This window comes from Xenopus tropicalis, chromosome 1 (assembly GCF_000004195.4).
Source record: "Xenopus tropicalis strain Nigerian chromosome 1, UCB_Xtro_10.0, whole genome shotgun sequence".
Classification (NCBI taxonomy): Eukaryota; Metazoa; Chordata; class Amphibia; order Anura; family Pipidae; genus Xenopus; species Xenopus tropicalis.
The window spans coordinates 206,022,203-206,166,381 of NC_030677.2; the positions used below are offsets into that span (position 1 = coordinate 206,022,203).

Here is a 144,179-nt window from a genome sequence, read left to right on the forward strand (position 1 = left end):
ACAGAGAAAAGGGAATCATTTAACCATTAAATAAACCCAATAGGGCTGTTCTGCCCCAATAAGGGGTAATTATATCTTAGTTGGGGTCAAGTACAGGTACTGTTTTATTATTACAGAGAAAAGGGAATCATTTAACCATTAAATAAACCCAATAGGGCTGTTCTGCCCCAATAAGGGGTAATTATATCTTAGTTGGGATCAAGTACAGGTACTGTTTTATTATTACAGAGAAAAGGGAATCATTTAACCATGAAATAAACCCAATAGGGCTGTTCTGCCCCAATAAGGAGTAATTATATCTTAGTTGGGATCAAGTACAGGTACTGTTTTATTATTACAGAGAAAAGGGAATCATTTAACCATTAAATAAACCCAATAGGGCTGTTCTGCCCCCAATAAGGGGTAATTATATCTTAGTTGGGATCAAGTACAGGTACTGTTTTATTATTACAGAGAAAAGGGAATCATTTTTTAAAATTATTAGATTAAAATGGAGTCTATGGGAGATGGCTTTCCTGTAATTTGGAGCTTTCTGGATCACAGATCCTATACCTGCTATATATGCCTGTTATTTTTAGACAACCCTATCCCTTGAAAGCTGTTTGCAGTGGCAAGTTAGAATTGGCTAGTTAGAGGCTACTGGCACAATACATTCTCCCACTGATATCCCAGACGATGCTGCCGCTGCCCTTTTTATTCCCCAGCTCTGTGAGTAACAGACACAGTGGGAGCCATAAAATCAAAAATCTCTCTTTTTTTTTTCAAACCTCAAGTAAAAACAGCAGGGGGCGTTCCTGCGAATGCGCCGGATTCCTTCCCTTCTCAAATAGAAAAAGGAGAAGAGCGTTTGACATCCGGGCGGTACGAAAGCAAATGATTTCTTGATCAATAGGAAAATCAATGGCCACGCCGGCTGGGCCAACTGACGATGATGCGGGCACTTCCCAGTCACATTATGGGGGGGGCAGGTTCTGCCCAGCTGCATCGTTGGCGCCACCACGAGGGCATTCTAAGGAATCCCATTTACTTTACAGACAACTTTTGGTATGATGTAGAGAGTAATATTCTGAGACAATTTGCAATTGGTCTTTATTTTTTATTATTTGTAGTGGTTTAGTTATTTCATTTTCAGTACAGGAGCTCTTCAGTTTGGAGTTTCAGCAGCTATTTGGTTGCTAGGGTCCAAGTTACCTTAGCAACCAGGGAGCGGTTTGGATGAGAGACTGTTATATGAATAGGAGAGGGACTGAATAGAAAAGAAAGGTACAAAAAGTATCAATAACAATAAAACTGGAGCCTCACAGAGCAATAGGTTTTGGCTGCCGGGGTCAGTGACCCCCATTTGAAAGCTGGAAAGAGTCGGAAGATGAAGGCAAATAATTTAAAAACTATAACAAATAACTAATGAAGACCAATTGAAAAGTTGCTTAGAACTTGGAATTCTATACAGGTGTCATTCCATATATATATTAGGGTGGCATTCCATCCCTATAATTCTGGGGGGGGGGGGTGAGAGGGGTTACAGTTGTGCTGGGCCCTGTGAAATCTTCTATAGTATTAAATAAACTAAATGACTTATTAGCACATTCATCAATGGAACTCTTTGTATGAACTGCTTATTATAGAGTAACATCAGCTGTTTGTATTGCACACACAAGGGGCGTGGCCAGAATTTTGGTACTGAGCGATTGTGTTCATGGGGGGCCCCATATAAATAACTTGTGTGAGCCCCAAAGTTTCTGATGGCGGCCCTGATTCTGCCACCCTAGGCCTGCACCTTTGCACAAATCTGGGCCTGCCTTAGGCAAACTGGGCAGCACTCTTTTAGACTGCCGATCGCCATGTCATAACCCGCCCCCAACGTCACCGTCCATGCCCCGACTTTGCCCACTTCCGTGTAAAGTAAGTAGTAGGGAGATTCCCATTCAGACAATGTGCCCATTGGTTTTACTCAACCCTGGAAGTTTTAAGCTCCCATATTTTTTGAAAAAATAAAACCACTGTGGCTGAATGTGAGAAAATCTGAAAGTGGAAACTATTTTTTGGTAGAGAACAAAATACATCCTTTATCTTGACCTTAGATAACACCACCCTCATGTATACTATAGAGAATATTTGTTTGGGGTTAAAAATCTATTAAAAAGTAAAAATGGGTAACATAGTAAAAAAAATCCTTATCATTTACAGTAGGGGGTACATTATCCCTTATAATACATGAGTGATACTCAGAGTTCCCTGTATAACTCAGCCTGCAGCCTTGTGCCTTTATATGGGCACAGAACCCCTCAGTGACTGCTAATATCCTTATCATTTACAGTAGGGGGTACATTACCCCTTATAATACATGAGTGATACTCAGAGTTCCCTGTATAACTCAGCCTGCAGCCTTGTGCCTTTATATGGTCACAGAACCCCTCAGTGACTGCTAATATCCTTATCATTTACAGTAGGGGGTACATTATCCCTTATAATACATGAGTGATACTCAGAGTTCCCTGTATAACTCAGCCTGCAGCCTTGTGCCTTTATATGGGCACAGAACCCCTCAGTGACTGCTAATATCCTTATCATTTACAGTAGGGGGTACAGTATCCCTTATAATACATGAGTGATACTCAGAGTTCCCTGTATAACTCAGCCTGCAGCCTTGTGCCTTTATATGGGCACAGAAGCCCTCAGTGACTGCTAATATCCTTATCATTTACAGTAGGGGGTACATTATCCCTTATAATACATGAGTGATACTCAGAGTTCCCCGTATAACGTACATAAAGAAAACACTATACCAGCTGCAGAGTTTATCTGGAAGGAGAAGGCGCCACTATGGGGGCTAATGGCACAGACTTGGGGAAGGAGATTCGTCTTTCTGTCCCTTTAGGCTTTTCAATTTATTCTCTCTCTGTGACAAATTGTAACACACTCTGACTGTGTGACTTGTATGTGTTGTAATTAGCCAGGCACCTACGCTGCTTCCTCACTGGAGGAGGGACACCTCCCTGGCTTTGTGTTACTAGGGGACGCCTCCCTGGCTTTGTGTTACTGGGGGACGCCTCCCTGGCTTTGTGTTACTAGGGGACGCCTCCCTGGCTTTGTGTTACTAGGGGACGCCTCCCTGGCTTTGTGTTACTAGGGGACGTCTCCATGGCTTTGTGTTACTAGGGGATGTCTCCATGGCTTTGTGTTACTAGGGGACGTCTCCCTGGCTTTGTGTTACTAGGGGACGTCTCCCTGGCTTTGTGTTACTAGGGGACGCCTCCCTGGCTTTGTGTTACTAGGGGACGCCTTCCTGGCTTTGTGTTACTAGGGGACGTCTCCCTGACTTTGTGTTACTAGGGGAGGTCTCCCTGGCTTTGTGTTACTAGGGGACGTCTCCCTGGCTTTGTGTTACTAGGGGACGTCTCCATGGCTTTGTGTTACTAGGGGACGTCTCCATGGCTTTGTGTTACTAGGGGACGTCTCCATGGCTTTGTGTTACTAGGGGACGTCTCCATGGCTTTGTGTTACTAGGGGACGTCTCCATGGCTTTGTGTTACTAGGGGACGTCTCCATGGCTTTGTGTTACTAGGGGACGTCTCCCTGGCTTTGTGTTACTAGGGGACATCTCCATGGCTTTGTGTTACTAGGGGACGTCTCCCTGGCTTTGTGTTACTAGGGGACGTCTCCCTGGCTTTGTGTTACTAGGGGACGTCTCCCTGGCTTTGTGTTACTAGGGGACGCCAGTTGCAGTGAACGTATCTGATTGCGTCCCCTCCGGCTCACTGCCTCCCGCGCTGGATTAGATGCAGCCAGGTACAGACTCGTGTCCTACTTTAGCAGCTCCACACAGCACTTCTGGGGGACTGAGTGTAATGTTTGTGTGACCTTGGCAAATGCCATTATTTATGTCACTAGCGTTGGCGCAGTCGCGGCAGCAGGAATAATACAGAGTGGGATAAAATGAACACACCGAACAGGCGGCTGAATTGCATAGAGGACAACTGTGCATAGGGATTCCCCTGTACTAAGCATAGTTACATGGTTACATAGGGTTGAAAAAAGACCAGTGTCCATCAAGTTCAACCCATCCAAGTAAACCCAGCACACACAACCCACACCTACCAATCTATACACTCACATACATAAACTATAAATACAACCACTAGTACTAACTGTAGATATTAGTATCACAATAGCCTTGGATATTCTGCTTGTTCAATAACTCATCCAGGCCCCTCTTATAGGCATTAACAGAATCTGCCATTACCCCATCACTAGGAAGGGCATTCCCCAACCTCACTGCCCTCACCCTGAGGAACCCCCTACCCAACATCCCCCGGCAGGGCATTCCCCAACCCCCTCACTGCCCTCACCCTGAGGAACCCCCTACCCAACATCCCCCGGCAGGGCATTCCCCAACCCCCTCACTGCCCTCACCGTGAGGAACCCCCTACCCAACATCCCCCGGCAGGGCATTCCCCAACCCCCTCGCCGTGAGGAACCCCCTACCCAACATCCCCCGGCAGGGCATTCCCCAACCCCCTCACTGCCCTCACCGTGAGGAACCCCCTACCCAACATCCCCCGGCAGGGCATTCCCCAACCCCCTCACTGCCCTCACTGTGAGGAACCCCCTACCCAACATCCCCCGGCAGGGCATTCCCCAACCCCCTCACTGCCCTCACCGTGAGGAACCCCCTACCCAACATCCCCCAGCAGGGCATTCCCCAACCCCCTCACTGCCCTCACCGTGAGGAACCCCCTACCCAACATCCCCCGGCAGGGCATTCCCCAACCTCCTCACTGCCCTCACCGTGAGGAACCCCCTACCCAACATCCCCCGGCAGGGCATTCCCCAACCCCCTCACTGCCCTCACCGTGAGGAACCCCCTACCCAACATCCCCCGGCAGGGCATTCCCCAACCTCCTCACTGCCCTCACCGTGAGGAACCCCCTACCCAACATCCCCCGGCAGGGCATTCCCCAACCCCCTCACTGCCCTCACCGTGAGGAACCCCCTACCCAACATCCCCCGGCAGGGCATTCCCCAACCTCCTCACTGCCCTCACCGTGAGGAACCCCCTACCCAACATCCCACGGCAGGGCATTCCCCAACCCCCTCACTGCCCTCACCGTGAGGAACCCCCTACGCTGCTTCAAATGGAAGCTCTGTTCCGCTAATCTAAAGGGGGGGCCTCTGGTGCGCTGATTGTTTTTATGGGAAAAAAGAACCCCCCATCTGCCTATAATCCCCTCTAATGTACTTGTACAGAGTAATCATGTCCCCTCGCAAGCGCCCCTTTTCCAGAGAAAACAACCCCAACCCTGACAGTCTCACCTCATAGTTTAACCCTTCCATCCCCTTTACCAGTTTAGGTGCAGTCTCTGCACTCTCTCCAGCTCATTAATATCCTTCTTAAGGACTGGAGCCCAAAACTGCCCCCCATACTCAAGGTGAGGCCTTACCAGGGACCTATAAAGGGGCAAAATCATGTTCTCATCCCTTGAGTCAATGCCCTTTTTATACAAGACAGCACTTTATTTGCTTTAGTAGCCACAGAATGATACTGCCTGGAATTAGACAACTTGTGATCTACAAAAAACCCCTAGATCCTTCTCCATTAAGGAAACCCCCAACACACTACCATTCAGTAGATAGTTCGCGTTTATATTATTCCTACCAAAGTGCATAACTTTGCACTTATCAACATTGAACCTCATTTCCCAGTTTGCTGCCCAGTTTTCCAGTTTAGCCAAATCGCTCTGCAAAGCGGCAGCATCCTGCATGGAACTTATAGTTTTGCACAATTTAGTGTCATCAGCGAAAATAGAAACAGTACTCTCTATGCCCACCTCCAGGTCATTAATAAACAAGTTAAAAAGCAAAGGCCCAAGGACTGACCCCTGCGGTACCCACTAACCACACTGGTCCAATTAGAAAATGTTCCATTTACAACCACTCTTTGTACTCTATCCTTCAGCCAGTTCTCTATCCAATTACAAATATTATGTTCTAGGCCAATATTCCTCAATTTGATCATTAACCTTCTGTGAGGTACTGTATCAAACGCTTTAGCAAAGTCCAAGTAGATGACATCAACTGCCATTCCAGCATCAAGGTTCCTGCTCACCTCCTCATAAAAGGCGACTAAATTAGTCTGGCAAGATCTGTTACGCATAAAACCATGCTGGCACAAACTAATAGTATTGTGAACTGCAATGTATTCAACTATCCTATCCCTTATTACCCCTTCCAAAATTTTTCCTACTACTGATGTCAGACTAACAGGCCTATAGTTTTCAGGCTGAGAACGAGATCCCTTTTTAAATAACGGCACCACATTAGCAATCCGCCAGTCTCTCGGCACCATGCCAAATCTCAATGAATCCTGAAACATTAAGTGAAGAGGCTTGTCAATCACAGCGCTCAGCTCATTTAATACCCTGGGATGAATCCCATCCAGTCCTGGACCTTTGTTTACCTTTACATGTTCAAGTCTCTTTTGAATTTCCTCCTGAGTGACCCATGCATCAGTAGCTAAATTACTAGCACTGGGCATATTAAAAGGGAAGCCTTCATTATCTGGCTCCTCAGATGTATAGCACAATTCAGCAGGAACAGCCCCCTAAGTTTGCTCATAGCCTGTACAGAGAGATACCATAAAACTATGGCACATAGGGATTCCCCTGTACTAAGCACAATTCAGCAGGAACAGCCCCCTAAGTTTGCTCATAGCCTGTACAGAGAGATACCATAAAACTATGGCAGCATAGGGATTCCCCTGTACTAAGCACAATTCAGCAGGAACAGCCCCCTAAGTTTGCTCATAGCCTGTACAGAGAGATACCATAAAACTATGGCAGCATAGGGATTCCCCTGTACTAAGCACAATTCAGCAGGAACAGCCCCCTAATTTTGCTCATAGCCTGTACAGAGAGATACCATAAAACTATTGCAGCATAGGGATTCCCCTGTACTAGGCACAATTCAGCAGGAACAGCATTATGGGTTTGCCCAGATATTATTTCAACAATTATCCAGTGATGGCGCTAACGAGCTCCCCCCCCCCCCGCAGTTCCCACCAGGCCACCTGTATGAGGGGCTCAGAGACGCAGCTGAGATTTGCTTTCTCAGGGTCACATTCCATTTGCTCGGCCCCTGGGGATCCGATTGCAGGGTCTCCCAATCTTGAAAGCGTTAATGGCTGAGAAGGCCACAGCACTGGGCACCGAGGAGACTCCCACCCCCCAATAACCCGGGTGGGTGAGCAGCGTCAGGGCATTTGCTGTGTGAATCTGTGTAGGAGAGGCTTAGAAAAACATTCCAGTTTGGGAAGAGGGAGAGATTGGGGAGGGGAGGACACTGGGAGGGATGGGAGCGCTGAAGTAATAGGGTGTTTGTGCAGCGCATTCCTCATTTTGTCTCCCCTTAAATCTGGATGGCAACTGGCAGGGAGAGGTGGGTTGGCAGCTCATCGGGGTGGTTCCCTGGCACAGCACGGCTGGCACTGAGTTCCCACTCACCATACCTGTTCCTGCTTTACTCATTCCCTCCTGTCTGGCCCACAGCTCAAGCCGGGGAGATTCAAGCAAAAAAGGAAAACTTGCCCTTTTATATCTTTATAAAAACATTAGCATCCTAATAAACCAGCCATTATTCCCAAACCTCCATGGAATCTTAAAAATCCGTATCACTTGAAGAGAGAGTTGCAGTTGAACAACAACCAGGATGATACATTATTATCTCCCTGCCCCCAGGTTAGGATCCAGGCCGTCCTGCTTGGTGATGGAACTGTCTAATCCCCACCCTGGTAGTAAGGAAATGCCCCTAGCAAAGGGAAAATACAGTATAATAATAAGGGACTTTTGGGGGAAGTTTGCCTTCAAATCAATGTTTAGAATGTAATAGATTTCCCTATTCGGTTGGTCGTCTTGACTTATTTTGTATGGTTTGTGATGTAACTACAATAGTAGATGCCAATTGTAGATGGGGGGTCCGTACTACAGGGTCTGCTATATATTATGCTATACTATAGCATTCTAGGGTCTGCTATATAGCCCAGCCCCCCGCCATACAAATTAGCAGTGGGCAGACAGCAAAGGGTTGGGGGTGGATGGTGCAGTGAAGGGATGTTCCCGTGCCCCCTGAGGATATCACTTGTGGATCAGGGGTCACTGACTCCTTGGCAACCAAACCCAGCATGACCGTAAGGGCTACAGTTAATGATATTCTTACGTCTCTTATTTTCTTCCTCATTTTTCACTTTCTGTTGTGATTTCCAAACTCCTGCCTGGTTGCTAGGGTTGTGAACTGGTAACCATATGGCAGCTCTAACCCACACGTCATGCAGAACTACAAGTATATACCCAATATCAGTGCTATGAGCCCCCAATCAGTAATGTCCTAGTTACAATGGAGAATATTTCATAGTGTGTATAGTGTCCTTTAATGGGTGGGAGAAGTATGTAGGGGGTCTACCTGCTGCCCAAGCACTGACCATTGTGATGCCCATCAGAGGACGGCAGTTCGGCAAGGATATTGCCCAGCAGTTGCCAGGCAGTTGCATCGTAGCTGCAGAATCCCATCGGCATCTGGGAACCTAACTGGGAACCTAGTGCCAGAAGGAGCCAAGTTGGCCATACACACTGCAATTATGATCTTTCCCACGTCCATTGGTTGAAGGAAAGATCATTCATCCACTCTACTAACGTGAAGAGCTGACAATTCAGTATTAACGTTTGCTGAAGTTTGGGCACATTCACAGGCACCTGATCAAAATTTCAGTCCTGCCCGATAGACGATATGTCGTAACCCGGGTCGGAAAAATCCCAGTGGGCCCCAGCGGCCCAGACCCGACCCTTTCCGGCGCTCCCCCTGCCCGACCGCTCAGGGGAGAATGTCGGATGTGGGACCTGTGGGGGGTTAGGGGGACCCTGCGGGGGGGTTAGGGCATGCGGCTGGTAGGGGCACCCCCCAGTCTGACCCTGGGCGTAACTTGCCTCATCAAGCCCCCCTGAAGAAGAATCTTTTGAGAGGGCCCGGCGTAAGCAGTCCCTCCTCCTCCTCCGCCCCCTCCCAGCCCCAACCTCATTGCTATATTTAAGGTAGGAGAGGGGCCAGCGAGGGGTTAGTAAATGCCCCCCTAAGTCTACATAACACCTGATTAGATTTACAGCTACCTATAGCAAATTGTATGGGGGGCACTGGCCACTCTGGGCTTCCGTACACAGATATAAAGATTAGATTGTCCAATGATCAGCCGGACCATGTGGCCGGTTCTTATAATACATACTTCCCTTATGATTGGCTGGCTAATTGCTTCCATCTTGTATTTTGAGGTCATTTCTTTCTCTGTCCCACCTGAGTGCGGCCCACCCATGGCCGATTACAATGATCTCAGAACAATGGTCACCTCTATACCCCGTCCCTGCCAGTTACGCACACACACGCCCAAAAGCCAAATAAGCAGCCACGCCTGTTGGAAAGGCCCAGAACTCTTACTAAATATTAAACAGAATCCACATCTCGTGCCAGAGTGAGTCAGTGGGTGCAGGGGAGATGCACAGCCGCCGGGACAAGGCCTAGCCCTTAGTAAATAGCCCAAACCATGGCTCTGGTAACACCATAACTCAATGGATTCCATGGAGAATGATTCCTTTACCATATAAAAATGTTCCCCATACTGTAGATTATAAGGATATTTGGGGCTCATTTATAAACAATGTGCAAATTTGCACCTGGGAAGTTACCCATAGCAACCAATCAATGATTAGCTTTTTTGAGCCAGTTGCAAAATCAAACATGTAGGTGGTTGCCATGGGCAACTGCCCAGGAGCAAATTTGCCCAGTGTTTATAAATTACCCCCTCTAAGATATATAGGGAACTCTGAGTATCACTCATGTATTATAAGGGATAATGTACCCCCTACTGTAAATGATAAGGATATTAGCAGTCACTGAGGGGTTCTGTGCCCATATAAAGGCACAAGGCTGCAGGCTGAGTTATACAGGGAACTCTGAGTATCACTCATGTATTATAAGGGATAATGTACCCCCTACTGTAAATGATAAGGATATTAGCAGTCACTGAGGGGTTCTGTCCCCATATAAAGGCACAAGGCTGCAGGCTGAGTTATACAGGGAACTCTGAGTATCACTCATGTATTATAAGGGATAATGTACCCCCTACTGTAAATGATAAGGATATTAGCAGTCACTGAAGGGTTCTGTGCCCATATAAAGGCACAAGGCTGCAGGCTGAGTTATACAGGGAACTCTGAGTATCACTCATGTATTATAAGGGATAATGTACCCCCTACTGTAAATGATAAGGATATTAGCAGTCACTGAGGGGTTCTGTGCCCATATAAAGGCACAAGGCTGCAGGCTGAGTTATACAGGGAACTCTGAGTATCACTCATGTATTATAAGGGATAATGTACCCCCTACTGTAAATGATAAGGATATTAGCAGTCACTGAGGGGTTCTGTGCCCATATAAAGGCACAAGGCTGCAGGCTGAGTTATACAGGGAACTCTGAGTATCACTCATGTATTATAAGGGATAATGTACCCCCTACTGTAAATTATAAGGATATTAGAAGTCACTAAGGAATGAATAGAAATACAATAATTAGAATTTGATGATATTGTCCCTTTAAGTGCTAGTGAGAGAGATTTCCATGGTTTGGATGAGAGTGAGGGGTTGGCCGGTTGGCCGCCCTGTGCAGTTTCTAGAGAGTGATTGGGAGACAGACTCAGGTGCTTGTGTCTCAGTGACTGGGTGCTGCCAGGGTGCAGGGATTGCGTCTGTGATAAAACTGCTACTTGTCTCCCCGAGTGCCTGGAGTGTAATTGTACAGGTGGACCGGGAGGCTCGCTGCCAAATACTTTTGGTTTAGAGGGAGTGGTGGGAGTGAATTCTTGTAGCCACTCCTAGGAAAGCTTTGCTGCCTTCACACAAATCAATGACAACTTCCAGTCTGCCTCACACACATCCCACAGCTTCACTCATATTGTATATCCCGTCCTTCGGAAAGCCTGCTCCCTGCAACTGGAACGTCCCTGGGAAAGGCAGAGGCAGAAAGGTCAGTCATTATATTCCCATAAGGGCTATGAGGGGATCCCTGGCATTAAGCAACATTCATTCTCATTTATTGCTTGCACTGCTGGTATAGTGACTACAACTCCCAGCATGCTTAGCCTGATAACCCCCTCTCTAACAACACTTGTGCTAAGGATACTGGGAGTTGCTCCTGGACTTCTCACGCGCTGCACCCATCCTCTGGAACGCTCTTCCCCATCCCATTAGGCACCGCCAGACTCTCCAAGCCTTTAAACGGTCTCTTAAATCTCACCTTTTCACTCAAGCCTATAACCTAAACCCTCAGAAATGAGATTACCCACTGAGCCCCCCTAATCTTCCCTCATACACTCACTAACCACTGGGTTTCCACCTCTCTCCGCACTTACTGTCACTTTACACACCTACATGAACTCAAACTCCAGCTAGTTACCCTGACCTTATGTCTCAGCCCTCCCATTAGAATGTAAGCTCTTGCGAGCAGGGCCCTCCCCCTAGTGTCTCCGATCCTCATCCAATGTAACTGCAAACCATTTTTGTGTATTGTTTATAAGTACATGTTAACTGTTCTGTCTTTTGTACCTCTCTAGTCTGTAAAGCGCTGCGTAAACTGATGGCGCTATATAAATAATAATAATAATAATAATACAGCACGGAGTAGGGTGGCTAGTTTATCAGTGCAGGAGTAGTCATAGCAGTGCTTGTATCTTCAGAATGGATGTAATTTTATATGACTGTGCCCTATATGATTTCTATATTATAAATTGCATTATCACATTCACTGTGGGTGCCATGTTGGCTAATTCTCAAGCAGGGTCTCTTATTGGGAAACAATTACTTATCACTTTAAACTTCTGGTTGCTAGGACCACTGGCCCAAGTGACCAGATTGGTGTGAATATCAGACTGAAGGACTGAGAGGGTATGTCAAACCTCACAGTTCTGGTCAGAGAGGTTGCTGGCTTTCATATTGCAGGGTTTTTGGGCCCAAGGTCCATTTCATTTGCGGTTCTGCAAGAGCTCAATGCTTTAGGTGTCCCATAGCTTGTTGGGGGCTAGAGGCTATCTTAGGCTTATGTTACCCCTCAGGAATTTACTTTGGCTGTTGGCTACTGAGCATGCTCAGTTCTTCTCAGCTTCGATGACTAAACACGCCCTCCAGTTTAGTAACCAATGAAGACATGTCATTGCTGGTTACCATAGAAACTCCACTCTCGCTGTCTGCTCCTGGTTTTTTCCCCTAACCTCCTCTCCTGAGCTCAGCTTAACCATTACAATGCTCGGTCAATATTCTCTGCCCGTGTAAGCCCGCATCCTTGATGAACTTTACAGCGCATATATGTAGTATACAGATGGAATGTTACTGATGATGTGTCAGAACATTGAAAGCCGCTATTTGTTTAGGAAAATGTGAAGGCTCTGGCAAATGGAGGGGGTATATGCAGTACAAATGGGAGGAGATGTCCTTTAAAGCTCATGAACCCCCTAATAAATATGATAAGGATATCAGTAGTTACTTCAGTATCTTGTAACCATATAATCCCAATTTATTTTATTATATTTTATTATAGTTACATATTTTTCAAACTGAATATAACTGATAAAAATTATAACTAGTAGCCTAAAATATGATCTATTTTTTCATTGGCAGAGGGTTAGTGACCCAAACAAACAAACAAACAAACAGAGCATTTTCAATTCTAAGCTGGGCAAGGCAGAGTTGGGAGCAGTATAATGTAGGTTCACCTATAACATAACTGAGTAAAACGCGGAGTTGAACTTCTCCTTCCCTCGGTTTATATGTATTTAATTGGGACATTTGTTTGACACGAGCGCCAATGGGGTTTTAGGGAAGCAGAAATGAGAAGTTTTATTTGCTTTCTCATTTCACAAATCTCTGTACAATGGGGCGGCAAATAATCACCAGTGAATAGCTCTTTCTGTGCCAAACTGCCGGCTGTAGGGGGCTGGGGAACAGGTGAAACCTGGGTTTGTACAAGGGATTATTTTATTATTGTCTGCTCTGCTTAATTAAAGCAAACAATGTTCTCACACTCTGTTCTTCTCTTATGGTTGCAGTTGCCAGTAAATAAGGTGTATGGGGAAGCGCACCCTAATTCCTGTCTTCTTTCTGCCCAGTACCCATACCATGGCAAGAAGGTGACAGTAAGACAAGATGGAGAGCATAGGGCAAGATAGAGACTGTAGGGCAAGATGGAGACAGTAGGGCAAGATGGAGACTGTAGGGCAAGATAGAGGCTGTAGGGCAAGATGGAGACAGTAGGGCAAGATGGAGACAGTAGGGCAAGATGGAGACTGTAGGGCAAGATAGAGGCTGTAGGGCAAGATGGAGACAGTAGGGCAAGATGGAGACTGTAGGGCAAGATGGAGACAGTAGGGCAAGATGGAGACAGTAGGGCAAGATGGAGACTGTAGGGCAAGATAGAGGCTGTAGGGCAAGATGGAGACAGTAGGGCAAGATGGAGACTGTAGGGCAAGATGGAGACAGTAGGGCAAGATGGAGACAGTAGGGCAAGATGGAGACAGTAGGGCAAGATGGAGACAGTAGGGCAAGATGGATATAGCACAACAAGATGGAGACAGTAGGATAAGGTGGAGACAGTAGGATAAGGTGGAGACAGTAGGACAAGATGGGGACAGCAAAACAAGATGAAGACAGTAGAACAAGGTGGAGACAGTAGGACAAGATGAGGACAGTAGGACAATATGGAGACAGTAGGACAAGGTGGAGACAGTAGAACAAGATGGGGACAGTAGGGCAAGATGGGGACAGTAGGACAAGATGGGGACAGTAGGACAAGGTGGAGACAGTAGAACAAGATGGATATAGTACAACAAGATGGAGACAGTAGGACAAGATGGAGACAGTAGGACAAGATGGAGACAGTAGGACAAGATGGGGACAGTAGGGCAAGATATGGACAGTAGGGCAAGATGGAGACAGTAGGACAAGATGGGGACAGTAGGGCAAGATGGAGACAGTAGGGCAAGATGGAGACAGTAGGGAATAATGGAGACAGTAGGGCAAGATGGAGACAGTAGGACAAGATGGGGACAGTAGGACAAGATGGGGACAGTAGGACAAGATGGGGACAGTAGGGCAAGATATGGACAGTAGGGCAAGATGGAGACAGTAGGACAAGATGGAGACAGTGGGACAAGACGGGGACACACAACAAGATGGCAACTATCTTTTGGGCAGGGCTCTCTTCCCCTCTTGTATCGGTTACTGATTGCTTTATATGTTACTCCTTGTAGAGTGTAAGCTCTTTTGGGCAGGGCTCCCTTCCCCTCCTGTATCGGTTATTGATTGCTTTATATGTTACTCCTTGTAGAGTGTAAGCTCTTTTGGGCAGGGCTCCCTTCCCCTCCTGTATCGGTTACTGATTGCTTTATATGTTACTCCTTGTAGAGTGTAAGCTCTTTTGGGCAGGGCTCCCTTCCCCTCCTGTATCGGTTACTGATTGCTTTATATGTTACTCCTTGTAGAGTGTAAGCTCTTTTGGGCAGGGCTCTCTTCCCCTCTTGTATCGGTTACTGATTGCTTTATATGTTACTCCTTGTAGAGTGTAAGCTCTTTTGGGCAGGGCTCCCTTCCCCTCCTGTATCGGTTACTGATTGCTTTATATGTTACTCCTTGTAGAGTGTAAGCTCTTTTGGGCAGGGCTCCCTTCCCCTCTTGTATCGGTTACTGATTGCTTTATATGTTACTCCTTGTAGAGTGTAAGCTCTTTTGGGCAGGGCTCTCTTCCCCTCTTGTATCGGTTATTGGTTGCTTTATATGTTACTCTGTATGCCCAATGTATGTAACCCACTTATTGTACAGCGCTGCGGGATATGTTGGCACTTTATACATACATGTTAATAAATAATAATAATCTGCCAAATGCTGTTCCTCACAGGTAAAATGCAGACACAGCCCCCATTTATACTAGAATACAAATGAAGCAAGACCTCAGGACCTATCAGTAGCTTAAAATAATGACTTGCACTCCAAGATTCCAACTTGGATCAGTACCAGATCCCTTCAAAAAGATAAAATGCAGGCTTTTCTGCTAAAAATCTTCATTACAGATAGGACAGAGCATGATAAAAAGTAATAACAGGGATTTTAGATGTTTAAGTGTTGCCTTTCTTCTTTGGTTGAATCTCGTGTCTACCTTAGGGTGGCAGTTAGGCTGGGGAGTTGGCTTTGGGATACTCTCACTGTATGAACTGCCTGACTATGCCTTTAGGGGGCACTTTATTGGTTTTGCACTTTCAGTGACTCGTTATGTGATGCACTCCTAGGGGTAAGGAGGCACTGGAATATGGGAGGATATGGAGGTATCTCAGATGAGGGGGTGGTATATACAAAACTCCTAACAATTAATCAGTGACTAGCTTTGATTGGTGGGACTTATGAACAGTAAAATACTGATTTGTTGCTATGGGTACACATAAGTAGCAGTAGCTTTGGGGGCCACACTGTGCCAGGGAGAGATTCTGGGTAGGGACAGAGGTGCCACTCTTGCACAAACAACTCTTTCCTTCTCCCTTTCTCCTTCTCTCCCTCTCCGTTCCTCCCTTCTATAATCTGTGTGTGTGTGTGGGAGGGAGGGCGAGACTGCGGGACCCCACCCTGGATGATTACCACCCAGGTAATTTGGACTGTGGGTGCTCTCCGTCCACAGAAATATCACAGCAGAGCTTTTTAAAGTGAATCTGATGCTCATAAAGGATCCCAGCCCAGAAGGCTCAGGCATTAACCTATTCACATACACGTATCTCTCGTCATTCCTTATTGGCCCAAGAACTATATATATATGATATAATCCATTGTGTGCGTCAGTCACCCCCCAACATGTACCCTCGGTTCTATAGGGATTCACATATATTGATATATTATATTTATATACAGTACAGCACCATCAGTGACATTTACATCTGCAAACAGTACAAGGGTGCTGGAAAGTTCATGCAATCAAGAGTGCAGGCTTACACGGGCAGAATTTAGTTTTATAAAACATTTCTGCTTGGATTGAGCACTGTAATGGTTAAACCAAGCTCAGCAGAGGAAGTTGGGAGAAAAAATGGGAGCAGACAGCTAGAGAAGAGTTTCTATGGGAACTGGCAATGCCATCTATTCATTGGCTGCTAGACTGGCAGGTGTGTTAAATAAGCTGAGCTTAGATGAACTGAGCATGCCCAGTAGCCTACAGCCAAATGGCATGCTGCAGTCTTACTATTAACCTTTGAATAACCAGAGTGGCAGGCATTGAAAGATTTCAAAAATGCTGTTTGCTGATTACATTTTTTATATGGGGGGGTTTACATGTACTTTAAAATTTCCAGTGCAAATAGGGGTTATGTAATAAAAGACACTAAGTTTGTCCAATTGAAGTAACCAATAGCAACCAATCAGCAGGAGGCATTTACTGGTCACCTGTTTAAAACCAAACATCTTATTGGTTGCCATGGGTTACTGCTCCTGGGCAAACTAAGTGCCTTTTATTACATAACCACTTAGACTGTAAGCTCTATGGGGCAGGGACCTCCTTCCTACTGTGTCTCATACCCCATGGCACTTATTCCCTGTGTATTTATACTTATTTATTGTATTTATTATAACACTTGCCCTCCCTGTGTGTAATTGTGTATATTGTAAGACTGTACAGCACTGCGTATCCTTGTGGCGCTTTATAAATAAAGTTATACATACATACATACATACATATAGGGGCTATAGGATTCAAATAATTAAAATACAGTCCAACCCTGAATTTGTTTTCCCGAGGACCACAGAAAAATGTTGTTAATTCTGGTAAAACATCAAATCCGGGAGGGAAACAACCTGCATTGGGGCCACGAGAAAACAGCATATTTTTCGGGAAAGCTTCCGGGCGCATAAAATCCACAGGGGGCGTGGCTATGGTGTGGCGATTGTTAATTGGCCAATCGCCAAATCAATCTTAGAGAATCCTGCCCAGTTTTCCAAAACCAGGCTGTCCAGGTCGAAACCGGACCGGTCACATCCCTACCTGCCCCCTCACTAGCTTCCAGATCTCAACTGCCCCCAACATTGTCCCCTGATGTCCCTAACATGCCCATTTGCTATGTCCCCCGGTGTCACCACTTTGCCTCCCCGGTGTCACCACTTTGCCTCCCCGGTGTCACCACTTTGCCTCCTCGGTGTCACCACTTTGCCTCCCCGGTGTCACCACTTTGCCTCCCCGGTGTCACCACTTTGCCTCCCCGGTGTCACCACTTTGCCTCCCCGGTGTCACCACTTTGCCTCCCCGGTGTCACCACTTTGCCTCCCCGGTGTCACCACTTTGCCTCCCCGGTGTCACCACTTTGCCTCCCCGGTGTCACCACTTTGCCTCCCCGGTGTCACCACTTTGCCTCCCCGTTGTCACCACTTTGCCTCCCCGGTGTCACCACTTTGCCTCCCCGGTGTCACCACTTTGCCTCCCCTTGATGCCACAGTTCAGTTCTATAGACTGGCAAGGGTGGCGTAGAGCCTGCTTTAAAGGGATAGCAAGCTTACCCTATGCCAAACATCCTGCCCCCCAGAGCTGCCCCCATAACACCACTCTGAGTTTGGTGGCTTTACGTGGCCTTGGTGCAGGAGAGGCGGAGACTCACAGATTGTATTGTATTTAATTACGTGCAAAAATAATTGAATTAGTAAGTGATGGGAATTTCAAAGCACAGACTGGAATAAGGTTCCTGCTCTAAAGAGCTTACAATCAATGAAGAAGAGGAGAGAGAAAGGAAAAGGGGAGGGGCATTAGTGCATAAGTGCATCGTGGGTAAATGTTGTGCGCACTTTACCTGCCCAGATTTTGGGTTTGGTCGGTATTTTCCTTGGGCTGGAGGCACTAGATATGAATAGAGGGAGGGGATCGGGGGGGTAGGGTGCCAACATAACCTGGGAGACTCCCCCGTGTTACTCACAGGTAGGTATGTGTTGGAACAGGCGCGTGACCCTGCCATACAATTACACCCAATACAAAGCAAGACCCGATTCCTTTTAATCTTTTCAACAATTCAGTGAATAGTTCTGGGGGGGGGGGGGGCAGTCCTGGTGCTTCAGATTGAGTTTGGTGCCAAGGCAGGAGGCTAAAGGGACTGTCTGTGAGGGTTCAGGAGATGCCACGGGCACTGCCACCACTACAGGCACCTCTGTGAGAGTGCAAAGGCACCCCGATGTATATAATAATATATAATAATAGGGCTCATTTATGTATGGCGGGGCACATTCAGCAGCTCTGTATTCACAAGGGATGGTCTGGGGGTGGCAATTGGTTGCCCTCTTGGTTGCCCCCAGACTAGGCATTGTATGAGACACCCCTACGAGACACCCCCAATCTGTCATGGGTTCTTTCATTCCTGCAGAAGGGAAACCAGAGAGATTATTATACACCAATTTTTACAGCTTTTTCTGAGGTGTGTAAATACCCCCGCTTCCCCCCCCCGCCTGCACGTTTGCCCCCCCCCCCCCCACGCAGCTTGTTAGGTTATGGGCCCAGGAATATTCTTGGCCAGGCAGCCAGCATTGAGTTTCCACCTGTCCAGTTCAGAACCGGGCAGCCTTGTTGTCCAGACAATTTTCTCCTGGGACCCCCAATCTCCCCAATCTGTGCCCCATTCTGCCCAACATGGGTTTATAGTTAGTCGGACCTGGAGGGTAACCGACTTCTCCTATGTTGTATCAACAGTCAGAACCAGAGGACAGAAAGAGCTAAACAGTATGTTTACTGGTTGTTTAGAATGACATTTACTTTCATTGGGCAAAAACATATTTTTGGGTGTAGTTCCCCTTTAACTGTCTCGACTCTGATTTTACAGATTTTCCCGTGTAGGAGCCAAGGGCTCTGCCTACTAAGCAGTAACCCAATAGCAGAGAATTGGATTTCCAAGTTCTCTCTGCGGCCATTATGCCCTTCTTTTCTATGCGGGGGCCCTTTCCTTTGCTTGGCTGGGTGTTCGTGCCACTATTGTTTTGCCCTAATCCCACTGCGCAGGGCAGGTATGGAGAAGGCTGAGCGCACCTTAGGTGAACTTGGCAGGGCCTTGCCCCAAGTGTATTGTATACACAAGCATTGTTTCCCCACTCACACAGGGCGAGTTCTGCTCAGCCTCAGCCCTATGGCCTGCAGCACTGTCGTACTAAGCTCCGCCCAGAGGCACCACGGGGCATAGGGACCCAAACTGGGGCCAGCAATAGGGTGGGGCAGAGGTGGCACCCCAGCAACAGAGGAAAGGGGCACAGATTATATCTGGAAGGAGGAGAGGGGAGTTGCAGTTGCACATATTGTGTGAAAAAATGCCATTCATTAAAGGTACTTTCACCTAAAGCTGCTCCACATAGTTGTACTGAGCACCTGTCCCGTATTGGGGACCCTGTAGCTTTACCAGCCGCCTACACTGGGCCAGACAGGCAGGGTCGGACTGGGGGGTGCAGGGCCTACTGGGGCTACCGCCCAAGGGGCCCTCCAGTTGCCCCCACCGGCTGTGTCCCTTAACCCCCCCCCCGCTGGGGTCAGGCAGGGGGAGTGCCGGCAAGGGTCGGGTATGGGCCACTAGGCCCACTAGGGCTGGGGCCCACCGGGCCAGTCCCACCCTGCTGACAGGCTTCTGTTTTATACTAATTATTATTATTTTTCTATCGCTTTGCTGCTCATTTCAGGCCCTTTGTTCATCCGCTTGTGCTGTGATTTTTAGATTGCTTGCCCTGCTGGCTAGGGGGGAGTGGCCCAGGATTCGGCCCTGGATTTGGCTTAATTCCAGCAATTCTTGAAGGTTTCAGATTTGGCTAATTCCAAACCATTAAGCCACTATTAAGCTATTTGCAGTTTTAGACTGCTAATATCAAGTTGTTGGCTCTATAGCTCACTTTTAAGGTCGGTCGGTGTGTTAGCGATCCTTACTGTCTATGCACTTTCCTATATAGACCGTTAACCCCGGTATTGCTAACTCTCTGTTGAGCCTAAAGCTGTCTAAAACTGCAAATAACACAGAAACCACTAAAAATGCAAAATAAATGCAAATTGTAAACATGATCACAAAAGCACCCTGAGAATGTTTGGTTTTGGTTTATATATTCCGACACTGTGGAGGGTTCGGTATTTGGCCAAATCAAAAATGAATGTGTTTAGTGCATGCCTATTGATTAACCCCTAGCAAATAGATTTAAATTCTAAAAGATGCTAAAAAAATTTGAAGGGGTTGTTCTCCTTTTAGTATGATGTAGTGAAGGCTTTTCTGAGACAATTTGCAATTGGTCTTCATTTTTTTTTTATTATTTGTGGTTTTTGAATAATTTAGCTTTGTGTTCAGCAGCTCTCCAGGTTGGAATTTCAGCAGCTATGTGGTTACTATGGCCCAATTTAACCTAGTAACCAGGCAGTGGCTTGTAAAAGCAACAGGAATATTGATAGAAAAGGGCCTACATAGAAAGATAAGTACCTGTAATATAAAATAACAATACAATTGTAGCCTCATAGAGCAATAGTTTTTGGTGGCCGGGGTCAGTGACCCCCATTTGAAAGCTGAAAAGAGTTAGAAGTGAAAGGCAAATAACTCAAAAACTATGGAAAATAAAAAATTAAGACCAACTGAAAAGTTGCTAAGAATAGGACAATCTATAGCATACTAAACGTTAACCTGAAGGTGAACCACCCTTTTATATAATAAAAAAACCCACAAAATATACAAAATGAAGACCAACTGCAAGTAGAATTCTGCCTTCTACACGTTAGTTACTGACATTCCATTCCAAGTTGGGAGGCAATTTGTAAGGTGAGAGTGAGACAATGGCTGCTAATGCAAGGCTGAAGCGACAAGCCGAGTCAGTAATAGGTGCTTGGGGGGAATACAGCAATTTAAATAAATATACAATCAGGCAGAGGGAGTTTCAGGCCGGTCCCGCTTGACTGAGACTAAACAGGCCGCAGACAGTGACACACTGCATTTTCTAATTCACTTTCAGAGAGAATAATGTAATGTATTGGCTGCCCTGCGCTTGGGCCTGTTAGTGGCTGAGGGTTATTAGAAGGGATTAAGGGGGAAGCTGCATGGCATATTCTGTAACACGATTTGTCACTCCCGCATTTACTAACGTACAGAGTGACATCTGCAAGGAAATACAGGAACCCCCCTGGGTAAATCCATTCTGATGCGCAGGGGGATTGGTCCCTAGAGCCACTGCAATCAGGCAAAATATGGATCCGCTGGGCTGGAACTAGGGGTAGGCACGTGCCTAGGGGGCGACGGTGGGGGCAATAGGCACTTGCCTCTTCTGTCTGATACCCCTAGTCCGTGCCCTCGCCCCCCCCTCTCTGTCGCTACAGCGCCTGCGTAAATTCATTCCCTGGAATTGGGTACCCGGGGCCCGGGTAGGTACAGTGCCGGGAAACCATAAGGAAAGGTTTCCAGATCAGGTGCAAAATCAGGGACACCTGTAACATACACCTGTTATCCAGAATGCTCGGGACCAAGGGTATTCCGGATAAGGAGTCTTTCCGTAATTTGGATCTCCATACCTTAAGTCTACTAAAAAATCAGAAAACCATTAATAAAACCCAATAGGATTGTTTTGCCTCCAATAAGGGGTAATTATATCTTAGTTGGGATCAAGTACAGGTACTGTTTTATTATTACAGAGAAAAGGGAATCATTTAACCATGAAATAAACCCAATAGGGCTGTTCTGCCCCAATAAGGGGTAATTATATCTTAGTTGGGATCAAGTACAGGTACTGTTTTATTATTACAGAGAAAAGGGAATCATTTAACCATGAAATAAACCCAATAGGGCTGTTCTGCCCCCAATAAGGGGTAATTATATCTTAGTTGGGATCAAGTACAGGTACTGTTTTATTATTACAGAGAAAAGGGAATCATTTAACCATGAAATAAACCCAATAGGGCTGTTCTGCCCCAATAAGGGGTAATTATATCTTAGTTGGGATCAAGTACAGGTACTGTTTTATTATTACAGAGAAAAGGGAATCATTTAACCATGAAATAAACCCAATAGGGCTGTTCTGCCCCAATAAGGGGTAATTATATCTTAGTTGGGATCAAGTACAGGTACTGTTTTATTATTACAGAGAAAAGGGAATCATTTAACCATGAAATAAACCCAATAGGGCTGTTCTGCCCCAATAAGGGGTAATTATATCTTAGTTGGGATCAAGTACAGGTACTGTTTTATTATTACAGAGAAAAGGGAATCATTTAACCATTAAATAAACCCAATAGGGCTGTTCTGCCCCAATAAGGGGTAATTATATCTTAGTTGGGATCAAGTACAGGTACTGTTTTATTATTACAGAGAAAAGGGAATCATTTAACCATTAAATAAACCCAATAGGGCTGTTCTGCCCCCAATAAGGGGTAATTATATCTTAGTTGGGATCAAGTACAGGTACTGTTTTATTATTACAGAGAAAAGGGAATCATTTAACCATTAAATAAACCCAATAGGACTGTTCTGCCCCCAATAAGGGGTAATTATATCTTAGTTGGGATCAAGTACAGGTACTGTTTTATTATTACAGAGAAAAGGGAATCATTTAACCATTAAATAAACCCAATAGGACTGTTCTGCCCCCAATAAGGGGTAATTATATCTTAGTTGGGATCAAGTACAGGTACTGTTTTATTATTCTGAATTATTTCAGAAATTCTGAATTATTTGATTAAAATGGAGTCTATGGCAGACAGGCTTTCTGTAATTCTGAGCTTTCTGGATAATGGGTTTCCGGATAAGGGATCCCATACCTGTACAGCAAAAAGGGCTGCATAGATGTATTTACTATAATCAGATGATACACAGCACAGCCCAGCAACATGCATTTATTAGAAGGCTCTCTGATTTATTAAATGGTCTGGTAATATTACCATAAAAGTAACCCGCCATTTTTACTTTAATGATACTTCCCCTTTAAAATGCCCCAGGCCAGAAGGAGCTCCTATGAGTCTCAGTTTTCCTGATCCTGGTAATTAAGGCAATTATGTGCTTCTTGCTCAAACTGGAATATTAAGGATATAGGTATTCTGCTTCCATGAGCAAACTCCGGATACACTATAAACACTGCCCAGCATGGAGGCGGAATGTTCTATGGGCAGAGAGTTTGGCAGCAAGAGACTGGGGTTACTGGGACAGCAGGAATAATAGGGTATGATGGAGATATTAGGCTCTGAGAAACTCTATAAGTTTACAATAATTTTTGGGTTAAGATCCCCTTTAAGAGGGGGCGTGTCTTCCCAGCGATGCAGGAAGAGGAAATGTCATGTGACAGTCTAAACTGTTTATTTAATGAGGCCCCACACCCTTAATGGCGCTATTTTTAGTTAATTACGTGGCACAATATGCCCTGGTGTTAGGCCTACGGCTGCCCACAAAGGGGCAGATCCACTGCTTCACTTTATGGCTGAAGGAGCAAATCAGGGGCAAATAGGGTTTTCTGGAAGGTCACTTAGTCCATTGGCCAATGATCTCTTACAGGAGAAGGAAAGGTAATCTCACCAATTCATAATAGTGATGTGCAGGTCGGCAAAAAGCCAAATCATACCTGAGCCCACCTGCTGATTGGTTGCTATTGGTTACTAGACCTGCACCTGTTTTTACATTTCTAACCCGGACTAGAGTCACTAAATCTGCCCTGCTCTCCTGCTGTCGTGCAGCAATGGATTCTGGGGGTCCTTAAAGGGGAAGTTCAGCTTGAAATGAACTGTAACTATGTTATAGGTGGAACCATTTCAGTTGGTTTCTATTGTGCAATATGAATACAATGTCTGGTGCCGTATAAATCTGCTGGTACTTGGAAAGCAGGCAGGTCAGCATAGGGTTAACAGGATACATGAAATCTTTCTTTATCAGAATAAGGCTTCTTAGGAAGTGGCTGCGGCCTCTCCATCCCCATAACCCCCTTGGTGCTACTGAGGGCCTGAGCGCTGCGGGGCCACACCCGACTTTGGCTGATCTGCTGGGGAGTCATTAGCTGGGAAATGATTCACTTGATCCCACGCTCCCGGCTCCCAGTAACAGTGGTACGGCTCTGGGATGGCTCCAGTAAGGTCCTGCCCCGGCCATTTAACCCCCTAGCAGTTAGGCAGATCCTCACCCTTCTCATCAGATTCATGGGATGTTACAGTGATTCCATGGGAAGGGAGATACCCAGCTTTGTGCCGGGGGGGGGGGCTTGGACTCACAATGATGCCAAAAGGGTAACTGGGGGGCCAGGTAGCAGTACAACCCTAGTTTGTTTACCCTCCTACAGGGAGGACATTTTAAGCTCCACCCCTGATGTGACCTGGCCACACCCAGCTTACCGCAGACACTCCCCTGATCTGCCTTAAACCTTCCCTGCGTTCCCTAAGGCTGACGCTTTCAGGGGTCTGTTTATATGGACACTGGTGTAACTAGATGTTACTGGGCCCCACAGCAAATTCCATTTAGGGCCCCCAAAACATTAATAAATGGACCGGTCCTACCAAGATATATTGAAATTGCTCATTTATTTATGACCCATCTGTGTCCCCTACAACCGCAGGGCCTGCATCCTCTATAGTTACACCCCTGAATATGGACTGTGCCTCTTAAACTGGCAACATGGCAAACTGTTTGATTTTCCTTGATCACTGCCTTCCACTGATCATTTGTTTCTAGATACTGAGCTCTGCATAAACAAAACCCTTCCTTCCCTAAGCTGCATCCTTTGTTAGGCTTTGAGATAAGGAGCAGTTATTATATAAAAGAGTTCTTCTGTTTGCTGTTTTGTTACTACCAGAACCAGGAAACTGGTATTTAGGCAAAAAGTTCAGCACAAACCCTATTTATGAAGCTCATGTGGAAAAGGGGATTATACTGTCCTACTCCCCCTTAAACGGGTTTTAAAGGCCCAATATGCCTTTTTTTTTCTTTACAGTTCACTTTAGTATCACCAAAGCCCTGCCGGCCCCCAGTAGTTCCACCACTGCATATATGTGTGAGGAGTCGATTATCTTGCCTCCCCAACTGGAAACTCTAAATGGCAACTTAGCATTAACTAAGGCATAGTACAGGGCTGCACAGATACCAGTACAGGCTGCAGCATATACCAATAAATAACCATTTCATTTGTACATGTCTGATTTTAAGGGGTACGATGTACGTTGTTTTGATCACTGCTGCTACTCGACCCTGATTGCTCCTCACCACTTGTAATTCGAAGTCGCAATTTCCCCCCCCCCCACCCCAAGTTGTTGGGGCCCCCCTGCCTGTGGGTTATACCATCAGGCTATGAAAGGGGGGTGACCTATCCCTGGTAGGAACTGCGCAGAGGGGGGTGAAACTAAGAGATCATGGTGCCGAGGGACACTGGGAAAGTTGGAGTGAGCGGCGAGTATGGCGGTGCCAGCAGAGTGGTCATTCCTATTGGGGTTTCTTTTTCCTCAGTTACATCCGCCTTTGGCCAACTTGCCCTTAGATCCTGCCGGTACCTGCGCCGCTGGCAGCCAAGAGCTTGGTCAAACATTCTGACATTTAGTGTTTGCATTGTTGCCGACACCCAGCTCCCCCCACCCAACACTAAGAATACAACTCTGTGTTACCCTCTCCCCACCCTGCTGCCAGTGAGTCAGCGCAGCCTTTCCACTCGCATCTGGTCTTCATTTAACTGCAACCAGCCAACCCCTGCTTTATATATCCCTTATATCCCACTGACGGGGGCAAATACTGTAATGTTGGGGGTAAACTACAGCCAGATTTATCTACCACTACAGAACTGCTTGGGAGAAAGGGTATAAGGATATGGGCCAACCTGTGTCTCAGCCGCGGCTATAGTTATACAAAAGGAATAAAAGGGGATGTAAACCCAAAAATAAAATATTACCTAATAGAAGAAACTTCCCAATATACTAAGCCAGTGATCCCCAACCAGTGGCTCAGGGGCAACATGTTGCTCCCCAACCCCTTGGGTGTTGCTCTCAGTGCCCCCAAACCAGGGAGTTATTTTTGAATTCCTGACTTGGGGGCAAGTTTTGGTTGAATAAAAACAAGATTTCCTACCAAATAAAGCCCCTGTAAGCTGATTGGGTGCATAGAGGCCCCTAATAGCCAATCACAGCCCTTATTTGGCTCCTGCATGAACTGTTATGGTGCTTGTGTTGCTCCCCAAGTCTTTTTACATTTGACTGTGGCTCCCGAGTAAGAAAGGTTGGGGACCCCTGTACTAAGGTTACCATCCGTCTCTGTTTCAGGGGCACTGACCCCATTTTAGATTCCCTGTCCCCTTGGTAAATTGACCCTGGCAAGCGTCCCCACCTCTCAAAGCTGTCCCCGGGGCAACAGGACAGGTATTCCAGGACAGAAGGAAGAAAGGGGTGATCTTCTGTCGTCCGCAAACTTCCTGTGCCAGGTTTTCTGTTGCTGAAGGAAGGAAACTGTATAAAATTATTTTGGAGCTGTTCTAGGGGAATATACACTGTCGGACCGGCCCACCAGGATACCAGGAAAACTCCCGGTGGGCCCAGGTGTCAGTGGGCCCTCCTGCTCCTGACTATTTGGCCTGTTTCATGGTCATACCCTATTTCTGAATGGAAAGAAAGAGGAGAAATAGATGGAGGAATAGATGCTAGCATGTAAATAAAAGAGACTAGGAGAATAAAGAGGTTGGGTGAGGAAAGGAGGAAAATAGTTTGGAGAGTGGGACTATGGTCTAAAGTTTTCTGGTGGGCCCCTGGGGTCCCAGTCCGACACTGGAAATATATTACAATAAAGATTTGTTAGGGGGAACAAATCACTTGAAAATTCAGGGACACGTCTAGAAAATCCAGCTAGCAGGGTTGAACCAAGTGCAGTTTTAATACAATCAGTGCTGCCCTGTAACATGTATGCATTAGACATGTCCCTGAATTTTCAAGTGACCTGGTCACCGTAAAATATCTGGCTGTGATGTAAGGCAATAGGGGAGTGGCCAAAAAGTGGGCATGCCTTTCAAAATTTTGCATGGGCGTGGGTTGGAAAATTTCCAGAAGGGGAATGACTGGTTATTGGGCCCCACAGCTACATCATTGGGCCCCTACACTTACGCAATTGACGTAACTTATGGAAAAACTTACGCTACTTTCAAAAAAACCTACGTAACTTCCGTACATGGCAGTGACGGGTGCCTCTCCTATAGGACGTTTTGTATCGTTTTTATTTTATTTTTGACTTAACAGATGCAGATTCATCATCCTGATTTTTTTTTTGTGGTTTGACTGGGCAAGGGCTGAGTCTGTATTCGGAGAGGAAGGACCCCACCCAGGGTAGGTTGCTACACTCATCATTCTCTTTTCCCCTTTGCTCTATTTAGAGGGGTAGGAGGGAGGGACGTTTCCTCCAATCACCTGCACTGTAACTGCCGTTGGCTTTAAGCAGAAAGAGAAGATAACAGGGCATGTGTTTCCTGCAGGGCAGCGCTGGGCTTGGGTGCGGGCAGCAGCTGGGGGCACAGGGGATAAATATAAACTCCCACCACTTTCTCTATTTAAACTCCTAGTTCCCTTTGTAGGATGTACGTATCTGCACATGTGTCTTTATTCAACCTCAGCTACCTTGTCTGGCAGTAAGCTTGCTCATGATTGGCCAGATCAATAGATACCTGGCTTGGTAGCGCAGTGATAAAACTTCCTGCTCCAGAATTCCCCCGATGACAAATGTATATGATATATTAGAGACTGTATATTTATCCGGTGTGAATAATGTCATTTCTGGCAGAGATTCCTGGAAAAGTTTCTTTTTCCGACAGTGCGAGGCGCAGACAGAGAGAGGGAGAGATAGGAAGGGAAGAGACCGCTTCTCTTTATAGATTAAGCACAGAACTAAATCGGCTCCCCAAACCCAGATTATTTTTGGCTACAGAAATAAACGACAGATCTGTATAAAAAGCACAGCTACAACAACAGAGTGTGTCTAGCTAAGTCTCTACTAACAATTCTAAGTTTTACTTACCCTTTATTTATATAGTGCTGAAATATTCTGCAGAGCCTAGCAAATCACTCCCTTACCAGAGGAGCTAACAATCTTACTCTAACACACAGGGCTGTATCTGGGTCTGGTCCCATCTATCAGCTCCACTGAGGGGTTCAAGTGACCAATGGCAGCTGGGGGGCAATATTTTTATAGCCCCCCCCCCCAAGCATGTTCCCTTGAGTGCCTATATTAGGGTTGCCACCTTTTGGCCTTAATTATACTGGCCTTAAGGTGGCCATACACGTTAAGATCCGCCCACCCATAGGTGGGGATATCGGGAGCGGATCATCTCCCGATATCCCCACCTATGGGTGGACGATACCGGGTGAATTTAGGCTAATTCAAACACCGGTAATAGGCAGCTAATCGGCCCTCGTAGGGGCACAAACTGCACTATTTATTGGGCTGGTGGGGGGCTCTTTGGGCCTCTGTGTAATTAGAATGCCAGGGGAGATCACAAGGGGCTACAAACTAGGGGGTAGGCAGAGAGAAGTGGTACCTACCTGGCGCCCCCCATCTTTGTGCCCTAGGCAAGTGCCTCTTCTGCCTGCCCCTAGTTCCAGCCCTATCACTGTCACTGCACTTTGTGCATCCACTATGGCACTTTTATCCATTTCTATACGTTGAAGCACTGGGAGTGGACTCTATCAGTGACATGATGGGGGCCCCCCCGATGGCATTTTTAGACTTGCCCGGTCAATCTGGCCAACATTATAGCCCCATACAGAGGCCAATAAGCTGCTGGCTCACCCACACGGAATCACCAGGTCCCTGGCACGTGTCTGGCCAGCTTTCTCATCGAGTCTCGGGGCTTTTATTGCTAATTCTACAAAGCTTCCAGACATAATGAACGTCAGACAGAAGCCCCCAAACTGTGCACAGATGTAGGACCCCGGCAGAAGAACATTTGTTTCCCTTTCCCGCTGTGCTCTGCTTTATATGTAAGGAAAGGCTGAGCAGCGCAAGTGATATTTAAGAGGCTTCCAGGCGGCTTTAGTTTCCTTTTTCGGTCTGTATCACTGTGGAAAAATGTTGTCCACCCAAAATTATAATGTTTTCTGTCAGAATCGGATGTGTGTAGCCCACAGGAAGAGTTGTTTTTAGCGGCTCAGTTGACTCGGAATAATATTTAGATCAGCTCTTACCCACCCATCCAGCTGTCAGTAAGTACCTAGTAAAGCTGCCCAAACACGGGCACAATTCAGCTGCCTATTTGGCCCCATCTGACCTTGCTGTATAGACACCCCTGACTGCCTCCTCAACAGAAGAATGGCCTGCTTTCTATTGGGCATGTATAAAATCCCTTTACGTAAGGACCAATAATCATTATATATTAGGTTGGCACACCAAAATCATTCTACACAACAAGCTGGGTGCTCACTGTAAGGGGGCTACCTGTAAAGGTGGTCATTTGGCAATGTCACCAAATGGGCAAATCTTACCCCGATATGTCTACCTTGGGTGGGCAATATTGTGCTAATGTGATAAGTTGGCCCTAGGTCCATACGATCACATTGCAATGAAAGGGGATAGGAAGAGTAGCAGCGAGGATCACATCAATGGGCTGATGCGGCCCCCCAATTCGACGAAAAATCAAGCTGAAATCTGCCTGTGAATGGCCTCCATTAGTCCCCAAGTCTGGAAAATCAGGTAATAGATTGAGGAATAAGGCACCCCAAAATATAAAAAAATCTTTATTACATTGTAGATACAAAAAACCCAATGTGTTTCAACCCCACACTGGTGCACAGTCCTCTCCCAAAGGGCCTAAATAAGCTCCTAAAATGATCCGATCATTGGCCTGAAGCCCAAAATATCAGATCAGCCCAAGAAAGCCCAGCATGTAGGAGGCCAAACCAAGCAAGATCCCTTTCAATTCTGATACAAAATGCACTTGTTACTATGCTGAAATATGTGGCACTGAATTCAAAGTCTTGTATTATGACTTTTATATTATGTATATACAGATATAGAATCCGTTATCCAGAAACTCATTATCCAGAAAGCTCTGAATTACGGAAAGCCTGTCTCCCATAGACTCCATTTTAATCAAATAATTCAGAATTTTAAAACTGATTTCCTTTTTCTCTGTAATAATAAAACAGTACCTGTACTTGATCCCAACTAAGGTATAATTACCCCTTATTGGGGGCAGAACAGCCCTATTGGGTTTATTTCATGGTTAAATGATTCCCTTTTCTCTGTAATAATAAAACAGTACCTGTACTTGATCCCAACTAAGATATAATTACCCCTTATTGGGGGCAGAACAGCCCTATTGGGTTTATTTAATGGTTAAATGATTCCCTTTTCTCTGTAATAATAAAACAGTACCTGTACTTGATCCCAACTAAGATATAATTACCCCTTATTGGGGCAGAACAGCCCTATTGGGTTTATTTAATGGTTAAATGATTCCCTTTTCTCTGTAATAATAAAACAGTTCCTGTACTTGATCCCAACTAAGATATAATTACCCCTTATTGGGGGCAGAACAGCCCTATTGGGTTTATTTAATGGTTAAATGATTCCCTTTTCTCTGTAATAATAAAACAGTACCTGTACTTGATCCCAACTAAGATATAATTACCCCTTATTGGGGCAGAACAGCCCTATTGGGTTTATTTAATGGTTAAATGATTCCCTTTTCTCTGTAATAATAAAACAGTACCTGTACTTGATCCCAACTAAGATATAATTACCCCTTATTGGGGCAGAACAGCCCTATTGGGTTTATTTAATGGTTAAATGATTCCCTTTTCTCTGTAATAATAAAACAGTACCTGTACTTGATCCCAACTAAGATATAATTACCCCTTATTGGGGGCAGAACAGTCCTTTTGGGTTTATTTAATGGTTAAATGATTCCCTTTTCTCTGTAATAATAAAACAGTACCTGTACTTGATCCCAACTAAGATATAATTACCCCTTATTGGGGGCAGAACAGCCCTATTGGGTTTATTTAATGGTTAAATGATTCCCTTTTCTCTGTAATAATAAAACAGTACCTGTACTTGATCCCAACTAAGATATAATTACCCCTTATTGGGGGCAGAACAGTCCTTTTGGGTTTATTTAATGGTTAAATGATTCCCTTTTCTCTGTAATAATAAAACAGTACCTGTACTTGATCCCAACTAAGATATAATTACCCCTTATTGGATTCAAAACAACTGCAAATAGAGCTGCAGAGAAATAAAACAGGATCTGGAGAAGGTTAAGGTTACTTTGGGGGAAATAATGCAGTTTAAAATAAACCATTTGACAAATGAAGACCCATTTTAGTCAGCAGGGACGGGACTGGGGTAAAACATGTTCCTGGGAGACTTTCAAGGGTACATTCTAGTTTCACACCTTACTGGGTCAGTCTTTCAAGGGTTACAGGATTGAGCAAACCTTGCCAACATTATTCCATCTCCATTCTCTGCCTTGTGTGAAAACTTGTATATCTATTTCTTGCTCTCGGGAGGGGCACGAACCTCTCCCCAAACTGAATAGGCCCTGGCATCCGAGGCAGCAGGAGGTTATTATTGCTGTGTGAATACCCGTACGGGGCTGGTTTCCAGGTGCCGCACCACCTTATGGCTGCAGGCAAAGCGCGGAGAATTAGGGTGGGTGGTTTTAATAACACATTATCCCTGAGACAAGATGTTCGCAATGCTGGCGTGCAAAAAGGAGGAGACAGCGCTTTGTTCTCTCCTTGTGCTTTGTAGCTATTAAACCTCCCTGTGCGCCAAACATTCCCCTTGCAATGGTTTCTAGACTCCCAGGCTGCAATGGCGAATTCGTGGGGATTTTTATTCTCCCGAGTGTTGAGATCAGCTCAGATCCCTAAACTGCCCTATACTGGCCCAATGTGGAGCTCTGGCCCGTGGCCCTCTGGCTGTTGGATCACCACTGATGGAAGGCTGCAGGCTGACTTGTAGAATAAGTGGCTGATTTTGGAAGAAAAAATGTATTTTAAATTGATATATTGGTACCAGCTGCTTCCACAGTGGAACAGGTATTGAGTTAAATAAGCATTTGGTACCCACCATTTTAAGCTATCCATATACGAACCTTGTTTCGTACAATATTTGGTGCGTGTATGGTGGATTACATAGTAACATAGTAAGTTGGGTTGAAAAAAGACATACGTCCATCACGTTCAACCATAATGCCTATATATAACCTGCCTAACTACTAGTTGATCCAGAGGAAGGTAAAACCCCATCTGAAGCTGACCGAGGAGGCGACCGATATAGCAAAAGCCTTGGATATCGGTGGTCTCGTCGATTGGGCAGGATGAAAGCTTTTGATCGACCCGAGCAAAATCTGTGTTTAGGGCTGAATTGTCATATAGGGAGAATCCCTATTGTTTCTACCTCCATATCTGACGATTCAACCCTGGAGGGTACGGACCAATGGTCGCAGGAAAGATCGTATCTGTAACGTGTATGGGCACCTTTAGGGGCATTGGTAATAATACTGGATAGGCCATCAGGGCACGGTTTGGCTACACTAGGAGTGTCTCAGTGCGGTGTCCAGAAGTTAGGAATGACAATACTTATGTTACACAGAGATGTATATGAGTATACAGTATATATACACAAGCTCTAACTTGGTATTGTGTTGCCCTTTATTATGTGCTTTTGAGCAGGAGCATCTGAGCCCTGCAATATACTAGTGTTTATAGCCCTCCATCATCACCTGGATCTGCCATGGCACAGAGGTTTCATTCCTCCAGCCCATATCTATTCTCCCTGTCCCTGAGTTTGTTCTACACCCTTATTAACTAATGTAATTAGAGGTTTCCGTCTTTCTTCACTGGTTTCCTTTTATACTGTATTTGCCACCTCACCCCTTTATTATCCCACTGCTACTATAGGCACCATCTCTCCCTACTATACCTGCTATCCCACAGCCCCAGTCCCTTCCCAGAGGCTATTATCCCCCCACTGCTACTATAGGCACCATCTCTCCCTACTATACCTGCTATCCCACAGCCCCAATCCCTTCCCATAGGCTATTATCCCCCCACTGCTACTATAGGCACCATCTCTCCCTACTATACCTGCTATCCCACAGCCCCAGTCCCTTCCCAGAGGCTATTATCCCCCCACTGCTACTATAGGCACCATCTCTCCCTACTATACCTGCTATCCCACAGCCCCAGTCCCTTCCCAGAGGCTATTATCCCCCCACTGCTACTATAGGCACCATCTCTCCCTACTATACCTGCTATCCCACAGCCCCAGTCCCTTCCCAGAGGCTATTATCCCCCCACTGCTACTATAGGCACCATCTCTCCCTACTATACCTGCTATCCCACAGCCCCAGTCCCTTCCCAGAGGCTATTATCCCCCCACTGCTACTATAGGCACCATCTCTCCCTACTATACCTGCTATCCCACAGCCCCAGTCCCTTCCCAGAGGCTATTATCCCCCCACTGCTACTATAGGCACCATCTCTCCCTACTATACCTGCTATCCCACAGCCCCAGTCCCTTCCCAGAGGCTATTATCCCACTGCTACTATAGGCACCATCTCTCCCTACTATACCTGCTATCTCACAGCCCCAGTCCCTTCCCAGAGGCTATTATCCCCCACTGCTACTATAGGCACCATCTCTCCCTACTATACCTGCTATCCCACAGCCCCAATCCCTTCCCATAGGCTATTATCCCCCCACTGCTACTATAGGCACCATCTCTCCCTACTATACCTGCTATCCCACAGCCCCAGTCCCTTCCCAGAGGCTATTATCCCCCCACTGCTACTATAGGCACCATCTCTCCCTACTATACCTGCTATCCCACAGCCCCAGTCCCTTCCCAGAGGCTATTATCCCCCCACTGCTACTATAGGCACCATCTCTCCCTACTATACCTGCTATCCCACAGCCCCAGTCCCTTCCCAGAGGCTATTATCCCCCCACTGCTACTATAGGCACCATCTCTCCCTACTATACCTGCTATCCCACAGCCCCAGTCCCTTCCCAGAGGCTATTATCCCACTGCTACTATAGGCACCATCTCTCCCTACTATACCTGCTATCTCACAGCCCCAGTCCCTTCCCAGAGGCTATTATCCCCCCACTGCTACTATAGGCACCATCTCTCCCTACTATACCTGCTATGCCACAGCCCCAGTCCCTTCCCAGAGGCTATTATCCCCCCACTGCTACTATAGGCACCATCTCTCCCTACTATACCTGCTATCTCACAGCCCCAGTCCCTTCCCAGAGGCTATTATCCCCCCACTGCTACTATAGGCACCATCTCTCCCTACTATACCTGCTATCTCACAGCCCCAGTCCCTTCCCAGAGGCTATTATCCCACTGCTACTATAGGCACCATCTCTCCCTACTATACCTGCTATCCCACAGCCCCAGTCCCTTCCCAGAGGCTATTATCCCCCCACTGCTACTATAGGCACCATCTCTCCCTACTATACCTGCTATCCCACAGCCCCAGTCCCTTCCCAGAGGCTATTATCCCACTGCTACTATAGGCACCATCTCTCCCTACTATACCAGCTATCCCACAGCCCATGTAGCCGTAACACTGTCCCTGCTATTGGTGATTTCTCTCAGTACTGAGTGGAAGACATAAGCACTAGGGCTCAGCACCTCCCTCCAGTAAAGCCGGCAGTGCTGCCCTGATGAGCAGAAGGAGAAGACCCCAAACAGTTGATCAGCTCTCAGTTCGGCTGCTAATAGGGAGGAATTAAACGCAGGTCACACTATTAACTACCTGGAAAGAATCTCAGGCCGGCTGATTAGAGGACTATAATAACGACCCTGTCTCCATGTTCCAGGCTCACCCCTTTAGATCTTATCACTGGGCTCATTTCAGGTGGGTAATTACATTATCCGCGGTCTCGTCTGTCTGATCACGATTCCCCTTCTTTATGCCAAAGCTTTGTGTTGTGCTCCAGCTTCTCCCTTGGCAATAAGTGGCTGCCTTTCTGATAGGGAATGTGAGAAATGCTTTGAGCCAGGGCAACCCAGAAATATATGTTGTTATTCCAGTTTTTGCTGAAGTGTCTGCTGTTTCTGGGAAATTGCTTTAATTGCAAGATATTGTGCTAATGAGTTGCATTACTTGCCCACAAAGTCGCACAAATCCTACCCTGTGGCGCTGTTCTGTTGTAGCCTATAGAAATGACCTGCCTCTGGCCAAAACTGGTGGGAAGCAGTACTGCAAGTGGCAAAACTATCAGTACTATATTAAGCCTATGTTCCTAATATCTGCATGTGTAGCTGCCTGTATTTGCCCCCATGTGGGCCAAACTGCACCAACCTGGTGCTATACAGGACTATAACACCGCCCTACTGTTTGGGTTTGCAAGTGCAAAGTGCAGGGTAATAGCCCAACAACAGCTAAATGGCTAAGGGTAGATCAGTCCTATTTCCATTTAGTCCTTATTTAATAGTGACACAAGTCAGAATCCTACCCACTGTGAATGGCTGTATTTATCTGCTACCCATTTGTGTCTGTGAGTCCCACTACCTTAAGGGTGAAGACACACGGAGCTACTAGTAGCAGCTACTTGCCATGGCTACTAAATGCCAGAAAATCCCCTGCCATAGGCAATACTGAGAATTGCCTCTGCTAAAACACATGAAGAGACAATTATCAGTAAATGATCAGCATTGTCTGTTTCTGTAGCTGTGACAAGTAGCTCCTACTAGTAGCTCTGTGTGACTTCACCCTAAGGGCTCTGGCACACGGGGAGATTAGTCGCCCGCGGCAAAACTCCCTGGTCGCGGGCGACTAATCTCCTCGAGTTGCCTTCCCCTGCCATCCCACCAGCGAACATGTAAGTCGCCGGTGGGATGGCAGACGCGGCGGGGCGATTTCGGTAAATCGCCGAAAAAGACTCGCGAGGCTTTAAGTGTGTTATAGAATGGCCTATTCTAAGTGAGATTTTAATAGGTCTTCATTATATATTAGTTATAGATCTTGAGTAATTTGCCTTCTTCTTCTGACTCTCTTCAGCTTTCCAATGGGGGTCACCAGAGTTGGACTGGGCCGCCAGCAAGGGTCGGGTCTGGGCCGCCAGTGGGCCCCGGTGGGCCAGACCCGACCCTTGCCGGCACTCCCCCAGCCAACCATTCCCCCCCTGATGGATATCGGGTGGGGGGCCCTGCGGGGGGTAAGGGAGGCTCAGTGGGGCCCCTGCTGGGGGATTAGGGAGGCTCAGCGGTGTGTTAGGCAGGCTCAGCGGGGGGTGGGGGGTGCGGTGGGCCCTGCACCCCCCCAGTCCAACCCTGGGGGTCACTGACCCCGGCGGTAGAAAAAACTTGCTCTTATTCTTACATTTTATTACATATCTTTCTATGTAGGCCCTCCTCCATTTATATCCCTGTCTCTCTTTCAAACCACTGCCTGGTTGCTAGCTTAAACTAGACCCTAGCAACCAGTTGGCTGCTGAAATTCCAAACAGGAGAGCTGCCGAACGAAAAGCTAAATAACTCAAAACCCGCAAATAAATAAAAAATGAAAACCAATTGCAAATTGTCTCGGAATAGTTTAGAAAAGTTAATTTAAAGATGAACAACCCCTTTAAACCTGTAAGCTCTTCAGGGCAGGGAACTCTTTCATTTTGTCTCTCTTCCTACCTGGCATTTCCAATGTATATATTTATATTTAAGTGTAGGTTTTATTCCCCAGTCTCTCCTATTAATGTACTAAAGTCAAGTTCAGCTCTGCGTATATACAAGTATATATTAGTGCTTTATATTCATGTAGATTGTAAGCTCTTTTGGGCAGGGCTCTCTTCACCTCTTGTATCGGTTATTGATTGCTTTATATGTTACTCCTTGTAGAGTGTAAGCTCTTTTGGGCAGGGCTCCCTTCCCCTCTTGTATCGGTTACTGATTGCTTTATATGTTACTCCTTGTAGATTGTAAGCTCTTTTGGGCAGGGCTCCCTTCCCCTCTTGTATCGGTTATTGATTGCTTTGTATGTTACTCCTTGTAGATTGTAAGCTCTTTTGGGCAGGGCTCTCTTCCCCTCTTGTATTGGTTACTGATTGCTTTATATGTTACTCCTTGTAGAGTGTAAGCTCTTTTGGGCAGGGCCCTCTTCCCCTCTTGTATCGGTTATTGGTTGCTTTATATGTTACTCCTTGTAGATTGTAAGCTCTTTTGGGCAGGGCTCCCTTCCCCTCTTGTATCGGTTACTGATTGCTTTATATGTTACTCCTTGTAGAGTGTAAGCTCTTTTGGGCAGGGCTCCCTTCCCCTCTTGTATCGGTTACTGGTTGCTTTATATGTTACTCCTTGTAGAGTGTAAGCTCTTTTGGGCAGGGCTCTCTTCCCCTCCTGTATCGGTTACTGATTGCTTTATATGTTACTCCTTGTAGAGTGTAAGCTCTTTTGGGCAGGGCTCTCTTCCCCTCTTGTATCGGTTATTGATTGCTTTATATGTTACTCCTTGTAGAGTGTAAGCTCTTTTGGGCAGGGCTCTCTTCCCCTCTTGTATCGGTTATTGATTGCTTTATATGTTACTCCTTGTAGAGTGTAAGCTCTTTTGGGCAGGGCTCCCTTCCCCTCTTGTATCGGTTACTCTGTATGTCCAATGTATGAAACCCACTTATTGTACAGCGCTGCGGGATATGGTGGCGCTTTATAAATAAATGTTAATAATAATAATAATAATAATAATGCCACTGCCTATGGAAGCCGGTGCCCAAAGGCACAAGTACTTTCCCTATGTGTGACTATTATGGGACGGCATTGTCGCCTTGGTTTTGAAATGAAACAGGACACCCTGCCCCTGAAGGGTTAAGTGGAACACGGGCACAGCGAGCAATCAGAAGTTTTTCAGCAGGGCCGGCCTGGGTTTGGCAGCGGTTCCTTGAATATTGTCTCGGGTGTGGTTTTTTTTTTTTCTTTTTCGGCAGGTTTACAATCCCCAGCCTTGGCCTGGATTTCATGTGCTGAATGAAGACACAAGGCTTGGTCTTTTTACCTTCTGACGTGCTGATGTGGTTGGTTGGGGGGGGGGGGAGCGAAATCCTTACTGCGCTTCAGTAGGTGGTGTGACAAGATTAAGAGCCAAAAACAAAATCCTCCGACTTGTTTGGAACACAGTCTAACCCTAAGGGACTGGGTGTCTCGGCGGTTCCAGCAGCCAACGCGGGGCAGACCTTAAGGACGGTGACGAGAGACAGTGTTCCGGTGGGGTGGGGGGGGGGTTCCGCAGCGGAGAAGGTTCCGTGGAGACATCTGGGTGTTTCATTTGGACAGCCGGATAAATACTTGTGTGCGCGCAGCTGTCAGTGGGCCGCGACGGGAGATGTCTAAGGTACAGTAAATGTTACATAGAAACTTGTTATCCCTGACGCACTACAATTCCCAGCAGCCCCCGGTAGCCAAAGGCATGGTGACCCATCCCTGTCCCTGTTAGACCATGTTAACGGACCCCAACTTGGACTGGGGCCCCAAGGCAATACCAATTCTTTGCTATGAGCAACTGGGTCAGCAAATATTAACCATATAAATCACTATATATATATATGCACTGGCACGACAAGGGGTTAATTGGCTTCCAAGCTTCCCTCACTGTCACTCTCGTCCCCCCCTCGCTGTCACTTTCGTCCCCCCCTCGCTGTCACTCTCGTCCCCCCCTCGCTGTCACTCTCGTCCCCCCCTCGCTGTCACTCATCTCCCCTCGCTGTGCGTGGCATTTCATATCACAAGGGCTTTTTTCCTGATGCCAATTGCGGCTGAAGCTGGCGATATTGTCCAAAAAGTTATTAATATAGTATAAATGGATTTTACAGGGTTAAAACAGGAGGTTTCTAGCGCGTCAGGTTTACAGAGTTAAAAGAAAAAGTGCCATAAATCATAGTGCAAACTTCTGTAAGACAAGGAAATGAATCTGTTAACCACTTACCTGCCGCAGAACGTAGAGCCTACAGTTAAGGGCCCGACTGCCACGCATCATAGAGTCCACACTTCCCGGGATCCATTGTGTCCTATGGGGGAAACGCGTTGTTATTTTTATTTATACCATATTTATTCTTGCTATTTTATTCTTTCATTTTTGGCAATGGATTACGTTTGTTTCCTGGTGAGCCATAAATACAAACAGTTACATAACAAGTCTAACGGCGAGTCAGTGACTGTACAAATAAGTACCCCTGCACTGAAGAGCTTGCAATCTAAATTTATATTTGAACCATACAGGGATTTCCTTTGACTGCATTTTGCTGTTTGTTCTATAACATTACTATGAGGCTAATGACTGTTTAATGGAAAGAGGGCACTACAGGGGGTAGGGAATATATGCTAAAGCTGCGTTGACTGGCACGGCGGAAGGTATTGTGTCGATACAGGGGGGCTACATGGCGCCCATGCCCATGGTTAGGAAATATTTGGGTGCAAGAGCTCAGGGCACACACACACACACTGCACCTGAGATAGCACACCTGCTGCAATACAATCGCCTACCAACAGGTGGCAGCATACAGATGTCCCACTTGCCTTATTCTTTGCAAATAAAAATATAACTGGGGGGGGGGGGGGGGTGGAGGGGGTTATTTAGAAAACAAGGGCAAAGTGTGACAGCGCCAGTAAAACTTTACTGCTGATTGGTTGCCATGGGATACTAAAACTGGCCAAACTTCCCCTGTTACTTCATAGTGCAAGAGTATTCAGATGCCTGCTCTATACATTTACTGTGTGACAAATTAAATATATATGTATACTTATAGACATACATCCACTACATGCATTTCTCTGTACTTGTATACTGACATGGGAAAACATGTTCTTCAAACCCCATCAGTTAATAGAGCTTCTCCAGCAGAATCCTGCATTGTAATCTGTTTTTCCCATGGGGCTAGCCATATTCTTCATTTCCCTGGGTGCCACAGCCATGTGACCTGTGTTCTGATAGACTTCAGTCTCACTTTACTGCTGCGCTGCAAGTTGGAGTGATATCCCCCCCCCTCACCCCCAGCAGCCGATCAGCAGAACAATGGGAAGGGAGCAAGATAGCAGCTCCCAGTAGGTATCAGAATAGCACTCAATAGTCAGAAATCCAAGTCCGGCTTGGGACTCCTCCAGTTACATGGGAGTAGGAGAAACAATAGGTTAGCTGAAAGCAGTTCTAATGTGTAGTGCCGGCTCCTTCTGAAAGCTCAGACTCAGGCACACTTTACTGCTGCGCTGCAAGTTGGAGTGATATCCCCACCCCCCCAGCAGCCGATCAGCAGAACAATGGGAAGGGAGCAAGATAGCAGCTCCCAGTAGGTATCAGAATAGCACTCAATAGTAAGAAATCCAAGTCCGGCTTGGGACTCCTCCAGTTACATGGGAGTAGGAGAAACAATAGGTTAGCTGAAAGCAGTTCTAATGTGTAGCGCTGGCTGAAAGCTCAGACTCAGGCACACTTTACTGCTGCGCTGCAAGTTGGAGTGATATCCCCCCCCCCCAGCAGCCGATCAGCAGAACAATGGGAAGGGAGCAAGATAGCAGCTCCCAGTAGGTATCAGAATAGCACTCAATAGTAAGAAATCCAAGTCTGGCTTGGGACTCCTCCAGTTACATGGGAGTAGGAGAAACAATAGGTTAGCTGAAAGCAGTTCTAATGTGTAGCGCTGGCTGAAAGCTCAGACTCAGGCACAAGGCACTGAGATGGCGCCTACACACCAATATTACAGCTACAAATACATTTGTTGGTTCAAGAATAAAAGTTTAAATGGCAGAGAGAATTATTTGCTATATAAACAGTGTAATTTAGAAATAAAAAGTACCCCATAAAAATAATGAATCCCTTTACTAAATGGTACCATTATACATATACATAACCCCTAATATTCACATTCAAAAGAACATAATAAATAGGCTAAAGCGCTATTCAGTACAGGCTACACCCATACCAATGATAAAGGCAAACTCCACTTACTTTTTCATTAGCCCCTCCCCTTATTTCTGTGATTTGGGCCTATCACACAACACTAGGAAGACTTGGGGGCTGCACATTAGTGCTGGGAATTTAATTCCCCTCTTGATTTACACCCCCACAATCCTGCCAACTAGAAATTTTGTCCAAGAAAACAAATATTCCCCTAAACAAAAAGTCAGTTCAGTCCAAGTACAAAATGTGTGAGTTCAAAGACTAAAATGATCTAACAGGACACTTTGGCGAGGGGAGGGTAAACATGTTCAATGCTCTGGGGTTCTATGCAGTTAGTTGTTTGTGTAATGGTCTGTTCCCCTAATTACTGTTCCTCCCCTCTCCCTCCCGACTGTAATGTAATATTCCTGATCATTATCTGTGTCTGAGAATAAAAACACATTTCCCACCGGCCACAATTACACCTACACCTGTGCAACCTGTACTTATTTATGGTTTTATACTACTGTATTTTAAGGGATAATGTACCCCCTACTGTAAATGATAAGGATATTAGCAGTCACTGAGGGGTTCTGTGCCCATATAAAGGCACAAGGCTGCAGGCTGAGTTATACAGGGAACTCTGAGTATCACTCATGTATTATAAGGGATAATGTACCCCCTACTGTAAATGATAAGGATATTAGCAGTCACTGAGGGGTTCTGTGCCCATATAAAGGCACAAGGCTGCAGGCTGAGTTATACAGGGAACTCTGAGTATCACTCATGTATTATAAGGGATAATGTACCCCCTACTGTAAATGATAAGGATATTAGCAGTCACTGAGGGGTTCTGTGCCCATATAAAGGCACAAGGCTGCAGGCTGAGTTATACAGGGAACTCTGAGTATCACTCATGTATTATAAGGGATAATGTACCCCCTACTGTAAATGATAAGGATATTAGCAGTCACTGAGGGGTTCTGTGCCCATATAAAGGCACAAGGCTGCAGGCTGAGTTATACAGGGAACTCTGAGTATCACTCATGTATTATAAGGGATACTCTTACCCCCTACTGTAAATGATAAGGATATTAGCAGTCACTGAGGGGTTCTGTGCCCATATAAAGGCACAAGGCTGCAGGCTGAGTTATACAGGGAACTCTGAGTATCACTCATGTATTATAAGGGATAATGTACCCCCTACTGTAAATGATAAGGATATTAGCAGTCACTGAGGGGTTCTGTGCCCATATAAAGGCACAAGGCTGCAGGCTGAGTTATACAGGGAACTCTGAGTATCACTCATGTATTATAAGGGATAATGTACCCCCTACTGTAAATGATAAGGATATTAAAAGTCACTGGGGGGTTCTGTGACTGTTTATATGTATACAGTACACAAGAATATCCTGTATAGCCTTCATCCTCTTTTATTTGGCCATGAAACTTCTTATTTTATTTACAATGGGGGGGCATTATCCACTATATATTGTACAGGTTATTCATGGTTTTTGTAGTTTATACAATAAATTTAGACATTAAAGATAAATATAAATAATTGTACTAAGAGGAAATATATGTTTGTAGCTTTATGAATGAAGTTGTAGAGATGGGTTTTAATATCAGATTAGCTGTGTAAAAGCTGTTTGAAATTACACTCACTAATTATCCTTACACAATGTAAAGGGGTCCTGGGGTAAAGGGGTCCCCATACCTGTAATGGTAATTTATTAATAATTGTTAGTAGCGATAAAGGGGAATAAGTGGTGATATTTATAAACAGAAAGAAGCCCAAAGCCCAGAGTATCCTGTGTGATGGGAGAGACAAACTAAATACAGATAAATGGACTGTTTAAATCCTTATTTGACCTTTTCTTAGTATTTTTCCTACCTCACAATGGCGGCTCTGTGTTGTTGGAACAAGAGGCTGATTTGTATCAACTCTATACAAAGAAAGTCAGAAGCTTCAGCCATAAAGTGTGACTGAACTGCTGCTTTGGAAGGTTAAAAAACAGAAAAGAAGACTATGCAGGAGAGGAACATTATGAATGGGAAGGAAAGATTCCAGCAGTAGGGCAGTTTGTGGGTACAGCTCCCCCTTGGAAAGTACTGACCCCCCCCCCCAGGTTACTGCAGTTGGTCTTTCATGGGACGGATATTAACATTAAAGCAAAGAGTCTCCTTGTCTATTTCATTCCTCCACTCAGGCAGATACAATGCAAATAACTACCTTGTGCAGTAGGAAGGACACTGCCCCCTAGTGGTAATGCTCAGGTAGGGCATATTTCATTCTCCAGAGTAATTAAACTGATAGCAATGGGATTCATAGACGACTGATTTGTAGCTGGGCGAGTAACGAGCTAATGGGAGTTGCCACAGAAATGGCTATAGAATCTGTGAAGAAAAATGTTCTTTCCCAGAGTCAATGTTGTATTACACGGAAAGGTTTGGAGCGCTGGGGACTCTGAGATCACCCTATTAAATATAGGCTTTAGGTTGCAGCCTACAGACTAGTCTTCCAGGTGTATATAGAGCAAACAGGAATTTGCCACAATTCTGCCCCTAAGTCTGGGCCCCCAAGCCACTGCCTCGGGCAGCCATATTATTATTACAAATTTATCAGATATGTACTTGCTTATAGATTTGTACCCCCTATTTGTTCTGTCCCAATTCCCTCTCCCTGCTCCCTCTCTATCCCCACTGGCCACTGTGTAACCCTGCCCTATTCCTTTCCATTCTGGCCATTTATATCACACTCTGGCCATTTGTGGCCCTGTGCCTTAAGTTACCACCCCCAGCCCTTTTCTGTCTGGGCAGGTATGCTGGGGGCAAAAGGTGGCAGACTGGCACTGGTCTGGGGTTCAAAATAGTCCCTGGCATTCCCAGTACCCAGAGGCACAAACAGCCCCCCCCAGCCCAATAAATAGTGACTGTCTGTGGCACCTTACAGCCCCCCTGGCATTCCCAGTACCCAGAGGCACAAACAGCCCCCCCAGCCCAATAAATAGTGACTGTCTGTGGCACCTTACAGCCCCCCTGGCATTCCCAGTACCCAGAGGCACAAACAGCCCCCCCAGCCCAATAAATAGTGACTGTCTGTGGCACCTTACAGCCCCCCTGGCATTCCCAGTACCCAGAGGCACAAACAGCCCCCCCCAGCCCAATAAATAGTGACTGTCTGTGGCACCTTACAGCCCCCCTGGCATTCCCAGTACCCAGAGGCACAAACAGCCCCCCCAGCCCAATAAATAGTGACTGTCTGTGGCACCTTACAGCCCCCCTGGCATTCCCAGTACCCAAGCGCACAAACAGCCCCCCCAGCCCAATAAATAGTGACTGTCTGTGGCACCTTACAGCCCCCCTGCATTCCCAGTACCCAGAGGCACAAACAGCCCCCCATTAGGCCAATGAATAGTGACTGTCTGTGGCAGGGTCGGACTGAGGGGTGCAGGGCCCCCCAGGAGCCCTGCAGGTGCCCCGCTGGCCGCGTCTTCTAACCCCCCCCGGAGGGGCCCCCACCCGACATCCTCCCTGAGCGCACATATATTTAACGGATCAGGGAAGGAACAGTCGGGCAGAGGGAGTGCCGGTAAGGGTTGGGTCTGGGCCGCCAGGGCCCACTAGGGCTGGGGCCCAGTCCGACCCTGGTCTATGGCATCTTACAGCAGCCCTTCTGGCATTTGCCCCCAGTCTGGGCAATTCGGTGCTGTAATTCCCTTACAGGACACCCACCCATACTATAATACACCTGACATGGAGGCACCCGTATGCCACAAACATGCCTAGAATAAATACAAGTAGATGGTTAACGAAGATTATTATTAAAATACATTTTACACTTAATTAGATATAACGATCAGACATCATACGGAAAGCTAATTTTAAAGGGAAACTCCATGCAAAAAACAGTAAAACTGGGTTTTTTTTGCATATTTAATAAAGAAAATGTGAATCTAAGCAACTTTCCATTATCCAATCGTTACACATTTTCAAAGGTTTTAAAGTTAAAAAGTGACAGATACTACTTTGAGTAGTATCCCTTTCTCCTTGTAGAGTGTAAGCTCTTTTGGGCAGGGCTCTCTTCCCCTCTTGTATCGGTTACTGATTGCTTTATATGTTACTCCTTGTAGAGTGTAAGCTCTTTTGGGCAGGGCTCCCTTCCCCTCTTGTATCGGTTACTGATTGCTTTATATGTTACTCCTTGTAGAGTGTAAGCTATTTTGGGCAGGGCTCCCTTCCCCTCTTGTATCGGTTATTGGTTGCTTTATATGTTACTCCTTGTAGATTGTAAGCTCTTTTGGGCAGGGCCCTCTTCCCCTCTTGTATCGGTTATTGGTTGCTTTATATGTTACTCCTTGTAGATTGTAAGCTCTTTTGGGCAGGGCTCCCTTCCCCTCTTGTATCGGTTATTGATTGCTTTATATGTTACTCCTTGTAGAGTGTAAGCTCTTTTGGGCAGGGCTCTCTTCCCCTCCTGTATCGGTTATTGATTGCTTTATATGTTACTCCTTGTAGAGTGTAAGCTCTTTTGGGCAGGGCTCTCTTCCCCTCCTGTATCGGTTACTGATTGCTTTATATGTTACTCCTTGTAGAGTGTAAGCTCTTTTGGGCAGGGCTCTCTTCCCCTCCTGTATCGGTTATTGATTGCTTTATATGTTACTCCTTGTAGATTGTAAGCTCTTTTGGGCAGGGCTCTCTTCCCCTCTTGTATCGGTTACTGATTGCTTTATATGTTACTCCTTGTAGATTGTAAGCTCTTTTGGGCAGGGCTCCCTTCCCCTCTTGTATCGGTTATTGATTGCTTTATATGTTACTCCTTGTAGATTGTAAGCTCTTTTGGGCAGGGCTCTCTTCCCCTCTTGTATCGGTTACTGATTGCTTTATATGTTACTCCTTGTAGATTGTAAGCTCTTTTGGGCAGGGCTCTCTTCCCCTCCTGTATCGGTTACTGATTGCTTTATATGTTACTCCTTGTAGAGTGTAAGCTCTTTTGGGCAGGGCTCTCTTCCCCTCTTGTATCGGTTACTGATTGCTTTATATGTTACTCCTTGTAGAGTGTAAGCTCTTTTGGGCAGGGCTCTCTTCCCCTCCTGTATCGGTTATTGATTGCTTTATATGTTACTCCTTGTAGAGTGTAAGCTCTTTTGGGCAGGGCTCTCTTCCCCTCTTGTATCGGTTATTGGTTGCTTTATATGTTACTCCTTGTAGAGTGTAAGCTCTTTTGGGCAGGGCTCTCTTCCCCTCTTGTATCGGTTATTGGTTGCTTTATATGTTACTCCTTGTAGAGTGTAAGCTCTTTTGGGCAGGGCTCTCTTCCCCTCCTGTATCGGTTATTGATTGCTTTATATGTTACTCCTTGTAGAGTGTAAGCTCTTTTGGGCAGGGCTCTCTTCACCTCTTGTATCGGTTACTGATTGCTTTATATGTTACTCCTTGTAGAGTGTAAGCTCTTTTGGGCAGGGCTCTCTTCCCCTCCTGTATCGGTTACTGGTTGCTTTATATGTTACTCTGTATGCCCAATGTATGAAACCCACTTATTGTACAGCGCTGCGGGATATGGCGCTTTATAAATAAATGTTAATAATAATTGTATTTTCTTTAATTTGTCAAAAAAAACCCAAATAAACAGTTTTTGGGTGAACTTCCCCTTTAATGTGATTTTAATAGAATATAGTGAAAGTGCCTGGAAGTCCTGGTGACTTGATACTCTGGTTCAGCAGGATTTATCTGCCCGAATGGCAAGGCTTCTCCTGATTTATTTGCCCCAGAATAGGTGAAGGGGTTAATGATGAGATCAAAGCCCCGACAGATGTAGGTGGTCCCCACGGCAGCAGCTGGCCTCCTCTATTTACCGATGTCTGCTTTCCCATAGACCCCCTCTCCTTTCTCCCACACACTGATCATTACAGAGTTGCCATTTGGGTGTGTGGGAGGGTGGGCAGAGATAGCGGCAAGGCCTCCATGCACTCATGAAAACAAACCCCCCCCCCTCCCTCCGCCGGATCATTCCACTCAGTGACTCTGCCCTGTCATCTGATCACCAAAGCAGAACCACAGAGATTCAAACCACATGCAGACAATTATGTATCCAGTTAAACAGATAAAAAGGGAAAGGGTGGGGATGTGGGGAGGGGGTCACATCGTCCTCAAATGAGACAGAAAATTCCCTTCCTGCAGCTGAAATAATGACCGGCAACTAGAAACACCATTTACTGGTAATGGCCCCGTGGCTGCCGTGGCTTCTCCAGAGAGTGGGATAATTGTAGGAGGGTCGGCAATATCTTTTCCCTCTTTCCCTATGTATCCGGCATTATACTGTATAAAGGGGTTGTTAACTTTTAGTATGACGTAGAGAGTGATATTCTGAGACAATTTGCAATTGGTCTTCATTTTTTATTATTTTTGGTTTTGTAATTATTTCACTTTTTGTTCAGCAGCTCTCCAGTTTGGAATTTCATCAGCTATCTGGTTGCTAGGGCCCAAATGACCTTAGCGACCAGGCATTGGTTTGAATGAGAGACTGATATATTTATAGGAGAGGGTCTAAACGAAAGAAAAGTATTAAAAAGTAACAATAATAATGAAATTGTAGCCTCACAGAGCAATCGTTTTTGGCTGCCGGGGTCAGTGACCCCTGTTTGAAAGCTGGAAAGAGTCAGAAGAAGAAAGCAAATAATTTAAAAACAATAAAAAATAAATAATGAAGACCAATTGAAATGTTGGTAAGAATTGGCCATGCTACGATGCACACTGTGTGCCCAGAACACTCCTTCTCTGTATATTTGTATTTATACATATGGGTAGGGGGTGCCATAGTGTTTCCCTTAGACAGTACAGTATGGGGGTACAGCTTATTGTGTGCCCAGAACATTCCTTCTCTGTATATTTGTATTTATACATATGGATAGGGGGTGCCATAGTGTTTCCCTTAGACAGTACAGTATGGGGGTACAGCTTATTGTGTGCCCAGAACATTCCTTCTCTGTATATTTGTATTTATACATATGGGTAGGAGGTGCCATAGTGTTTCCCTTAGACAGTACAGTATGGGGGTACAGCTTATTGTGTGCCCAGAACATTCCTTCTCTGTATATTTGTATTTATACATATGGGTAGGAGGTGCCATAGTGTTTCCCTTAGACAGTACAGTATGGGGGTACAGCTTATTGTGTGCCCAGAACATTCCTTCTCTGTATATTTGTATTTATACATATGGGTAGGAGGTGCCATAGTGTTTCCCTTAGACAGTACAGTATGGGGGTACAGCTTATTGTGTGCCCAGAACATTCCTTCTCTGTATATTTGTATTTATACATATGGGTAGGAGGTGCCATAGTGTTTCCCTTAGACAGTACAGTATGGGGGTACAGCTTATTGTGTGCCCAGAACATTCCTTCTCTGTATATTTGTATTTATACATATGGGTAGGAGGTGCCATAGTGTTTCCCTTAGACAGTACAGTATGGGGGTACAGCTTATTGTGTGCCCAGAACATTCCTTCTCTGTATATTTGTATTTATACATATGGGTAGGGGGTGCCATAGTGTTTCCCTTAGACTTTGGCTCACAGTAGAAGCATAATGAGATCATTTGGGGAGCAGATACTTGGGTAATGTTACCTGGACCCAGAATTTACTCACCTGTATCTTTCATTCCCTTTCAGGAAGACACATGAGAACATGGCCAGCACGGAGGATGATCTAATTGGTATTCCGTTCCCCAATCACAGCAGTGAGGTTCTGTGTGGACTCAACGCCCAGAGACAAGATGGCCTCCTCTGTGATGTCATCCTTATCGTCCAGGAACAGGAGTACAGGACGCACCGGTCAGTCTTAGCCGCCTGCAGCCAGTATTTTAAGAAGCTCTTTACCGCGGGCTCGTTATTAGATCAGCCCTACATATATGAGATTGACTTTGTAGAGCCCGACGCGTTTTCAGCCATATTGGAATTTGCCTACACATCCACTCTGACCATCACCGCGTCCAACGTTAAACACATCTTGGACGCGGCCGAGATGCTGGAGATTCAGTGCATCATCAACGTATGTTTGGAGATTTTAGAGACGCCCAGAGACGGGGAAGAGGACAACGAAAAGGAAGAAGATGAGGATGATGACGATGACGACGATGAAGAAGAAACAAAAGACTTCATGAATGAGGAGAACCAGACTGATATCCAGGAATCCAGCTGTCACCAAAGCCCCCCGACCTCAGAGCAGCTGGAGGGGCACTATGAATCGCAGAAGGACCTCCCAACGCATTTCTCATCCATGACCAACTCTACCGGCCAGAGCGCTATAAAGGATTTCTCCATTGAATCGTTACTAAGTGAAAACCTGTACCCCAAAAGTAACATGGCGGAGAGAAGGCCAACTATTTCTCATTTTCTACCGGGCTTCTTCCCCCACCTTTGGAACGGCGACTTAGGGGCCTTTGCCCAACTCCAAGAGCAACCGGAAGACAACGGGCCCTTGGATCTTGTGATCAAAAACAGAAAGATTAAGGAGGAGAAGCAGGACGAGCTCCCTGCACCCCCTTTCCCCAATGATTTTTTCAAGGAGGTGTTTGCGGCCCATCCGGGCAGCCACTTTGGGCAGATTAAGGCAGAAATGGACTACAGCGCTTATCTCAGCTTCCTCAGCGCGGCGCATCTGGGAATGTTTCCCCCGTGGCCTTTGGAGGAAGAGAGAAAACTAAAGCCAAAGGCGTCGCAGCAATGTCCCATCTGCCACAAAGTCATCATGGGGGCGGGGAAACTGCCCCGGCACATGAGAACCCACACGGGAGAGAAGCCATACATGTGCAACATCTGCGAGGTCCGCTTCACTAGGTGAGTCTATTGGAGTGGTCACGTGATTGGTGGGTCACGCCACTTCTCTCTGAGCCACCGGCATCACTGCATTTGGGCTTTCATTTAAAGCAACAGTTCAGTGTAAAAATGAAAGTGGGTAAAATGGACAGACTGTGCAAAATAATATAATTTGTTAGGAACAAATGAAATCTATAAAGGCTGCAGTGGGCAGATGTCTAACATAATAGCCAGAACACTACTTCCTGCTTTCAGCTCTCTAAGCTGTTAGGGACTGTCAGAACACTACTTCCTGCTTTCAGCTCTCTAAGCTGTCAGGGACTGCATCGGCTCGTAGATGCGGTCCCTGAACCGACTTTGCCTATATCCGTTGTTATAATAACTGACTCCGGCACACATCCTGCATGTAGAGAGACAGCAAGACCTAACTATCAATTAACACCTGACTCCAACACCTGCAGAATGAAGAGAGACAGATACCGAGAAAAGTAACTCGATTATTTCGTAAACAGTGCAGATTTTTTTTTAAATTATATTTAGGAAATTTCTTATTTCAGTGAGATGATGTTTATATTACATTTACAATTTTGCAAAAAATCACATTCTCACCTAGTGAGTGGGAAATAGTGCTCGAGACTATTAAACAATGCAGCAGTCTCCATAGGCTCCTTAGGGCTAATGCTGGTAAGCGAGACCTAGCTGCTACTCTCCCACCTCAAGCCACTAACCCAACTGGCCAATGAGCATTTAGAGTTCACTGGTCTAGTGCTATTAACATAATGAGAGCAAGCCAGCGATTGGTTGCTGTGGGACGCATGTTACCCTTGGTAATATATAATCCCAAAGGGGCACATTTTGTTTGGTGTATCTATCAGTTTCTTCCCATTGGTGAATGCATCCGAATTGAAAATTCTGGTTAAAAATCACCATGTCCAGCTGCCGGTACATCTCTACCCTGTAGCCCTAACTATCCATGGTACTACCCATAATGCTCATGGAAATGATTACTACATACATACAGTTAATCACAGCAGCAAAGCGTCTGTGTAGATTAGGCCTAAAGTAACCCAATAATAATAAGTAAGGCTATATAATGGGAGTAAGGCTAGGTACAGTAAACATCTGCTGCCACCTAGTGGTACAAACAGGAAGGCTGCTGTTCTACAATAGCGATGCCCCAATATGTCATTCTAACAGTTTAATACACCCACATTCTATTCATTCCTTATTCATTATAGGTTTTGAACTATTTGCCTTCTAACTCTTTGCAGCTTTCAAATGGGGGTCACTGACCCCGGCAGCCAAAAACGATTACTCTGTGAGGCTCCAGTTTTACTGTTACTTTTTATAACTTTTTTTTTCTATTCAGGCCCCTCTCCTATTCATATATCAGTCTCTTGTTCAAGTCACTCCCTGGTTGCTAGGGTCCAAACTGGAGAGCTGCTGAATAATTATTATATAATTAAAAAACGACAAATAATAAAAATGAAGACCAATCACAAGTTGTCTCAGAATATTACTCTCTACATCTTACTAATAGTCAACTCACCCCTTTAAATAATAGTCTGAGACAATTTGCAATTGGTCTTCATTTTTTATTATTTGCAGTTTTTTTTAGTTATTTCATTTTCGGTTCAGGAGCTCTCCAGTTTGGGGTTTCAGCACCTGTTTGGTTGCTAGGGTCTAGGTTATCTTAGCAACCAGGGAGCAGTTTGGATGAGAGACTGGTATATGAATAGGAGACGGGCTGAATAGTAAAGAAAGTTACAAAAAGTAACAATAACAATAAAACTAGAGCCTCACAGAGCAATAGTCTTTTGGCTGCCGGGGTCAGTGACCCCCATATAAAAACTGCAAAGAGTTGGAAGAAGAAGTCAAATAATTCAAAAAGTACAACAAATAAATACTAAAGACCAATTGAAAAGTTGCTTAGAAGTGGCCATTCTATAACATACTAAAAGTTAACTTAAATTTGACCCCCCCATTAAAGGGGACATTTACTAACCTGTGTCTTTTTTCGGGTTGGGATTTTTGATGCTGAAAAAGTCACAATTTATTTGCGTTTGACCCATTGAGGTCACGTACAAGTCAATGGCAGATGTCCCTTCCCTGGAAAATTTTTATTTGCTTCAAAGTTTTAGAGTTTTTTTGATTTTTGACACTAATTTTTGTGCGACAATTTGAAAAAGTCTCTATGATTTTTTCCCTCCGGTGCTTTTTTTGATAAACTCATAACTCGAAATTCTGACTTTAACTTAATTATGACTTTTTAAAGTCATAAATATGAGTTTAAAAGCCAAAATATTTTTAAATTCATCAAAGTCAGTTTTTTAGTGCTTTTCTGTACTTGTGCATACAGAGCAACATAGCAGGGGGGGCTGACAAAAGACACCAAACTCACGCACATAATGGCTCATTTACTATGGGAAAAAGCACTGAGGGAAGCAGCAGCCCATACACTTGGGGGCAGATTTAGTAAAATTCTAACCTTTCTATGTATTTTCATACCAGTTTGCATTACTGAGCTGTACTGGGCACAGGGTACAGGGCTGGGCAGGCTACACGGCCCCCTTCCTTCTACTGTCGCTACTGCTGTGTGACTCCTACAATGACTGGGCAGGGATGTACCCCCCCGCCCCCCCAAATATACAGCGCTGCCAGGGGAACAGTATTGCTGGGTAGGACCATACCGACTCTCACACCACAATGCCCTGCCATGTTGTTCCGCTGTACAGCAGCCGCCTATGGGGCCCCACTCCGTGCCCATCCCCTCGGGCCCATACACAGCTGTGGGAGAGACACAACACTGGCAGTGGGACGATGGGGCCCCGTAACACTCAGTGCCCATCCCCTCGGGCCCCTACACAGCTGTGGGAGAGACACAACACTGGCAGTGGGACGATGGGGGCCCGTAACACTCAGTGCCCATCCCCTCGGGCCCCGTAACACTCAGTGCCCATCCCCTCGGGCCCCTACACAGCTGTGGGAGAGACACAACACTGGCAGTGGGACGATGGGGCCCCGTAACACTCAGTGCCAGGATATACGTATGTTTATCTTTATTTATATACGTGCCGGTAACCTTGATGGGACATATCAGCAGTACAGTAAATAAAGCCCGTTCCCACACTGCCCGACCCTGATGGAGTTCAGTTCCCATATCTGCCCCCGGGTCCCGCCATCCTCCCACTTTGTCCTTCACTTCTTTTCCTGTTCCAATCAGCCCTGATGCCTCTGCTAGACTCAACTGCCACCCCCGCCAGTCTGCCCATCCCCTGCCAGATGCATGGAAAGGTCTGCCCCTGTGACTTATTGCCTCCTTATACCCCCCCCCCCAGGAGCTGGATGGTCTGATCCCAACTTTACGCACTGTTTGTTACCTGAGCCTCCAAATATCTCTGTACCCCCATATTCTGTCTGCCTAACCCCTAGTCCCAAGGCAAATCCAGTCTGTGGGGTTGCCCCTGCCCCCCCCCCCCCAAGTTATGTATGGGAGGGGCTGTTTCCAAGGATTGTAAAATGGGCAAAATACTGTGCCATCAGAACGCCATTGTAACTGAATTTTAGCCTTTTTTTGTTATCTGCTATATACTAAAGGTGGCCATACATGGTGCCATCTGCGATATTGGGCTTATTTGAATTAAAACGACAGAAGACAATGTGGTCCCTGATCCAATGGCAAAATCAAACCTGCCCGATTGGGATGTGGCCAATTTCAGCAACAGCCCTTCCTATTTGAAGGGATACTGCCACGATTTTTACACAGCAAATAATTGCCTCTACCATTTAAACTTTTATTCTTGAACCGACAAATGTATTTGTAGCTGTAATATTGGTGTGTAGGCGCCATCTCAGTGCCTTGTGCCTGAGTCTGAGCTTTCAGCCAGCGCTACACATTAGACCTGCTTTCAGCTAACCTATTGTTTCTCCTACTCCCATGTAACTGGAGGAGTCCCAAGCCGGACTTGGATTTCTTACTATTGAGTGCTGTTCTGATACCTACTGGGAGCTGCTATCTTGCTCCCTTCCCATTGTTCTGCTGATTGGCTGCTGGGGGTGAGGGGGGGATATCACTCCAACTTGCAGCGCAGCAGTAAAGTGTGCCTGAGTCTGAGCTTTCAGCCAGCGCTACACATTAGAACTGCTTTCAGCTAACCTATTGTTTCTCCTACTCCCATGTAACTGGAGGAGTCCCAAGCCGGACTTGGATTTCTTACTATTGAGTGCTATTCTGATATCTACTGGGAGCTGCTATCTTGCTCCCTTCCCATTGTTCTGCTGATCGGCTGCTGGGGGGGAGGGGGGGATATCACTCCAACTTGCAGCGCAGCAGTAAAGTGTGCCTGAGTCTGAGCTTTCAGCCAGCGCTACACATTAGAACTGCTTTTAGCTAACCTATTGTTTCTCCTACTCCCATGTAACTGGAGGAGTCCCAAGTTGGACTTGGATTTCTTACTATTGAGTGCTATTCTGATACCTACTGGGAGCTGCTATCTTGCCCCCTTCCCATTGTTCTGCTGATCGGCTGCTGGGGGTGAGGGGGGGGATATCACTCCAACTTGCAGCGCAGCAGTAAAGTGTGCCTGAGTCTGAGCTTTCAGAAGGAGCCAGCGCTACACATTAGAACTGCTTTCAGCTAACCTATTGTTTCTCCTACTCCCATGTAACTGGAGGAGTCCCAAGCCGGACTTGGATTTCTTACTATTGAGTGCTATTCTGATACCTACTGGGAGCTGCTATCTTGCTCCCTTCCCATTGTTCTGCTGATCGGCTCCTGGGGGGGGAGGGGGATATCACTCCAACTTGCAGCGCAGCAGTAAAGTGTGACTGTTGCAACGCAGGATTCTGCTCTATTAACTGATGGGTTTAGGAAAAAACATGTTTTCCCCTGACAGTATTCTTTTAATGGTGGTCAGTGGGTCATGGATTGGGTTATGGAAAAGACGGTTGTGGGTCAGGTCGGGTTGCGGGTCAAGGTCTTCAAAATTGGTTCTGCGCGGGACTTTATTGTCTCTTGTGGAGTTAGAATAGGAGGGCTATGGGAAGGGGTACTTGCCAGCTGGACACAATGGAGGCTTAGGCAAGACTGAAAGTGAAAGATGAGAATAACCAAGCCATTTGTATGTTTCTCTTGCAGGCAGGACAAGCTGAAGATCCACATGCGGAAACACACGGGGGAGCGGCCGTACCTGTGCATTCACTGCAACGCCAAGTTTGTCCACAACTACGACCTCAAAAACCACATGCGCATCCACACGGGCGTGCGTCCGTACCAGTGCGAGTTCTGCTACAAGAGCTTCACGCGCTCCGACCACCTTCACCGCCACATCAAGAGACAGAGCTGTCGCATGTCCAGGCCCCGGAGAGGGAGGAAGCCGGCGGCATGGAGAACGGCGAGTCTCATGTTTGCCCGCAACAACCGCCAGGAGGATAAGAATTTCATGGTGATGCCCCCCGGTCTGGACGGGACCATGTGCGTCCCGGGGCCCAGCCAAAAGCGCTTTATGGGGGAGGCCAGGGGCATGATCAACCTGCACGACTTGGAGAGCCAGTTTGAAGACTCCCAAATGAAACTGTTAGAAAAGGCCCGTTTGGAGTCGGAACGGAACGGCGGACTCTTTGCGTATCCGTTACCCCGCGGCGAGACCCTCTCTCCGAGCCAGTTCCTGGTTGGTGGGAACCCTTGGGACCTGTCGTACAACCGCGCGTCGGAAACAGTCAACAGCTACAGTAAAGCTTTGTAACAAGGGCCAAGCGCCAATGTACTGTGTAGCCTACGGAATGTTTTATAGCTATCTAGATATTTCTGCAACACAAATCCTCTCCAAAGAGTGAGTGCACACTCACATGTCAGTATAATACTGATATACGTACCTATGGCACTCAGACCCATATATGCATGTACAGTTTTCTCCCCACCCCCCTTTCATTAAGACGTGGGGCTGCAGGCACGAATAGGTTAATTTATTATACAGTATGTCACTATCTGAAGCCCCTCTATAAACAGAGAGAGGAAAACTGAACCTTTACCAATTTGCTGGTCCTCATTGGTTTACATGTAATTCATCTGAATCCTCCAAGGGAAATGTAATGCTCACTCGCATTAGTACGCACAGGATTAAAGGGGAAGTTAACCTTAGGATGGACTTGTAATATAAGCTGTAAAAGCGGTGTATTATGTTTTCTTCTCTGATTTATTTCTGACCAATGCCAGGTAAGGAAAAGGCGCAGCAATGCTGTCTGTCTGTACCGGGTCGGTAAGCCCAATGACCAGATATTTATTGATGATCATTTTATTTGTTATTTTTGTATTTAGGTCCCATCTATCGTCTATCACTCACACTACTGCCTGGTTGGTAGGGAAGGTGGAACCTTAGCAACCAGACAGAAGTGGAAATGTCAAACTAAAAAGCTGCAAACCAAAAAACAGAAAAACCCCAAAACACAGCAAAAACCCACCTGTTGCTCAATGGCTGGGAACAGAACTACCTACATCATACTCAATACGTGCTAAGGGGAATATCGCAAGTTTGGCCCACAGTTAACAGATAATGCAAAGAGGGTTCAAATTCAATTAAAAAAGGGGTTAATTTATAAACACAAGGGCCAGGAGCAAAAATACACGCAATACTGAGCATTCATTGATGATATTCACAAAGGTGTTTGGGTCTATATGTGCTACTTTGCAGGAACGGTCCAACAGAACCAGAGGGCAGTGGTCCCAGATGTTGGTGGGAATGCAGTGATTTGCAGTTCTACATGACTTGGAGGACAATGGGGGGCTAATCCATGAGCTTAGATGGCCACAGCCAAGCTGGAAGAGTAATAGTTTGAGAGCCACCGCCATCCCATGTTACTGAGAATCACCAATCACGTCGATCTTTGCCCGAATTGGCCATCCAATGATATGGCTCCTGTGCCAACAATTATAATAGGGGCCTATGCAGACCTGTTTTGAATGGACCAACTCAATTGGGTGATGTGTTCCTAGTCCAACAGGGTTTTTATATATATATATATATAGCCCCTTCCGCAGGCCAATAACGAATCAGCCTAGAGGAGCCAAGTCAGCAGCTAATATCGGCCTGTGTATAAGGTTGCCACCTTTCTTAAACAATAATACCGTACAGGGAATAGGGGAGAGTGGGCGGGTCAGCAATGGGCAGGGTTATGATGTAAAATGGGTGGGGTAATAGCATGAAGGGTCAGAATTGTGACATAAAAGGGGCGGGGCAATTATGTGTTTGGGAAGGCACCAGACATATGGGGCTAGAGTCCCTTAAGGTGTCCATACACGTGAAGATCCGCTCGCTTGGCGAGGTCACCAAGCGAGCGGATCTTCTCCTGATATCCCCATCTATGGGTGGGCGATATCAGGGAAAATGTAGGCCAAAAGATCAAATTAGAATGGCGGCAATGGGGCAGTCGGTTCGGGGACGGCATCAACGAGCCGATGGGGTCCCCGATCCAACTAAATCTTTTAACCTGCCCGATCGATATCTGGCCGATTTCAGGACATGCCCCTCGTTCCTGCCCCTACACGGGCCAATAAGCTGCTGAATTGGTCTAAGGGATCGATATCAGCAGCTACAATCGGCCCGTGTATGGGCACCTTTAGACTGATTTGGCAGCTTATCTGCCCGTGTATGGGCACAAACAACGAGCCTGATGTCGATCGGGCAGGTTTAAAAATTTTGTCGGATCGGGGACCATATTGGCTCGTTGATGAGGTCCCCAAACTGACTGTGCCTATACCCGTTGCCCTGGGGACCAAACGACCAAATTAGCCTGAATTAGCCCGATATCGCCCACCCATACGAGGGGATATTGGGAGAAGATCCACTCACTTGGCGGATCTTAGTGTTTATGGCCACCTTTAGACAGACAAGATTCTACTTCTGGCCAGATCTTAGTGTGTATGGCCACCTTTAGACAGACAAGATTCTACTTCTGGGCGGTTCTTAGTGTGTATGGCCACCTTTAGACAGACAAGATTCTACTTCTGGGCGGTTCTTAGTGTGTATGGCCACCTTTAGACAGACAAGATTCTACTTCTGGGCGGTTCTTAGTGTGTATGGCCACCTTTAGACAGACAAGATTCTACTTCTGGGCGGTTCTTAGTGTGTATGGCCACCTTTAGACAGACAAGATTCTACTTCTGGGCGGTTCTTAGTGTGTATGGCCACCTTTAGACAGACAAGATTCTACTTCTGGGCGGTTCTTAGTGTTTATGGCCACCTTTAGACAGACAAGATTCTACTTCTGGCCAGATCTTAGTGTGTATGGCTACCTTTAGACAGACAAGATTCTACTTCTGGGAGGTTCTTAGTGTGTATGGCCACCTTTAGACAGACAAGATTCTACTTCTGGGCGGTTCTTAGTGTGTATGGCCACCTTTAGACAGACAAGATTCTACTTCTGGGCGGTTCTTAGTGTGTATGGCCACCTTTAGACAGACAAGATTCTACTTCTGGGCGGTTCTTAGTGTGTATGGCCACCTTTAGACAGACAAGATTCTACTTCTGGGCGGTTCTTAGTGTGTATGGCCACCTTTAGACAGACAAGATTCTACTTCTGGGCGGTTCTTAGTGTGTATGGCCACCTATAGACAGACAAGATTCTACTTCTGGCTGGATCTTAGTGTGTATGGCCACCTTTAGACAAGATTCTACTTCTAATCCAAAGTGACCAAAGTGGAATAGGGGGAAAGAGGGGGCAAGATTAAGACATTTCGGATATTTATTGTGTTTTGCAGCAGGCAGGGCGAATTTTGTACAAGGAGCCAATGGGATTCTAGTTCCAGAATACAAAAAGTAATTGTGCAAAGTTACCTAAACTCATCTACGGACCCTTCTGTGTATCTAAAGCCCTAACAGACATGTTTCATGGTGCCTGACTGATCCTCAATGACTTAAACTCAATGAGCGCTTCAGAGCTTGCAAACTACAGTGGCCCGGCGGGGACAGACCTGCAGCCTGGTATGGGAACCATGTTAACGTAGGGCATTTCCTGTCCCATTCTCAGCTTTGTACATACACGGCCGGTACTTCCTTTTTCTTTTTGTGTTTCCTGTGCATACAGTTGGGAAAGGTTTCTAATTAGCCAAAGAGGGAGAGTGCTGTACGGCATCAAGGACTTGGAACCAATGTTCGACTGGTTGATGAAAATCATTCCAAATTATTTTTCTATTTATAATAATTTTTATGTGTCGGCTCTCTGTAAAAATATATAGAAATAATAAAGAAAAAAAGTCTGCCTTAGTGATTAATAGGAAACCCGTGGTCTCTTATTGGGGGTTTATTACTGTCATTCACACACATGTACAGGTATGGGACCTGTTATCCAGAATCCTCGGGACCCTAAGTCTACTAAAAAATGATTTCAACATTAAATTAATCCAATAGGGTTGTTCTTCCCCCAATAAGGGGTAATTATATCTTAGTTGGGATCAAGTACAGGTACTGTTTTATTATTACAGAGAAAAGGGAATCATTTAACCATTAAATAAACCCAATAGGGCTGTTCTGCCCCAATAAGGGGTAATTATATCTTAGTTGGGATCAAGTACAGGTACTGTTTTATTATTACAGAGAAAAGGGAATCATTTAACCATTAAATAAACCCAATAGGGCTGTTCTGCCCCCAATAAGGGGTAATTATATCTTAGTTGGGATCAAGTACAGGTACTGTTTTATTATTACAGAGAAAAGGGAATCATTTAACCATGAAATAAACCCAATAGGGCTGTTCTGCCCCCAATAAGGGGTAATTATATCTTAGTTGGGATCAAGTACAGGTACTGTTTTATTATTACAGAGAAAAGGGAATCATTTAACCATTAAATAAACCCAATAGGGCTGTTCTGCCCCCAATAAGGGGTAATTATTTCTTAGTTGGGATCAAGTACAGGTACTGTTTTATTATTACAGAGAAAAGGGAATCATTTAACCATTAAATAAACCCAATAGGGCTGTTCTGCCCCAATAAGGGGTAATTATATCTTAGTTGGGATCAAGTACAGGTACTGTTTTATTATTACAGAGAAAAGGGAATCATTTAACCATTAAATAAACCCAATAGGGCTGTTCTGCCCCCAATAAGGGGTAATTATATCTTAGTTGGGATCAAGTACAGGTACTGTTTTATTATTACAGAGAAAAGGGAATCATTTAACCATTAAATAAACCCAATAGGGCTGTTCTGCCCCCAATAAGGGGTAATTATATCTTAGTTGGGATCAAGTACAGGTACTGTTTTATTATTACAGAGAAAAGGGAATCATTTAACCATTAAATAAACCCAATAGGGCTGTTCTGCCCCCAATAAGGGGTAATTATATCTTAGTTGGGATCAAGTACAGGTACTGTTTTATTATTACAGAGAAAAGGGAATCATTTAACCATGAAATAAACCCAATAGGGCTGTTCTGCCCCCAATAAGGGGTAATTATATCTTAGTTGGGATCAAGTACAGGTACTGTTTTATTATTACAGAGAAAAGGGAATCATTTAACCATTAAATAAACCCAATAGGGCTGTTCTGCCCCCAATAAGGGGTAATTATATCTTAGTTGGGATCAAGTACAGGTACTGTTTTATTATTACAGAGAAAAGGGAATCATTTAACCATTAAATAAACCCAATAGGGCTGTTCTGCCCCAATAAGGGGTAATTATATCTTAGTTGGGATCAAGTACAGGTACTGTTTTATTATTACAGAGAAAAGGGAATCATTTAACCATGAAATAAACCCAATAGGGCTGTTCTGCCCCAATAAGGGGTAATTATATCTTAGTTGGGATCAAGTACAGGTACTGTTTTATTATTACAGAGAAAAGGGAATACCCCAACCATGAAATAAATCCTCACACGACTGATAAAAGAATTTTTGTGACATTTTGGAACATCAGAAATGTATGTATGTATGTATGTATGTATAACTTTATTTATAAAGCGCCACAAGGACACGCAGCGCTGTACAGTCTTACAATATACAAAATTACACACAGGGAGGGCAAGTGTTATAATAAATAAATACAATAAATACATATATATATAGTGCCATGTGGTATGAGACACAGTAGGAAGGAGGTCCCTGCCCCGCAGAGCTTACAGTCTAAGTGGTTGGGTAACATACAGGCACAAACTGGAAGGTAAGAGTGCACCAGGTATGGGCATTTGCCCTTAAAGGAGAATGCAAGTCAAAATGTAAAAAGCACACTGCCCGATAGCCCTCCTATTGTTTAGTAAAAACGCCACACTTTTGGCTCACCTAATCAATATTTACTCACTCACACTTACTTCATATTTTCTAGAACAGGCAGCCATCTCTAAAAAGGTATTCTCCCTTCCTTTCCCTCCTTGCTTCATACTGCACATGTGTTTCATTCCCTCCCCCCGCCCCCCCTCTGCCAGATCCGCTTCTGATTGGCTGGTGGGCATGTGTAGCTCAGAACAGGATCAAGTTACACACATGCTCAGAAAGTAGGAAGGCTGCCGCTGGCACCTACAGGAAGGGGAGAGAGATTTCAGTGATGTCACTGTAGGCTTCACACTGCTGTAGGCTGCCAGCACCATATCTCAGAGAAGCAAGCAGGGATCTGGGAATTTAGATATGCAGTAAGTACTTAAAAAGAATGCCTTTAGATTTACTTTTAATTTATATTAACCTTTCATTGTCCTTTAAGCGCAGGACTGGGCAAAATAATGTTTTAGTGCCCCAGAAGGTAACAGCTGAGCTTTTCCTTAAAGAGAGTGGGTGAGTGTTCCCTACGGAGGGATTCAGGGATAGGGTTCCAGAGGGAAGGAGCAGCAAGATAGAAAGGTTTAAGACGAGAGAGCGCAGTGGGTGTGGATGGTGTAAAGAGACGGAGGCTCTGAGAGGAGCGGAGGAGACGACCAGGAACATGTAGGGAGACCAGTGAGGGAATGTAGTGAGGAGCAGAGAGACCAGTGAGGGAATGTAGTGAGGAGCAGGGAGACCAGTGAGTGAATGTAGTGAGGAGCAGGGAGACCAGTGAGGGAATGTAGTGAGGAGCAGGGAGACCAGTGAGGGAATGTAGTGAGGAGCAGGGAGACCAGTGAGAGAATGTAGTGAGGAGCAGGGAGACCAGTGAGGGAATGTAGTGAGGAGCAGGGAGACCAGTGAGGGAATGTAGTGAGGAGCAGGGAGACCAGTGAGTGAATGTAGTGAGGAGCAGGGAGACCAGTGAGGGAATGTAGTGAGGAGCAGGGAGACCAGTGAGGGAATGTAGTGAGGAGCAGGGAGACCAGTGAGAGAATGTAGTGAGGAGCAGGGAGACCAGTGAGGGAATGTAGTGAGGAGCAGGGAGACCAGTGAGGGAATGTAGTGAGGAGCAGGGAGACCAGTGAGGGAATGTAGTGAGGAGCAAGGAGACCAGTGAGGGAATGTAGTGAGGAGCAGGGAGACCAGTGAGGGAATGTAGTGAGGGGCAGGGAGACCAGTGAGGGAATGTAGTGAGGAGCAGGGAGACCAGTGAGGGAATGTAGTGAGGGGCAGGGAGACCAGTGAGAGAATGTAGTGAGGAGCAGGGAGACCAGTGAGGAAATGTAGTGAGGGGCAGGGAGACCAGTGAGAGAATGTAGTGAGGAGCAGGGAGACCAGTGAGGGAATGTAGTGAGGGGCAGGGAGACCAGTGAGAAAATGTAGTGAGGAGCAGGGAGACCAGTGAGGGAATGTAGTGAGGAGCAGGGAGACCAGTGAGAGAATGCAGTGAGGAGCAGGGAGATCAGTGAGGGAATGTAGTGAGTAGCAGGGAGACCAGTGAGGGAATGTAGTGAGGAGCAGGGAGACCAGTGAGGGAATGTAGTGAGGAGCAGAGAGACCAGTGAGGGAATGTAGTGAGGAGCAGAGAGACCAGTGAGGGAATGTAGTGAGGAGCAGGGAGACCAGTGAGGGAATGTAGTGAGGAGCAGGGAGACCAGTGAGGGAATGTAGTGAGGAGCAGGGAGACCAGTGAGAGAATGTAGTGAGGAGCAGGGAGACCAGTGAGGGAATGTAGTGAGGAGCAGGGAGACCAGTGAGGGAATGTAGTGAGGAGCAGGGAGACCAGTGAGTGAATGTAGTGAGGAGCAGGGAGACCAGTGAGGGAATGTAGTGAGGAGCAGGGAGACCAGTGAGGGAATGTAGTGAGGAGCAGGGAGACCAGTGAGAGAATGTAGTGAGGAGCAGGGAGACCAGTGAGGGAATGTAGTGAGGAGCAGGGAGACCAGTGAGGGAATGTAGTGAGGAGCAGGGAGACCAGTAAGGGAATGTAGTGAGGAGCAAGGAGACCAGTGAGGGAATGTAGTGAGGAGCAGGGAGACCAGTGAGGGAATGTAGTGAGGGGCAGGGAGACCAGTGAGGGAATGTAGTGAGGAGCAGGGAGACCAGTGAGGGAATGTAGTGAGGGGCAGGGAGACCAGTGAGAGAATGTAGTGAGGAGCAGGGAGACCAGTGAGGAAATGTAGTGAGGGGCAGGGAGACCAGTGAGAGAATGTAGTGAGGAGCAGGGAGACCAGTGAGGGAATGTAGTGAGGGGCAGGGAGACCAGTGAGAAAATGTAGTGAGGAGCAGGGAGACCAGTGAGGGAATGTAGTGAGGAGCAGGGAGACCAGTGAGGGAATGTAGTGAGGAGCAGGGAGACCAGTGAGGGAATGTAGTGAGGAGCAGGGAGACCAGTGAGGGAATGTAGTGAGGAGCAGGGAGACCAGTGAGGGAATGTAGTGAGGGGCAGGGAGACCAGTGAGGGAATGTAGTGAGGAGCAGGGAGACCAGTGAGGGAATGTAGTGAGGAGCAGGGAGACCAGTGAGGGAATGTAGTGAGGAGCAGGGAGATCAGTGAGAGAATGCAGTGAGGAGCAGGGAGATCAGTGAGGGAATGTAGTGAGTAGCAGGGAGACCAGTGAGGGAATGTAGTGAGGAGCAGGGAGACCAGTGAGGGAATGTAGTGAGGAGCAGAGAGACCAGTGAGGGAATGTAGTGAGGAGCAGAGAGACCAGTGAGGGAATGTAGTGAGGAGCAGGGAGACCAGTGAGGGAATGTAGTAAGGAGCAGGGAGACCAGTGAGGGAATGTAGTGAGGAGCAGGGAGATCAGTGAGAGAATGTAGTGAGGAGCAGGGAGACCAGTGAGAGAATGTAGTGAGGAGCAGGGAGACCAGTGAGGGAATGTAGTGAGGAGCAGGGAGATCAGTGAGAGAATGTAGTGAGGAGCAGGGAGACCAGTGAGGGAATGTAGTGAGGAGCAGGGAGACCAGTGAGGGAATGTAGTGAGGAGCAGGGAGACCAGTGAGGGAATGTAGTGAGGAGCAGAGAGACCAGTGAGGGAATGTAGTGAGGAGCAGAGAGACCAGTGAGGGAATGTAGTGAGGAGCAGGGAGACCAGTGAGGGAATGTAGTGAGGAGCAGGGAGACCAGTGAGGGAATGTAGTGAGGGGCAGGGAGACCAGTGAGGGAATGTAGTGAGGAGCAGGGAGACCAGTGAGGGAATGTAGTGAGGAGCAGGGAGACCAGTGAGGGAATGTAGTGAGGAGCAAAGTGACCAGTGAGGGAATGTAGTGAGGAGCAGGGAGACCAGTGAGGGAATGTAGTGAGGATCAGGGAGACCAGTGAGGGAATGTAGTGAGGAGCAGGGAGACCAGTGAGGGAATGTAGTGAGGAGCAGGGAGACCAGTGAGGGAATGTAGTGAGGAGCAGGGAGACCAGTGAGGGAATGTAGTGAGGAGCAGGGAGACCAGTGAGGGAATGTAGTGAGGAGCAGAGAGACCAGTGAGGGAATGTAGTGAGGAGCAGAGAGACCAGTGAGGGAATGTAGTGAGGAGCAGGGAGACCAGTGAGGGAATGTAGTAAGGAGCAGGGAGACCAGTGAGGGAATGTAGTGAGGAGCAGGGAGATCAGTGAGAGAATGTAGTGAGGAGCAGGGAGACCAGTGAGAGAATGTAGTGAGGAGCAGGGAGACCAGTGAGGGAATGTAGTGAGGAGCAGGGAGATCAGTGAGAGAATGTAGTGAGGAGCAGGGAGACCAGTGAGGGAATGTAGTGAGGAGCAGGGAGACCAGTGAGGGAATGTAGTGAGGAGCAGGGAAGACCAGTGAGGGAATGTAGTGAGGAGCAGAGAGACCAGTGAGGGAATGTAGTGAGGAGCAGAGAGACCAGTGAGGGAATGTAGTGAGGAGCAGGGAGACCAGTGAGGGAATGTAGTGAGGAGCAGGGAGACCAGTGAGGGAATGTAGTGAGGGGCAGGGAGACCAGTGAGGGAATGTAGTGAGGAGCAGGGAGACCAGTGAGGGAATGTAGTGAGGAGCAGGGAGACCAGTGAGGGAATGTAGTGAGGAGCAAAGTGACCAGTGAGGGAATGTAGTGAGGAGCAGGGAGACCAGTGAGGGAATGTAGTGAGGATCAGGGAGACCAGTGAGGGAATGTAGTGAGGAGCAGGGAGACCAGTGAGGGAATGTAGTGAGGAGCAGGGAGACCAGTGAGGGAATGTAGTGAGGAGCAGGGAGACCAGTGAGGGAATGTAGTGAGGAGCAGGGAGACCAGTGAGGGAATGTAGTGAGGAGCAGGGAGATCAGTGAGAGAATGCAGTGAGGAGCAGGGAGATCAGTGAGGGAATGTAGTGAGTAGCAGGGAGACCAGTGAGGGAATGTAGTGAGGAGCAGGGAGACCAGTGAGGGAATGTAGTGAGGAGCAGAGAGACCAGTGAGGGAATGTAGTGAGGAGCAGAGAGACCAGTGAGGGAATGTAGTGAGGAGCAGGGAGACCAGTGAGGGAATGTAGTGAGGAGCAGGGAGACCAGTGAGGGAATGTAGTGAGGGGCAGGGAGACCAGTGAGGGAATGTAGTGAGGAGCAGGGAGACCAGTGAGGGAATGTAGTGAGGAGCAGGGAGACCAGTGAGGGAATGTAGTGAGGAGCAAAGTGACCAGTGAGGGAATGTAGTGAGGAGCAGGGAGACCAGTGAGGGAATGTAGTGAGGATCAGGGAGACCAGTGAGGGAATGTAGTGAGGAGCAGGGAGACCAGTGAGGGAATGTAGTGAGGAGCAGGGAGACCAGTGAGGGAATGTAGTGAGGAGCAGGGAGACCAGTGAGGGAATGTAGTGAGGAGCAGAGAGACCAGTGAGGGAATGTAGTGAGGAGCAGAGAGACCAGTGAGGGAATGTAGTGAGGAGCAGAGAGACCAGTGAGGGAATGTAGTGAGGAGCAGGGAGACCAGTGAGGGAATGTAGTGAGGAGCAGGGAGACCAGTGAGGGAATGTAGTGAGGAGCAGAAAGACCAGTGAGGGAATGTAGTGAGGAGCAGAGGAGGGAAGGGCTGTGAATGTTAGCAGAAGTAGTCTGTAAGCTCCTTTGCTTAACAGGCAGCCATGCTAGAGAGCTTAATTGAGGCTGAGCAGAGTTTAAAATGGATTGCAGGGGAGATCATTGTGGTTACTCCGAATTTTTTTCAGTCATGATTTTAACCACCCGAAAACCGTGGTTTCATGAATGGGCCCCTTAGAGACACCCCCAATGTTTTCTTTTTTACAAATTACTAAAACACCCAACAGAACTCATTTGCACATTAACCCCTCAAACTCACATTTTTGCCCCCAAATGGAAGCAACTATAAGTAAGTATACATTTCCACGCTTATATTTGGGGGCAAAGATGTGATTTCTTAAGATTCTATCACATTGTATTTTGTCCCACCAATCCCAATTAAACCCAATGCTTATTACTTTTGGGGGGACTACAAATTCTTTTCCCTTTGTGAAACTATTCCTACCCCATAGCTCAGTTGTAGGCAGGGCTCTAGTAATGCTGCACACATTCTCAGCTCAGTCAATCATAAAAAAGCCCCAAGGAGGGCAAAAATGAGAAGATTTTGTGTAACATGTCCACCCAGGCCTGGACTGGCAATCTGTGGGTTCTGGCAAATGCCCACTTGTACCGCCCAGACCACTCCCTGTTCCACCCAGACCACTCCCTGTTCCACCCAGACCACTCCCTGTTCCACCCAGACCACACCCACTGTTTAATGCCCACACCAAGTATGGCAGATATAGGGACTGTAAGGCACATTTTACATACACGTAAAAGCAAAGTTGCTCCCAATAACCTGGAAATTGAAATGAAATTGGTATTAACCACACAGTTGAAACTATAACTCTCACACCTCAGATACATGTAGGGCTGCCCCTTGTTTTGTTATCATCAAGTACATTATTGTTACAGAAAGTAAAATGAGAAAAAAAGCTTTTTTAAATTAGCATCGCTGTATTTCAGAGCTTTCTGGATAACTGGTTTCTGTATAACAGATCCTTTGCCTTTAATGAAAGGCTTGGACTTACTGAAATCCAGCCAATAGCGTCATAGTGATGTAATAACTCTGCCCTGACATCATAACCAGGCCAGGCATTATTGTGTCTGCCTCTGATGTCATCATACACACCCCCAGCATCACTGCCCCGCCCCTGAATCCATCTGCCCCACCCCCTTTGTTTGGCTTTGCCCACAGCAAAGATGGCAACTCTAGATACAAGTAGTATGGGGCCAAGGGATTGGTCATAAGGCATTTCCCACAACACAACCCCAAACCGCCTGACCAGATACCCAGGCTCTAAGGGCAGCTGCTGTTCAATTGAACCAATTAAATTGAGATGGCATTGTCTGTGGCCCTGCATCCCAGGGGCCCTTGGGGGGAGGAGTAACTACAATTACAAAGAATTTAAAACACTGAATTCTTGTTTGTATCATCAGTATTTACATCATGGACGGGCAATCTGCCACTATTAAGGAAACTACAACTCCCAGAATCCTGCACAACCCCACCTTTTATCTAAGTTCCAATTAAGTTAAGAGGGCAGCAAACTGGCTTCATATTTCTTTATAGTAAACGAAAATATTAAACTCTATATGTAAAAGTTTCCACACCACAGTCATTTATATTCTACTAAACAGCTTCCCCGTTTCTGCGCAGGCGCACTCTTCCGCTTTCGATCGTCCCTCACCTGTCAATCACTCAGAAACCTTGAGAAGCCACGCCAAACCCGTCGCGCCGGAGTGGGCCGGCCCTCTCACTTCTCGCCACACCTTCAGATCTATACGCGACACACGTCACTCGGCCCAGTGGACGCCTTCAGCGAACGTAGATTGGGCGGAGCTCCAGTCCTATCAAATATAATTTAATAAAAATGACGTGAAGGGGGGGTGGTTTGAGGTGGAAGCGATTGACAGCACGTTGCTCCAATCAGCGTTCGCTTTATGCCTCCGGCCGCCAATAGGCCGTAGTGATTGACAAAGGAGGGCGGAGCCAGCGGCTGTGGCGAGGCTGAGGTTGGCCGGGTGAGAGAGCGGCGCGGTTCGGTGTGTGAGGAGCGGTGTGTGGGGGAGAGAAGGGGGACTAAGGATAACAATAATATATAGAGAAAGGGGAACAGGAACCCGGTGCCCGCTGGGGCTTTGGGGGCCGAGGCGCTAAGGGCCCGTCTGTATGAGCGGGGGCTTCCTCTGCCGCCATCTTGGTTCGGGGTCGTTGTTGCGTATTTCCCCCTCCTCCCTCCTGTCCAGTTAGGCCTGACCGGGCCGGGGAGCCGCCACATCTTCAGGTAATTGCACTTGCCGGCCTTTCGGCCTCTGTAGCGGGCGCTGAGCATGCTGGGAGTCGTAGTTCCACGATTGCTGGAGGCGGACGCGCTAGGGAGCTATTGGCCGGTCTGTAGTTTAAACGGAGAATAAACCCGAATGATAACTGTTCATTACTGTATAGATCAATAACCTCTGTCTTATAGCTGCTGGAGGATTATGGGAGTTGTAGTTCTGTAACAGCTGGCTGGATCCCTGGGAACATATGCTGCTGGGCTTCTGATCCCTATTCACCCATTTTCTCATATTTATGGGACTTTCTAAGTGCTCAGTTGTCAGTTCTTTCAGAATTTCTATAGTCAGAAATCAATGTCCTGTGTCTGTTCCATGGTCTGCACTTGGGCCTGGCCTTCTGATTGGCTGAGCCTGCTGGAGTTTGGTGCTGTTAAAAGTGGATCTACCCCCCCCAAATTCTAAGCAACTTTCCATTATACATTATTCATACTTTATTATTATAGAAACATGGTCTGTGCTTTGGTGTTCCTTCCAGCCTTGCGCGGCTGCCTTCTGCTGTGTTGCTTCGAAAGTCAGAACCTGCAGTGCAGAAGGGGGCAGACAAGTGCTGCGTTGAGTTGCAATTCTTCTTACAACTTTATGGGTGAAGACACACAGAGCTACTTAGTAGCAGCTACTTGTCACAGCTACTAAAGGCCAGAAAATCCCCTGCCATAGACAATACTGAGAATTGCCTCTGCTAAACCACACGTAGAGACAATTATCAGTAAATGATCAGCATTGTCTATTTTAGTAGCCGCAACAAGTAGCTGCTACTAGTAGCTCTGTGTGTCTTCAGCCTAAATCTATTGCGTTCCGTAATGACTGTACATTGGAGAGTTTTCTTTCTTTCTGTCTATTCTTTCTTAAGGCGAAGACACACAGAGCTACTTAGTAGCAGCTACTTGTCACGGCTGCTAACAGCCAGAAAATCCTCTGCCATAGACAATACTGAGAATTGCCTCTGCTAAACCACACGTAGAGACAATTATCAGTAAATGATCAGCATTGTCTATTTTAGTAGCCGCAACAAGTAGCTGCTACTAGTAGCTCTGTGTGTCTTCAGCCTAAATCTATTGCGTTCCGTAATGACTGTACATTGGAGAGTTTTCTTTCTTTCTGTCTATTCTTTCTTAAGGCGAAGACACACAGAGCTACTTAGTAGCAGCTACTTGTCACAGCTACAAAACGCCAGAAAATCCCCTGCCATAGACAATACTGAGAATTGCCTCTGCTAAACACACGTAGAGATAATTATCAGTAAATGATCAGCATTGTCTATTTTAGTAGCCGCAACAAGTAGCTGCTACTAGTAGCTCTGTGTGTCTTCACCCTAAATCTATTGCATTCTGTAATGACTGTACATTGAAGAGTTTTCTTTCTTTGTGTCTATTCTTTCTAAAGGTCCCCATACACTGGCAGATCTGCTCGCGTGGTGATGTCGCCAAGCGAGCGGATCTTCTCCCGATATCCCCACCTACAGGTGGGCGATATCGGGAGAATCCAGGCCCTGGGGCCAAATGATCAAATTTTAATGATGGGTATAGGTAAAGTCGATCTGGAGACCGCATCAACGAGCTGATGTGGTCCCCGATCCGACTAGATTTTCTAACCTGCCCGATTTCAGGCCAGATATTGGTCGGGCAGGCCTGTCCGAAGTGCCCATACACGGGCCGATTAGCTGCCGAATCGGTCTAAGGGACTGATATCAGCAGCTACTATCGGTCCGTGTATGGGGGCCTTAAAGACGAAGACACAAGGAGCTACTCAATAGCAGCTACTTGTCATGGCTACTAAACACCAGAAAATCCCCTGCCATAGACAATACTGAGAATTGCCTCTGCTAAAACACACGTAAAGACAATTATCAGTAAATGATCAGCATTGTCTATTTTAGTATCCGTGACAAGTAGCTGCTACTAGTAGCTCTATGTGTCTTCCCCCTTATGCTGCAGTTAGTCTGTTTATCATGCAATATAGCAGTTGTGTGATTAATGTCCACACATGGAATGAAAGAATCTAACCAAGATTTGATACATGTTGGCTATTTAAAAACCAAATATACATTGTTTCTTGGGTAACCACTATGATTCTGCTGCTTTTTAGACCAATGCTCATTAGAGAGGTGACATGCAGAATGGCTGCTTTTCCACTGTCTTAAATACATTTCCAGCAGATATGGCGCATAGGCTGTCAGCCTTAAGTGCACCCCAAAACTCTATACTCTATATCCCTTTACTCTAGGGATCAGGGCTATTGAGTTTAAATTGTGGGAATGATGCAGAACAGTTGCAGAGAATGACTGGCCTATTGACTTGCAATGACAGGAAAGTTACATACTTAGCTGACAAGAAATAGGTTTATTTACCCTTTATAAAGCCTGTATCTATGACACTTTCAGTAGCATGTACATATACTGAGTTGCTGGGGGGGGGGGGGGGGAACAGCAGTGGTCAAAACACTCCTGTTTTACTCACTATAAATCAGCTGTGATTTAGTAAGTGTGCTGTTAGTGTATTATTGTACCTGTGTGTGTGTTTGTGTGGCTTCCCAATATAGTTCATTTTGTCAACGTGTTACAGGCCTGTTTGCTTTTACTGTGGGGCTCAGTCTCCTGCTAATCACAACCTATTGTATCCCACCCCCCCTCCCCCAGCAGTGTTTACATTCCTGGCTGACCCTCCCCCTGGTGTTTTTGTGCAGTGATACAGACACCAGAGCTCCGAGCCCTTCCGCTTGCCGTACATCAGTGATTCACTGTGGCTATTTAGCCAGTTTGTTATTCGCAGACTTGTTATCGTGAAAGGGGTACATTTTTTTTTTTCCTCCAGCCACTTTTGATTGGGTGCAGATTTATGCACTGTATAGGTATGTGAATTTTTTAATTTGCTTTATCCTTCATGTAATACCGTAAATCCTTTTGAGGTGCTGTTTATGCATTATTTGCGTCAGTCTTTGCCCTGTTGAGCTAACAATCTATTGTCACACAACATGCTCTGGTCTCTTATCAGGAACCACAGGAGTACATAGAGAAACCCACACAGAGAGTAGCGGCACACTTGGCATTTCCACTAAATACAGGCCCAGTACTACTTTGTGCCATCTGTTGGCGTGAATGGAAAAGGTAATGGAAGGGTTCAGCTCATGCCAGTGTTAAGGTGCCCATACACGGGCCGATTCTAGCTGCCGATATTGGTCCCTTAGACCGACCTGGCAGCTTATCGGCCCGTGTATGGGCACTAACGTCGGGCCTGCCCGACCGATATCTGGCCTGAAATCGGGCAGGTTAAAAAATTTGTCTGGTTGGGGACCGCATCGTCTCGTTGATGCGGCCCCCAAACCGACTGCGCCTATACTCGTCATTCTAATTCTAATAAGCCCAATATTGCCTTTAGAATGATCTAGCAGGTTATCTGCCCGTGTATGAGCATGAACAATGGGCCTGCCAGATCTCGCCAAGCGAGATGATCTTACCGTGTATGGCCACCTTTAAGGTCCCCATACACGGGCTGATTGTAGCTGCCGATATCGGTCCCTTGGACAGATTTGGCAGCTTATTGGCCCGTGTAGGGGCAGAAACGAGGGCATGCCCGACCGATATCTGGCCAGATCAACCAGGTTAAAAGATTCAGTCGGATCGGGGACCGCATTGGCTCGTTGATGCGGTCCCCAAATCACCTGCTCCATTGCCGCCAATATAATTTGATCGTTTGGCCCCAGGGCCCCACACTCCCCGATATCGCCCACCCATAGGTGGGGATGTCGGGAGAAGGTCTGCTCGCTTGGCGATCTCGCCAAGTGAGCAAATCTTAACGTGTATGGGGGACCTTTAGGCCAATTCGTGCTCGTACACGGGCAGATAAGCTATCGAACAATGGGCCTGCCAGATCTTGCCAAGCGAGTGGATCTTACCGTGTATGGCCACCTTTAGGTGGCACGGAAGTATCCGTATAGGCCTACTAATGACTTATAATAAATATAAATGGTCATTAACTCTCTCCCTGCCAGGTGCTTGCTGTGCCAGACAACATACAGAGTAGATCTAAGAAACCCCCCAAAACATAACATTTACAGCAGATAGTTACCTGACAGCCAGCACCATAGAGTGTATGACCTTGGGGGCAGGTAAGTGGTTAAACCCTATTAGTATTTTGTATTATTCAGCAGAAAAAGTTTTGCCTGAAACGTAGTTTTCTTCTTCTTTAACCCCGTAATTGTTGTAACGACCGACAAACAATTATTTTTTGTTTAAAGGCAGTTATACAGCTATGATTTAGCAGCTCTGGATCTGAACAGAAATGAGAGGGACCCCCGCTTCTGGCTTCTGCTGTCTCAGACACTCGCAGAGAAGAGCCATTAGCAGAGACAATATTCAGTCCAGACAGACATCTTGCAAATGGTCTCTTGAAACTGCCCCCATGGCGCTAATGCCTACCCAGATGGTCAGGCAATAAAGTGCCAGATCCGTGCTGTTATGGTGGCCTTTAATTTGTCTGCCTGCAGCACACAGAGGGATCTTTTGTGTTAGGAGAAACTCCTCATTGGTCGGGGCAAGTCTGCAGTTTGTTACAAGGGTGTGTTCAGAGAAATATTATTTTATTATCCTCTATAAAGTTCTCACACAAACACACAGCAACCTCTTTTAACACTTCTTTGTGCAACCCTGTCCCAATGGAGCTTACAATCTATTATCTCTATCACATTCGTACAACAGAGTCAATTTCATCAGGAGGCACTTACCTTGCCTATGTGTTTTAGAGTTTGGGGAACCGGGGTACCAGGAGGTACCCCACACCGACATGGGCATAGTGAATAGACCTGAATGATACTTGATACCACTATATAAGTAAATGGTGATGAACTGAGAAGCCCAGTGCTGCAGGGGAGCAACGCTAGCCTCCGAGCATGACATTTAACCTTTTTAGTATGATGCAGAGAGTAATATTTTGAGACAATTTGCAATTGGTCTTCATTTTTTTTTATGACTGTAGTTTTTTTAATTATGTCATTTTCAGTTTAGAATCTCTCCAGTCTGGCGTTTCAGCAGCTATAAGGTTGCTATAGTGGTTGCAAGTTAACTAAGCAACCAGGGAGTGGTTTGGATGAGAGGCCATTGAATGAATAAGAGAAGGGCTGAATAGTAAAGAAAGTTACAAACAATAACAATAAAACTGGAGCCTCACAGAGCAATAGTTTTTTTGACTGCCGGGGTCAGTGACCCCCATTTGAAAGCTAAAAAGATGCAGAAGGTGGCGGCACATAAGTCAAAAACTATAACATAAATAGTGAAGGCCAATTGAAAAGTTGCTTAGGTCATTCTATTACATACTAAAGGATAACCTAAAGGTTAACCACCCCTTTAAGCCACTCATAGCAGCTTTAAATGGTACTTGGATTGTCTGCCACTGACATCCAGCACAAACCAGTAGCAGTCATTTTTGTATGGAAATCTAAAGGGCTCTGTATGCTTTTTTGTTTGATGTAATGATATGTCATTTGGCCACCAAATATGTAGAATGGCAAGTATTCAGGCAACCGTGTGTGACTCACGGTTTGTCGTTCCTTATAGGGGCATCACAACATTAAAGGGGACCTGTCACCTTAAAAATAATTCCAACATCTTTTCTGTTGTGTTTGTCAAGTTAAATAAACTTCACTTATGCTATATATATATATATATATATATATATATATATATATATATATATATATATATATATATATATATATAAATATTGTTTTTTTAGTCTTGGAATTACACAATCACAGCAAACGGGCAGCTGCCATTTTGTGGACACTGTTAGTAAGGAAAGCTTTGTATCACCCCAAAATCTTGTGTATGTGCCAGAATGGGGGACCTGATGGCCATGCCCATGCACTGGCTACACAGATGGTAAGGAGGGAGAGGGAAAGTGAGTGCTGAATGGAAAGTGAGAGTAATAGGCATAGACACAGGGCCTTTATAATGGGTATGGATGTGTTAATAATAAAGAAATTTGTGTTTCATGTTGAATTTGAAAAGGACTTTTATTATACAGCAGAGTGACAGGTCCCCTTTAATGGTTTAATGTTTTTGACATAAAGTGAGTAAACCATTGTATGATGCATTTTTACCAGCATAGAAACATCTGCAACTAATGCACTGTATTGTGTCAAGGCTGAAATGTTGGCTTTTGGCTGTTTCATTGTGTGTGCAATTGGGTGCCACTTTGGGGTCTTCTTCAGATACATCCCAAGTCTCTACATGACGCCTGTTTGTTATGGACCAACAAGTTTTGTCTAGAGCAGTGATCCCCAACCAGTGTTTCTCAGTGACCCAGTGACTCAGATAAACCCAATAGGGCTGTTCTGCCCCCAATAAGGGGTAATTATATCTTAGTTGGGATCAAGTACAGGTACTGTTTTATTATTACAGAGAAAAGGGAATCATTTAACCATTAAATAAACCCAATAGGGCTGTTCTGCCCCCAATAAGGGGTAATTATATCTTAGTTGGGATCAAGTACAGGTACTGTTTTATTATTACAAAGAAAAGGGAATCATTTAACCATGAAATAAACCCAATAGGGCTGTTCTGCCCCAATAAGGGGTAATTATATCTTAGTTGGGACCAAGTACAGGTACTGTTTAATTATTATTACAGACGAAAAGGGAATCATTTTCAAAAATTAGAATTATTTGCATATAATAGTCTATGGGAAACGGCCTTTCCGTAATTTGGAACTTTCTGGATAATGGATCCCATACCTGTATGTTTATTGTATCACCTTCCTTCCTTATGATGATCTTTGTATTATTGGCTCAATGTGGACTCAGCGGTTCTTGTGGAAACAGAGACTGTATCTCTTCCACACCCTCCCCCCCCCCCCCCCTCAGCAGCATATAGAATATAATGTTAATGATTTCAAGGACAAGTTAAGTTAAAGCAACCCTCTCTCTGGTGCACAGCGCAGTTTATCACCAAATAAAAGACCTACATGCAAATCCTTATTCTGCATTTGCAATTACCATTGATTAGCTGAGTTAGTTTAATCAAAGATGCTAAGCTCTGTATAAACAGCCCCCTCCCATCAACCTTTCTGGAGTAGTCTTTATGCAGTGTGCTTATCTGCATATATGTAATCAAATTATTTACCTTGCAAGGGCCGAACATGGAGTAGCTTTAGTTTCTCTGTTTAACCTTTAAGTTTGCCTCCTTGGTGCAATTGCTAGAGGAGAAGGCAGTTACCCTCCCCAGTTTAACCCCTTCTATAATGATTTCCTTTTTTCTTAACCCAGGTCAGACTCTTTCAGGTTCTCTCGACATTTGTTCCGGCCCGTCTTGGCTCATAATTGTGTTTCAGATATATGAAAACATTGCTGTATCAGCCATAGTTCCAGGAATATCTAGAACATTTTACCCGAAATGACCTTAAAGCGCTTCTCCTGCTGCCCATAGAGGAGCGGAAAAGAAATAGTAATACTGAGAACTGTATATCCTGCCCCTAAGTGGGTATGGGTTACAGCTCTTACAGAAGGTAATATAAAATACTGTCATTGGAGATACCTATGTTATAGAATGGTCTGTTCTCGGCAGCTTTGCCATTGGTCCTGTTTTAAATCGGTGTTTCAAACTATCACTGTGAGTCTTGATTTGTTTTCCAGTAACATTTTATTCCTTATCTTTGTATTCATTCCTTCCATTCTCTTATCCAAACCACTGCAAGGTTGTTATGGTAATTTGGACCCTAGCAACCAGATATCTGCTTAAATGTCAAACTTTTGTAATAATGTGGTGGGGTTAATAGATTAAGCAGTGATTTATAAACACACCAATGTCCTTAGTCCCTGCATTTTGAATTTCTCTTGGGATTGGGATAGGAGCAGCACTTGGCATTTGTAGAGGTTGATGCAGTAAGGGGGAGACATTTCTGCAGTGTCCCTATGGCTACGGGGGCCATTGAGCCACAGTTCTAAGCTGCCCGGCACCCCAAGATAATGCTGCTTTCTCATGTAAACCGTACATTTAGCTAGCTATTGTTTGGTCCTAGTAACTTGCTTCATCGCTTTACAGGGATTGATCCTCATTGAGTCAGTCTGAGACCCAATAGGGAGAATGTACAAACTACTTGCAGATAGCTATTAAAGCCAGAGCCCCAACTCTGCAAAACATCATTGTTAACCACTGAGCCACAGTTCTGCCCTATAAATATCTATCACACTATGTTCATTTACAGCCAGATGTGCGGATAGCTATGTGTAGCACAGGAATTTGGTATAAAACTAAATAATGCAGTTAATTATGGGCCTGTCTACTAAAGGGGTGGTTTTACCTTTAAGTTAACGTTTAGTATGTTATAGAATACCCTATCCCTAGCAACCTTGCAATTGGTTTTCACTATTTATTTTTTATAGTTTTTTTTTTATTTGCCTTCATCTGACGCTTTCCAGCTTACAAATGGAGGTCACTGACCCCGGCAGCCAAAAACTATTACTCTGTGAGGCTCCAGTTTTATTGTTATTGTTACTTTTTATTACTTATATTTCTACTATTCACATTCCTATCTCTTGTTTAAACTGCTGCCTGGTTGCTAGGGTAAATAAGACCCTAGCAACTAGCTGCAAAAATACCAAATGGAGAGCTGCTGAACAAAAAGCTATGTAACTGAAAAACAATACAAAAATGAAGACCAGTTGCAAATTGTCTTAGAATATCAATGTCTACATCATATAAAAAGTTACTGTATATACTCGAGTATAAGCCTAGTTTTTCAGCACCCAAAATGTGCTGAAAAAGTCGCCCTCGGCTTATACTCTAGTTGGGTGCTATGGGTCCCTCCAGACTAGCACCCTCTGTCCTTTGTGTGCAAATTAGGCCCCCCACAACCAGACCCTCCAGTGCCCTGGCCCACTCCCAAATGCATCTTCATCTACCATCCTCACCTGTCCCATTCTGCACTTGTCATTGCACTTTATATTCTATATAAACCATAATTTTGAAGGATTTTAACTCTTTGTGTTTTAGCTTGGTTGCTGATTGAACTAAGGGGGTAGTACTCTTAAGGTATCTTTGTTGATACCATATAGTTTCCCACCCTAGGCTTATACTCGAGTAAATAAGTTTTTCCAGCTTTCTTAGGTAAAATTAGGTACCTCGGCTTATATTCGGATCGGCTTATACTCGAGTATATACGGTAATTTTAAGGTGAACTACCCCTCTGTCTTGCCAATCCATGTTATATGCTGACATGCCAGGTATGGTTCATGTCCCATTGCTCAGGGCAGGGGTAACCTATCTATGTAAAAATGGTATATAGGTGCCTCTTGTTTCATTTATTGCCGTGTAGCCCCTAAAGCTGTGCTGAATGCTAAAGGCTCCATAGAGTTTATATGTTAGATTTTGGGCAAACGTTTCTAGTTATATAAGGGAATGCATGGTTTTCTGCTCTCATTTAGAGCATTCTATTGCATGCTTTAATTTCATTTGAAGGTTACCCCTGTAAATAGACAGTAACAAGTAAAGCTTGCCTTAAGGTCCACAGCATATTCGGCAGCTAATCGGCCCATGTATGTGCACTACCAACGGATATCTGGCCTGAAATCGGGCAGATCTCGATCGGGCAGGTTAGAAAATCTAGTCGGATCGGGGACCCCATCGCCTCGTTGATGCGGTACCTGGACCAACTTTGCCTATACCCGTCATTATAATTCAATTGTTTGGCCCCAGGGCCAAAAGATCGAATTAGCCTGGATTCTCCCGATATCGCCCACCCGTAGGTGGGGGATATCGGGAGAAGATCCTATCGCCAAGCGAGCGCATCTGCCAGTGTATGGGGACCTTTTAACGTTCCTGTAAGATTTTAGGTACATGTATTTTGGTTGGATGATTGTGACCAATACGTGCATAGCAATGTAGCATGAATATTGGCCTCTGTGTGGCCAGTCTGTGGGCCGGTTGGTTGGGTACCGTACAGAATGGTAGCCTTATGATTGATCTCAGGGATGGCGTCATACATTTGTGCAATCGCTTTCATACATGGTGTGTTGGCAAATGAAATACTCAAACCTAAGCAGTATCCATGGTACATATAATTAGCAACGGCGGAACTACCCTAGGTGGGGGGTGTGACTGCACTAGGGACCTGCTGGGGGGCCGTCGGTGCAGGGAAACTACCCATATAGCTTTCATTAGTAGTAAAGGCATGCTTGCATCTACAGCGCCAAGTTGTGCATGGTTACCTGAAGTTTGCCTGATGTGCATTGGGCAATATTTAAAGGGGCGGTTCACCTTTAAGTAAACTTTTTTTAGTATGTTATAGAATGGCCAATTCTAAGCAACTTGGTCAGAATTGTTTATTTTTTTTTATAGTTTAACTATTTGCCGCCTTCTAACTCTCTGCAGCTTTCAAATGGGGGGTCACTGACCCCGGCAGCCAAAAAACTATTGCTCTGTGAGGCTCCAGTTTTATTGTTATTGTTACTTTTTCTAACTTCATTTTCTATCCAGGCCCATTCCTAGTCACATACCAGCCTCTCATTCAAGCCACTCCCTGGTTTCTAAGGCAATTTGGACCCTAGCAACCAGATAGCTGCTGAAACCAATTATTAAAAATGAAGACCAGCTGCAAATTGTCTCAGAATATTACTCTCTATATTATGCTACAAGTTGACATGTTATTCCTCCACCCATTCCATGTTAAAAATACTGTGTGAGTGCGGTGTATGGGCAGGAAGCTGTTAGACGTATTCCAGACACAATGTAATGAGGTGTGTATATATATATATATATATTATATAAAATCAGCCCAGCTTTTCTCAAGGGATAGAAGTTCATTGTCTTGCACTACTTCATCAACTGTTTCTAATTATGTCAAGTTCAGTGGCTGCTTTTATTGGGAAACGTTCATCTTCCTTGTGAGACTGCACCACCCAGCAATCTCTAGTAGGTGCCAAGGCCACTCAGTCGGAGACACCCCTCTCTGTCGTGCCGTCTCACCCCGGGTTCAGTGACTCTTACACACACACAATTGCAGTAGGTGAGAGCGGAGAAGCCCAAAACATCCTTGAATGGAAAGCGTTGGCTCTAAAATGATTGTTTTATATTCACAGGCTGGGGTATTTAAAGCAACACCGTCAGCCGGCCAGGAATTATTATTCATACAGAGGAAAGCAAACCCTGCTCTGCTCACACCGTTTCATTAAAAACAGATTTCATTTAAAGAAGCAGTCCATGTTGAAATTAACTCTTCTATGGTACATAACAAGCTTGGAAGATGTAGAAGAGGAATAATGCAAAAACGGGGAAAAAAAAATAATAAAGACCAATTGCAAAGTTGCTGGAAATAGGACCTTCAATTATATACTCTGTAATAATAAAACAGTACCTGTACTTGATTCCAACTAAGATATAATTACCCCTTATTGGGGGCAGAACAGCCCTATTGGGTTTATTTCATGGTTAAATGATTCCCTTTTCTCTGTAATAATAAAACAGTACCTGTACTTGATCCCAACTAAGATATAATTACCCCTTATTGGGGGCAGAACAGCCCTATTGGGTTTATTTCATGGTTAAATGATTCCCTTTTCTCTGTAATAATAAAACAGTACCTGTACTTGATCCCAACTAAGATATAATTACCCCTTATTGGGGGCAGAACAGCCCTATTGGGTTTATTTCATGGTTAAATGATTCCCTTTTCTCTGTAATAATAAAACAGTACCTGTACTTGATCCCAACTAAGATATAATTACCCCTTATTGGGGGCAGAACAGCCCTATTGGGTTTATTTAATGGTTAAATGATTCCCTTTTCTCTGTAATAATAAAACAGTACCTGTACTTGATCCCAACTAAGATATAATTACCCCTTATTGGGGGCAAAATATTGGGTTTGTTTAACATTTTATTGATTTATAAGTAGACTTAAAGTATGAAGATCCAAATTACAGAAAGACCCCTTATCCGGAATACCCTGCTTCCGAGCATTCTGGGTAATAACTCCTATACCTTGTTATATCTTGTTACTTGTGAACATATTGTTTAATACTCAATGCCTCATTTTCTCAATGCAACTTATTCGGGGGGGGGGGTTTACAATGAGGACAGAGTGGGTGCAACCTGGTTGTAATGCCTTTCTGCTGTTCTCCCCCCATCTTGGCTGGTAAATACATCTGTTAGTAAATGTTTCCACTCATGAGGTCATTGACATTTTGCGTGATACTATAATTCAGTGTTTATAGACTCATTATCATTTTATGGGGCTATGGAAGTATGTGTCCTTTTAGCGGTAAATGGAACAGTTTAGTTGGTACTATTTTGGAAAAGAGTGGGTTACTCCCCAACGGTGGGCCAGACACTGCTAGAAAACTGTCATTTGGCCCATTAGTGCTGGAAGCTTGAATAAAGAATATACTGGGGCATATATTGTGTATATTTTGTGTACGGCTGCTGCTGGAGCCCCAGGTCGGGGTGCAAACCATGGAAGCCCATTGGACACTCATTTAGAATACATGTACAGGCAGGTCCTCAATAACTTTTCATATGTTTTAGAATGTCCTATTCTCTGCAGTTGGTCTTCATTATTTATTGTTATAGTTTTTGAAATATTTGCCTTAATCTACTACATCTTTTCAGCTTTGAAATGGGGGTCAGTGACCCCGGCAGGTAAACATATTTTGTTCCGTGAGGCTACAATTTTATTATTATATTTAGTTCCTCTCATATTCCGGTCACTCATTCACTCATAACCACTGCCTGGTTACGAATGTAAACAAGACCCTAGCAACCAGATAGCTGCTAAAATACCAAACTGCTGAAGAAAAAGTGAAATCACTTAAAAACCACAGGGAATATAAAATGAAAACCAATTGCAGATTGTCTCAGAATATTATTGTCTGTCATACTAGGAGTTAATTTAAGTGAGCCACCACTTTAATGGCTTTATTTGTGATTCTTATGCAAAATGAATGATGACCAGCGCTGTGTATTAAATTAGCCCTATATAAATAATAATATACACCCATACATAAAGTTGCCCCACTTGGGCCATTGCTGGCCATAGCTTTAGCCAGTAAATGGGCTTTACACAGGCCTCTCTAGCTTTGACTTACTGGGCCTTAAAAAAAAAATCTGCTATGGGAATAAAATATATTATGACACTTTGTGTATCAGAAACTGCCCCCTGATATCTCTAGTTCTACCCCCGGGTGTGTCCTTTGGTAATGGCAGAATAAGTCTTATTTTGTGGCTTAATCTTCACTTTATGCCCTAATATCTATACAGTAAGTAATGAGGTCATTTGTTGTGCGCACAGGAAATTCTTCTAATGCCAGTTTGCATCTCTTGCCTCGACATTTCCCATACTCTCTAATAACCCTATCCGTAACCCTATCTGTAAACCAAGTAGGTTTTATTTTTCTTTTTCACAAATGGCTGTGAATGTTGCCTACTCTGAAGCAAGCAGTAAAGCAGCTTCAACGTTTGTGTAAGGCATGCCTGTAATCTGCAACCTCATATACGATAGTAGGTTAAAGGGATACTGTCATGATGTTTATGGGGTACGTTTCATTTCTAAATAATATTGTTTACATAGCAAATAATTCCCTCTGTCACTTAACATTTTATTCTTGAACCAACAAATGTATTTGTAGCTGTAATGGTGTGTAGGCGCCATCTCAGTGCATTGTGCCTGAGTCTGAGCTTTCAGCCAGCGCTACACATTAGAACTGCTTTCAGCTAACCTATTGTTTCTCCTACTCCCATGTAACTGGAGGAGTCCCAAGCCGGACTTGGATTTCTTACTATTGAGTGCTATTCTGATACCTACTGGGAGCTGCTATCTTGCTCCCTTCCCATTGTCCTGCTGATTGGCTGCTGGGGGTGGGGGGGGGGGGGTATTACTCCAACTTGCAGCACAGCAGTAAAGTGTGAGTGAAGTTTATCAGAGATAGAAATCTAAAGGGCCCAAGCAAATGACTTGTAGTGGAACTGCCAAAATGACATCTTTGTTACTTACAGGCCAGCTTGCTTTGTGCTCTTTTTAAATTCATGTCTTTTGCCCTGTAGGAAACAATGAAATCTATTTTTAAATGGTTGTTCCTGTAGTTATAACCAAAAAAAAAACATTTTTTTTCCATTTTTTTTTTTTTTTATAACGTTCATACAGGTTTTGGTTACTTGACAGATAAGAGCTAGTTACATAATATCACCCAGGTCATGATTATTTGCAGGCAGAGAGTGAGCAGCCTGTCTGTATGTGGCAGTCTATAAAACTGCTGAGCGGTGGAGACTTGGCAGCGTCTCCTTTGTTTCTCCTCGGGATGCCAATTGGGCAGTGTCTAGCTTGGTACAACTCCTTTTCAATAATGGCCTTAGCTTGCCTCCTTAGTAGCTGCTTTTTATTTTATTTTTTTTTAATATATATTTAATTACCCAGTGTTTTTATATAATTACAGATTGTTATACAGGTATGGGATCCACTATCCAGAAGGCTTCTCTCCCCTAGACTCATTTTAATCAAATAATTCAGATTTTTAAAAATGATTTCCTTTTCTCTGTAATAATAAAACAGTACCTGTACTTGATCCCAACTAAGATATAATTACCCCTTATTGGGGGCAGAACAGCCCTATTGGGTTTATTTCATGGTTAAATGATTCCTTTTTCTCTGTAATAATAAAACAGTACCTGTACTTGATCCCAACTAAGATATAATTACCCCTTATTGGGGCAGAACAGCCCTATTGTGTTTATTTAATGGCTAAATGAATCCCTTTTCTCTGTAATAATAAAACAGTACCTGTACTTGATCCCAACTAAGATATAATTACCCCTTATTGGGGGCAGAACAGCCCTATTGGGTTTATTTCATGGTTAAATGATTCCCTTTTCTCTGTAATAATAAAACAGTACCTGTACTTGATCCCAACTAAGATATAATTACCCCTTATTGGGGGCAGAACAGCCCTATTGGGTTTATTTAATGGTTAAATGATTCCCCTTTCTCTGTAATAATAAAACAGTACCTGTACTTGATCCCAACTAAGATATAATTACCCCTTATTGGGGGCAGAACAGCCCTATTGGGTTTATTTAATGGTTAAATGATTCCCTTTTCTCTGTAATAATAAAACAGTACCTGTACTTGATCCCAACTAAGATATAATTACCCCTTATTGGGGGCAGAACAGCCCTATTGGGTTTATTTAATGGTTAAATGATTCCCTTTTCTCTGTAATAATAAAACAGTACCTGTACTTGATCCCAACTAAGATATAATTAACCCTTATTGGGGGCAGAACAGTCCTATTAGGGGTACTTAATGTTGTATTGACTTTTTAGTAGAATTAAGATATGGAGGTCCAAATTATGGAAAGAGCCCTTATCTGGAATACCCTTGGTCTTAGGCATTCTGGATAAAGGGTCCTACACCTGTATTTTACATGTAGTGAAGTAATTTACAAGTAATTTATACTATCAGAAAAATATATAACAGCGTTCCTTATACCTGTCTCAATTTTATTTATATTTTCACCCTTTTTTTCAGACAAGTGGATCAGAAACTGCCCTACAGCTGCGGCAGCAGTGGCAAAACATGTCCTCCATTTTGCCATTTACCCCGCCAGTTGTGAAGCGCCTGTTAGGATGGAAGAAGTCAGCAAGTGGCACCACTGGCGCGGGTGGCGGTGAGCAGAACGGACAGGAAGAAAAGTGGTGCGAAAAAGCGGTAAAAAGCTTGGTGAAAAAACTAAAGAAAACGGGACAATTAGATGAGCTTGAGAAAGCCATAACGACTCAGAACTGCAACACGAAATGCGTAACGATACCAAGGTAGAGTCTCGTTCAGATGCCCTGTCTGTTTGTGATTAGTGACCTTTTATGATAAAGAGAATTGGGCAGATTGTTGTTTTTTTTTTGTTGTGTGCCCCATCGTGCGAGAGACCAGACATTGTTGCTTCTACTCCGTCATTTTCATTTCCTGCAGTAAAAAGCTGCCTTTACCTAAATGTGTGTAACTGTGAGTAAAGGGGAAGTAAAATGGACTTTTAGGATGAAGTAGACACATTCTAAGACACACTTTCTTTTTAATAAAGTAAAAATACTTTTGTTTAGGGTATACACTATCTAGCAGTTAGGCTCCCTGACCCAGCAAAAGGCTTTTTGGTTGCCTGGGCCATCAAACCTAGCAACTGGATAACCATTTCTTTCTTCCTGCATACAAGAACAGTAAGATATTTTGCATTTTATCTTTGTAATGTATAACAGCCAATTGTGAAATGTTTTGGATTACATATGCACCATACTAAGTAATTTCAATGATGACCTTCCCCTTGGTCCCTTGTAATGTATTGTCAATATGCTAGTTCTATTTGTCCTACTTTAGGTCAAAGTTGATTTTTTTTTTTGATTATGGGTTGGAGCAGTTATTATTTCCTTGGTCAACACCTCAGTGGAACTTTCGTACAGAGATACATTCAAGCAGCAATCAAACAGCCCACTATACTGCACGGGTCAGGCTCTGTTTGGTGCCCCTGCGATGCTGCTCATGGTTTTATGTTCTGTCATTTGTGTTGGGGGCATTCGGGCACTAGGCAAGGCTTCGTGGGAAAAATGGAGAATGTGTCTTTCAGGTTGGTGGTTAGGTGGTATAGAATATTCTTACAGGTGCGAATTAAATGGCCAAAGGGAAAGCTTTTTGATCACAAACATTAATACGCCTTGGGTTCTTTTCTGTTGACATCAATGGGAAGATAGCTGGTAGCTCAGCATGGGTGATGGTTTGGAGCTTTCCATTGATGTCAGTGGGAAGTAGCTCAGTGTAAAAATGAAACTGGGCAAAAAAGACAGACTGCACACAATAAAAAAATGTCTTTAATATAGTTAGGCAAAAATGTTATCTATAAAGGCTGGAGTGGGAAGATGTTTAACATAATAGCCAGAACACTACTTCCTGCTTTCAGCTCTCTAAGCTGTTAGCAGTCCGTAACCAGTGACTTGAGGGGATGGGGGGGGATATGAGACATAACTGTCAGTTAGTTTGCATATGAATCTGACCTGCGTGCTCACAAACTAGCTGACAGTTATGTCCCATGTGGCCCCCCCCTAAAGTCACTGACTAACTAAGAGGTTAGAGAGCTGAAAGCAGGAAGTAGAGTTCTGGCTATTATGTTAGGCATCTGCCCACTCCAGCCTTTATAGATTACATTTTACTATATTACAAATGTTTTATTTTGCGCAGTCTGTCTGTTTTACCCAGTTTCTTCTTTTTTATGTTGAACTGTTCATTTAATGAGTGACTTACTGAGAAGATGGGCAAGTGTATCGCAAGCCTGTATATTGTAGCTCTGTTGTACTGGCAGACACAAACATGCTCTCTGTATACTCGTACTAACCTGAACCCGAAGGCCCTATGTTGAATCCCGAGGCCTTGTCTCTGTGTATTGTGATTAGTACTTCTTGGTCCCTTATAATATCCATCTAATGTACTGTAAGAGGACTTGCAAATATGCCGCGGCTTAAAGGACTAAGCAACCCAGAATATAATCTTTTGCTTAATAAAAGAAAACAAAATTCTAAGCAACTTTGCAATAAACATTTGTTACAATTTTGCTATGGTTTAGGACTTATTTGTATCTATAATTGCTATTAAAAGCAGTGTTTGCCCTTTTCTATTCCCTGCCCTGGGGGCTCTGGCATATGAAACAGTGTAACACAAGGCAGCAGCCTGACTGACAGACCCGACTCGCTGGGGGAGACTGACAGACCCGACTCGCTGGGGGAGACTGACAGACCCGACTCGCTGGGGGAGACTGACAGACCCGACTCGCTGGGGGAGACTGACAGACCCGACTCGCTGGGGGAGACTGACAGACCCGACTCGCTGGGGGAGACTGACAGACCCGACTCGCTGGGGGAGACTGACAGACCCGACTCGCTGGGGGAGACTGACAGACCCGACTCGCTGGGGAGACTGACAGACCCGACTCGCTGGGGAGACTGACAGACCCGACTCGCTGGGGGAGACTGACAGACCCGACTCGCTGGGGGAGACTGACAGACCCGACTCGCTGGGGGAGACTGACAGACCCGACTCGCTGGGGGAGACTGACAGACCCGACTCGCTGGGGGAGACTGACAGACCCGACTCGCTGGGGGAGACTGACAGACCCGACTCGCTGGGGGAGACTGACAGACCCGACTCGCTGGGGGAGACTGACAGACCCGACTCGCTGGGGGAGACTGACAGACCCGACTCGCTGGGGGAGACTTATGAAACCCTCATTTTTTGGTGTTGCTGGCCCTTTTTAAAGTTGGGGATCCAAATTGCAGGCAGACCTCTTATCTGTAAAACCACCTGGTATCAAGCATGCCAGAAGTCTGTTCTCCTCTGGGGCGTTTAGACTGCCGTCATACCTGGCTGATTTCAGTGCAAAAATGCGTTCTCTAGGGCTTCCATCGCCAAAATCCACCCTGCACCCAGGCAGATGCCTGCAGGTCCCGAGACCTCAGAGTGGAGATGAGCAGTCAGGCTGTTTGACTGTAGCCTTATAAGTAATACCGACACGATAAAACTACTTATTAAACAGAATGTACGTAAAAACTTCCCTATAGGCCATGTAGGTCATTTTTAACTGACAGGGCTGCTTTTGTAAGGAATTGTTACTGGAAGTCCCTAAACCTGACTGTCTTTTCTCATCCTGTCAGTTACAGCTTCTAATGCTGCACAAATATGGCCGCCCCCTCATAGAGGAACATGGGGAATCATAGGGAATGTAAAAGCATCAGGCAAATACTTTTATGGCAAAATTATAAATAGCATGCAAAGACTATGTTGTGATATCATTAAAAAATAGTTAAATTTCAGGTGTTTTTTTTTTTACTACATAGTGTCAGGAGTCGGTGTCACCAGTGCAAAGAATGTAAATCTAAAACCAGTGTAAATTTAATATTAATGCATGTTTAAAAGTGACTGCATAATGAAAGACATCTGAATTCTAACAGTTTTAGGAGGCTGTATACTCGGCACCCTGTGTGAGTACTAATGTTCATAATAGTATTGTGGAAGTAGATATTGCTGTACATTAACATGGTTTTAGCAGATGGCTGGGGTGCAAACGGCTACCGGAATTGTTTTTTTTTTTTTTTTTTTTTTATTCTTCTTCTTCTTGCACACCAAGACATTTATATATGGTTTAATGCACATTTAGAAAGAGAATTTTCCTGGCAGTTGGCAAGAGAGTACGGGTGTGGGCTGTGCTGGTCCAGAATGGTGGGACCTGGGATTTTATGGAGTCTTTCTGTAATACAGAGGGCTGTGCCTAAAGACCATGAAAAGAATATAAACATTAAGAAAACCAGATAGTAATAGTCTAAAACCGATTGCAACTGATCTTATTTTTTGTGATTTTTCAGTTTACTTTTTTTTTTTGTTCAGTAGCCTTCCAGTTTCTAATCAGTTGTATGGTTGCTAGTTTCCCTAGCAACTAGACAGTGGTATGAATGGGAGACTAAAAGATTAACAAAAGTAACAACAACAGCAAATTCTTTGCCACTGACCCTAAGAAAATATTATGGAATGTTAGAGTTTTCTGGATATTCCCCTGCCTGTACTGTTATAATGTTAAATTGTGGGTAGGTTCTCTCTTATAGGCAATGAAAACATGTAACTGCTAAAAATAGAATTGTCCTTGCCTTTGGCTTACTTTTATATTTGGTATCTTACCTAATATTGCAGCACTTTCCTTATTGACTGTCTATCTTCTCATCCCAGGTTATGTAACGGAATCTATTCCATTATCTTTTGTTTGCTCTGTGGCTGCACAAATATTTAACAGGAACGCCAGGGGTCATCTGTCACTTTCTCTGAGTTGCTGAAGCCAAAGCCTTTCACAATCACTGTTAGTGTTTGCTCTGCTAATACAGGTGTATCTTATTAATAGCACACACATTCTGCACTGATATAGTAATTACATACTGTATATAAATATTGCTATTTTATATATCTTCTGATCATAAATGTGCTGTCTGTGGCAGCTGTACCAGTGCAGGAATGGCTGCCCCCGGGGCTACACAGCGGGGTATTTATATAAACTATAGTAGGGTTTCTGTAGCAAACATCCCAGCTGTACCAGTGCAGGAATGGCTGCCCCCGGGGCTACACAGCGGGGTATTTTATATAAACTATAGTAGGGTTTCTGTAGCAAACACCCCAGCTGTACCAGTGCAGGAATGGCTGCCCCCGGGGCTACACAGCGAGGTATTTATATAAACTATAGTAGGGTTTCTGTAGCAAACACCCCAGCTGTACCGGTGCAGGAATGGCTGCCCCCGGGGCTACACAGCGGGGTATTTATATAAACTATAGTAGGGTTTCTGTAGCAAACACCCCAGCTGTACCAGTGCAGGAACGGCTGCCCCCGGGGCTACACAGCGGGGTATTTATATAAACTATAGTAGGGTTTCTGTAGCAAACACCCCAGCTGTACCAGTGCAGGAACGGCTGCCCCCGGGGCTACACAGCGGGGTATTTATATAAACTATAGTAGGGTTTCTGTAGCAAACACCCCAGCTGTACCAGTACAGGAATGGCTACCCCCGGGGCTACACAGCGGGGTATTTATATAAACTATAGTAGGGTTTCTGTAGCAAACACCCCAGCTGTACCAGTGCAGGAATGGCTGCCCCCGGGGCTACACAGCGGGGTATTTATATAAAGTTTATATAAATACCCCGCTGTGTAGCCCCGGGGGCAGCCATTCCTGCACTGGTACAGCTGGGGTGTTTGCTACAGAAACCCTACTATAGTTTATATAAATACCCCGCTGTGTAGCCCCGGGGGTAGCCATTCCTGTACTGGTACAGCTGGGGTGTTTGCTACAGAAACCCTACTATAGTTTATATAAATACCCCGCTGTGTAGCCCCGGGGGCAGCCATTCCTGCACTGGTACAGCTGGGGTGTTTGCTACAGAAACCCTACTATGGTTTATATTATAAACCATAGTAGGGTTTCTGTAGCAAACACCCCAGCTGTACCAGTGCAGGAATGGCTGCCCCCGGGGCTACACAGCGGGGTATTTATATAAACTATAGTAGGGTTTCTGTAGCAAACACCCCAGCTGTACCAGTGCAGGAATGGCTGCCCCCGGGGCTACACAGCGGGGTATTTATATAAACTATAGTAGGGTTTCTGTAGCAAACACCCCAGCTGTACCAGTGCAGGAATGGCTGCCCCCGGGGCTACACAGCGGGGTATTTATATAAACTATAGTAGGGTTTCTGTAGCAAACACCCCAGCTGTACCGGTGCAGGAATGGCTGCCCCCGGGGCTACACAGCGGGGTATTTATATAAACTATAGTAGGGTTTCTGTAGCAAACACCCCAGCTGTACCGGTGCAGGAATGGCTGCCCCCGGGGCTACACAGCGGGGTATTTATATAAACTATAGTAGGGTTTCTGTAGCAAACACCCCAGCTGTACCAGTGCAGGAACGGCTGCCCCCGGGGCTACACAGCGGGGGTATTTATATAAACTATAGTAGGGTTTCTGTAGCAAACACCCCAGCTGTACCGGTGCAGGAATGGCTGCCCCCGGGGCTACACAGCGGGGTATTTATATAAACTATAGTAGGGTTTCTGTAGCAAACACCCCAGCTGTACCGGTGCAGGAATGGCTGCCCCCGGGCTACACAGCGGGGTATTTATATAAACTATAGTAGGGTTTCTGTAGCAAACACCCCAGCTGTACCAGTGCAGGAATGGCTGCCCCCGGGGCTACACAGCGGGGTATTTATATAAACTATAGTAGGGTTTCTGTAGCAAACACCCCAGCTGTACCAGTGCAGGAATGGCTGCCCCCGGGGCTACACAGCGGGGTATTTATATAAACTATAGTAGGGTTTCTGTAGCAAACACCCCAGCTGTACCAGTGCAGGAATGGCTGCCCCCGGGGCTACACAGCGGGGTATTTATATAAACTATAGTAGGGTTTCTGTAGCAAACACCCCAGCTGTACCAGTGCAGGAATGGCTGCCCCCGGGGCTACACAGCAGGGTATTTATATAAACTATAGTAGTTTATTATATTTTAATTACTTTAAAACACAAAACTCATTTTTTGGTGTTACTGTTCATTTAAATCATTCTTTCAATGAGAAGTTCATAAAGTAATAGCAAGTCACCTTGTCCATAGTTTCTCTAATAATAAAACATAAATGTTGGCTATTGTTGGAACTGCTCTAGTGATTGTCAGAGCTGCCTTTTTTAATTGCCACTCAGGGGGCAGAAACTTAATGCATATCTAAATGTGTTGTGCTGCCTTTGCCTGGGCAGTATCCCTTTTAAACCATGCTCAAATGATTTATACTTATGTCAGGGCATTAAATAAGAAGAACAGTGCCAGCACTGCATACCATAGTACATGCCCTCTTTTTATTGAAGTGCATAGTCTTACAATAAAGGTATGTGATTGTTGTGACGCAGACAGACAGCACCTCGGGGAGTTACACAGGCTTATCAAATGTATGTAGTTGTATAAGGCTGAAGACACACACCACTACTTGTCACAGCCACTAAATTCCAGAAAATCCCCTGCCATAGACAATACTGAGAATAGCCTCTGCTAAAACACACGTAGGGACAATTATCAGTAAATGATCAGCATTGTCTTTCTGTAGCTGCTACTAGTAGCTCTGTGTGTCTTCACCCTTAGCTGCTACTAGTAGCTCTGTGTGTATTCATGCTACTTGTCATGGCTACAAAAATTGCCTCTCTACGTGTGTTTTAGCAATTCAGTATTGTCTATGGCAGGGGATTTTCTGGAGTTTAGTAGCTGTGACAAGTAGCTGCTACTAGTAGCTCTGTGTATCTTCAGCCTTAGAGTTGTAAGTCATCTTGTTGACTGTTTAGTATCTATTTCATTCTCTAATCCAGGGGTCCCCAACCTTTCTTACTCGGGAGCCACAGTCAAATGTAAAAAGACTTGGGGAGCAACACAAGCACCATAAAAATTCATGGAGGAGCCAAATAAGGGCTGTGATTGGCTATTAGGCAGCCTCTATGCACCCTATCAGCTTACAGGGGCTTTATTTGGTAGGAAATCTTGTTTTTATTCAACCAAAACTTGCCCCCAAGTCAGGAATTCAAAAATAACTCCCTGGTTTGGGGGCACTGGTAGCAACACCCAAGGGGTTGGGGAGCAGCATGTTTCCCCTGAGCCACTGGTTGGGGTCACTGCTCTAACCTGTATTAGCTGTTCGTGTATAACAACCAGTTGTCGCGCTGTCTGCCCAAACTGGAACAGTCGGCCAAGCAGTGTACTTCCCCTCATACAGTATGTTGGCCTAATGGATGGTCGATCAGATCTACATATATCAGCCCGTTTTTGTTCCCCCCCCTGCTGTGTTACATACATTAAAGTGGAAATGGTCTAACTGCTGTTAGAGGGATTTATGTTCCATTGGTTGCTTATGAAGGCACCGTCTGTCTGTATGAGTGGGCATTGCCTTTGACATCAGCAGTCAGTTTTGGCCGCTAGGAATACTAATTAAAGGGGCAGTTCACCTTTAAGTTAACTATTAGTATGTTATAGAATGACCAATTCTAAGCAACTTCTCACTTGGTCTTCATTATTGATTTGTTATAGATTTTTAACCATTTGCCGCCGCCTTCTAACTCCTTGCAGCTTTTAAGTGGGGGTCACCGACCTCAGCGCCCAGAAAACGATTGTTGCTTGGGGCTACAGTTTTATTGTTAGTTACTTTTCATAACTTATTTCTGTATCCATATCCTCTCCTATTTATACCAGTGTCTCATTCAAACCACTCCCTGGTTGCTAAGGTAAGTTGGACCCTAGCAACCAGATAGCTGCTAAAACTCCAAACTGGAGAGCTGCTAAACAAAAACTCAATAAAAAAAACTACAAATAATAAATGAAGACCAATTGCAAGCAGTCTCAGAATATTACTCTCTATATGATACTAAAATATAACTCGGTGGTAAACAACCTCTTTAACTAAGGTCTCTGTAGACTTTCTAATAGGAGAATAGCTCCTTTCTGAAGGTAAATAGCCAGATAGAATGTTCTTTGCACCTTATAGGCTTTGCACGTATCCATTCATAGGAACATAGACTATTATACATTATATATGTATATTATATTTGTATATTTTCCTATAAAGGGCTATTAGGTATTGCTTACAGCAAATATATATATATAATATATAGAAAGAGACCCTCTCTTGTATGTTCCCATATGCAGGCCAGGGCTCCATAGTGTTCATTACGTACATGATAATGTAACGGTTGGAACCATAAGCACCATGGCTTGTGTATGTCGCCTGTGTTCCGCTTCATTGCCATCCGGGGGGGGGGGGGGGTCGTTGGCCGCAGCATTTTGAGCTCCATATAACCACAGTTCCTCGGTATTCAGCATTGCCATAGCTTTACCCGGTCACCTGTTCCATTGCTTCCTTTGCACCGCTGCCGCCATGCTTTGTACCTTACATGTGAAGGAAGTATTCTGTGCATTTTCCCCCATGTTTTTGCATCATGGTATATCTCAAGTAACCACGCTTCCATGTTCACATCAATTTTTTGTTTTTTTCAATTTATGCACAGCACTTGCTCTGAAATTTGGGGACTGAGTACACCAAATACCATAGATCAGTGGGATACCACAGGCCTTTACAGCTTCTCTGAACAAACCAGGTGAATATTTTGCACTCTGTCGCACCATAGAGCTCTCTGGGGGGTGGGGGGGGAAGAAAGAAGTCAGGGGTTGGGGGGGGGGGGGGGCTGCTGTAGCGAGAGATTGTATTTGCAGGATGCTTCTTCTCAAACCCGCCGGCACCGTGGCCCTGTGCCGGTGTGCCAAACATATACTGCATTTTAGCTGATGTTTTGACCAATGAAATGCTATTTCTGCCATATCAATTGGAGCCATTCACTACCCCCCCCCCACAAAGCGCCATAGATTGCAGCATAGAGCAGTTCTAGGAAAGCAATACTCATTCTAGCCATTCCACAATTCATAATGTTTTCATATGAAACGCCAGTCCCGCTCTTTACACGAGAACATAGGCTTCCTGGTTTGTCTTTTTTATTTTCCTTTTAATTCTGTCTTTTGATCATTTCACACCCATTTACATCTGCATTTGTGTATATACATATGCAGTTAGTCTCTGGTGGAAACGTGCGAGTACCAGCTGTACCTTTGTGTTTAACGGAGCCCAAAATTTGAAATCACTTTTTTTTTTTGTTTGTTTTATTTGAATTTTTTTTTGTTTGACTGCTTCATAACATGCTTCTATCCAGTGGCAGCTTCTGGCTGATAGATTTGTGCCTTGAGTCTAGCGTGTAGGTCCAGTCTCGTTACTGTACAGGTCAAAAGCATCCCAATGTAGAGCAATGCAGGGAGGCAGCCATTAACGCTCCTGTTTGTGCTTTAATAAGAAGTGTGCTGCTTTGGACAGGCCGGCAGAGCGTATTGGTGGGAGCTGCTCTTGGTTGGGGCTAAATGTTAGCACCTTGCTCTGTGGCTTGCTTCTGTTTCTGCTCCTTCAGTGTTCCTGCTCTCTCTTTTTGTTTTTGCATGACAATAATGCGGTTATTTGCATTCTCTGTATGCCTTAATTCAGTTACTGTGTATTTACGTCATTACCCCCCCCTTCCCCTCCCCACTAGTTTTTCCTTCTCAACTAATTTTCTCTTGGCAGGTGTGTGTGTAGAGTTTCAGTTCAGACTGATCCCTTTGTTTCCAGTGTGTACCTACCTGTGTGTGGCTGTCAATAAAGCTTTGCTTTTTATATCGTGTGTTGTCCTCCGCTGTGAAGACTCCTCCTTCTTTCTCCTGCTCTGGTTTATTTTGTGGCTGAGTTGTTGGCACCCTATTAATTATTATTTTTTTTTTTTTTCTAATACCCTCTTTTCACCATATAGGTCTCTTGATGGTCGGCTCCAGGTGTCCCACCGCAAAGGATTGCCCCACGTTATCTACTGCCGACTGTGGCGCTGGCCAGACCTGCACAGTCATCACGAACTGAAAGCGATCGAAAATTGTGAATATGCTTTTAACCTTAAAAAAGATGAAGTGTGTGTCAATCCTTATCATTATCAAAGGGTCGAGACACCAGGTAAGAGCACTTTTTCTTCATTACTTCAGTAGACCACCAAAAAGATGGCTTCCTAATGTCATGTGTGTGGCAGGTAACAATCCTTTATGTTAAAGGAACAGTAACACCAAAAAATGAAACTGTTTTGAAGTATATCATAATGTATAGTTGCCCTGCACTGGTCAAAGTTGTGTATTTGCTTCAGGAACACTACTATAGTTTTATATAAATAATCTGCTCTATAGCCACTGGGGCAGCCATTCAAGCTTGAAAAAAAGGCACAGGTTACATGGCAGAGAACAGATAAGCTCTATAGAATACAATGGTATTTTATCTGTTCTCTGCTATGTAGCCTGTGCCTTTTCTCCCTTGAATGGCTGCCCCCATGGTTATAACTATAGTAGTGCCTTTGAGGCTAACACACCAGTTGTACCAGTGCAGGGCAACAGTACATTATATTGTAATTACTTTTATTTTTTTGGTGTTACTGTTCCTTTAAGCTGGCCATACACTGGCAAATTTAAGCTGCCTAATTGTTAGCTATAGACCCAGTTTGCAGCTGATCTGCCTGTGTATGGGCCCTCCATGACTGCCGCCTAGATATAGATATCTTGGGAGAAATTGGGCAGATATCATTCAGGCTGGTTTTAAAATCCTGTTGGGTGTGGAGCGCATTGGCATGTTGATGTGGCCCTCTCCCTGTTTTCCTGTATAGGCACCAATTATGATCCGATTGTGGGCCCAGGGGCCAATTGATTGGATTAGCCCAAATTGCCCAGTGGCCAAATTGGGCAAAGATCCCCTTTTTTGGAGACCCTGCCGAATGAACAGATCTTATTTTGTATGGCCAGCATGACTCGATTATTGTAGGTATATTTTATATAGAAGGCTGTGATCTAATGGCCATATTCACCACATGGTGCCCACATTATGATCAGTTGGACAAATTAAACTATGAAACGGAGTTTGTAGTTCACTTGTTCATAATTTGTCTAAAAAAGTTACAGTTCACCCTTTAGGCAAGGTGATGGGCAATAGTGGTGGGTAGTTGGTGTCACCCCCTTAGGGCAGTGACACACGGGAAGATTAGTCATGCCGCAACAAATCCCCGTTGTCGCGGGCGACTAATCTCCCCGCAATGCCATCCCACCGGCTAGAATGTAAATCACTGGTGGGATGGCATACGTGTCTCTGCGATTTGCCCAAGTTGCCCGACGTTTCCTCTCAAAGCTCATGCGGCAAATCGCGGCGCCGGGTATGCCATCCCACCGGCGATTTACATTCTAGCTGGTGGGATGGTAATGCGGTAATGTCGCCTGCAACAAAGGAGATTTTTTGTGGGGCGACTAATCTCCCTGTCTGCCCCTGCCCTTACATGGGGTATGTTCCTTATCTTACTGCCCAAGGCCCTGAACATCAGCCTGGTAGGTAAAAAAAAACTGACAAAAGTACAAAAATTTACCTATTTTGCCTTTATTTGTGTGTGGCCAAATCAGAAAAGAAGCAAATGAAGGTCCACCTTAAGGGTGACTGCAAACTGGAAAGATTTGTCTTCACTATGTTTAAAGGCTGAAAATAAAGGAAAAAAATCTGGTTAAACTAGTTAAAATAATTATAGAGACATGCCTTGCAGTTACTAGCGTGTAGCAGAATTATCTTGCTGCCTGTATAAGGAGGTTATATAATAGGTTATATTTCATAAACTGCATTCAATTACTAGAATCCCTGCCAGAAAAAATCTCCTTACAAATGAAATTGTGTATAAAGATTTCTTTCTGTTTTGTACCAGTTTCTCTGTGTTCCATGGGTCCCTTTAATATATATGTAATATAAAGTCTTGTCTCCCAAACTAGATAGAACATATCAAATTCTGGTCTGTTTTTATTTTCCACCTGGTTAACTCCGTGCAACTCATTTATAGATACTGGCAGTCTATTTAAAGTGATCATTAAACTTCTGACAAGTCTCCCTGGATGCGGCTGATTGGTCACTTCAGCTCATGTATATGAAATGATTTGCTAATTAACCCTAGTAAGCCCCCATTTGTAATAAACTATTATACAGTGCTGTGTAAATAGCTGGTACCCTATAAATAAATAATGATGCTGAATAGGAAACAAGATAAGCCTGGAGAAGTACTTTTTCACATTATACAGATATAAGGTGTGGCCCTTTGATCATCTAAAAGACATTTAACCCAAATGATGATTATTTATTTTAATTTCTTCTCTTTATTTAAATGCATTATGAACTTGTGCTGTGTGTAATCAGTCTCATGTTTCTCTCCCCCTCAGTCTTACCACCTGTATTAGTTCCACGGCACACAGAGATCTTGACAGAGCTGCCACCTCTTGATGACTACACGCATTCCATTCCAGAAAACACTAATTTTCCTGCAGGAATTGAACCTCAGAGCAATTATATTCCAGGTATTTCTCTTCATCTAATGCCTGGCCATTGAGTGAGGCATATAAAGGGCAACCCTTCCGGTCTGTGTTTATACCTAGAGTTATACATTGATGGAACACTTGGAACAACCAAGCCAAACACTATTGTGATCTGCTACGTCTGTGTCCCAGCCTTGCAATCAGATCTGTTTGTGTATGGCAGAAGGTTCCATTCTCATTATAGGGCATATATGTCAAACACAAGGCCCGGGGGCCAAATCCGGCCCACCTGGCTGTTTATGTGGCCCTTGGTGAGTGTGTCTGACCATCCAGCCTGATCAATTTCCATTTTCCTCACATAGTAACTACGACTAAAGGGTATATTTATCATGCTGTGTAAAAAGTGGAGTGAAGCATTACCGGTAATGTTGCCCAAGGCAACCAATCAGTAATCAGATCTCAACAGTAGCAAAGGATCTATTGGCTGCTATGAGCAACATCACCAGTAATGTCTTACTCCACTTTTTACACATTGTGATAAATATACCCCTTAGTATCTTATAAAGTATATTTATAAAAAATTTGGCCCGCGTTTTAGGCCCCCTTATGTGATTGAGTGTGACACCCCTGTTATAGGGGGTAGTTCAGGAGACATTTATTGCATTAAGGTGGCTACACAATGAGGTCCACTCGTTTGGCAAGGTAGGATCATTTCCTGATATGCCCACCTAAGGTGGGGGTTCTTGGAGTTATCCGATTGTTTGGCCCTTAGGCTAAAATATTGAATTACAATGATAGGAATAGGACTCATAGGACCAAGGAACGCATGAATGAGCTGATGCGGTCTCCTATCTGACGGTAAAATAAAATCTGTCCAATCAATATCTAACCAATTCTAGGCCAGAAATTGGTTCAGTAGGCCTGTCTGGGGCGCCCATACATCTGCTGACAAGCTGCCAGATTGCTCTGAGGGTCCCGAATAGGCAGCTTAAATGGCCACCTTTAATGGGGGAGAGTTGCAGATGACTGTAGACTCTATGAAGCTTTAGTGATCACTGCTTCTTACCCCACACTTTTTTTTTTTTTTTTTTTAAATTCAGGTATTTTTTATTGAATATACAATAGGCATTACAGTAGTTGAGATATACAGTTGTCAAGCATTTAATGTATGACCAGTTTACATTGTCAATAAAAGTAAAATGCAGAGTTTTGTTACCCCACACATTTTTAACTTTTCTATTGTGCTGAAATTGTAGACTTGAGTAGATCTGTATGAGAAAGGTGGCTCTTGCTGCTGCTGTAATGGTTTGGGGTGGTTCTTAATGTCTGTATCTGTTGCTCTGTCTGGCCATTGAGGCATATAACTGAGAAATTCTAATTTTTGCAGAAACACCACCTCCTGGATATATTAGTGAAGATGGAGAAACTAGCGATCAGCAACTTAACCAAAGCATGGACACAGGTATGAGGTTATGATTTATAAAACATGGTAATTCCAAAATATGACTTTTTAGTTTAATTGGGATCATACTGATGTAAATGTATGTATGTATAACTTTATTTATAAAGCGCCACAAGGGTACGCAGCGCTGTACAATCTTACAAAATACACAATTACACACAGGGAGGACAAGTGTTATAAATAAATACAATAAATATAAATGCACAGGGAATAAGTGCCATGTGGTATGAGACACAGTAGGAAGGAGGTCCCTGCCCCGTAGAGCTTACAGTCTAAGTAATCTAAATACACTATTGCTGCGGGAAAGTTAAAATAAAAAAAAGTGTCACTATCTACTCTGCTCATTGCAGCAGCCCTGTGTGTTAAACATCCCTTCTTACCATCTTTTATTAACAAGTAGGTGTCCCATTGCAGCCTCATGGGGGGGAGCCCTATGCTTTTTATACCCGTGAGCCTCATTCAAATAGAAAAAGTTCCTTGAGGTGACAAGAGGTATAATTAGCTATTTGATAGCCACTATTTGGACTGGCAGCCTACAGAAAGGCTCTGTTTGGCATTTGGGTTTTTATGCTATCAAAGCTTGCCTCCTAACCTGGAATTCAAAAATAAGCCCCTACTTTGAGGCCACTGGGAGCAACATCTGAGGGCTTGGTTAGCAACATGTTGCCCCTGAGCCACTGGTTGGGGACCACTTCTGTAAAGTGATGTTAAAGGAGAAGGAAAGTCATTTTGGCATTTTACGGCCAATAGATTCACGACATTAGTGCCACTCAGAATGCTATATTTATTCAGCAAAAGCTTTACTATACCTGAATAAACAACCCTAGAAACAATTTTAGCTCGGTCTTAGTAGCTTCCTGCTGCAGTTATAGCCCTTGGAAGCTCAGATCACACATTCCTAAGGGTGGGGGAAGTGAGTTCTTATGCATTCTTATGGGAGGGGGGAGCAGGTGAAAGGAGGGGGAGAGAGGAGAGAACTGAGCAGACTCAAGCCCCAAACCTGAATGGGCCCTAGAGAGGAAGTCTGATACCGAAGAACATGTTTTCAAAAAAGGAGACGAGAAATCCTGTGTTTCTTTTGACAGAGGACTCAGTGCAGCGTTTCTGTGAGTGCTTATGGCTGTGTTTACATAGACCTTTCTGATAAAGCTTACTGAGTTTTTACCTTTCCTTCTCCTTTAAAGTGACAGAAGTTATGGTCCGCTGGGCCTGGCTATAGTTTGCCTGTGTTTTTATGGAACCTTTATTTTTATATATTTTTTGAAAGCATTTAAGAACTGGGGGTTTTTTTTTTGTATTACTTTTTGTATGGAAACAAATCTCATAATGTCAAAGGAATATTAACCCCTGTGTATTTAACTTTCTACATTTACAGGGTCACCAGCTGAGCTGTCTCCGAGTACACTTTCTCCCGTCAACCACAATCTTGGTGAGTTTTATAATCCTGTAAACGTCTTCCCACCGAATGTAAAAGCAGCCTGGAGAATGGTTAGCAAATGCCTAATGCAGCTTGTCCCTTAATGATTCTTAGTGCGCAGAAATAAAGTTTATTCTGTATTCCTGAGCTACACGTGCAAGTGCTATATTCTAGTAGGCATTCTGTAACAAATTGCTTTGTTTTCTTTAGATTTGCAACCAGTCACCTATTCGGAACCTGCTTTTTGGTGCTCCATAGCATACTATGAACTGAATCAGCGAGTGGGAGAAACTTTCCATGCGTCGCAACCTTCGCTTACCGTGGACGGCTTCACGGACCCCTCAAACTCTGAAAGGTTCTGTTTAGGTTTACTCTCAAATGTGAACCGAAATGCCACGGTGGAAATGACCAGGCGTCATATAGGTATTCTAATTTATTGTGAAATTGGCATAATCTGTATATTTCTGCATTTGGCATGCGTCCAGTATAATAGGGCTAAAAAGACTGTAGAGTTTTATTATATGTTCTACATAACATTGAAAGTTCTTCAGAGCAAATAAATATTGTTAAAGGAACAGTAACACCAAGAAATGAAAATATATCAAAGTAATCAAAATATAATGCACTGTTGCCCTGCACTGGTAAGGGTGAAGACACAGGGAGCTACTTGGTAGAAGCTACTTGTCACTGCTACTAAACGCCCGAACACAATACTGAGAATTGCCTCTGCTAAAACACACGTAGAGACAATTATCAGTAAATGATCAGCATTGTCTGTTTTAGTAGCCGTGACAATTAGCTGCAGATCTGCTCGCTTGGCGATGTTGCCAAGCGAGCGGATCTTCACCCAATATCCCCACCTATGGGTGGGCGATATCGGGGAGCGTTTAGGTAAAAAAAAAATAATTTGATCGTTTGGCCCTGGGGTCGGCAGTCAGTTCGGGGACCACATCGATGAGCCGATGCGGTCCCCGATCCGACTGAATTTTCTAACCTGGCCGATTGATATCTGGACAATTTTAGGCCAGATAACAGTTAGGCAGGCCCCTCGTTTCTGCCCCTACACGGCCCGATAAGCTGCCTAATCGGTCCAAGGGACCCATATCGGCAGCTACTATCGGCCCATGTATGGGGACCTTAACTCTGTGTGTCTTCACCCTAAGGGCACTGGCAGATGGGGAGATTAGTCGCCCAGTGACATCTTCTATGCAGCGGGTGACTAATCTCCCCGCAATGCCACCCCACCGGCAAGAATGTAAATCTCCAGTGGGATGGCATACGCGTCGCTACGATTTCCCTCAAGGCAACTTCGGGAAATCGTGGCGCCGTGTATGCCATCCCACCGGTGATCTACATTCTTAGCAACTTCCAATGGGTTGGTGAGCAACTTGTTGCCCCTGAGCCACTGCTTGGGGATCACTGATATAAACTATATTAGGGTTTCTAAACAAACACACCAGTTGTACCAGGGCAACTGTACATTATATTTTAATTACTTTAAAACACTTTTATTTTCTGGTGTTACTGTTCCTTTAAATCAGATCATTTTTATAGTTAAATCCCCTGAACTCCTCCTTATCTGTAATTCTAAACAGCAGTTAGAATAAGTGAGATAATCGTACAGAGCTCTTTATCTCTTTTTATCTGTGTTTTGTGACTGAGAATAAATGGAGAAAATATAATATTTCAAACTAATATGAAATGTATAATTCCTTTCAATAGACACCCTAGTTATTTGGCTCATGTTGACCATTTGTGTATTGTCCCTATAAATGTCACCTTGCTACTGTAATATCAATGCTAACAAGCTGTGTTGCCCTGTATAGGAAGAGGAGTCCGGCTATATTATATCGGGGGCGAGGTGTTTGCAGAGTGCCTAAGTGATAGTGCTATATTTGTCCAGAGTCCAAACTGTAACCAGCGGTATGGTTGGCATCCAGCAACTGTATGTAAGATACCTCCAGGTCAGTGGGCAGCAATGCATTTTGGTATTTTTAAGCTTGTCAGAAAGGCACCATTTTGATATAGATTAGTACTCTCCTGGCTGTCCTGTTGATGGAACCAGGGGTTCTCCATAGCCCACAGCGGAACAGTAGAAATAATGTGTTTGGTGTCTGTATTGTTGTAAACAATAATAACAAGTATACAGAATAGGATTTTTTTTGTGTTTATAAATTATTCCCCCAATAATTATGGGAAAAAGAGAGTACATTTTTATTCTATATCAAAATGCGCAGGGGGCAGTTCAATACCCCTCATGTTCACAGGAAGGTGTACTTCTGACCCCCTTTGGTTGGAATATTTTGAAATCGGAGTAATTGTGGCAATTCTACATTCTGTCTCACAGGATGCAATCTGAAGATTTTTAATAACCAAGAGTTTGCTGCTCTCCTCGCTCAGTCTGTGAATCAAGGCTTCGAAGCAGTTTATCAGTTAACTCGAATGTGCACCATAAGAATGAGCTTTGTAAAAGGCTGGGGTGCTGAATACAGGTAACTCTTCATTTATCAAGTGTATTTTTGGATGCATATTGATACACTATATGAGAAAATGCAGAGCAGAGACCTACTTACAGCTGCTGACCCAATCCTATCTGATCCCCCAATTGTAAGCAGCAGTCCTGCCCTGCTTTATGGCTGAGATTCTAGCTATCTGTATAACAGAGCATTCTGTCACAGTGGCACAGATCCTATCTGATCCCCCCATTGTAAGCAGCAGTCCTGCCCTGCTTTATGGCGGAGATTCTAGCTATCTGTATAACAGAGCATTCTGTCACAGTGGCACAGATCCTATCTGATCCCCCCATTGTAAGCAGCAGTCCTGCCCTGCTTTATGGCTGAGATTCTAGCTATCTGTATAACAGAGCATTCTGTCACAGTGGCACAGATCCTATCTGATCCCCCCCATTGTAAGCAGCAGTCCTGCCCTGCTTTATGGCTGAGATTCTAGCTATCTGTATAACAGAGCATTCTGTCACAGTGGCACATAATCAAGCATTACCATGCCTCATTGCTAATGTTTTCTGCCTTGTGTGCTCGTGCTTAACCCTCCTCTCTGTCTGTCTGTAGGCGGCAGACCGTTACAAGCACTCCATGTTGGATCGAGCTTCACCTGAACGGACCTTTGCAGTGGTTGGACAAAGTGTTGACACAGATGGGATCCCCTTCAGTGCGCTGCTCAAGCATGTCCTAATGGGCGCTTCTTTTATGTATTACCTGCGGGTGGCAACCGAAGTCCCAGCAACAGACTCAATACAGCTTGTCTGTCATAGTATTTGTGTGTGGTCCCCATGAACTGTTTACAATCCAAAAGAAAAAAAAACAAAAAAACAAAAACAAAAAGCGAAAACAGCACTTGAGGTCCCATCAACGTAAAGCACCTTGTCGGATTATGTTTCTGATACTCTTAAAGTAGCTGAAATATTAGTGTATAAATGACTCCTTACCAGGGACGGGACTCTTTTAAAAAAAAAAGGACATTTAACAGTGTATTATTGGGCAAAGAGTTGAGTGTCGGGATAAACAATAAACACAAGTAGTCCCTATGTACATGTCCTGTATATTGTTCTCCAGTTACTGTGCAGTTATGCCTTTTAGTTGCAGCAGATAGCGTGCCTGCTTCCCCTCATTTTACTCCTGTCACAATCAAAACACATTGCGTTTTGCCATTATTATTATTATTATTATTGCCCTCTTATATTTGTATTTTTTTTTTTCCTTTTTTGACTACTTGCTATTTTTATAAGTTGTTCTAATGAATCTGCTGTCGCTCCTCTCCCCTTGCGTATTTTCCAAAGCAGCCGCGAACATATCACCCCCGAATTGGCGTTCTCTGGTAAACCAACCGGTGATCGAGTAGCCGAACGTATTTTTATTCACCCCCCCCCCCCCCGGACCCAGCAGTCGTTCATGGTATTGGGTCGATCACGGTTTGTACCAGTTGGCAAGCCAAGCACCGGAGCCTTTGGGCTTGGAAGTGTAACCAGCAGAGGAGGGGTTATTTTTTTATTTTTAATTGTTTTTTTTTTAAGTGCATGTTATTGTAAACCCTTGGACACTACATTTGGACCCTATACAATATTTAGAATTCTATTCTATGGATGTCTGAGGATAGGGAAAGGGTTGGGCAGAGGCGGTTTAGAAAGGGTACTCTGGCTTTAATATGTACATCTTACTAACCATTTTGTTCTCTTGCTGTCTGTCAGATCTTTCTCGTTGGGGCAGTATTTGCCTTCTCTCTCCCCCTCTTACCCCCACAGCTATCCCCCTTTTTACACTAGTAGTGTACTTTGTGAGTACAGCTAGTGACTGCTCCTTGGCTTTCTGAACAAACCTCAATAAACCAATAAAACAAAAAACCAAAAGCGGCCAGTGTTAGGATGTCTCGTCATTCAGCGAAATCTCGGAGAGCGGGCATCTCTTTAATTGTATGCTGTATCGTTTAGAACATAGAGGCAGTTCCACAACTGTGTGTCGGAAAGGTAAGCAGTAGGCCAAACCATTGCAAAACAAAAAAAACGTAATTGGCAAAAGCATTTACCGTTTGTGAACTAGTTTTACCAGTAGGCTTGTGTATTGGTAGAACTTGTGAACTAAAGACATAAGCTTTGTGCGTGTTGCATTTGCCGAATATGTGAATACACTAATAAAAGATTTAATTCTCACTGTGGCGTCGCTTCTTTTGGCCTCTGTAGGACCCCCCCCATTTTGACTTATATTTTAGTATGATGTAGTGCAGTGATCCCCAACCAGTGGCTCAGGGGCAACATGTTGCTCCCCAACCCCTTGGGTGTTGCTCTCAGTGCCCCCAAACCAGGGAGTTATTTTTGAATTCCTGACTTGGGGGCAAGTTTTGGTTGAATAAAAACAAGATTTCCTACCAAATAAAGCCCCCTGTAAGCTGATAGGGTGCATAGAGGCCCCTAATAGCCAATCACAGCCCTTATTTGGCTCCTCCATGAACTTTTATGGTGCTTGTGTTGCTCCCCAAGTCTTTTTACATTTGATTGTGGCTCACGAGTAAGAAAGGTTGGGGACTCCTGATGTAGGGAGTAATATACTACGACAATTTGCAGTTGGTCTTCATGATTATTTGTGTTTTTTTTAATTACTTGTTCAGCAGCTCTCCAGTTTGGAATATCAGCAGTTGTCTGGTTGCTAGGGTTTAATTTTGCCTTAGTAACCTGCAAGTGGTTTGAATGAGAGACCGGAATATGAAAAGTAGAGGGCATAAATAGAAAAATAAGTAACAATAAAAAGTAACAGTAACAATAAGATTGGAACCTCACAGAGCGATAGTTTTTTGGCTGCCGGGGTCAGTGACCCCCATTTTAAAGAAGTGGGCAAATAATTCAAAAACTATAACAAAAAGTAATAATGAAAACCAGTTGAAAAGTTGCTTAGAACTGTACCTGAGTAAAGAGCCCTAAAAGCTCCCTCTGATAGCAGCAGCCATTTTAGCTTGGTCTTGGTAGCTTCCTGCTGCAGTTATAGCCCTTGGAAGCTCAGATCACGCATTCCTAAGGGAGGGGGGAGCAGGAGAGAGGAGAGGGAGTCAGACACCCTCAGAACATGTTTACAAAAAAGGAGACAAGAAATCCTGTGTTTCCTTTGATAGAGGACTCAGTGCAGCGTTACTGTGAGTGCTTATGGCTGTATTTCTGAAAAAAACTTACTTAGTTTGTACCTTTCCTTCTCCTTTAAGCTCTAAACTCATTTTGATAAATCTGCCCCTTAGAATGTTATAGTACAGGGATCCCCAACCAGTGGCTCAGGGGCAAAATTGTTATTCCCCAACCCCTTGTTGCTCCCAGTGGCATTAACGGAGGTGCTTATTGAATTCCTGGCTTAAAGGCAAGTTTCGGTTGCATAAAAAACTGATGTACTGCCAATCAGAGCCTCCGGAGCTTCCAAATAGCCAATCACAGCCCTTATTTGGTGCCCCAGGAACTTTGAAATGTAAAAATGACTGCGAAGCAACACAAGCAGGAACAATGTGGCTCACATGTATACCCCCGGCATAGAGTGTCCTTTTCTTAGCAACTTTGCTATTGGTCTGCATTTTTGCCTTTCTCTTCTATATCTTTCCAACTTTTCTGATGGGGGTCAATGATTTCTTTGTGAGGCTACAGTTTATTATTATTACTTTTTATTCCTTATTGTTCTATATAGTCCTTCTCTTCATATTTTTGTCTCTTGCTCAAACCAATGCAATGGTTGCTAAGTCAAACAAGGACCCAGCAACCACATAGCTGCTCAGTTATAAAAAAAAGACTTACCAAGTTGGGTTTGTTTACACTGGAGCACAGGCGTTTAAGGGGGGATATGATAACTATGTATAAATATATAAAGGGATCATATAATAACCTTTCTAATGTTTTATTTACCAGTAGGTCCTTCCAACGGACACGAGGGCACCCACTCCGTTTAGAAGAGAGGAGGTTCCATTTAAATATTGGGAAAGGATTTGTTACAGTGAGAGCTGTGAAGTTCTGGAATTCCCTCCCCGAATCAGTCGTGCTGGCTGATACATTATATAACTTTAAGAAGGGGCTGGATGGATTCTTAGCAAGTGAGGGAATACAGGGTTATGGGAGATAGCTCTCAGTACAAGTGAGGGAATACAGGGGTAGGGGGGATAGCTCTCAGTACAAGTGAGGGAATACAGGGGTATGGGAGATAGCTCTCAGTACAAGTGAGGGAATACAGGGGTAGGGGGGATAGCTCTCAGTACAAGTGAGGGAATACAGGGGTAGGGGAGATAGCTCTCAGTACAAGTGAGGGAATACAGGGGTATGGGAGATAGCTCTCAGTACAAGTGAGGGAATACAGGGGTAGGGGAGATAGCTCTCAGTACAAGTGAGGGAATACAGGGGTAGGGGAGATAGCTCTCAGTACAAGTGAGGGAATACAGGGGTTATGGGAGATAGCTCTCAGTACAAGTGAGGGAATACAGGGGTTATGGGAGATAGCTCTCAGTACAAGTGAGGGAATACAGGGGTAGGGGGGATAGCTCTCAGTACAAGTGAGGGAATACAGGGGTATGGGAGATAGCTCTCAGTACAAGTGAGGGAATACAGGGGTAGGGGAGATAGCTCTCAGTACAAGTGAGGGAATACAGGGGTTATGGGAGATAGCTCTCAGTACAAGTGAGGGAATACAGGGGTTATGGGAGATAGCTCTCAGTACAAGTGAGGGAATACAGGGGTAGGGGAGATAGCTCTCAGTACAAGTGAGGGAATACAGGGGTTATGGGAGATAGCTCTCAGTACAAGTGAGGGAATACAGGGGTTATGGGAGATAGCTCTCAGTACAAGTGAGGGAATACAGGGGTAGGGGGGATAGCTCTCAGTACAAGTGAGGGAATACAGGGGTAGGGGGGATAGCTCTCAGTACAAGTGAGGGAATACAGGGGTAGGGGGGATAGCTCTCAGTACAAGTGAGGGAATACAGGGTATGGGAGATAGCTCTCAGTACAAGTGAGGGAATACAGGGGTAGGGGAGATAGCTCTCAGTACAAGTGAGGGAATACAGGGTTATGGGAGATAGCCCTCAGTACAAGTGAGGGAATACAGGGGTATGGGAGATAGCTCTCAGTACAAGTGAGGGAATACAGGGGTAGGGGGGATAGCTCTCAGTACAAGTGAGGGAATACAGGGGTTATGGGAGATAGCTCTCAGTACAAGTGAGGGAATACAGGGGTAGGGGAGATAGCTCTCAGTACAAGTGAGGGAATACAGGGGTTATGGGAGATAGCCCTCAGTACAAGTGAGGGAATACAGGGGTATGGGAGATAGCTCTCAGTACAAGTGAGGGAATACAGGGGTAGGGGGGATAGCTCTCAGTACAAGTGAGGGAATACAGGGGTTATGGGAGATAGCTCTCAGTACAAGTGAGGGAATACAGGGGTAGGGGGGATAGCTCTCAGTACAAGTGAGGGAATACAGGGGTAGGGGAGATAGCTCTCAGTACAAGTGAGGGAATACAGGGGTAGGGGAGATAGCTCTCAGTACAAGTGAGGGAATACAGGGGTAGGGGGGATAGCTCTCAGTACAAGTGAGGGAATACAGGGGTAGGGGAGATAGCTCTCAGTACAAGTGAGGGAATACAGGGGTATGGGAGATAGCTCTCAGTACAAGTGAGGGAATACAGGGGTAGGGGGATAGCTCTCAGTACAAGTGAGGGAATACAGGGGTAGGGGAGATAGCTCTCAGTACAAGTGAGGGAATACAGGGGTAGGGGGGATAGCTCTCAGTACAAGTGAGGGAATACAGGGGTAGGGGGGATAGCTCTCAGTACAAGTGAGGGAATACAGGGGTAGGGGAGATAGCTCTCAGTACAAGTGAGGGAATACAGGGGTAGGGGAGATAGCTCTCAGTACAAGTGAGGGAATACAGGGGTAGGGGGGATAGCTCTCAGTACAAGTGAGGGAATACAGGGGTAGGGGAGACAGCTCTCAGTACAAGTGAGGGAATACAGGGGTAGGGGGGATAGCTCTCAGTACAAGTGAGGGAATACAGGGGTAGGGGGGATAGCTCTCAGTACAAGTGAGGGAATACAGGGGTAGGGGAGATAGCTCTCAGTACAAGTGAGGGAATACAGGGGTATGGGGGATAGCTCTCAGTACAAGTGAGGGAATACAGGGGTATGGGGGATAGCTCTCAGTACAAGTGGGAAGGGGGGATACCAGTACAGGGGATAGGGGGGGGATAGCTCTCAGTACAAGTGAGGGAATACAGGGGTAGGGGAGATAGCTCTCAGTACAAGTGAGGGAATACAGGGGTAGGGGAGATAGCTCTCAGTACAAGTGAGGGAATACAGGGGTAGGGGAGATAGCTCTCAGTACAAGTGAGGGAATACAGGAGTAGGGGAGATAGCTCTCAGTACAAGTGAGGGAATACAGGGGTAGGGGGGATAGCTCTCAGTACAAGTGAGGGAATACAGGGGTAGGGGGGATAGCTCTCAGTACAAGTGAGGGAATACAGGGGTATGGGAGATAGCTCTCAGTACAAGTGAGGGAATACAGGGGTAGGGGGGATAGCTCTCAGTACAAGTGAGGGAATACAGGGGTATGGGGGATAGCTCTCAGTACAAGTGAGGGAATACAGGAGTAGGGGAGATAGCTCTCAGTACAAGTGAGGGAATACAGGGGTAGGGGGATAGCTCTCAGTACAAGTGAGGGAATACAGGAGTAGGGGAGATAGCTCTCAGTACAAGTGAGGGAATACAGGGGTAGGGGGGATAGCTCTCAGTACAAGTGAGGGAATACAGGAGTAGGGGAGATAGCTCTCAGTACAAGTGAGGGAATACAGGGGTAGGGGGATAGCTCTCAGTACAAGTGATGGAATACAGGGGTAGGGGAGATAGCTCTCAGTACAAGTGAGGGAATACAGGGGTAGGGGAGATAGCTCTCAGTACAAGTGAGGGAATACAGGGGTAGGGGAGATAGCTCTCAGTACAAGTGAGGGAATACAGGGGTAGGGGGGATAGCTCTCAGTACAAGTGAGGGAATACAGGGGTAGGGGGGATAGCTCTCAGTACAAGTGAGGGAATACAGGGGTAGGGGAGATAGCTCTCAGTACAAGTGAGGGAATACAGGGGTAGGGGGATAGCTCTCAGTACAAGTGAGGGAATACAGGGTAGGGGGATAGCTCTCAGTACAAGTGAGGGAATACAGGGGTAGGGGGATAGCTCTCAGTACAAGTGAGGGAATACAGGGGTAGGGGGGATAGCTCTCAGTACAAGTGAGGGAATACAGAGGTAGGGGAGATAGCTCTCAGTACAAGTGAGGGAATACAGGGGTTATGGGAGATAGCTCTCAGTACAAGTGAGGGAATACAGGGGTTATGGGAGATAGCTCTCAGTACAAGTGAGGGAATACAGGGGTAGGGGGATAGCTCTCAGTACAAGTGAGGGAATACAGGGGTATGGGAGATAGCTCTCAGTACAAGTGAGGGAATACAGGGGTATGGGGGATAGCTCTCAGTACAAGTGAGGGAATACAGGGGTAGGGGGGATAGCTCTCAGTACAAGTGAGGGAATACAGGGGTAGGGGGGATAGCTCTCAGTACAAGTGAGGGAATACAGGGGGGGATAGTTCAGTAAGGAGGGAACAGGGTGGGATAGCTCTCAGTACAAGTGAGGGAATACAGGGGTATGGGGGATAGCTCTCAGTACAAGTGAGGGAATACAGGGGTAGGGGGATAGCTCTCAGTACAAGTGAGGGAATACAGGGGTAGGGGGGATAGCTCTCAGTACAAGTGGGATACAGGGTAGGGGGATAGCTCAGTACAGTGAGGAATACAGAGGTAGGGGGATAGCTCTCAGTACAAGTGAGGGGAATACAGAGGTAGGGGGGATAGCTCTCAGTACAAGTGAGGGAATACAGGGGTAGGGGAGATAGCTCTCAGTACAAGTGAGGGAATACAGAGGTAGGGGGATAGCTCTCAGTACAAGTGAGGGAATACAGGGGTATGGGAGATAGCTCTCAGTACAAGTGAGGGAATACAGGGGTATGGGGGATAGCTCTCAGTACAAGTGAGGGGAATACAGGGGTAGGGGGGATAGCTCTCAGTACAAGTGAGGGAATACAGGGGTATGGGGATAGCTCTCAGTACAAGTGAGGGAATACAGGGGTAGGGGGGATAGCTCTCAGTACAAGTGAGGGAATACAGGGGTAGGGGGGATAGCTCTCAGTACAAGTGAGGGAATACAGGGGTAGGGGAGATAGCTCTCAGTACAAGTGAGGGAATACAGGGGTAGGGGGGATAGCTCTCAGTACAAGTGAGGGAATACAGGGGTTATGGGAGATAGCTCTCAGTACAAGTGAGGGAATACAGGGGTAGGGGAGATAGCTCTCAGTACAAGTGGGGGGCAGTTGCATGTTCCACTGGAAGGAAGAGTGGCACTAAGTATCCTTTTCTCCTCCCAAAGGCACCAATTTGCTTGAGCTGTGTGCGGGGCTAGCAGGGAGTGTAAATGGCCGCCCCTTACTGTCTGTTCGGCTTTGCTTAGTAGCCATGGGCACAGGGTCGGGCTGGTGTGTCCAGCTGAAGCCTTTGTAAAGGTTTAAGATAAAGATCAACTCGAAATGCAGAGGCTTCTCCGTTTTGCAAAGGGAAGACTTCTGGAGAAGTTACATCTGAAAGCTATGAATTCAGAATCAATTCTGGATAATAAAAAAAAAATCTCATTTAATTGGTGGGAAAATATGTCATGTTAAAGGGAAACTAAACCCCCTAGAATGAATAATTAACTAACAGATATCTATGTTAAGTGGCCTATTAAAGAATCTCCCCAAACTGGAATATATATATCAGTAAATATTGCCCTTTTACAGCCTTTCCCTTGAGCCGCCATTTAGTGATGGGCTGTGTGCTCCCGCAGAGATCAGCTGACAGGAAGTGATGCAGCTCTAACTGTAACAGGAAGTAGTGTGGGAGCAAAAGGCAGAACTCTGCCCATTGGTATTATAGCGTATAACTAAGAGAAGGGTGAGGAGGGACCTACAGACACCAAGCTATAGGCGTAAGGGGGGGGGGGGGGGGTTCTTTATGGGGCTGTTACACACACTGAAGGTTCCTTGCTGACAGCTAGATTGGTAATTGGAGTCATTCACTGGGCTGTTTGGTCTCCCCACCTTTATAATGTGATGGATTGGGACTTTTAAGTGGTTTTACAAGGTAAGGTTTGTTATACTGGGAAATGTGCCTACCTACCTGCTCTGCTACAGCAATTCTGTATGTTTATAGGCTTAGCTAAGCTCATAACAAGGTTACAGATATATAGAAACATTGGGGTAACAGTCACCCTGCTATAGTTCCAGGGGTACCCAGGGCACAAATAAGCACTCACCCCAAATCCCCCCCTAACTGGCCTTCAGGCTGGGCCCCCTTAGCCCATAACAAGGTTATAGATATATAGAAACATTGGGGTAACAGTCACCCCGCTATAGTTCCAGGGGTACCCAGGGCACAAATAAGCACTCACCCCAAATCCCCCCCTAACTGGCCTTCAGGCTGGGCCCCCTTAGCCCATAACAAGGTTACAGATATATAGAAACATTGGGGTAACAGTCACCCTGCTATAGTTCCAGGGGTACCCAGGGCACAAATAAGCACTCACCCCAAATCCCCCCCTAACTGGCCTTCAGGCTGGGCCCCCTTAGCCCATAACAAGGTTACAGATATATAGAAACATTGGGGTAACAGTCACCCCGCTATAGTTCCAGGGGTACCCAGGGCACAAATAAGCACTCACCCCAAATCCCCCCCTAACTGGCCTTCAGGCTGGGCCCCCTTAGCCCATAACAAGGTTACAGATATATAGAAACATTGGGGTAACAGTCACCCCGCTATAGTTCCAGGGGTACCCAGGGCACAAATAAGCACTCACCCCAAATCCCCCCCTAACTGGCCTTCAGGCTGGGCCCCCTTAGCCCATAACAAGGTTACAGATATATAGAAACATTGGGGTAACAGTCACCCCGCTATAGTTCCAGGGGTACCCAGGGCACAAATAAGCACTCACCCCAAATCCCCCCCTAACTGGCCTTCAGGCTGGGCCCCCTTAGCCCATAACAAGGTTACAGATATATAGAAATATTGGGGTAACAGTCACCCCGCTATAGTTCCAGGGGTACCCAGGGCACAAATAAGCACTCACCCCAAATCCCCCCTAACTGGCCTTCAGGCTGGGCCCCCTTAGCCCATAACAAGGTTACAGATATATAGAAACATTGGGGTAACAGTCACCCCGCTATAGTTCCAGGGGTACCCAGGGCACAAATAAGCACTCACCCCAAATCCCCCCCTAACTGGCCTTCAGGCTGGGCCCCCTTAGCCCATAACAAGGTTACAGATATATAGAAACATTGGGGTAACAGTCACCCTGCTATAGTTCCAGGGGTACCCAGGGCACAAATAAGCACTCACCCCAAATCCCCCCCTAACTGGCCTTCAGGCTGGGCCCCCTTAGCCCATAACAAGGTTACAGATATATAGAAACATTGGGGTAACAGTCACCCCGCTATAGTTCCAGGGGTACCCAGGGCACAAATAAGCACTCACCCCAAATCCCCCCCTAACTGGCCTTCAGGCTGGGCCCCCTTAGCCCATAACAAGGTTACAGATATATAGAAACATTGGGGTAACAGTCACCCTGCTATAGTTCCAGGGGTACCCAGGGCACAAATAAGCACTCACCCCAAATCCCCCCCTAACTGGCCTTCAGGCTGGGCCCCCTTAGCCATAACAAGGTTACAGATATATAGAAACATTGGGGTAACAGTCACCCTGCTATAGTTCCAGGGGTACCCAGGGCACAAATAAGCACTCACCCCAAATCCCCCCCTAACTGGCCTTCAGGCTGGGCCCCCTTAGCCCATAACAAGGTTACAGATATATAGAAACATTGGGGTAACAGTCACCCTGCTATAGTTCCAGGGGTACCCAGGGCACAAATTAACACCCACCCCAAATCTCAGCTCAGGCTGCGCCCCCTTAGCTTGCAATAACCCCACTTAGTTGAGAGAACAAAACATGATCCCAGTTTTACTGCATAATGAAAGCATTATACTGTTACACCAGTAGGTGGCACTGCCTTACAAGAAATAATAGAAATGATTGTAAAATTGAGAGCTTTCAGCACCAGCCTTTTGCCCAAACACATTTGCAACATTTTGAGGTGTTTAGGGGTATTGCTGTGAGATTTGGGATAATATAAGACTTCTAAATATGTCATAATTACAAATAAAATTGTACAAATAACCCAATGCCAGCCCCTGCCCTTAGTTTTAATCGTGTAAAGAATCTCCATAAACTGACATAGAATGGGGAGCAATTTTCACCTTGCTGCAATAAAATCATGATGAGCCACTGGATGGAACAAGGCCCTTACACAGGTCAAACCAGATAGAACATAACCAATGGCAAATTAACTAGATAATTAATCAAACTGAACATTCACTATAACCTTACTCTAGGATCCAAATAGGAGTTGCCACTACCATGGGGTTACTGCAGCTTACTTACCCCATCAAGGAGGCATTGGCTTCTAAGTTAGAAAAGATGCCAAGGGAAACAATAGAATCACTGCCTTGTGGTGTGATTTCCCAGGAAAGCCAGTCATTCAAGGGATACTGTTTTGATATTTATGGGGCACTTTCTATCTCTAAATGACACTGTTACACAGCAAATAATTCCCTCTGCCATTTAACCTTTTATTCTTGAACCAACAAATGTATTTGTAGCTGTAATATTGGTGTGTAGGCGCCATCTCAGTGCATTGTGCCTGAGTCTGAGCTTTCAGCCAGCGCTACCCATTAGAACTGCTTTCAGCTAACCTATTGTTTCTCCTACTCCCATGTAACTGGAGGAGTCCCAAGCCGGACTTGGATTTCTTACTATTGAGTGCTATTCTGATACCTACTGGGAGCTGCTATCTTGCTCCCTTCCCATTGTTCTGCTGATCGGCTGCTGGGGGTGAGGGGGGGGGGGGGGATAATCACTCCAACTTGCAGCGCAGCCGTAAAGTGTGACTGAAGTTTATCAGAGTACAGGTCACATGGCTGTGGCACCCTGGGAAATGAAGAATATGGCTAGCCCTATGGGAAAAACAGATTACAATGCAGGATTCTGCTGGAGAAGCTCTATTAACTGATGGGGTGTGGAAAACAGTATTGCTTTAGAGTCTGTTCAAGAATGTATGTAATCTCCTGTTTCTCTGAATAAAAATACTTAAGAAGAGATCTGTTAGAGGTTTAATGTTCTCCATGATTAGTTTGTTGACCACAAAGACCACAAGAAGGTGCTGAAAAGCAGACTATAAATTTCTGTAGTTAGGATCAATATTCAGCATTGTTTATTTATCTTCTATATAAAGAAGGAACTATAGTGGGGTGACTGTTACCCCAATGTTTCTATATATCTGTAACCTTGTTATGGGCTAAGGGGGCCCAGCCTGAAGGCCAGTTAGGGGGGGATTTGGGGTGAGTGCTTATTTGTGCCCTGGGTACCCCTGGAACTATAGCAGGGTGACTGTTACCCCAATGTTTCTATATATCTGTAACCTTGTTATGGGCTAAGGGGGCCCAGCCTGAAGGCCAGTTAGGGGGGGATTTGGGGTGAGTGCTTATTTGTGCCCTGGGTACCCCTGGAACTATAGCAGGGTGACTGTTACCCCAATGTTTCTATATATCTGTAACCTTGTTATGGGCTAAGGGGGCCCAGCCTGAAGGCCAGTTAGGGGGGGATTTGGGGTGAGTGCTTATTTGTGCCCTGGGTACCCCTGGAACTATAGCAGGGTGACTGTTACCCCAATGTTTCTATATATCTGTAACCTTGTTATGGGCTAAGGGGGCCCAGCCTGAAGGCCAGTTAGGGGGGGATTTGGGGTGAGTGCTTATTTGTGCCCTGGGTACCCCTGGAACTATAGCGGGGTGACTGTTACCCCAATGTTTCTATATATCTGTAACCTTGTTATGGGCTAAGGGGGCCCAGCCTGAAGGCCAGTTAGGGGGGATTTGGGGTGAGTGCTTATTTGTGCCCTGGGTACCCCTGGAACTATAGCGGGGTGACTGTTACCCCAATGTTTCTATATATCTGTAACCTTGTTATGAGCTAAGGGGGCCCAGCCTGAAGGCCAGTTAGGGGGGGATTTGGGGTGAGTGCTTATTTGTGCCCTGGGTACCCCTGGAACTATAGCGGGGTGACTGTTACCCCAATGTTTCTATATATCTGTAACCTTGTTATGAGCTAAGGGGGCCCAGCCTGAAGGCCAGTTAGGGGGGGATTTGGGGTGAGTGCTTATTTGTGCCCTGGGTACCCCTGGAACTATAGCAGGGTGACTGTTACCCCAATGTTTCTATATATCTGTAACCTTGTTATGGGCTAAGGGGGCCCAGCCTGAAGGCCAGTTAGGGGGGATTTGGGGTGAGTGCTTATTTGTGCCCTGGGTACCCCTGGAACTATAGCGGGGTGACTGTTACCCCAATGTTTCTATATATCTGTAACCTTGTTATGGGCTAAGGGGGCCCAGCCTGAAGGTCAGTTAGGGGGGGGGGTGAGTGCTTATTTGTGCCCTGGGTACCCCTGGAACTATAGCGGGGTGACTGTTACCCCAATGTTTCTATATATCTGTAACCTTGTTATGGGCTAAGGGGGCCCAGCCTGAAGGTCAGTTAGGGGGGGGGGGTGAGTGCTTATTTGTGCCCTGGGTACCCCTGGAACTATAGCGGGGTGACTGTTACCCCAATGTTTCTATATATCTGTAACCTTGTTATGGGCTAAGGGGGCCCAGCCTGAAGGCCAGTTAGGGGGGGATTTGGGGTGAGTGCTTATTTGTGCCCTGGGTACCCCTGGAACTATAGCGGGGTGACTGTTACCCCAATGTTTCTATATATCTGTAACCTTGTTATGGGCTAAGGGGGCCCAGCCTGAAGGCCAGTTAGGGGGGGATTTGGGGTGAGTGCTTATTTGTGCCCTGGGTACCCCTGGAACTATAGCGGGGTGACTGTTACCCCAATGTTTCTATATATCTGTAACCTTGTTATGGGCTAAGGGGGCCCAGCCTGAAGGTCAGTTAGGGGGGGGGGGTGAGTGCTTATTTGTGCCCTGGGTACCCCTGGAACTATAGCAGGGTGACTGTTACCCCAATGTTTCTATATACAGTGGCTTGCAAAAGTATTCGGCCCCCTTGAACTTTTCCACATTTTGTCACATTACAGCCACAAACATGAATCAATTTTATTGGAATTCCACGTGAAAGACCAATACAAAGTGGGGTACACGTGAGAAGTGGAAGGAAAATCATACATGATTCCAAAAATTGTTTACAAATAAATAAGTGCAAAGTGGGGTGTGCGTAATTATTCAGCCCCCTTTGGTCTGAGTGCAGTCAGTTGCCCATAGACATTGCCTGATGAGTGCTAATGACTAAATAGAGTGCCCCTGTGTGTAATCTAATGTCAGTACAAATACAGCTGCTCTGTGATGGCCTCAGAGGTTGCTAAGGGAATATTGGGAGCAACAACACCATGAAGTCCAAAGAACACACCAGACAGGTCAGGGATAAAATTATTGAGAAATTTAAAGCAGGCTTAGGCTACAAAAAGATTTCCAAAGCCTTGAACATCCCACGGAGCACTGTTCCACCGATCATTCAGAGATGGAAGGAGTATGGCACAACTGTAACCCTACCAAGGCACGGCCGTCCCCCTAAACTCACAGGCCGAACAAGGAGAGCGCTGATCAGAAATGCAGCCAAGAGGCCCATGGTGACTCTGGGGGGGCTGCAGAGATCTACAGCTCAGGGGGGGGAATCTGTCCATAGGCAACTATTAGTCGGGCACTGCACAAAGTTGGCCTTTATGGAAGAGTGGCAAGAAGAAAGCCATTGTTAACAGAAAACCATAAGAAGTTCCGTTTGCAGTTTGCCACAAGCCATGTGGGGGACACAGCAAACATGTGGGAGAAGGGGCTCTGGTCAGATGAGACCAAAATGGAACTTTTTGGCCAAAATGCAAAACGCTATGTGTGGCGGAAAACTAACAGTGCACATCCCTCTGAACACACCATCCCCACTGTCACATATGGGGGGGCAGCATCATGCTCTGGGGGGGCTTCTCTTCAGCAGGGACAGGGAAGCTGGTCAGAGTTGATGGGAAGATGGATGGAGCCAAATACAGGGCAATCTTGGAAGAAAACTTCTTGGAGTCTGCAAAAGACTTGAGACTGGGGCGGAGGTTCACCTTCCAGCAGGACAACGACCCTAAACATAAAGCCAGGGCAACAATGGTTTAAACCCAAACATATCCATGTGTTAGAATGGCCCAGTCACAGTCCAGATCTAAATCCAATCGAGAATCTGTGGCAAGATCTGAAAACTGCTGTTCACAAAGGCTGCCCATCTAATCTGACTGAGCTGGAGCTGTTTTGCAAAGAAGAATGGGCAAGGATTTCAGTCTGTAGATGGGCAAAGCTGGTAGAGACATACCCTAAAAGCCTGGCAGCTGGAATTGCAGCAAAAGGGGGTTCTACAGAGTATTGACTCAGGGGGCTGAATAATTACGCACACCCCACTTTGCAGTTATTTATTTGTAAAAAATGTTTGGAATCATGTCTGATTTTCCTTCCACTTCTCACGTGTACACCACTTTGTATTGGTCTTTCACGTGGAATTCCAATAAAATGGATTCATGTTTGTGGCTGTAATGTGACAAAATGTGGAAAAGTTCAAGGGGGCCGAATACTTTTGCAAGCCACTGTATCTGTAACCTTGTTATGGGCTTCTTTACAACATCCACACCCACTGCCCTTTTCCATCTTAAACTCTCCTGTCCTGCTGCTCCTTCCGCCTGGAATCCCTTCCCTTTATTACTCTGTAAGGAACATTCCCTCAGACACCTGCGGTCCTACCTGTTGGGGCACTAGCATAGTATCTGGTCCATCTTGGGTCGTATGGACAAGCACCCCAGCCCCTACCAATAACAGCACATATTACCCTTCTATTTACCCTACTTCCTTTATGTACCACTCAACTGATTGGCTGCCATGTGTTTCCTATTGATATGGATATTGATAGAAGCACATTCCTGATTGGTTACGTATAAAAGCTGTTTGCCAGTTGGGTATTCTTGATTGGGGAACCTGACTTTTAGAGCTGGACTATGCAATAACTTATACATATCCTTCCAACATAACAACCAATGCCCCTGCTATCAGTCTTTAGGGTTCATGGCCCCTGGTTGGGAGTTTAAGGGCACTAAGGGTACAAACACACCGCCCTTACTGCCCATTCCCAAAGTATTTGTGCCCGGGGTTTAGCTCCGCTCTCTCAGTAGATGCAGAATAAGGTGCAAGGTGATACCTCCTTGTGATTGGACCATGACGCTTCAATCTAAAGCAACACGGTTTCCTTTTTTAATAAGGTACAACACGGGCTTTCTCCTTCAAAGCACACATTCCCCTAATAATTAAGGTCCAACAATAGAGACCGTGGTCATTTATTAATTGTTAATTAGAACAGTGAAACATTCTACTCCTGACCTTCCCGTCAGCACAATGCCTCGGCCTCCCGCCTTTGTTATGTCTTCTCTTCATTGCGTCAGTGTCAAATGTTGGACACATCTCGGCTGCTTGTCTTGTACCTTTGGAACGCGCGTGGCCCGGTAATCCGAGGATATTCACCAACGTCAGCCTAATTAGTTCAGAATTAATTTTCCACTCCTCCGCGTCGGGGGTAACAAGAGGGCCTGGCTCAAAATAACCGACAGAGGAATGCATGAGTAGAACTAATCAGGAGGAAAACAGATATTGATATTTTTTTTTGCATAAGGCTCTCGTCCCAAAATATATCTTATTCAATGGGGATAGAAGGCGGCTAATGAGCTCCGAGCTGCCCGGCGTGAAAGGGCCCGAAGGATTCTGTATTGTTGGAGTACAGGAACTCATTAATAAATAAGAATTCTAAATGCAGTAACAGGAGAAAGCAGCAAACAGACTTACAATTCCTTCCATTGTTCTAGAACTATAGCTACTAAATGCACTGACTGTACCTACTAAATGCACTGACTGTACCTACTAAATGCACTGACTGTACCTACTAAATGCACTGACTGTACCTACTAAATGCACTGACTGTACCTACTAAATGCACTGACTGTACCTACTAAATGCACTGACTGTACCTACTAAATGCACTGACTGTACCTACTAAATGCGCCGACTGTACCTACTAAATGCACTGACTGTACCTACTAAATGCACTGACTGTACCTACTAAATGCACTGACTGTACCTACTAAATGCACTGACTCTACCTACTAAATGCACTGACTGTACCTACTAAATGCGCCGACTGTACCTACTAAATGCACTGACTGTACCTACTAAATGCACTGACTGTACCTACTAAATGCGCCGACTGTACCTACTAAATGCACTGACTGTACCTACTAAATGCACTGACTGTACCTACTAAATGCACTGACTGTACCTACTAAATGCACTGACTGTACCTACTAAATGCACTGACTGTACCTACTAAATGCACTGACTGTACCTACTAAATGCGCCGACTGTACCTACTAAAATGCGCGACTGTACCTACTAAATGCACTGACTGTACCTACTAAATGCACTGACTGTACCTACTAAATGCACTGACTCTACCTACTAAATGCACTGACTGTACCTACTAAATTCACTGACTGTACCTACTAAATTCACTGACTGTACCTACTAAATGCACTGACTGTACCTACTAAATGCACTGACTGTACCTACTAAATGCACTGACTGTACCTACTAAATGCACTGACTCTACCTACTAAATGCACTGACTCTACCTACTAAATGCGCCGACTGTACCTACTAAATGCACTGACTGTACCTACTAAATGCACTGACTGTACCTACTAAATGCGCCGACTGTACCTACTAAATGCACTGACTGTACCTACTAAATGCACTGACTGTACCTACTAAATGCACTGACTGTACCTACTAAATGCACTGACTGTACCTACTAAATGCACTGACTGTACCTACTAAATGCACTGACTGTACCTACTAAATGCGCCGACTGTACCTACTAAATGCGCCGACTGTACCTACTAAATGCACTGACTGTACCTACTAAATGCACTGACTGTACCTACTAAATGCACTGACTCTACCTACTAAATGCACTGACTCTACCTACTAAATGCACTGACTGTACCTACTAAATGCGCCGACTGTACCTACTAAATGCGCCGACTGTACCTACTAAATGCGCCGACTGTACCTACTAAATGCGCCGACTGTACCTACTAAATGCGCCGACTGTACCTACTAAATGCGCCGACTGTACCTACTAAATGCGCCGACTGTACCTACTAAATGCGCCGACTGTACCTACTAAATGCGCCGACTGTACCTACTAAATGCGCCGACTGTACCTACTAAATGCGCCGACTGTACCTACTAAATGCGCCGACTGTACCTACTAAATGCGCCGACTGTACCTACTAAATGCGCCGACTGTACCTACTAAATGCGCCGACTGTACCTACTAAATGCGCCGACTGTACCTACTAAATGCGCCGACTGTACCTACTAAATGCGCCGACTGTACCTACTAAATGCGCCGACTGTACCTACTAAATGCGCCGACTGTACCTACTAAATGCGCCGACTGTACCTACTAAATGCGCCGACTGTACCTACTAAATGCGCCGACTCTACTACTAAATGCGCCGACTGTACCTACTAAATGCGCCGACTGTACCTACTAAATGCGCCGACTGTACCTACTAAATGCGCCGACTGTACCTACTAAATGCGCCGACTCTACCTACTAAATGCGCCGACTCTACCTACTAAATGCGCCGACTCTACCTACTAAATGCGCCGACTCTACCTACTAAATGCGCCGACTCTACCTACTAAATGCGCGGACTGTACCTACTAAATGCACCGACTGTACCTACTAAATGCACCGACTGACTGCTACTGACTCTACCTACTAAATGCGCCGACTGTACCTACTAAATGCGCCGACTGTACCTACTAAATGCGCCGACTGTACCTACTAAATGCACCGACTGTACCTACTAAATGCACCGACTGACTGCTACTGACTGTACCTACTAAATGCGCCGACTGTACCTACTAAATGCGCCGACTGTACCTACTAAATGCGCCGACTGTACCTACTAAATGCACCGACTGTACCTACTAAATGCACCGACTGACTGCTACTGACTGTACCTACTAAATGCACCGACTGTACCTACTAAATGCACCGACTGACTGCTACTGACTGTAGCTACTAAATGCGCCGACTGTACCTACTAAATGCGCGGACTGTACCTACTAAATGCACCGACTGACTGCTACTGACTGTACCTACTAAATGCACCGACTGTACCTACTAAATGCACCGACTGACTGCTACTGACTGTAGCTACTAAATGCGCCGACTGTACCTATTATAGTCGCTTATGAGTAATGTACATTATAACAGAAGCTTGGGATTGTATGGCTGCCATGTATTATTCTAGATCAGTCCTTTAAGCCGCCTTTTAACTCCATCATTTGTCCAAGACCCCCCTTTACCCCATACCAAGGTCAGAGGTATCTGGAACAATTGTATCAGCCATTTGGCCAACCCTAGATCTTGCCCTAACTGACCTGGTCTGCCAGGGATTCAAAAATGAGGCACTGGGAGCAACATCCAAGGGGTTGGTGACCATCTTGACCTTACTAGTGGGCCTAGCCTTACAGTTTGGGAACCACTGTTCTAGATTGTGAGAACCATGGATGGACGTGATTTTGAAGGCCAATATGCTCCTTCACTCTTCTGTAGACCTTTTTATCCGGCAACTGGATCCACCCCACTGATCTGTTGGCACAGCTCTATCTCTCTATTAAGATACCACTTTTCAAGTTGCCCCTGGCTATTAACAAGGCCTTTTTATTTTAATGCCTTACGTGCCTGAACCCCTTTTCTTGATTTAAGTTTGAGATGTGCCAAACAATTAAAATTCTATAAACATCAATGGGTCCCAGTTGCTGGCCAATAATCCAACAAAGGCTTCAGAAGGCAAGCGCGCACTCTTTGATTAATGGTGAGATGATGGGCAAAGAGTGGATTTCCATAGTTCTGAAGAAGCAATAACCTTCTAATGGACAGACATTATGCTGGGGGTGGGGCTAATAAAACTGGACTTGGGCACAGCAACTTATGGCAACCAATCACAGCTTTGCTGTCATTAGTGAGCTGATCAGTCAGAGTTATTTGTGCTTTACAACTATTGCTATCCATGTAATACAGGTTCTGTTAGGAGAACATTCTAGACCAAGCTGTATTGTTCTAGAACAGTGCTGTCCAACTGGCGGCCCCCCTCTGTGTGGCCCCCCACCTGTCTGGCTGCTTTGATGGCTTACTCTTGTGTAAGCTTTAAATGGTATCAGTACTGAGATTAACTGCCCCCCCTGCATGGTTCTCACCTCAGATTCAGGCTGTAATCCCTCTGTATTGTTTAAATATGTAATCCCCTGTGTTGTTCACACCTTTTAATCTCTGTATTGTTCACCCCCTGCAGTGTTCCCACCTCAGGCTCAGGCTGTAATCACCCCCATTGTTCCCCTGTTCACACCTCAGGAGCAGTAGAAACCCACAAATAATCCCTGCACACTATAAAAAGAACATATACTGAGGTGGTACTGCAATTAAAAAGTTTTTTAATATATAGTTATTGTGCAGACTGTAGGAGCAGTGCCAGCATTGCGTCACTGTAGGCTGCCTGTGTGTGCCATACACACAGGCAGCATAGGGCAAGCAGAGTATGGCACACACAGGCAGGGTAGGGAAGGCAGAGTATGGCACACACAGGCAGCATAGGGCAAGCAGAGTATGGCACACACAGGCAGGGTAGGGAAGGCAGAGTATGGCACACACAGGCAGGGTAGGGCAGGCAGAGTATGGCACACACAGGCCAAGTATGGCAAAAACCAGCCAAGAATGGCACACACAGTCAAAGTATGGCACACGCAGGCAGGGTAGGGAAGGCAGAGTATGGCACACACAGGCAGGGTAGGGAAGGCAGAGTATGGCACACACAGGCAGGGTAGGGCAGGCAGAGTATGGCACACACAGGCCAAGTATGGCAAAAACCAGCCAAGAATGGCACACACAGTCAAAGTATGGCACACACAGGCAGGGTAGGGAAGGCAGAGTATGGCACACACAGGCAGGGTAGGGCAGGCAGAGTATGGCACACACAGGCAGGGTAGGGAAGGCAGAGTATGGCACACACAGGAAGGGTAGGGAAGGCAGAGTATGGCACACACAGGAAAGGTAGGGCAGGCAGAGTATGGCACACACAGGAAGGGTAGGGAAGGCAGAGTATGGCACACACAGGAAGGGTAGGGCAGGCAGAGTATGGCACACACAGGCAGGGTAGGGCAGGCAGAGTATGGCACACACAGGCAGGGTAGGGAAGGCAGAGTATGGCACACACAGGAAGGGTAGGGAAGGCAGAGTATGGCACACAGGCAGGGTAGGGAAGGCAGAGTATGGCACACACAGGCAGGGTAGGGCAGGTAGAGTAGGGCACACACAGGCAGGGTAGGGAAGGCAGACTATGGCACACACAGGCAGGGTAGGGCAGGCAGAGTATGGCACACAGGCAGAGTAGGGCACACCCAGGCAGGGTAGGGCAGGTAGAGTAGGGCACACACAGGCAGGGTAGGGAAGGCAGAGTATGGCACACACAGGCAGGGTAGGGCAGGCAGAGTATGGCAGGTTTTTGCTGTACTACAACCATTAATATGGGTATGGTCATGTGATAACACGGGTGTGGTTTTAAGTGGGTGCGGTTTCAAAAAGGGGAGTGGTCAAAACTGGCTTCCATTATCGGCCCTCCACCATGTAGGTCGGAAAAATTCCGGCCCTCGGTACCACAGAAGTTGGACAGCACTGTTCTAGAACATTTCTGTCCAACTACATGTAGTGGGTCAACTATTATTCATGCAGAATGTTCAAGGGCCATATTATGTCAAACAATGAAGTTTATGGAAACCTTGAGTAGACTGGGGGGGTCATACAAATCCTTTCTTGCACCACATCTGGTTCAGGGGACCCCAGTTGGACACTGCAGTTTTAGAACATGAGAAGGCAGGCCTGGAACTAGGCGTAGGCAGAAGAGGCACCTGTCTAAGGCACAATGGGGGGGCTCTTCTTTCACCTACCCCTAGTTTCCCCCTACTGCGTCACCCCCTTCCAGTGGCCCTGGCAACCCCAACCCTGGTATGTGCTTCTGTTGCCTAGGGGGTCTGGCCAGCTTGGCCCGGCACTTTGGGAAGGGTACAACACAACAAAATGAAGGTTTGTCCTAATTTGCTCATGTTTCACAGTACATGGAGCCACGTTTACATCAATGGACCCTTGTACCCCATGGAATAAAGTGGATTTGTCCAGGGAAGCCACTAATAATGCCCATGGGTGGGGCCCAACGTAAAACCGTTTTAGCTCCACACTTGGTATAGCTTGGGCAATGGAGAATGCTCAATGGGATGAAACACGGCCCATCCATCTTTTAACTGACTGCTCTAGCACCAATGTCCCATTTATTGTGAAGCCATTCTGATTGCCAAAACGTTGACCCCATTGAATTTAGATTTGTAGCATCTCCTTTGGGTGTTGGGTTAGAAGGCTCATAATAATAAGCCCATGGTGCCGGGTTAGGTCAGAGACATATCCAAAGAATGAGGGCAAAGGCCCCAATTTATTAAAAGGCACAATGGTGACCCTGTAACCCATAGCAACTAGACATTTTTTTATTCTAATCACACAAAAATGGGTCGTGGAAGCAACACAATGAAAGTCTAGGCATAATCCTACAGAACAGGAGTCTCTGTTCGGAAGAAAGTACATATTTAATTTGTGTATTCCCATTGGTCATTCAGATTCCCTTTCAAAATGCCAGAGAAACAGTCAACATTAGCCAAGTACAGGGGGCCGTATCCGCCAGCTAGCGACGCTATGCGCTGCCATCTGTAACTTTGTTGCTCTGTGGTTGGTTGTAAGGCAGGCTGATCTGCACAAAGAACCATTAGTTGGACCAGTGCCGATGAACCAATAAAACCCAGATCATCTGACAGTAGAGAGACGGCAGTAACGGCGCGAAGCAACGGGCCGACCCAGGGAGAAGGGAATCCCTGACCGCTACACAAGAGCAGATGTTGTTTGTTTGCTTGAAACTCCCGCGCCCCCTCCGCACCGCATTATATACGGCTTCCCTGCTCCCGCCTTATTGCATCTCGCTTTCCCCGGCACCCGGGGGGACTCGCAAGGAGCCGAGCACGAAGGAACATAAGGAATCCAGTAATTGGATTAAATTAACAAATAAGTAAAACGCAGAGACCACATGAAGTATTTAGCCGCCGCCGCCGCCGCTTAATGCGCAACTGTGGGTATTAAAGCAAAATGGCCCGGCTCACTAGCCCTTGTTCTAATGCTCTCATTGGCTACAGGTTGGTCTAACCCTACAAATGTTCCCATACTCTCATTGGTTACAGGTTGGTCTCACCCTACAAATGTCCCCATACTCTCATTGGTTACAGGTTGGTCTCACCCTACAAATGTCCCCATACTCTCATTGGTTACAGGTTGGTCTCACCCTACAAATGTTCCTATGCTCTCATTGGTTACAGGTTGGTCTCACCCTACAAATGTCCCCATACTCTCATTGGTTACAGGTTGGTCTCACCCTACAAATGTTCCCATACTCTCATTGGTTACAGGTTGGTCTCATCCTACAAATGTCCCCATACTCTCATTGGTTACAGGTTGGTCTCACCCTACAAATGTTCCTATGCTCTCATTGGTTACAGGTTGGTCTCACCCTACAAATGTCCCCATACTCTCATTGGTTACAGGTTGGTCTCACCCTACAAATGTCCCCATACTCTCATTGGTTACAGGTTGGTCTCACCCTACAAATGTTCCTATGCTCTCATTGGTTACAGGTTGGTCTCACCCTACAAATGTCCCCATACTCTCATTGGTTACAGGTTGGTCTCACCCTACAAATGTTCCTATGCTCTCATTGGTTACAGGTTGGTCTCACCCTACAAATGTCCCCATACTCTCATTGGTTACAGGTTGGTCTCACCCTACAAATGTTCCTATGCTCTCATTGGCTACAGGTTGGTCTAACCCTACAAATGTTCCAATGCTCTCATTGGCTAGAGGTTGGTCTAACCCTACAAATGTTCCAATGCTCTCATTGGCTACAGGTTGGTCTAACCCTACAAATGTTCCAATGCTCTCATTGGCTACAGGTTGGTCTAACCCTACCCTGTGAGTGGGGATCGAGTCTGGGTTGGGGGTCCCATCAGGCTTTTTCCCTGTGTCCCACTGGGCCAGTCCAACCCTGGAAAGGACTAAGGAGTTACATTTCTTTTATCAAACTGCAATACAGCCCATGCCACGGGGCAAAAGGTATAACCAATAGCCACAAAGAGCACATAGGGAAGGTTAATGGGTCATTACTGAGCCCCCTCTGTCCTTTTGCCCACCCAATGGTCTCGGCAGGGCTGCCATCAGGGGGGCACAGGGGGGACAGTCGTTGCCGTTGTCCTCCTTAACATTGGGCATCTTAAATTTCATTGGTGGTCAGCGGCTAATCCATTTGGTTGCGGCCTGGGCCGGCTCCTGAAGAAGGTGCCACCGGAAGAACCAGAAAATTTTGTTGCGAGGGGCCCCGTGATTTCTAATGGCAGCCCTGGGTCTCGGGGTCTGCTCCCCCTTTTCTAAATCTCTCTTTAGTCCCTCGCTTGTCTGTCTCCTGTATCTGTATGACTCTCTCTTTGTGGAACTGTGTGGGCGCAGGAGAGGGCTCAATTTTACACCCCTAATTCCAAGTTTACCCTCATTTTACACTGTTTATTTTGTGGCCCCGCCAATATATATATAATGCATAAGGCATTTCCATGATTTAACGTTTTCCTGGATTTTACTCCATGTGTTCCAGGTCCCCGGAAAAACATAAAATGGGGGGGTGCTGCTGTATTTCCTAATCAACGGATCTGGGTGCCGGGCTGTCATTCTAACTGGCGGCCTCAAGATGGCAGCAGAGAGAGGGGTAGCTGGGCCCTGAGCAGCGGCAGCTGTGTTTCCAGGGTATAAGCACACTTCTCTGCTAGGAGGGTAATTTAGAACAATTACAACAATTATTATTGCTTTTCTAATTAGTGTTTTTCCTACAGAATTAGCTGAGTGTTTATTAGAAGTCGCTGGCTGCCAAAAGTTTAACCGCTTCTCTCCCGGATCCCTGTTCCAATGTTACTCGCTTACTTCCACCACCCCCCTCCCCAAAATGGTTTATTATTGGACCTTTGCATAAAAGCATCAATTAAATATTTATTTTCCCTGTTACACTCCCCATTAATTTTTAACTACTTTTACGTCTTCCTTAAAATGCAGCGTGTTAAATCCTCTCCCAGAGTGAACTTTTCCCAAACAGGGACCCTGGGGGGCTGGGGGGGAGGATTTAAGGGAGCCGGTCACTAAGGGGCAATAAAACCGCAGGCTCTGTCCCGCCTTGGTCTTACAGCTGAGGTTACAACTACAATTCCCATGATACCCTGCAAACCACAGGGTAGAAAATCTATTACCTTACATCCGCCACTTGTAACCTAGATCTTTCCTCTTTGTCTAACCCCATAATGTTAGAATACCAGCAGAAAAGAAAATACAGATTTTTTGTTTTTTGAGTAACCCCCAATCCCGCCCAGTTAGAATTAGGAACCCCACCACTACCTTTTAGCTATAGGTTTTTATCATAATATATATATATATATCATTATAATTTCTCCTTTCACACTCTGTCCCTAAGGGTCGCATTGAGCTATGGATTTCTCAGTATTCCTGTTACATATCTGACCAATTAGATATCAAATAGGGGGGGAGGGATGATCATTTTGGCCACTTACATAAGCCAATAAGCGTCTGGTTTAGTTAGTTAGCCAATACAGGTATGGGATCCATTATCCGGAAACCCATTATCCAGAAAGTTCCGAATTACAGAAAGCCTGTTTCCCATAGACTCCATTTTAATCAAATAATTCAGATTTTTAAAATTAATTTCATTTTTCTCTGTAATAATAAAACAGTACCTGTACTTGATCCCAACTAAGATATAATTACCCCTTATTGGGGGCAGAACAGCCCTATTGGGTTTATTTAATGGTTAAATGATTCCCTTTTCTCTGTAATAATAAAACAGTACCTGTACTTGATCCCAACTAAGATATAATTACCCCTTATTGGGGGCAGAACAGCCCTATTGGGTTTATTTCATGGTTAAATGATTCCCTTTTCTCTGTAATAATAAAACAGTACCTGTACTTGATCCCAACTAAGATATAATTACCCCTTATTGGGGGCAGAACAGCCCTATTGGGTTTATTTCATGGTTAAATGATTCCCTTTTCTCTGTAATAATAAAACAGTACCTGTACTTGATCCCAACTAAGATATAATTACCCCTTATTGGGGGCAGAACAGCCCTATTGGGTTTATTTAATGGTTAAATGATTCCCTTTTCTCTGTAATAATAAAACAGTACCTGTACTTGATCCCAACTAAGATATAATTAATTCTTACTGGATACAAAGACTTAAGGTATGAAGATACAAACTACGGAAAGACCCCTTATCTGGAATACCCTTGGTCCCGAGCATTCTGGATAACAGGTCCTATACCTGTATCAGCCTGTGCATGGATTAATTTAGGCACCATGTTCCAGCCTTCTGTAAATAATTTGCATAGTAACCAAGGGATGGGCACCTAGGCAACCAGTAGAGAAGCTTCTCACCAGGCTGAAATGGAGATGCCACCTGGTCTAACTGGTAAAACTCCCTCAAAGGCCAGGGGCTGAATTTGTAACATCCCTTAATTTAGCCCCTGGCCCTCCTACCTAAACCCTCAACCTGTCCCAATCTTACCTATTCCCTTCCCTGATCTCCCCTCAATCCACTCTCTAGCTTCCAGTTGTGCTGTAGCTCCGCCCTTTATGACAACACCGACCCCTGCCACGCCTCCACTGACATCATCACTGGTCTCCTTTTGTCACCACCCCCAGTCTGCCAGTAAAGAAAATGGCAACCCTGGGCCTAACCCTAAGCACTTCCTTCCTGACCCCTACATGGCAATGGCCTGTGGCAAGTTACTACCAATCACAGGGATAATAAATGTCTTATAAATGGGCCAAGACAATTTAATCACTACTAATACTTTATCACTCTTGCTTTTAAATCCTGTTACTTGACTGTACGTAAAGGAAAAAAGAAAAAAAACACCCTTTCTATGTTGGTTGTGAAATCTCCATTTCTTCAGTCTGTAAAGGAATCTGTCATGGGAACACATGTTTTTTTCAGTTAATAGAGATTCTCCAGCACCTTCTTGTGGTCTTTGTGGTCAACAAACCTATGGGAAACATTAAACTCTAGTCTTGCAGATCTATTTCTTCCTGAGTATTTTTATTAATAGATTACATACATTCTTGAACAGACTCTAAAGGAATACAGTTTTTCAAAACCCAGTTAATAGAGCTTCCCCAGCAGAATCCTGCATTGTAATCTGTTTTTCCCATGGGGCTAGCCATATTCTTCATTTCCCAGGGTGCCACAGCCATGTGACCTGTGTTCTGATAGACTTCAGTCTCACTTTACTGCTGCGCTGCAAGTTGGAGTGATGTCCCCCCCCCCCTCACCCCCAGCAGCCGATCAGCAGAACAATGGGAAGGGAGCAAGATAGCAGCTCCCAGTAGGTATCAGAATAGCACTCAATAGTAAGAAATCCAAGTCCGGCTTGGGACTCCTCCAGTTACATGGGAGTAGGAGAAACAATAGGTTAGCTGATAGCAGTTCTAATGTGTAGCACCGGCTGAAAGCTCAGACTCAGGCACACTTTACTGCTGCGCTGCAAGTTGGAGTGATATCCCCCCCCCTCACCCCCAGCAGCCGATCAGCAGAACAATGGGAAGGGAGCAAGATAGCAGCTCCCAGTAGGTATCAGAATAGCACTCAATAGTAAGAAATCCAAGTCCGGCTTGGGACTCCTCCAGTTACATGGGAGTAGGAGAAACAATAGGTTAGCTGAAAGCAGTTCTAATGTGTAGCACCAGCTGAAAGCTCAGACTCAGGCACACTTTACTGCTGCGCTGCAAGTTGGAGTGATATCCCCCCTCACCCCCAGCAGCCGATCAGCAGAACAATGGGAAGGGAGCAAGATAGCAGCTCCCAGTAGGTATCAGAATAGCACTCAATAGTAAGAAATCCAAGTCCGGCTTGAGACTCCTCCAGTTACATGGGAGTAGGAGAAACAATAGGTTAGCTGAAAGCAGTTCTAATGAGTAGCGCTGGCTGAAAGCTCAGACTCAGGCACAAGGCACTGAGATGGCGCCTACACACCAATATTACAGCTACAAATACATTAATATCCCATTACATTGTTTCTGTTGGAGCAGAATTCTATATGCAACATCTCAATGTGACTTGAATGTGACACACACATAAACAAATACCCCCCCCCATATATCCCCCCCTTACCTTCAGTATCTGATGAGATCAAAAACTAATTAAAGGTTTCCCAGTATTCCCCGTAGTAATTTACTGCAACGCCCAAAGTTCATACTTTCCATTTCTATTTTTTGTTCCTAAGAATTCCAGTTTTAGGCTTCATTAGTCTCTGACGATTGCTCATCGTGGCCCCCGGAGGGGACGGTGCCCCATGCAATTAATAATTCAGCAATGATAATAGCTAATTATTAAAATAACATTCCCCTTATTTCATGGCCTACTTTCAACTGTCCCTTTTCTTAAATAACAACCTGGAAGTTATTTGCAGAAATCTAGTTCATATTACACTTCTCTGAATTACAGATTTTGTATTTACAGCATTTATATGGGAGATCAGAGGCAAGTAACAGGTAACCTGCCTAATCCCAATGCCACCCCCATAGGCATTAAGGGCTCTTCTAGCTGTGGCATCTAATAAAGCAGATACCTGCAAATGTACAAACAGTTACTGTGGGATAGCAGGTATAGTAGGGAGAGATGGTGCCTATAGTAGCAGTGGGATAATAGCCTCTGGGAAGGGACTGGGGCTGTGGGATAGCAGGTATAGTAGGGAGAGATGGTGCCTATAGTAGCAGTGGGGGGATAATAGCCTCTGGGAAGGGACTGGGGCTGTGGGATAGCAGGTATAGTAGGGAGAGATGGTGCCTATAGTAGCAGTGGGGGGATAATAGCCTCTGGGAAGGGACTGGGGCTGTGGGATAGCAGGTATAGTAGGGAGAGATGGTGCCTATAGTAGCAGTGGGATAATAGCCTCTGGGAAGGGACTGGGGCTGTGGGATAGCAGGTATAGTAGGGAGAGATGGTGCCTATAGTAGCAGTGGGGGGATAATAGCCTCTGGGAAGGGACTGGGGCTGTGGGATAGCAGGTATAGTAGGGAGAGATGGTGCCTATAGTAGCAGTGGGGGGATAATAGCCTCTGGGAAGGGACTGGGGCTGTGGGATAGCAGGTATAGTAGGGAGAGATGGTGCCTATAGTAGCAGTGGGATAATAGCCTCTGGGAAGGGACTGGGGCTGTGGGATAGCAGGTATAGTAGGGAGAGATGGTGCCTATAGTAGCAGTGGGATAATAGCCTCTGGGATGGGACTGGGGCTGTGGGATAGCAGGTATAGTAGGGAGAGATGGTGCCTATAGTAGCAGTGGGGGGATAATAGCCTCTGGGAAGGGACTGGAGCTGTGGGATAGCAGGTATAGTAGGGAGAGATGGTGCCTATAGTAGCAGTGGGGGGATAATAGCCTCTGGGAAGGGACTGGGGCTGTGGGATAGCAGGTATAGTAGGGAGAGATGGTGCCTATAGTAGCAGTGGGGGGATAATAGCCTCTGGGAAGGGACTGGGGCTGTGGGATAGCAGGTATAGTAGGGAGAGATGGTGCCTATAGTAGCAGTGGGGGATAATAGCCTCTGGGAAGGGACTGGGGCTGTGGGATAGCAGGTATAGTAGGGAGAGATGGTGCCTATAGTAGCAGTGGGGGATAATAGCCTCTGGGAAGGGACTGGGGCTGTGGGATAGCAGGTATAGTAGGGAGAGATGGTGCCTATAGTAGCAGTGGGGGGATAATAGCCTCTGGGAAGGGACTGGAGCTGTGGGATAGCAGGTATAGTAGGGAGAGATGGTGCCTATAGTAGCAGTGGGGGGATAATAGCCTCTGGGAAGGGACTGGGGCTGTAGGATAGCAGGTATAGTAGGGAGAGATGGTGCCTATAGTAGCAGTGGGGGGATAATAGCCTCTGGGAAGGGACTGGGGCTGTAGGATAGCAGGTATAGTAGGGAGAGATGGTGCCTATAGTAGCAGTGGATAGCCTCTGGGAAGGGACTGGGGCTGTGGGATAGCAGGTATAGTAGGGAGAGATGGTGCCTATAGTAGCAGTGGGTGGATAATAGCCTCTGGGAAGGGACTGGGGCTGTGGGATAGCAGGTATAGTAGGGAGAGATGGTGCCTATAGTAGCAGTGGGTGGATAATAGCCTCTGGGAAGGGACTGGGGCTGTGGGATAGCAGGTATAGTAGGGAGAGATGGTGCCTATAGTAGCAGTGGGGGTAATAGCCTCTGGGAAGGGACTGGGGCTGTGGGATAGCAGGTATAGTAGGGAGAGATGGTGCCTATAGTAGCAGTGGGGGGATAATAGCCTCTGGGAAGGGACTGGGGCTGTGGGATAGCAGGTATAGAAGGAGAGATGGTGCCTATAGTAGCAGTGGGGGGATAATAGCCTCTGGGAAGGGACTGGGGCTGTGGGATAGCAGGTATAGTAGGGAGAGATGGTGCCTATAGTAGCAGTGGGGGGATAATAGCCTCTGGGAATTCACATCTTCTTTATATCGAATAATTAAAACTCACCAAAATTCACCTTTGGTTTTTAGGACTAATTGTAAGGATAATATATATTAATTACAAGCTGTACCAGAGCTGTCTCATTACCCCTACAAGCTGCCCCGCACCCTTTATTTGAGGGGTCACTGCCGGTTTCCAGGGAATATGGCCTTTTCACTATTCTGCAACAAAACATGAAAGGGTTGCTATGGGGGGAGGCGCTATGTATAAGCTACAGTTTTCCATGGAATACTGGGGACTCAGGTGTTGGAGCTATACATTGTATTAATGCAATTAGGGAAATATACTTTATTGCCTGTGAATGAGTCTCTGGGACGGACGGTGCAGGTCACACATATGAAGCAGGGGGGCGCTCTCATACAATACATTATTTAAGCAAAAGGCGGATCTTATAGATTATAAGGGAAATTATATTTCAGTATTTTCCAGATTTGTGTTACTTATTGTCACTATCGCGGCTGGGCGTGGAGAGTTTCTCTAGTTTCTACTCCACAGAACTATAAATGTTTCTCTTCTCCTTTGGTTCCTACAGGTTTCAGGGATCAGTGATTCCTAGAATATTTTCTACTCAAGAAAGGAAGGAACTGGTTAATATCTAGAACTCTTTGTTGAGAAATATAGGTGTAGGGTGATGAAAATATACATTAATTTCTGATGTGATCTTGCCCTACTGTCTCCATCTTGTCCTACTGTCTCCATCTTGTCCTACTGTCTCCATCTTGTCCTACTGTCTCCATCTTGCCCTACTGTCTCCATCTTGTCCTTCTGTCTCCATCTTGTCCTACTGTCTCCACCTTGCCCTACTGTCTCCATCTTCCCTACTGTCTCCATCTTGCCCTACTGTCTCCATCTTGTCCAACTGTCTCCACCTTATCCTACTGTCTCCATCTTGTCCTACTGTCTCCACCTTGTCCTACTGTCTCCACCTTGTCCTACTGTCTCCACCTTGTCCTACTGTCTCCATCTTGTCCTACTGTCTCCACCTTGCCCTACTGTCTCCATCTTCCCTACTGTCTCCACCTTGCCCTACTGTCTCCATCTTGTCCTTCTGTCTCCATCTTGCCCTACTGTCTCCATCTTTCCTACTGTCTCCACCTTGCCCTACTGTCTCCACCTTGCCCTACTGTCTCCACCTTGCCCTACTGTCTCCACCTTGCCCTACTGTCTCCACCTTGCCCTACTGTCTCCATCTTGCCCTACTGTTTCCACCTTGCCCTACTGTCTCTATCTTTCCTACTGTCTCCACCTTGCCCTACTGTCTCCATCTTGTCCTACTGTCTCCACCTTGCCCTACTGTCTCCATCTTGTCCTACTGTCTCCACCTTGCCCTACTGTCTCCATCTTGTCCTACTGTCTCCCTCTTGCCCTACTGTCTCCCTCTTGTCCTACTGTCTCCCTCTTGCCCTACTGTCTCCATCTCGCCCTACTCTCACCATGTTGTCCTTCTGTCTCCATCTTGCCTGGAGACAGTAGGACACAATGGAGACAGTAGGGCAACATTTTTTTATCATGACATTTTTCATTCCTGAATTATGGGCGTTATTTTCAAAAAACAATATCAGAAAAATCAAGTACTGGCAAAAACCCATTCGTAAATCTCGAAATATATAAGTAAAAAAATATTATCTTTTTTGCAAAATTACTTAGCTCCGGCAGGAGGGGGGGGTGTAAAGAGGGGGGGTAAGGGAGGCTCAGTGGGGGGTTTCGGGGTGCAGGGGACGTGGACGGCCGGGGCATCTGCTGGTATTTACCCTGCTGGGAGCCCCTGATAATGAGCCTGTGATGGCGGCCGATATACCCTATATACAGAGCAGTCGGTATTTACCCTGGTGGGAGCCCCTGATAATGAGCCTGTGATGGCGGCCGATATACCCTATATACAGAGCAGTCGGTATTTACCCTGCTGGGAGCCCCTGATAATGAGCCTGTGATGGCGGCCGATATACCCTATATACAGAGCAGTCGGTATTTACCCTGCTGGGAGCCCCTGATAATGAGCCTGTGATGGCGGCCAATATACCCCTATATACAGAGCAGTCGGTATTTACCCTGCTGGGAGCCCCTGATAATGAGCCTGTGATGGCGGCCGATATACCCTATATACAGAGCAGTCGGTATTTACCCTGCTGGGAGCCCCTGATAATGAGCCTGTGATGGCGGCCGATATACCCTATATACAGAGCAGTCGGTATTTACCCTGCTGGGAGCCCCTGATAATGAGCCTGTGATGGCGGCCGATATACCCCTATATACAGAGCAGTCGGTATTTACCCTGCTGGGAGCCCCTGATAATGAGCCTGTGATGGCGGCCGATATACCCTATATACAGAGCAGTCGGTATTTACCCTGCTGGGAGCCCCTGATAATGAGCCTGTGATGGCGGCCGATATACCCCTATATACAGAGCAGTCGGTATTTACCCTGCTGGGAGCCCCTGATAATGAGCCTGAGATGGCGGCCGATATACCCTATATACAGAGCAGTCGGTATTTACCCTGCTGGGAGCCCCTGATAATGAGCCTGTGATGGCGGCCGATATACCCTATATACAGAGCAGTCGGTATTTACCCTGCTGGGAGCCCCTGATAATGAGCCTGTGATGGCAGCCTCTTCATGATATTTAATGTAATAATATGGTTTGGAACAATTCCCTAAGCCCCGCCCCCTGTTCCCCAAGCCCCGCCCCTGTTCCCCTGCTGATCTGGCTGACTACTTTGTGACTCAAATAAAATGTAACAGTAGTCGCCTGTCCCAAGCCTGCCTCCTCCCAATCCCACAATCCCCTGCTGCACACGTGATGTCGATAAGGAAAGGAACATCCCAGTGCAATGCATTGTGGGTTATGTAGTTCCTGCATGCTGTCTGTAAGCTGTGGAGAAGTTGTTACAATTTGTAACATCAGTGTTTTAGTCCCTCCTCCCCTGCCAGGATTTCAAATGATGCAGAAAGAGTAGAACAGTTTTGCAGCTGGATTTCAGCATATAAACATGGGATTTATTCCTACTTTTTGAAGGAACAGATTACAGTGATAGGGATATTAGGGGTTTCTGTGTTGTTTAGGGCTTTTTAGTTCCCCTTTAAACAGTCAGGCCACTGTGACCCCGCCCCCCAATATTAAAGGGCTCCTCGACCAAACATAGGGCAGCACAGTGACCCCCGGGATGTTGGAGACAGTACCCCCAGCAATATATGGCACAGTCAGGCCAAAGGGGATTCGAAATAGGCCCTGGCACTCAGCTCTGTCCAATGGCAAAGAGTCATACAGAGGGGCGTGCCCAAATGGCACAAAAATATTTTATCCCTATATGTAATAAAAGGCACGATGTCCGCCCGGTAGGAGTAACCCATAGCAACCAATACAATTTTAGCTTTTAAACAGGTGACCAGTAAATTCTCCCTTCTGATTGGTTGCTATGGGTTACTGCTCCTGGGCAAACTTAGTGCTTTTAAATACATAACCCCTTTGGAATGTAAACTAATAACTGTAAGATGGGATACAGTGACATAGGGAGATGTAGTTTATCAGGGGAATAAGAATAGGGGGGGGTAGGGGCGCTACCTGTCCAGTTTTGGCCTTGACAGCCGAGTTATCCGGGCCAAAATTGCCTGCCTGGTTTTTCTCATTTGGAAAACTGGGCAGTACTTTCCTAGATTGATGCACTAGTCCTGCCCCTGTGATGTCACAGCCCCGCCCTCATGATGTCACTGCCCTGCCCCATGACATCACTGCTCGTCTCCCTCGTGTCCGGCTTTCAGCAGGTGGAAAGGTGGCAACCCTAGTGGGGTGGTATTGTGCTGCCCCTGTCCCACTTCTACTGCAGCTGCAACTAAATTTGTATGGAAAAGTTATATTTTATAGACCCGTAGGCCTAGTTCCAGGAAACATCCTTACTCCCACCAACCTCTTTCCGCCCCATTCTGGGAGAGCCGAGCGTTTGCCCTCAGGGAGCAACTTTGCACATTGCCCGATGCTTCATAAATGAGGCCTTCAGGATGTGTGTAGTCATCTCTCCCTTAGTGCCGTATCTCCCTGAGGTTCCAGGAAGGGTGCCGGGGTGAGGCCTCAGGACCTTGACGATCAGATAAAATTACTCCTATGACAAGGTCAGAAAAGATTCACTTAAACGAAGGAAAGGAAGAAGGTCCTGGCTCAATAGCACTAACGGCTAATGCTGGTAAGTAGAGTCATTCCCCAGTGCAGAAAGCCCTAAGCAAATAAAATATTTATATTATTTGGATATATTTACGTATAGTTAAGGTACCAAGTTATGGGCTTCTCTCAGGATTCCAACATTAGTTTGGACCAACTGAGCATGAAAAACATCACTTATCAGGATCGTATGCTGGAACTTTATCCACATTGTCAAAATGTTATATTACTGTAAGCTCATAGCATAACTGACCAATGAGCACTCCATTAACCCCAGGCATGCCAGTAAGATCATAGCATAACTGACCAATGAGCACTCCATTAACCCCAGGCATGCCAGTAAGATCATAGCATAACTGACCAATGAGCACTCCATTAACCCCAGGCATGCCAGTAAGATCATAGCATAACTGACCAATGAGCACTCCATTAACCCCAGGCATGCCAGTAAGATCATAGCATAACTGACCAATGAACACTCCATTAACCCCAGGCATGCCAGTAAGATCATAGCATAACTGCCCTAAGCAAATAAAATATTTATATTATTTGGATATATTTACGTATAGTTAAGGTACCAAGTTATGGGCTTCTCTCAGGATTCCAACATTAGTTTGGACCAACTGAGCATGAAAAACATCACTTATCAGGATCGTATGCTGGAACTTTATCCACATTGTCAAAATGTTATATTACTGTAAGCTCATAGCATAACTGACCAATGAGCACTCCATTAACCCCAGGCATGCCAGTAAGATCATAGCATAACTGACCAATGAGCACTCCATTAACCCCAGGCATGCCAGTAAGATCATAGCATAACTGACCAATGAGCACTCCATTAACCCCAGGCATGCCAGTAAGATCATAGCATAACTGACCAATGAGCACTCCATTAACCCCAGGCATGCCAGTAAGATCATAGCATAACTGACCAATGAACACTCCATTAACCCCAGGCATGCCAGTAAGATCATAGCATAACTGACCAATGAACACTCCATTAAGCCCAGACAGGCTAGTAAGATCATAGCATTACTGACCAATAAACACATCATTAACCCCAGGCATGCCAGTAAGATCATAGCATAACTGACCAATGAACACTCCATTAACCCCAGGCATGCCAGTAAGATCATAGCATAACTGACCAATGAACACTCCATTAACCCCAGGCATGCCAGTAAGATCATAGCATAACTGACCAATGAACACTCCATTAAGCCCAGACAGGCTAGTAAGATCATAGCATTACTGACCAATAAACACATCATTAAGCCCAGGCATGCCAGTAAGATCATAGCATAACTGACCAATGAACACTCCATTAAGCCCAGACAGGCTAGTAAGATCATTGCATAACTGACCAATGAACTCTCCATTAACCCCAGACATGCTAGTAAGATCGTGGCATAACTGACCAATGAGCACTCCATTAACCCCAGACATGCTGGTAAGATCAGAGCATAACTGACCAATGAGCACTCCATTAACCCCAGACATGCCAATAAGATCAGAGCATAACTGACCAATGAACACTCCATTAACCCCAGACATGCCAGTAAGATCATAGCATAACTGACCAATGAGCACTCCATTAACGGAGACATGCCAGTAAGATCATAGCATAACTGACCAATGAGCACTCCATTAACGCAGACATGCTAGTAAGATCATAGCATAACTGATGAATTAGCACTCCATTAACCCCAGACATGCCATTAAGATGAGAGCAGAAATGACCAATGAGTATTCCATTAACCCCACACATGCCAGTAAGATCAGAGCAGAAATGACCAATGAGTTTTCCATTAACCCCAGACATGCCAGTAAGATCAGAGCAGAAATGACCAATGAGCACTCCATTAACCCCAGACATGCCAGTAAAATCAGAGCAGAAATGACCAATGAGTTTTCCATTAACCCTAGTCATGCCAATAAGATAACTGCATAAATGATCTAAACATTGGTAAACTGAGCTATTCTACCAACTTAAAAAAAACTAATTTTACTAAACTTTGAAATCTGGACTCTAATGTCCGAAACTTCTGTATATTTAGGTAAATGACACGGGAGGACTATAAAAAAAGGGGCATTATTTGCTCAGAATATTTTCTTATTATGTTTTTAAGCAAATCACAAGGGTAAACATCTAACCCACCAATATGTACAGCGACGGCCCCCGATTGGGCTGCGTGGGGAAGAGCAGATGGCTCGGCGAGATTCAGCCTATTAATCTACAAATTAGAGCAACAGATGCCGTCACTTGTTTCCAAATAAGCACAACTTGCCCCGGACTGTGAGCCAATCACGCCGCTCCCCTCGTTTATTTCCCCTCGTAAATACCATGATAACGAGCCCATTCGTTAATAACCGGTGAGAAACTGCATTCGGAATTAAGGGGAACTGGGCAGCATTTTGGCTTTGTAATTTAATGGGAATTTCTTTATGTTTGTGCCGACCCCCCCCCATGTCGGTGATAAGGATTCCAGGAGAACGTGGGCTGTAATGAGTTTGACTTGCAGCAGAGAAATGGCCGCCGGCTATCAGCAATGTCCTCTTCCTCAGCCACAGGAACGGAGAGCGTTATTGATGCCTTTGCCTTAGGGAGGGAAGCCAATAATGGATGTGCAAGAGGGGCCGCGCTTTGTCATCCAACGAGGGGCCTGAAAGATGGCCGGCTGGGATATTATCAGTCATCCCTTGATCAAGATGTAATACTACCAGCCTTTCCTTTTCTGTCCCTCTCTTTCTTTTTCTTAAAAGCCCCAAAAGTAACTGTTTTACAATAAAAAAAGGCCAAGTTATGCCTTTGGGCAAATAACATCACATTTTTGTCTCGCTCGGAGACGCCTCGACCCTTTGAGTGCCTGTGTTGGCATTGGACGTCTCCTCTGTGTCGATCCGGGGTGGGCTAAGCTACCCTGCCATTGCTATTTGCCTTTCTATTGTGCCTGTCTGCAAGCTGACATTTTAAAAGGCTATATGGTTACCAAGGTCGCTGACCCTAGCAACAAGATAGCTGTTTAAATGCCACCGGGGAGAGTCGCTAAGCAAAAATGGTTAATTTAAAAAACCACAAATACCAGCTGCATATGGGTTCGGGTTACCAAGCTGCACAACAACACAGACAAGGTTTGTTTTAAGGTTGCCGGCTACGTACGCGGCTTGTCTGGGAGGCGGAATGGAAACGACAACCTTTCGCCCGGCTACTAACCCACAGATCATTTTTCAGTTTACCGAAATGCTCAATCAATGTCCAGTTACTGAAAGCAGTCGCATTAGTTCTGGGATCAATGTCGGGTTCCAACCTCGGGTGCGTTCAGAGTAATCGAGGGGCAACATTCACTACATGGGCAGAAGGGTGAGGACACCCCTTTATTACTGCAGCGGGAATTGGGGTGTCTGTTTCTTAGGCACCGCGAGTGATTACAGCCGCTTCACTGAGAAAATGCCAAATTGAGCCAAATGCATTGGAGTCACAGCTTTTCCCCTGGCAAAACAAAATGCACGGGAAGTTCTAGCACCGATTTACAAACATTATTGCCCTTTGCCAAAATGTGCATTTTCCTCCACATCCAGGCAAAAACAATTGCTTATACCTATATATACACCCCCCCCAGAATTGGTCACAGTTGCCAACCTGGGATTCTAAGAGATCTGGGTGCATATTGGCCACACCTGCGGTGGCTCTGCCCCTATTCGCTCTGTTCTGCCTATCCCGCCCCCAGCTGTACTTCCATTTGCTTTGCATGGATTATTGGGGGACAATTCAGGGGAGCGGGTAAGTTTTGGGTGCAAATTACTGCGAGCTGATGATGTACCTGTTACTGAAGATAATGAGATTAGTGCTGCTTCAATCAAGGTGACTTGGGTGAGATAATGTGTGATTGTGCCAATGTGCGATGTAAAGCCTGGAAATTCAACAGTACTGCACATGATCCTGGCAGCCAAAACAGCCAATAGGAAGTGGCTGAAGGTAAAGGAACAGTGTTAGTAGAAATATATCCTCGGCTTAGTAAAAAAAAGGTTCCCAACTCAAGAGTCTCAGATACATTGTGCTCACAGGACTTGGACCTAGAACGTACCCATTGTTGCAGTGCTTTCATCTTTGAGAACAATATGGTTAGATCATAATCAAGGGCTGTTATATACTGTAACACAATGAAATGCAATGAGGGTCAGTAGAGTTTGTAGGTTCTAGACATTTCTTAGGACAAGTATCAAATTTGCACCATTCACCCCCCACCTCCCCCCAAATCTTAACTTTGTTTGTCCTTCAAGCCAAATCATCTACTTAGAGCCCCAGACCTATGGTCCCTTCTTGTGCCCAGTGCTCTCCTTTGTGTTTCTGCCCCCATATATGAGCTGGTAGAGGGTATGGAAAGTCTCAGTTATGGGGAAAGACTTAAGGGGGAATATGATAACTACAGTATGTATAAATATATAAGGGGATCATATAATAACCTTTCTAATGCTTTATTTACCAGTAGGTCCTTCCAACGGACACGAGGGCACCCATTCCCATTAGAAGAAGGGAGGTTCCATCTTAATATTGGGAAAGGGTTTGTTACAGTGAGAGCTGTGAGGTTGTGGGATTCCCTCCCTGAATCAGTGGTACTGGCAGATACATTAGATAGGTACAAGGAGGGGTTGGGTGGGTATTTAGCAAGTGAGGGAATACAGGGTTGAGGAGCTCTTAGTACAAGTTGATCCAGGGACTGGTCCGATTGCCATCTTGGAGTCAGGAAGGAAGCTTAGGCTGGTTATATAGGCATAAAAGGTTGAACTTGATGGATGTGTGTCTTTTTTCAACCTGCATGGACAGAACCTCAACCCAACTGAACCCCGTGGGACTAATTGGAACCCCAGGCCAAGCCTAGTTCCCAACATCAGTGCCCAACCTGACTAACGCTCTTGTGGCTGAATGGAAGCAACTCCCAGCATCAATGTTCTACCATCCCGTTGGAACCTTCCAACAAGAGTAGGGGCAGCAAAGGCAGGGGCAACTTCATATCAACCCCTTTGGTTTTGGAATGATATGTTGGACCAACAGGAGTCCCCATACTTGTGGCCATGAAGTCTTGCTTGCAATGACCCTGGTGGGGCGGCCAGTTGCCCAACACTGTAAGTCTAGTTAAACACAAGGGCAATACTAGCAAGCTCTCACTGCATTGTTGGGTAGCCATTGTATTTGGCCATTAATACCCAGTTCTAAGTCAGAGACAGCCCGAGACGCGGTACATAAAAGCGTAGGAAGGAAAATAAGACATGTTATGAATATGTTTGTCGGACACGAGACAGCGGTTGCATTATTAAAGTGTATTATGTTACTGTCCATTAAATGGGAGACTTTTCATCCCAGCCCTAACCTCAGCAGATGACCCATAGTAAATACAGAGTCGTATTTAGCCTTTTTGTAAATAGCAGAGCGCTCATGAATGTTTTAGAGCGGGGTCAATATCACATTCCCCTCACTTATTTACGTCTTTGCGTCCTCGCCCAGGACTTGCGGCCATGAAATATTAATGGTCATTTCAGCGAATCTGTGACTGTGCCCATAGAGCCGCGTGTATGTCGCCGCCGTGGGCAGTGGCGTTTCACAGTTGGGCGAGAAGACGAGAAATAATGGGAAGGTTTGTAGTTTCCAATCATTGGGTGAATGCGGTGGCAGGATTACCGGCTTATGTTGTAATGCAATAGCACTGCCGTCTGGGGAGACTTTAGAAACATTCTACCCCTTGTGAACACAAGATCTGCTATTCAGTCATTGGGTTGAAGTCATATCTCAGGCTTTCTTATAAGTAAAAGGACTATTGTGAGTGAATCTATCATGTATCTTTCCAGTGCTGGTCCATCTCCTTATTCTAGGTACTATCCATTCAGCCTTCATGTTGGCCTTGGGCATTGGCTCTGATAGGCTGGAGATGTTTTACATTGATCCCTTAGTTGGAGCCTTGAAGCCCACTCCCACTCCTAGGAGTGGGCACAAGAAGGGACCATATCTCTGGGGCTCTAACTACATGATATGGGCTTGAAGGACAAGCAAAAGTTAAAATTTAGTAGGGGGGAGTGAATGGTGCAAATTAGTGACCTGTCCCAAGAGATGTCTAGAACCTACAAACCCTACTGACCCTCATTGCATTTCATTGTGTTACGGTATATAATAGACATTGATTGTGATGTAACCTTCTTGTTCTCAAAGATGGAAGCACTGCAACAATGGGTACTTCTAGGCCCAAGTCCTATGAGCACAATTTATCTGAGACTCCTAAGTTACCTAGAACCAGGATATGTAGATCTTTATGGTTGGGTTAACCTCAACAGCACAAATAACTGCCTGTGAAGTCAGACAGACATTTATGATCCACATTTGCCATTTTGTGCATGGCATCTTCAGTGTGATGCATTGTGGGTAACTGAAGCCATTTTTGTGTACTAAAGACAGAAGCACAGTTAGGGTCCAGAGCCTCTCAGCACTATGTATCTGAGACTCTTTAGTTACCCTGAACTAGAATATGTATATCTTTATGATTAGCTTCACCCCAACAGCACAAATAACTGCCTGTGAGGCCAGACAGGCCTTTATCATCCACATGTGCCATTTTGTGCATGGTATCTTCAGTGTGATGCATTGTGGGTAACTGAAGCCTTCTTTGGGAAATAAAGATAGAAGCACTGCAACAACGGTTAGGTTCTAGGTCTAGGGCCTCTGAGCACAATGTATATGAGACTCTTGAGTTACCTAGAACCAGGATATGTAAATCATTTTGATTGGCTTCACCCCAACAGCACAAATAACTGCCTGTGAAGTCAGACAGTCCTTTATGATCCACATTTGCCATTTTGTGCATGGTATTTTCAGTATGATGCATTGTGGGTAACTGA

The 144,179-nt window shown here is 45.5% G+C and overlaps 2 protein-coding genes across 7 annotated transcripts; both read left to right on the forward strand.

The window, feature by feature from the left end:
* The first annotated feature begins 10,836 nt into the window (after positions 1-10,836).
* zbtb7c (zinc finger and BTB domain containing 7C) lies at positions 10,837-57,066 on the forward strand. 2 transcript variants are annotated; one of them, XM_004910340.4, is made up of 3 exons: positions 10,837-11,062; positions 48,570-49,736; positions 54,853-57,066. In XM_004910340.4, the coding sequence occupies exons 2-3, from the start codon at positions 48,586-48,588 to the stop codon at positions 55,457-55,459; spliced, it is 1,758 nt and encodes a 585-aa protein (XP_004910397.1). In that variant the 5' UTR covers positions 10,837-11,062; positions 48,570-48,585; the 3' UTR covers positions 55,460-57,066. The 2 variants fall into 2 exon arrangements, with proteins under 2 accessions (XP_004910397.1, XP_004910395.1); XM_004910338.4 differs by lacking the exon at positions 10,837-11,062 and adding an exon at positions 37,920-38,365.
* Positions 57,067-67,923: 10,857 nt separating this feature from the next.
* On the forward strand, positions 67,924-104,345 carry smad2 (SMAD family member 2). 5 transcript variants are annotated; one of them, XM_031899043.1, is made up of 11 exons: positions 67,928-68,035; positions 83,856-84,139; positions 92,924-93,013; positions 94,244-94,437; positions 96,711-96,845; positions 98,191-98,265; positions 99,641-99,694; positions 99,893-100,105; positions 101,509-101,646; positions 102,030-102,174; positions 102,751-104,345. In XM_031899043.1, exons 2-11 carry the CDS (start codon positions 83,904-83,906, stop codon positions 102,872-102,874), a joined length of 1,404 nt encoding a protein of 467 aa, XP_031754903.1. In that variant the 5' UTR covers positions 67,928-68,035; positions 83,856-83,903; the 3' UTR covers positions 102,875-104,345.
* The last annotated feature ends 39,834 nt before the right edge of the window (positions 104,346-144,179 follow it).

What these genes read in the sequence shown, in the direction of transcription:
- zbtb7c (XM_004910340.4), top strand. Translation starts at nt 48,586, where the DNA reads ATGGCCAGCACGGAGGATGATCTAATTGGTATTCCGTTCCCCAATCAC. An exon ending in TGCGAGGTCCGCTTCACTAG is followed by an intron (nt 49,737 to 54,852) that starts GTGAGTCTATTG and finishes TTTCTCTTGCAG; the next exon opens with GCAGGACAAGCTGAAGATCC.
- smad2 (XM_031899043.1), top strand. Translation starts at nt 83,904, where the DNA reads ATGTCCTCCATTTTGCCATTTACCCCGCCAGTTGTGAAGCGCCTGTTA. An exon ending in TCAGAGCAATTATATTCCAG is followed by an intron (nt 96,846 to 98,190) that starts GTATTTCTCTTC and finishes TAATTTTTGCAG; the next exon opens with AAACACCACCTCCTGGATAT. An exon ending in TGTATGTAAGATACCTCCAG is followed by an intron (nt 101,647 to 102,029) that starts GTCAGTGGGCAG and finishes TCTGTCTCACAG; the next exon opens with GATGCAATCTGAAGATTTTT.